The sequence below is a fragment of the Neolamprologus brichardi genome, chromosome 16 (genome assembly GCF_056152115.1).
Source record: "Neolamprologus brichardi isolate AB-2024 chromosome 16, ASM5615211v1, whole genome shotgun sequence".
Taxonomy (NCBI): Eukaryota; Metazoa; Chordata; class Actinopteri; order Cichliformes; family Cichlidae; genus Neolamprologus; species Neolamprologus brichardi.
In genome coordinates, this window is record NC_142119.1 from 25,458,972 (window position 1) to 25,603,150 (window position 144,179).

Sequence of the window (144,179 nt, forward strand, 5' to 3'; positions counted from 1 at the left end):
ATTTTTTTAACCAAGTCATTTATTTATTTTTTCATTCTGGCAGTTTTATTCCCCCATAAAACAAGCAAAGCATATGTTCTCAGCTCATAAGATAAACATGCATCTTGTTGTGGTCATTGCTGTTCTTACTGGTCATTTTATTTAGGAATTGCTATATATGCCCCCCCCCCCCCCCCCCCCACACACACACACACACACACACAATTTTAGAGTACAATGAAAAAGTCATTCTAAAATCTCAAAGATATAAGGGCTGTAGATGGGTAAACAAAGCATATTACACATAACAAAAATAATTAAAAATGGAAGTAGTTCTTAACAAACACATTTGACTGGACAAAAGAAAGTAGTACACTGCTATTCCAGGAAATACTGTGAATGATAAAAAGACAAATGTTATAATCTCATGCAATCAAATCGTCTCACTGAATAGCTATTCCCATAATCCCCTTCCAGTTCCACCCTCACAACTCCACTTAAACAGTCATGAATTAAATAATGCCGCTCATACTTTACTTTCCGTGATAAAATAAATGAATGTTGTAGGCATACTTGACTTAAATGTAATCTTTATTCCTTTAGCTTTTCAGTGAAATAGGTTATAGCATTGTCTTGCATGCAGGTAATTTATACACTACAAGCATTATGCATATAAATGATGGGAGTTATTAAAGTCTTTGTAATCAAAACATTCTTGCATTATGCATACAGTATACCTTTATGTTGAACGTTTTAATTACATGCAGAATGTAATTACATGAATGGATTTATACTTTTATAACACAGAACGAGAAAAGTTTATGAAACAGTTTAGGATGGATGTGATTGGATGTGTGAATAACTGAAAAAAATGAACACAACAATATAAAATGTAAACAGAAGTAGGAAATAGCTTAGGACATGTGAGATGTGAAAAGCCCAACACAAAAGCCATATCCTTGAGGTCATTCAGAATATTGTGAGCCATATTTCACTTGGCTTTGACAAAAAACATAAAAAGATTTAATGGTGCACTCTGAGAAAACTTTTTACATAAAATAAAACAAAACCCCACCCCTTTTACAGTTATAATTTACAAAAATGTCCATTGAATATTATGTAAAAACAGCTTAACAGAAGGGACATATAATGACAACAGTATCCATGTGTCTCATAAATAAGAATTTCCAACCATATTTAAGTTTTTTTTTATAAACAATTGCATTTTTCACCTTGTAGCTCCTATTGGATGCATCAAACCCCTGTTGGCCAAATACAACAACATATGGAGAATGATTTGAAAAATGATTTAACAGTGTACAAAGTATTTTTCAAAGGTTACTGATCTGACACTGATAATCAAATATAATCAGCAAACTTCTTTGTGATTTGTTTTGATTGAAGGGTAAGTTTCTGTATTGTAATAAAAAAGCAGCCTTACCAAGGCTTCTTTGGACAAATCATGGCGCACACTCTAGCATGTATAATCACTGACATTGTCTCTAGGATTTGAAGTACTATTAGTGACAAGCAAAAATAACCTTAAAGCAGTGCATTTCTGTGTAAAGCCTATACCCGAAGATACAATCCTTTCTGAAGAGTAAAAAAAAAAGTATAAAAAGACAATTAACCAAACTATGATTTTTTTTTTCAGCAATAGCATATAACTCTCTTTTTTTTCCTGCTTGAAAAATTAAGTTGAGTAATACACCAATCAGTGATATAACAACAATTCAAGACACTGGGTAGCAGAACTAGCTGCAATACAAGTAAAGCAGTAACTAATATGCCTTTCAGAACACTAAGTAATGTCGTCTCACCTCACAAGCAGAAATAATGGATCTTTGCTCTTCAATTCATCCAAGTGAGTCATACTGTCATAGTGTAGCCTGAATGGCTCTTTTCTATTTTAGAAACTCTCCTCTAGACTCAAGCAAGCACAGTCAGTTTGGCATAGTAGATATCCATACTATAGAAGAGAATCCACTGGATGTCTTAGTCACTGTGGAAGGTTGTAAACATTTTGCATTCACTACATTGTCTTTGGTGTAGCACAGATTTCCTTTACATATCTTGTTCTTTGACATCTTTGCTCACAACCTCCTTTTCACTTTTGTCTTTTTCATATTTGTTTTTTCCATTTGTTGTCACACTGTTACATGAAGGTTGAGAGGCAGCAGAAGGTGTCAGTTTGCTTTTATTGGCACTAGACGTGTTTTTAAGTTTGTCTGTGTCATGCTTTCCCTTGTTAATGAGCTTTTTATCCTTTTGATTGTTAATATTGGATGTGTCATGGGACGTTCTGTCTTTTCCTGGACAGTTCCTTGTATAATGCCTGAATGCTCTCTGGATGACAGCAGCTGAAACCTCCTCCTGTTTGCGACGGAGGGTGGTAGTGATGGGTTCGTAGGACAACTTGGAAGGATTTGAGGCCATGAAACGCTCTTCCATTTGCTCCTTTAGAATGTCCATTTCTCCACCCTCACCTAGAACACGCTTTGTGAATGCAAACAGGATGTCTAGGCAGTGAATGCGGTCACCACTCACCATGGGTAAGTCCATAGAGATCAGGTCAAACTTGTTAGGCTTGGCTATGCGCAATGGTGGTTCCAGATTATCTGCAAATTCTGAAAGCTTTTTATACTCAATGAACTGTGTTGCATGAGGATCAAACCTTTCCCAGACCTCATAAAACGTTTCAAAATCATCCTCACTCAGTGGGTCAGCGCTCTCTTCAGTAGCTACACCAAAGTTTTCCAGGATGACTGCAATGTACATATTCACCACAATAAGGAAACAGATGATGATGTAGCTCACAAAGAAGGTAATTCCCAGTGTACGATTTCCACAGTTTCCTTTAAAAGTACTACCAGGATTCTCCATCTCAGGGTCACAGTCATCTCCATTTGTGTTGAGAATGGGATGTAGTAGGGTATCCCAGCCACCTGAGGTGGTGATTTGGAACAGACAGATCATGCTGTTTGCAAAAGTCTCAAAATTGAAAAGATCATCAATACCTCTTTCCTTCTTGACATATGCAAAGTTTGACATGGCAAAGATCGCATAGATGAACATCACCAAGAACAGCAAGAGACCAATGTTGAACAAGGCAGGGAGTGACATCATCAAGGCAAACAAGAGTGTGCGTATTCCTTTGGCACTTTTAATAAGGCGGAGGACGCGGCCAATCCGTGCCAGTCGGATGACTCTGAACAAGGTTGGTGAAAGAAAGTATTTTTCTATTATGTCAGAGAGAAACAAACCTAAAGAAAGAAATGAAATGATTAAACACTGAATGACAGATTACTGCTATATTAAAAATGTATCAGAGAGAAACTGTAAATGGAGGTGAGTCATACCGATGATTGACAGAATAACAACGATGAAATCAAATATATTCCAGCCATTCATGAAAAAGTAGTGCCGGAGTGAGATCATCTTTAATATGCACTCTCCAGTGAAGACGACAATGAATACCACATTTACATAGTAGAGAACCTTTTTCTTGTACTCTGATTGGTCATCCGTTTCCACCATCATAGTGATCATATTAAGCGATATTAGAACCATGATCACAATATCAAATGATTGCTTGGTGGTAAAATCGAAGATGTATCCTTGAATCTTGTTCTAAAACAGACATGCATAGGAAAAATAAACAACAATAATTTTTGGATTAAATAAAAGTGAGGGTTTTAATTCATACTGAATGCAGTCAAGGCTTGAGTTACATACCGATGGTCTAGGGATTGGTTTTTGTGGTTTTTTTGACCCCAGTTTTTTCATGGCATTGTAGTATTTCTTTTGTTCTTCAGTCATAAAGATGTCTTGACCTCCGAAGTAAAGAAAGCATGATAGGCATGTTGAATCACAACAACATGTTGGAAGCCAAAATACCACAAATTTGTTTAAAAAGCAGATTTGATACTTATCTTTTTCTTTTGCTGATTGAAGTTGTCTATAATGACACCAATGAAGAGATTGAGTGTGAAAAATGCTCCAAATATGATGAAAACAACAAAATAACAGTACATATATAGGTTGACCTCATAGTCTGGTTGTTCTTGTGGCTACATAGATGACAGAAAAAACGAGACATTAAAACAGAGTCATCCTTTGAATTTCTGTGTGGCATTTAGATTACTGTAAAGCCCGCCCCCCAAAATAATTTTGTTCAAATAAAAAAGGACTTCAAAGCCCGATCCAGTTTGTCACCTTCAAACTTTGATCTAACAGCTAACTGGACTATTTTATCTTTACCAAGATTATGATCTGTAAATACAGGTTAAGCATTTTGATCATGATTAAGCAGCAACAGCAGGAAAAGTTTGGTATGCATCGGGTGTAGTGTTCCACAGCTTTAACGTGGCCAAACAAAATAGGATAATCTAAAATTAATTTAACAGTGTTATATGTTTTTCGTGAACAACGTGTCATCTCCACAAAAAAGAAGGTATAATATGATTTAATTAAACATGGATATTTTATAGGAGTTCAAGCATTTCAACACTGAAATACTAAAAACATCACCACCTTGCTTTGAGAATCAACAGCAGCATACATGATGTCCATCCAACCCTTAAATGTAGCCTGCAGAAAAGAATACAGCAAGTGGCATTAAAAACACATATTGTTGTATTACAAAACTGGCACAAAATGTGACAATAATTATGAAACACAGTACTGAGTTACTTACCACTTGCAACAATGCAAGGTAACCCATGCCAACATTATCAAAGTTGACCTTGACGGTCTTCACCTTAGAATCCGTGAAATTACACTGTTTCATATGTTTCACTTGTGATACAGTAAACTTCTCATTTGTGGTTGTGTTGACACAATAGTCGAACTTTCCCGCAAATAAGTTGACCCCCATGATGCTGAAAATGAGCCAGAAGATGAGGCATACCAGCAGCACATTGAAGATAGAGGGAATGGCTCCCAATAGGGCATTGACAACCACCTGCACACACAAATCATGACATATCTGTAAAGCTGACATGGATCACAGAATCTTAAAGTGATGTATCACACTGTATACTCTGGCAATGGGAAAAAACAAATGTGTGCCAACATGCATATTGACATCACACCTCATCACAGCTATGACTAACGCCAAAGATCCAACACAACTACATGGTAAAGGTGGAAACAGAATCAGGAGAGGAGTCAGCAGATGAGTTTTAAATTTTAGATAAACATTGAAATGAACACCTTGTAGAGAAAGGAGGATGCCGCAAAATTTGATTACTGTAAAAAGAAAAATACATAAAACATAAAGAAAATCATGTTACATACGCAACAAACAATATCAAAACAGCGATACTGGCATGGAAGCTATTATGGCACTACTGACGCACATGAGAATTTGTGCATGCAAATTAGGGAATACTCTGGCTACCACGTGAGGAAAGATGATCACTGTAGCAGTGCTGTAAATCTAGACCACCACAATATGAAGGCAACTAATCAATACCTGCCTTATTGATTTCAGCAGCCGACAAAGCTGTCTCTTCAGTTACATAAGTTATCAACCTGATAAGACCATGCTTGCATAGCATGGCAAAAAACTCTAATGCCATTAGATATCACAAGAGAAAAGTGATATAAGAATAATTTGATATTTTGGTATTTATTTATTTTTTGTTTCTTAAGAGTTAGAGTAGTACTTTATAGTAGCACTTTATTTGACTTTATTTATTTCACAGCTGTTGTTTTTATTTATTTAAGTTCTTTGTACCTTCGAGTTACAGGATTTTATTTTTTGTGTTGTATTACTTTTGATTTTGAATTGATTCATTTTCATTATTAGATGTTGTGTATTAGTTCTGTAAAAAACAAACACATTTCTTGAGTCAATGAAAACAAATTTACAATATTAAAAACAGCATTTTTTTACTTATGAAAAGCACTATATAATGGGGTTGTATTCTCAGCAAGAAATTCCCGCAATGTCAAACTATTCCTTTTATCAAAATTCTGCATTACTGGTGTATATTTGAGGAGTTATTGGAAGTAAAAGTGATTTTTTTCAACTTGGAGAACAAAATACTTAAGCTTAGCAGGATGACAAATGAAGGCAGGAGAAAGGGAATTGGGGAAAGACAGGAATGGTTGCATGCAACAAATTTTATGTTTTATTGTTGAATCTGTGCTACAATAATTAAGCAATTTCTGATCGCAAAAAGGTGGCCCATCTAGAGCTAACAAGCTGTACCTAATAAAGTGGAAGTGTTCTGCACTAGTATATTGAGCTAGTGCTAGACAGCATGACTCTGAATGGATAAGTACTTTCAACAACTCTTACCCTCATGCCCTCAAAGCGTGACAGGGCTCTCAGTGGCCTCAGAGCTCTTAGAGTTCTCAGAGACTTGATGGCACCAAGTTCATTAGCACCTATTGCGTTGGCTACCAGACTAACCAGTGAGACCTAGAACACATGCAACACAAACATGTCGTGAGCAAAGAAGAAATATTACACACATTAATCAAAGACAGTGCAGTTTCATTCTACGTCTCAACACAACCAAGAACAGATTCAGCACTGTGTAAGCAGAGTTTCAACCTACATCAACAATTAGGAAGTCCAACCAGCACCAGGCATTTGTAAAATACTTGGCAAATCCATATGCCATCCACTTCAGTAACATCTCCAGAATAAAGATGTAGGTGAAAATTTTGTCTGCATACTCCAAAACTGTTTTAATAGTCTTCCTTTGCGCAATGTAGATATCCTCAAATGCCTAAATGTGTGGAAAAAGACAACCTTTAGTAATGCCAAACGTGCACATAATGAAATTTCCATAATACTCTAGAGGAAATATCTCAGAATTTGCCCCAAAACAAGTGTGAAAACAAACCATTAAAGAGGCTGATTCAATAATATTGAATTAAAACTATTGAGCAGTTTGAGAATCTATTGCTTGATGAGAGATCCTAGATAAAATATCTCACATAAATCCACAAAAGAAACCAAATTAGTCATCCAAATGCAACATTAGCTTTTTTCATGTAAATACTTACAAGAGCCCCACTGCTAAGCAGGATCATGAAGATAATAAAGCTCTCAAACCAGTTGTGCTCCACTATCCGATAACAGGTTTTTCGTAGTGTCCACCATGTTTTCCACCAGCCCACGTCTACATTTACTTGACAACAACGGAATGTCTGCACACAGGCTGAAAAAAGACAATGGGAAGATGGGGTTTTAGTCATGGAAAATGCAGATTCAAATTAAATTTAAGGTTAGGTAGGTGGTGAATTCACCAGCAGGGAAACAGGGATCGGGCTCCATAGTGTCTTCTAATTCAAAGTCTACGGAAATTGCTCCCTCTCCAGCTGGAAGACCATCCACTGTGCTTCCCTCTGAAGAGCTGAACTGTCCATCATCATCATCTTCAACGATCTGTTTATGAGAGAATGTGGATGAAAAACAAGTGTTGGGTGAACAAATACAACAGAGCTATTGAGCAGCACTATTTTCACACAGAAATAGTTATAACATATGATGGTTAAATTAAAGCAGATATATGATCACACACAAACACATGCAAAATTTTAGCCAAAACAACAAACTATTAGTGCGTTGACTCCAAAGAACAGTTGAGTGGTTCTCAACAGCAAAGGCACCAAGAAGTCTGCATTACAGTTTATACTGTTTTCCTGCTCAGTTCCATATTACTGGAGGAAGAGCACAGATAGATAGATAGATAGATAGATAGATAGATAGATAGATAGATAGATAGATAGATAGATAGATAGATAGATAGATAGATAGATAGATAGATAGATAGATAGATAGATAGATAGATAGATAAATTTAAAGCCTGACAATGCTTTGCAGTAGCCATAAGTTTGCTCCTTCAGCCTGTTGTTGTATAGCTATCTGCAGGGCGTGTCTCCTAATAGCTAGTATGAAAACAGCTTGAATGTCTTCCTGGAGAATGCAGAAGCACTTGGCTGCCCTGGGACCAGCTAATGCAGAACAGGGAATAATGTAAGCATGTTACTCTGATACATTGTATGCCCTACTGTTAATGTAATGATGCTTTGTACATCCATTCTACAACTGTAAATCTGAAAAGGGGAGCTTAATGTTACATTTATGGAAAACAACGAGTCACAAATCAACACAATATGGTTGATTTTAAAATACAAGCTATTTTGAATAATCAACAGTATTATAGCAAAGCTAACTCATTGTGTGCTGAAATCCAGAAATAATGCCTAATTGCCACTGTGTTTTACTAATCCTGAAAAATCGTAGGCACCATATTAACACCTTACAGGATATTTATCATTAAAAATATCCTTAATGTTTAGTGGTACACTGGGCTATAGTCTGTCAGTACAGTCACTGTAAAAAGAAAGTACTCCTTTTAGGTAATGTGTATCAGGACATAATAACACATTAATTAATTAATACAACCTCAGATGAACTACAAAACATTATATTTTACACACTTCCAGGTGTGAGCACATCTATAAAAGCAGACGTTTTGGCAGTTTGCTGGTCTGAGCACTCAGGTATGTGTTAACACAATGCCAAGGGGGAAAGGCATCAGCAGTGAAGTTAGAGAAGCATTTTTTACTTCCCATAAATCTGGGAAGGATTATAAGAGCATTTTGAACAAGTATGAAGTCTATCATTCTACAGTCAGAAAGTTTAACCACAAGTGGAAATCATTTTAGACCATCCACTCCTGGCTGAGCTTGCCAGGAGTGGATATCTCAGCAAATTCACCCCAAAGTCAGGCCATGCAATGCTCAGGGAAACTACAAAAAACCCAAGAGGTTTGACGGTATGAAAGTACAATTAAATAAAGACTAAACAATTATGACGTGTTTGGAAGGATTGCCACGAGAAAGCCTCTGGTCTTTAAAAACAACGTGCCAGCATTGCTTGAAAAACTGAATTTTAACAAACTACAAGTCTTCTGATGACTAAACCAAACTGGAGATGTTAGCTCATAATTCACGGTGCCTTGTTTGGTGAAAAGCAAACACATCATACCAACTGCCAAAGAGTCATAGAGTCCAACATAAACTACTTTTTATAAGTATTCTGCAGTCAAATGTGAGTGCATCTGTCCAAAAGCTAAAACGTGGCCCAAATAGGAAAATTGTCCCAACCACATCAACAGATCTACAACATAATGGCTTTAAAAAATGTGTTCATAAATGAAGGCCTTCAAAGCAATGTTGTAAACATGTGGGCTAAAATTTCTCAAGTCATACAGAAAACAGTTACTTCAAGTTAACCCCTGTTAAAGGGTTATTTTATTCTGCTCATAAGCAGTCTGATGTATTGTAAGGAGTTCTTACAGCATCTGTATCAAGCAACAACAAGTAAGCAGAAACAATACAACCCTTCCTTTAAAATACTGCCAAGAAATATTATTTTTTTCTGTTACCCATCCAAATAATAAATACATACACGGACAGCAGCAATAACAATGCAACAGTAATATTATAGAGACTCAATATATTCCTTTCCTACAACACAACACACCGTCCTCTTAGTAGGAGGATTAAGCTCCCTAGCACTCAGACTTAAATGGCTCATAATGTAATGTGCACACTGGTATTTTCCCGTCTATATGGTCTCTTCTTGTTAGAAGGCTATGGTATATGTGCAGTTAGGGAAAGTATCATGATACATGTCATTGCCATGACTGTAGATTGTAGGCTAAGTCCTTCACTTCACTTCACTTCTTCTATTTGCACACAATACAAGAATGGAAAAAACCCCAAATGACCAGTGTCACTATAATGAGTGCCCTGAAAAACTGACCTTTTTTATTGAGCCATACTATAAACCTCTGCTGTGCAATAAGGTGCTTGAGCTTTTTCATGTTCAAAGCTTGTAAAATTCAATTAAACCTGCAGGTTATCTTCCAATTTACACACAGTATGAAAACCTCAGGTAGGGCTTGAGCTATCACTTGAGACAGCATCTTACCAAAAACAAAATAAATGAGTTTAGACAAAAGAGTTTAGAGAAAAGCAAATGTTCATGCTCAGAGATGGATATACAAAGTGATCACTGCATTTCCAAGTATCAGGAACGGAAGAAATTTTATCAAGAAATTCAAAGAGAGCCACACAGTACAGAACAAGCTTGGCAGATGTAGCAAGAGAAGAATTTCAAATACTCTGGAATTTTGAACCTGGTATTTTTAAGTTTTTGTGAAATAATTTTGTTTCTGTGTGCAAAGTAAAATAATGTAAGAATTTTAAAAAAAAAACTAGGATGTTTAGAAAGGATGTTTGGAAATGAACACTAGGATGTGTTAAAATTCCTTTCTCTGTTAAACAGGACTTGGAAAAATTTGTGAAAAGTTATAGACGACTAACAATTCTGTCCTTTGCTGTATGGTAATGAATATCTAATTTACCTCACCAACAGTGTTCTTTTAAACCAAAGTCTTTGTGATTGCATTACATGTCATAAACATTTAACTTGCAATGTCATTTAAAAAATGTGCTTTAAAACAGAAATCAGGAATCTAGAGAGAGCAGTTTGACCAACAGGATCCTTACCACAGGGCATCCTACTGCATCTGATGATGCACTGCTGAAGTCCTCAGTGTTAAGATTTTCAAAGTCAGACTCTCCGACAGCAATAGGAACAGTGACAGTCACACTAGGGTTGTTGATGAACGACATTATGGAATCATCACTCCTGCTGCTGACTATGTATTTGTCCCCAGTTTTGTCCACGCCAATCACCTCTCCATTGCCATGATTGGAGATTCCGTTTGACCCCAAAGGTTTGTGGAGTTCATCCAGAGATTTTTCCTCATCCTTCTTTTGTTTCTTATCTCTAAGGCAGGCGCTGCTGCAGGTGCTTCGAAGCACCGACTTTGTGAAGGCAATGCCTTTGTGTATGCGTGCCATGGCAATTTGCAAATTGTTTGACTCAGGGTCATCTTCTTGCTTTGCCAGGTTGTCAGCACTGAATGAACTCAGCAAAAGGGCCAAGAAGAGGTTCAATACCTGTAAGGTAATGATATACAAGAAAAGATTTGTAACTGATAATAACAAAAGAGCAAATATTACTGTAAAACTGAATAATGAACAGGTTACTAAATTTTTTAAACAGATTAATGAATTAATGAATTGACCATAAAATGCAATGTACCACAAGGTTTCCTATAACCATGACCATCATGTAGAGAGTGAGACACTTGGGAATCCCAGCCACTTCCATACAGTCCCACATGGTTTCTATCCACTCTCCACAAAGCACCCGGAAAACAATGAGGAATGAATGGAAGAAGTCATTCATGTGCCAACGAGGAAGAGTGCAGTCTTCAGAAATTTTACACACACAGTCCTTGTATTGTTTTCCAAATAGCTGCATGCCCACCACAGCAAAGATGAAGACAATAATAGCCAAGACCAGTGTCAGGTTGCCCAAAGCCCCCACTGAATTACCAATTATTTTGATAAGTTTATTTAGAGTGGGCCAGGATTTAGCCAACTTGAATACTCTAAGCTGTAAAAGAGGAGGAAACAGAAGTTATTTATTAACTCAAAACACAACACAACATACATGCTATTGCATTTGTGACAAACAGAAGCATATAAATCCTTAGGAACTATGTAGATCCAAGTTTTGTCTTTCTTTTTTTTTTTTTTTTTTAAGTGCTTAACCAGAGATAGTGGCAGTAAACCAGCCTCAAATTATAATGCTCCCTCATAGCTAAAATCATTTTTATTATCAAATGTTTTTATAATGGTATACATTGGGATTTTTGCATTGTATGCTGTGCTGCATGTTCTTTCTGTCAGCATGTCAGGGGTGTGAAATCTAATGGCTAAGTCACACTAGAGTAAAAATAGGATGACAACCTCTGACTGAGAGTGGGAAAAAAAAATCTGTGGTTGCCCAGTAATTGCATAGAACTAACCATTTCAAAGGCAATGAGTAAGTTCATTGCACTTATTTGCAATAATTTTGCTCATGCCACAGTCTCCGACCACTATTTTCATAGTCTGATTATAGCATTAGGTAACAAAGCCAAAGCTAACCAAATAAACAGGGTGCTGAGTGGATGAGTGGATCTTGTAACATATTGTTTGATTATTTATTTAATTATAGCAGAGTAAACTTGCTCTTCAGGTTTGGTATTTCCTAACCAACTCAGATTTTTTGGTATTATTTGCTAAGTGACTGCAAGTTTGAATATACTGAACACAGGCAAACACTGTAATAAATGTATACAAAGATACAGATAATTCCAAAGGTTTCGCTTGCTTCTTGATGCAAGTTTAGATTATAATTAGACTTACCAATCGGAATGATCTCAAAACAGACATGTTCTTCAAATTTTCCAAACAAAGCTCTATCAAGCTTAAACTGACAATGATCCCATCAAAGATATTCCATCTCTCCTGAAAGTAATAGTATGGATCCAGTGCAATCACCTTGAAGACCATTTCAGCCGTGAAGATGCCGGTGAATATCTTTACACAGTCACACACACACACACAAAACCCCCCAGTGAAGATTAATAAAATCAATAGATATTTATATTTAAAAAATATTCTCTAAATTGAACTTACCTTATTGCCAACAGCAAGCATGTTCTGGAACCCATCAGTCATTGGATAATGTTCCATGGCCATAAACAATGTGTTTAGTGTAATGCAGATGGTGATGAATAGATCCATAAATGGGTCCATCACGATTAGTTTGACAATTTTTTTTAATTTCAGCCATCCTGGACAACACTCCCAGATTAGGAAGGTGTGGGCAAAATCATACCAGCAAGGAGGACACTTCTGCCGTGACTCTTCAAGTTCTGATTGCAAAACACATTTTGTGTGAAAGTACAATTTAACTTTTTAACACCACAGATATAGTCAGGATTGGCTATTCATGCCATGGTGAAAAACACCTACCCTCCATTGTGGTGGTTATGACACTAGCAATACTATGAGCTCTCTGTCTGGCCTCTGGGCTCTGAAGGTAGTCCATATATCCCTGGTTTATTCCTCCAATGCTCTGTCTATATTCTGTGTCAGTGGTGTCAGCCTAGGGATAGAAACAATTTTTACACATACAAACCATACCATACAAAAATATGTTGCATTTTACAGTACAAACATAAATATTTATCATCGCATAACATTTACTAAATAAATGAAAAAAAAAAAAAAAAGAGCAGAGGAAACTGTTCCACTGAAAGCTGCATATCTTTAAACTATCCAAAAAGAATATCTTACAGTAAAGCTCTGGGATAACTGACATAGTATTGGTACATTGATCATATGGTTAGAAGCTACAGCTCTGCCTATCATTGTCCAAAAGCACAAAGCAGCAGTATAAATCAAAAGCACTTGAGCCATTTCAATGACCAAGAGTCCATTATTGTATCATTGATAGACCCAGGAAGAGTTTAAGGTAACGTTAAAATTCCAAGGTTCATTTGAGTTTAGAAAAGTTGTGACTTATATTTTCTGACATGCTAAGCTGCATAGCTTGCTAAAATAACTGAGAAACAAACAAAACAAAAAACTTAGCCAAAATGACAAGCATAGTTTGTGACATACTTGTGTAATAAAATGTGTGTGTATAAGAGCCAGAAAGATGAAAAGGCCAAAAACAAATAAAAACAGAGCAATACAGTAAGCAAGTTATTGGGCTGTCTGGGCTACAGAACCCTTTCTTACATTGTCTCCAGTGGAGGCCATATCTAACGTCACTTTAGGTGGAAGGAGCCCCCCGGGTGATGAAGGGAGTGCATTCCTACCCACCAGAGACACAACGCCATTGCAGTCTACAGAGCTGTGCCTGATCTCACGCTGAAATCTGCGATGTGAAAAGAAGCTGCACTGGCTCATACTGCTGCTGCGTCGATCACACCTTTGGGGAAGAAAAAAAGAGCCCCTCCGACTCAGGGTGTCCTCAAAAATGCTGTTCTCATCATCAGCAAATTCATTTTCTGAGCCCACATCCTGGGCTTGACTTTGGAAACTGAAAAGGCTGGTCTTGCTATTCCTTCTGGGTGAGAAGAGGGGTCCATGAAAACTCAGAAAGGACTAGGAGAGAAAGATAGTCTCCGATGGATGTGATATATGACAATCGAAAAGAGGACAGAAGAGAGAGACAACGATCTTCATATGTACAAATGAAGAAAAAAAGGAACGATTTCTTTGGTGAGAAAAACTTCACGATGATGATGATTTCAATAAAAATGCAAAATTAAAACTGTTAATGAGAACAGTAAAGATCATGATAATGATCATGATAGTGGAGAAGGAAAGCATGATGATTATGGGGATGATGACGATGATCATGATGAATTGTTGCAAGAAGGAAATCGCTCATAAAAATATATATCCTGATGATGGCATATGATAGGAACTAAAGAATTTGATGAAGACAGAAGATGATGATGAAAGAGATGAAACCGATGGCAATAAAAGTGTGATGGCAGTAAAGAAAAGGTTGCATTTAGATTAATGACATGAGATAAAAGAAATCAAAACAATTTGTTAGCAGCTCATGAATGTTTAGAAAAGTTAGTAAATCCATACCAAATATCCTAAAAATTTATAATACATACACATACAACCTAAAAAATCAAATGGCTGCAATGTGTAAGTTTAAATTTGGTAGCCACATTGTCAGTCCATTTGCTTCTCCTGCCTTTCAGTCATTTTGAGCCCTGCAAGAGTTTGACAAAAGTCAGTCAATCTTCTCGCTGACAAGGCTTACAAAGAGCTTTCTGAATATATATCTGTCATACAGAGAGTAATCACAGACTGTCATTTTGAATCGTCTTTTAATAAATTACTGAAACTGGAGTGAATTTAAAACTGGTACTTTCAGTATTTTTACATGATTTTGAAATAAAGTTATATTGAAAGATGTCAACAATGAATATTTCACCATATTGAACACTGCATTAAATGCCACTATAATTTGGCAATTTAAATAAATAAAAAAAGATTAATTTAAATTATGAAAAAAATGGATTTGTACAAGCCGAGTTGGAACAAATGTAACTTATAATCGAATACACTAATTTGCAAAGCACATAAACCCAAATTGTATTCACAGTAGAAGATCGAAAACATAACAAAAGTCTGATCTGAAAAAGTGCCATTTAAGAAATATAATGGCTAAATCGGAAATTCAATGCCAGCAATATATCTAAAAACAAGTAGGACAGGTTCAGGTTTAAGTTTTTGTTGCCTCCAGTTTTGAAACATGCTGCCATCAAAATGAGACAGTAATTTTCATTAAATAGTAAAATGCCTCAGTTTAAACAGATGATATGTTTCCTGTGTTCTATTGTGAATAAAATATGAGATTTGTAAAAATTGCATTCTGTATTTATTTAAATTTTGTATAGGGTCCCAACTGTTTAGGACTGTTTCATTCTAGAGTAATTTACAATAAGTGTAGTAAAGCTACAGTAATGAAGTACCGTATAGTAATAAAATATAATACACCATGAAGATAGCTTTAGAACTGAAACGATAATATCGATTTCATGGCATAGAAAAATACCTGATGTGCAGATGAGCATTTCATGTCATATTTGAGCAGGTTTGCATCCACAGAAAAGCGACTGCGAGCCCTCTGTATACTGTCCTGTGACTCAGATTTGGGAAGTTTTCCCTCGGTCTCTTTTCCTTCTTCCTCCTTTTTTTTCTTTCGCCTGTTGCGTCTCTCCTTTGCACTTTTGGAGCTCAGCTTAGAGGCATCAGAGGAACTCTCTGTGCCACCAACTTTATCACCGGCCTCCCCACCCACTGCTGCTGCAGCAGCTACTGCTGCCTAGAAGAGGGAAGATAAGACACTGATGGTAAACAGCTGATAAATGTCCGATTCTTGATGTGAACCTCCTGGAGAGTTAGGCCCATTCTGCATGTGTGCATTCTGCCAGTCTGCCTGTGCAAGCTTCCTCCAGGTAATCCAATTGCCTCCAAATGTTATTGGTTGAGATTTAAAATGTGCTGTAGGTGTAAATAGTTGTGTTGTTGATAGTGATAGATTTGCAACCTCCATGGACCTCCCAAGAGAGAGGCAAGTCTTAAATAAAACAGGAGCCCAAATCCAGAGACCTTAGCTGAATAAGTGATCATGAGAATGTGTGGATGGATTTCTCTACTGGTAAAATATAAACATAGAAAGGAAAAAAAAGTGTCCTAAATAAAAAAAGGGAAAAGCCCTCGAATGACTATATAGGTAATAAATCACACTTACCACTTAAACATGTAGATATTATATAAAATTACTACACAACCAGTATACAGTTATATAAAATACAAAATTGCAAAACTGATTGCTACTGCTACATCCTAGATGCATGAAGGAGCGTTTTCGCAGGTCCTTCCTCCCTGCAGCTGTCAGACTGTACAATCAAAAATGCTCCCAACAATCATAGATGTTTACATCTGCACTGTAACTGCAATAATTTAATCAACCGATTCGCACTACAACCTGGGTTTGCCTCTTATCTGTAGTTAATTTTATTTAATTTAATAACTGTACAGTACTCTGTTTATAGTAACCATTGTCCTTGATGTAAATATGTATGAAAAAAATTGTGCATGTTTCTTTCCCCTTGTGGGACAGTTAAAAGATTATTCTATTCTATTCTATTCTATTCTATTCTATTCTATTCTATTCTATTCTATTCTTATTGGATTTATAGTACTTCAAAGAAGATGCATTTTGACTTAACTAAAATTATATCTTGAGAGAAATTTAAGGACTCAATCAATGTACCTGAGCTTCTTCTTGTTGTTGTCTCAGCTGCTCAACCATGGCCTTAAACTCCTCATCCTTCTCCTGAGCTTCCTTTGCAGCGGCCTGGTTCTGCTCCTCATAGGCCATGGCTACAACTGCCAAAATCAGGTTGATCAAGTAGAAGGAACCAAGGAATATGATGAGCAAAAAAAAAATCATGTAGGGCTTCCCAGATACACGCAAAGTCTGCAACGAAAAAACAAACAAGATTTTGCACTTTTTCAAATAAACTTTTTAAAATTCTTCACAATATTTTTATATACCTGCCTTTGGCTGACATGACTACACTGTGCTAAAGTGTGGAGACATGCAAAAATCCACCCCAATACAGTGGATATTTTAAAAGTTAGAGGGCCTTCAAATAGAGGTGTATCTAAAGATTGCACATGTTAACTTATATTTCCAGAATTTCTCAACTCAGAAGTAAAGATGATAAAAGTGAATTTTCTAGGTATAAAAGAAAATCACAGTAGAGCTTGGTAAAACCTCAAACAAATCACTTTCATTACCGTTTCAAATTTCAAAATCTAAAGTCGATGTCTTTCATTGATCTTCACAATGATTTTCTTTCATTCATCATTGTTATAGAGTAATAGAAACAACGAAACAAAGATTAATAACTTGTCAGCTAATTTACTACAAATCCCGCCTGTCACTCCTCTCCATTTAACTCCTCTAAACTCCATGTTTTCATATTCAGCGTGTGTAAAAACCTTAAACTTTAAATTCCACATTTTGCATTTATGTTATTTCTTGCTCTAAAACTGAAATAGCCACTCTACCATCTATGTAATTATGCTGTAGCAACAAAATATAATTGCTCTTATATTCATTTGCCTGAGACCAAAACTATATCAGCCAAATTATCTGGTGGTACATGTAAAAAAACCAAAATACAAAAGTTATGACATAAATAGACTGCAAAATTAGTTACAGTGACACACTGGACTCTAGTGTTTAGTGTTATAAATCATCCATGATGCTATTATCACATGTCTCATGGAGAGAAGGGGAATATGACAAAAGTTTAATAAAGTTTAATAACATTTTTTTTCTTCAGTAATATATATTAAGTACTTTTTTATTTGTTGGATTGTCAAATCCGTATGTGTATATGGATAAATGTTAATATGACTTTACATATAACTATCAAACAAACAAAACCGTTTCTGTTCCATTTCACATTCAAGAAATACGATCATCTGATGGCTTATTATTAGTCAGTGCAGAGTGCTTAAAAGACCTGCTTATGGGAGTCTTATTGTATTACTGTTTGCTTTTCTTGATAGTACAATGTAGGCAGTAGCCTATTTGCAGTACACCCACATGTTTTTTTGCAGCCATTGAAACTATGTTTGCCTATGTTTGCCTCAGTAGGACTCTTGTTTTCCTTTGACCAAGATGCACCTGCACGGCATTTAGATGTTTGTTTAAACAGAAAGCTCTGAATACTCTCTATAATACCGTGGTAGGAGAATGCTTTTCCCATAAACATAGCAGGCACTACAATTTCATGTCCTCAGAGAAGAAAATATGGAACAATCTGAACCACGTGAGGTTAAAAGTGTTTTTAAAAACAACCAAAGATGTTTTCATAGAAACAAAGTTAACTAAACGCAATTTCTGGAGAAACTGCAGTGGCATTGTTGATTGTAGTTTGCTTCTGGTGCAGACAAAAAATTGAAAGTAAAGATGTTGAAATATTTCTGAAATAGTCTAAAATTTTAATAGAAGCACCGAGAGCACAATCAAGCTGGTCTTTTGATGTATGAACAGTCTGTCTACAACAAATGCTATCAGACTAGTTGCCCAGGGAAGAAGAACAAGGATCACCAACAACAATAACATTTTTAATGTACCTGCTGGTAAAGGTTTTCCCAATAATCCTGGGTCATCAGTCTGAACAGTGACAGGAAGGCCCAACCAAATGAGTCAAAACTGGTGTAACCATAGTCTGGGTTCTTTCCCGCTTTGTGGCATATGTACCCCTCTGGACAATGCCTGCAAGAAATCTACTCTGTTAAGCTCTAAAGGAACTGGCACCACAACGCATTATATTCAAAATGAGCCAGAATTTTTTCTTAAAATGGCACATTTTCTCATTTTAAAGCTGTGATGTGTTTTCTGTTATCCATGTTGATAAAATTTGGTTATATGAGGAAATTGTTACATTCTGTTATTAGTTATATTTTACCCATAGTCTCAACTTTTTGGCATTGGGATTGTGTTTAATATGGACTTTATTCAGTACTCTAGTAACTGGAGAGGAAGCTTGCTTACCCAGCTCCACTGCTGTTTCCACAAAGCAGTGGATCTTTGCTATTCGAAGGAAGGTAATAATAAAGACCTGATTGGAACAGAGAGAAAATAGTAGTATTTAATAGCAGTGGTTTGTTGGAGGTCAATCACAAATACTGATGTAAGTATCAACAGTAGAAATGGGGTACAGCTCTGCAATGTACAGCAGTGATTGAGTAAATTATCTCGACTAGTTGTGATTTCTGTGTTGCAATATACACTTTTCATTTAAATTTTTAATTTTTATGTGTTAATTTGAGATTTGAGTGTTAATTTTTAAATTTCTTTTTTTTTTTCTGGGATCAAATACTTACTTTTATTTTCAAAGTCCACAGTCACATTTGTGTTACTCAAATAGCTTAGTAAAACTTCTTCTAGTATGCACTTATTTTTCAGATTGCCCATAAACAGTTGTAACCCTATTAGGGCAAAGACACTCAGGCAGAAAACTGTGAGAATCATCACATCAGCAAGCTTCTTCACTGACTGGAACAATGCAGCAACAATGGTCTTTAGGCCTGTAAACACAAAATCACTTCCAGTCAGTCAAGAGACAGTAAATATACAAAGGGATACCAGTGAGCTTTTCCTTTAGTGGTAATCCACTTAGAACGCATCCATGTTTCTTTTAGTATATTTTTTGTTTGTTTGTTTGTCTAAACCCAGTGCCAGTACTAATTAATCCATCTTGATGATCTTTTGGAAATAAGTTAGAATAAGAGCAGATTCTCTCTCTCTTTTTTCATTACCATCTACAGAACCACCTATAGGATGACATGCATTTTATAGATTGAGATTGTTAAGGATTGTTCATTTTCATACTGGTGAAACAACTCTGTGAAATAGGTGTGATAATATAAATTTGGCACTGGTGGGTCCATAGCTGCTCGAGGGTGGGCAATTGGATGAGTGTACTGTTAAACTATGAAAGAACAAAACAAATATGGTAACTACTTACCCGGAATGACAGAAATTGCTTTGAAAGCTCTTAATACTCTGAATGTCCGAAGGACTGAAACATTGCCCAGGGGTACAAACTCTGTTACATATCTGCAAGAAAAATTATAATTATTTTAGTATTCAGAGGGGCTGATGGCACAATATGGCAGCCTCGCTTCTGTCAGTCTGCCCCAGGGCAGCTGTGGCTACAACTGTAGTTTGCCTCCTCCAGTGTGTGAATGTGAGCGTGAATGAATAGTGGTATTGTAAAGCGCTTTGAGGGTCTCGAAAAGCGCTATATAAATGCAATCCATTATTATTATTATTTACAGAGATGACAATAGGTATAACATAGAGTCATGCAAAACAGCAATAATGAAGCTACAGTCAGTACCAAAAAATAACGCCAACAAGCAACGTCTCTGTTTATGAAAGCCTGATTATTTTTTTTCTTTGGTGAGTCTTTTCCAAATGTGTGACAAAAACTACAAAAATAATGAAAAAGCCCTGTACTTACGCCATGACAATGACAGAGAAATCCAGCCAGTTCCAGGGATCTCTTAGAAATGTGAACTTTCCTATACAGAACCCCCGAGCTAAAATTTTAACGAGGGATTCAAAGGTGTAAATCGCTGTAAATGTGTACCTGTTAGAAAAAGGAACACTAGTTACTCTTCACAGTATCTACACTGTGTGTATGTTATGTATGTTTGTAGAACACTTACTCCACGTTCTTTGCCCAGTCAGGTGGTTGGCTCAGTGTCATAAATGCACAGTTAGTGAGAATAGTGCACATGATCACCATGTTGAACAATTTACACGCAGTTGTCAAGGAAGTAACAGATTTTATTGTGAAAGTAAAATCATTTTTTCATGTAAATAAAGGAACAAAGTGAACATGTAATCCTGGGCTTAGGTCAGCAGACAGCTCAACATCAACATTATTCATGCATATCAGATTCATATCCTAATGAAAGGATATGAGTGTACCAGAATCTGAATTGATAGCCTTCGTAGAGGGTTGAAGGCACTCAGGAGGTACAAGGCTGGACTGGCATTGAAGCGAAAAATGACCTTTCCTTTGTTTAATACAATAAAAGTCTGGGGGAGAGAAACAGACAGACATTTATACATCTTTATACTCTTATATGGATACTCTTCGACTGTCTAGCATTATAGTTTACAACATCATGCAACACTGTGCAAAAGTCTTGGGCCACTCCTCATTTCTTTATGTTTAAAGCATTTTAAACATAGAGAAATTAAGGGTGGTTCAAGAATTTTGCTAACAACTTTATATACTGCTGTTGGTTTTCATATTTCATATGAATCATTTTTATTGGCTTCTCATCTAAGATTTAAAACCAACAGTGGAATTTTAATAGCTGCGTGCAATTTCATAAATAATGAATTAATGTAAACCCGAACACTACAGAGAAAAGATCTTAACTTGGAGCTTAGTGTTCAAGTTTAAATTCAAGCAAACCTACCTTCTGATTACTGTAGGTGGGATCCAGGTCCTCCAGTGGTATCGACACCAGACCTTGAGGAATGTCTCCATATACAAGGGGGAGTGGTTTGCCTGCCTCCAGGTCACGGTTTGGTCTGAGCTTAATTTCATTTTTGCGCTTTTTCTTCTCTCCCTTGGGTTTCTTGGCATTCTCTTCAGTAATCCGTTTTTCGATGGCTTTAAGTGACTCATGGGTAAAGGGACGGAAGCTGTCTGGACCTGGTGGTACAAGCAGCTGTTCCATCTTTTCATGCTGCACCTTCAGAGTGAGCAGCTAGCCTCGAGCAACAGAAAGGCCTCTGGCATTAGAAAGACACAATATAGGGAGCAGTTTAAACAGCAGAGTTATATTTTTCTTACATCCAACATTATTTGGCTAAAAAATGCGAATTAAAATTAGTTTTGTTATGACCTGCCTCTCATTAATAATTTTTAATCAAGAAGAAAGAACAGTGTGTTTGTTTCTGCTCTTAGGTCAGAGGATCAAGGAAGCTATAATGAGCCTAATGTTGGCTGTCATACATATAAATTCCTTTCAGCTATGGTAAAATTAGATCTAATTACCTGCTCGTCAGTAGATAAAATTAAGATTTTACATGACAATGATCAATTCCAGGTGAGACTCAACTCCTCTTCCATCCCTCAAAATGGAAAAAGTCTGCTTTTCCCTCACTGAGACAGAGCAGTGAGAGGAAAAGATCCATCTTACTAATAGGCCTGACTAATGTGATGTGTTACAAAGACCTATGCACTATTAAATATGAATGCCCCATAGACTGTGCTGTATCTCTCTCTGGGTTCCCTGCCAGAGAGTTTCAGAATGATCCAAATGCAACAGTGTCAAAGACAACTTCGACATGTTGTGCAGTGATCAAACACATGCAAGAAATCAATCCCTAAATCAGTGGTCAATCAGCTGTTCCTATCATCGAGTTATACATGTGTGATGGAATTATAACAATCAAGAGAGAACTTTTTACTTTTACTCCTTACATTTTAAATGTCTCTTGTCTCTACTTCGTAAAATAATCAAATGAGAAATTTGAGGAACATTATTATTTCCCTTCACTGCACACTTTCAAACATTGAACTGATTTGAACCTAAATGTAGGAAAAAGTAAAATATACATGAAAACCCTATTAGCATATCCATTCCCGTTTCTTATTGCACATAAAGAAAAAGGTTAAAAAATTAATGTATCATAATAGCAGTATGTTCAGGGTTAAAGTTGGCTGGAATGATCCAGAACAGTGTTTTGGGGCCAATGCCAATAAGTTGCAGTCATGGTACTTAAGCATCTCTCTAGTGTCACAGTAGAAGATAAAACCGAGTAATGTTTCTTTAAGTGGCAGGAAATTTTAAATGAAACATTCAAACAGCGCAGCAAACATCAACAAACACACAAGCTGTTTCTGTGCAGCATGTCATAGAGCAGGGGTGGGCAACTCCAGGCCTCGAGGGCCGGTGTCCCTGCAGATTTTAGATATGCCCTTGAACCAACACAGCTGATTTAGATGGCTAAATTAGCTCCTCAACATGTCCTGAAGTTCTCCAGAGGCCTGGTAACGAACTAATCATGTGATTCAAGTGTGTTGACCCAAGGTGAGATCTAAAACCCGCAGGACACCGGCCCTCGAGGCCTGGAATTGCCCACCCCTGTCATAGAGTGTGTCTGCTAGCTAAAGATACACTGCTTTATTTCTCAGGAAATCTTTGTGAAACAAGCAAAAGACTCCTGCTTCATTACTGGAAGGAGACACAGGAAAGTTGGTGTAAAAATCTTCTAAATCAAACATACAAGCAAACCCCTTGTGAACAAGGGGCAGTAGCTGGTCTGATATAATGAAGTTGTAAAAATGACTAGACCAGGAGAGGAAGAAATGTGATTATTTTTAAAGGTAAGGACTGCTCATTGACATTTGATGAATTGGAAATGTAAAGCTTGTAATTTCCTCAATCATTTTAAATACTCAATCTGTACACAGTGTGTTGCTAAAGTTTCAGTATGTTTTCTCCACATTGGGAAACTTCCTGCAAAGGAAATTGAAGTATATTAACTTTCTGTTATTCAAAGGTTGAATAAAATATACTATGGGATTTAATGCAGGCTATGCTGGTTAGTTTGCATCTCTGTTGTTAAGTTTACAGTAATGCATTATGTTGGACTGGTGTAGAGCAGCTGTGATGTTCATGGTCAGTGTTAGGTCACATCAAGGGCACCAGACATCAAATTAAATTTAAGATGATGATGCTAATTAAATTCACTCACTGAATTCCACCTTGGCTTTATACTTTCAAGGAAATCAGCTAGACAGGTCATAGAGTAACTAACTCTAGTATGAGTAGATAACTCATGTAACATCTGCCTATATGTGGGCAAGAGTAGATACAACATTTCAAATGTGTTTTTCTCTACTCTTGTACTAAATAACAGATGTTCATCAGAATTAGAATTCAGGTTGATCAAGTTAATCTGTGGTTTTCATTTGTCAGCTCAAAATCCAAATTCAGCATAAAATAAATTTAGGCCAGAGTTTCCAAAGTAAACCATCAGGCCAGTGGCGACTCTCTGCTACTGTCTTTTATATGGTGAAGATAAGTTCCTTCTTATCTTGAGGAGGAAATGTTTAGCACAAAATAAGACCCAAAGAGCACTTCTCTTATGTTCTGGCCATCACACTAAGCTAAACCTTCCTAATATTTATAAATACTGTATAGGTGATGCTGAAATCTAACAATAACCTCACTATTCCTTAAATAACTACAGTCATTAGACAATCATTTGATTTTGGCATAAACAACATAAAATCATGGATCCATCCTGCTTCGTATTAACGTTTATGGCTGCAGATGGTGATGCAATGGTATTTCTTAATATTGGGCCAAATTTATAGGCTACGGGCTACCTGACCATTGATGATGACCCATGTCCATCCATTTGTGACCACAGTAGACCCATCTTCTGTTGCCTGCTTTCAGCAGGGTAATGCAGTGTCAGAAAGCTCAAATAACCTCAGACTAGTCACTTGAACAAGACAATCGGTTCACTGCACTCAAATGACCTCCACAGTCACCACCTCTCAATCCAACAGAACACCTTTAGGATGTGGTGAAATGGGAGATTTGCATCCTGGATGAGCAGCTGACAAATCTGCAACAACTGTGTGGCACTATGATGTCAAAGCTATGGAAGCCCGTTTCCGCCACTAAAAAACAACAAAAAAAAAATTATCCACCTTTCTCGAAATTTCGAGTTAGCGCTGCGAATCGGTAATCTATGTGAATGACATAATTTCCTTGTTACCCGGAAGCTGAAGCCCACAGCTACAAATGCTACAGCTAAGCTACTAGTATTACAGCCACTCATGAATGCACAAATTGCTGATTACTTTCAGCATGGCTTCATGAATCCTTGTGGTATTAGCTGAATCACATGGCGTTACTATCAGCAAACGTACTCTCAAAAGCGCCAATTTGTGATCTGGTTTTGAGTCTGCATTCCACGTAGATTACGGATTGGCAGAGCTAACTCGAAATTTCGAGTTACTTCTCTCAAAATTTCAAGTTAATAAATCAAAATTTTGAGTTAATAAGCCGAAATTAAAAAAAAACTAAGTCAAAATCTTGAGAAAGATAACTCAAAATTTTAAGTTTATATATATATATATATATATATATATATATATATATATATATATATATATATATATATATATACATAAATGGGCTTCCATACAAAATCTCTCAGGAATGTTTTCAGGACCTTGACACTATGCCATGTAAAATGAAGGCAGTTCTGAATGCAAAGTGGATTTCAAACCTGTACTAGTAAGATACATAAGAAAGGGATGAAAATAAAGATATTTTTTGTTTATTGTATCCATGTAGCCCTACCATATTCTGGCTCCCTAAGTTATTATTAAGCTATTAAGCCTTTGACAGCTCATAGACTATAGCATTGAGACATGTTCTTTCACAATATAAAAGTAAATCACTCAGTAGTACCATACATTTTTTAGTTATTTGACACAAAATAATAATTGATGGTCTAAATACTCTAAAGTTAAAGCAATAACTACAAAACAGCTGCAACAGTAAGACAAACTTACCAAAATTCTCATGATTATCTGCAAACACAAAATAAACCTTGATTTCCTGTACCTCAGCCTGCAGTGAGTAACCTCTAAAGAGGCATGCATCATTCTGTCAGTCTGTTCCCAACTCATTATACATAACTTGAGATATGAGCCACTACCACTTCAAAGCTTCAGTGTGCCCACTTTAGTTTATCAGTAACCAGTCTGCATTACGGACGTTTGCGTACTGACCTAAGACTGAGAAATTTGTTCCCCCAACAGAACAGAATGTTCAAAAAATGTATTTGGAGTTGATTAGTCGCCAAACATTAGACTGAATCGTGGTAATAAGTTGCAATAGATGACTGACCTAGTCTATTAAACACAGTGTCAAACAGAAGCTTTAATATTTTATGTACATTACTGCAACTTAATTTGTATGACCTCAAAGTGCATCTTAGTACTTAGATGAGATAAGAGGTGGTTTGTGACACACTCACATTTCTAGCTCACAAATAATGCCTGCTGCTGTCTCCAACGAGGTACGGAGTCAAGATTCAGTCTGGCATATCCAGGGCGTTGGCAGAATAGCTGTTAACAATCTCTGAAATAAATGCTTTTATGAACAACCTGTCAGACTACCATACGGTGCAGATAGCACTGAACAGAACACTCTCATCTCTAATTGACAACAATCTAATAAAGATGTTTACAGTAGGGGAAACAGGAAGTCATCTAAAATGGAGTGTGGGTTAATAATTGCTGCCATGGCCATTAACGTTTGTAATATATTGTAAACCGCAATCTGTTGTCTTGTCTTGTCTTGAGAACTCAATCATGTTTTTCTACACAGGGCTTCCATAAAAACTGATATCAGTAACATTTATGTAGCTACAAAGACTATGCCATACTTCCAAGGTTGAAAAATATTGTGCAGATATTTGGATAACCTTCAATTTAGATAAAGGCACCAAGATAGATAGGTAGATAGTCTCTTAAATGTAACACTGTAAGACTTCTCAATCACCAACCAAAACAAAATAACTTTGAAAACAGTTCTCATAATTAGGACCACTTAAAAAAAAACCCAACAATAACAAAAACCAAAAAACACTTTCTTCTTCTTCTTCTTCTTCTTCTTCTTCTTCTTCTTCTTTTTTTTTTTTAAAGAAATTTAGGATAAAAAAGTTGCCGTGTTTACCACTCACCATTAGTTTTCCATCCTTGCCAGGTGGAGATTTCTCTGGAGAATATCTTGAAAAAGTGAAACTTTTTAGAATGATTTAAAATAAGGCTGTCAATCCGATTATGGTGTTTGACGCTTCTCCCGACGCAGACCTGGTCATTTCCACGATTCCGGTAGAAAAACCCTGAGAGAGAGAGAGAGAGAGAGAGGGAGAGAAAGAGAGCGAGACCGTGTCCGCCCCTCCGCGCAGGAGGGAGTACTGTAGTAAAGCGATTCCGGGGAGCTTCCATAATACCGAGTAAGGGCAGATACCAGATATTATTATGGTGAAAATCACTGCGTGTAATCGTCCAGAATAAGATTCTGGAGTTCAGTGAGAAAGTAACAACTTAAGCCACAGTAATAGATCTGATTGTGTTCTACAACTCTCTGTGTGCCCAAGAGGCGTGATGTCATTGGTGGCAGGTTTCTTCTGTCCGAAATGCTGTAATCCTTGAAAAAACACACAAAAAAAGCTGTTTATATCGCTTCATGGTGGCACAGCAGCAGACTATATATTCACTATTGTCGTTTTCCTTGCAAGAAATTATTGTATAAAGTTGGGTGGATGAGTGTGAGTCAGGAGTTTTAAGAGTCAGTATGTCAGTCTGATACCCTCTGGTGGATACATATGGTGGTATAGTATGGGGTGTTTCTAATGGCTGAATTGTGGCTAAAACGTGGACCTACACAAAACAAAGGTGAAATTTTAATACAAAAATTGTTACTCGAAATTTGACACCTGCTTTTTTCATCAGACTTTCAACAATATTAAACTCGTTATTCCTGTTTAAGCTTGGAAATAAGTAATTAAATAAATAAATAAATACCGGTACCAGTTATCGTTACGAGCACATTTTCCTTTACGCCTGATTCTGCTGTGGTAGCCGCAGTATCCTTTGGGGAGGAAAGGTAGTTTAGCATATAAAAGAAATAAAGGGCCTGATCTCATATTTACAACCCACAACGTGAGACAAACACGTACTGTACAGTATATCTTTTTTTCTCAACAACGGGAGCTTTAACAGAGCCTTTAATCCTTTAATAAATCCTTTAATTCGCAATTTCCTTGCATGCGTCCAAACATATTTCGGCACAAGTGTCAAAGTGCAAACTACTCCTCCCCTAAGAATTGAGTTACGGTAGGTTTGGCTCATTGACAAAATTAATATAACTGAATCCTCCCCTATTCTGCATCACTGCATTTCCTACGCTTAATTTGCAGCGTATTCCAACAACCGACCCAGGGCGCTGTTGAGTTATTTTCGTTTTTGCTTTGAATCGAGTAACTGAAACAGAGAGGCGTTTTTACAAACCTCACCCACAAATATGTGAGAGTTAACCGCTAAACAGAAGCGAGAATGAGACGACTGAGAACAACAGGTGTTCAAAAATGGCTCAGCAGGTATGTCTAAAATGATGCTTGCAGGATTTTAATAGCAGACTAAAGTCTTTCTTATTAACTGATTTTCTCTTCTTCTTCTTTTTCTTCTTCTTCTTCATTTAAAAATTAATTTCAGTTAAACTCTGAAGAAGGGACCACATTAATTCCTCTACAAAAAGATGCCAGAAAGTCGAGATGTTCAATGATATCTGCATCTTTTAATTTTATCAATTCTATTATAGGATCTGGAATAATAGGTAAATATTTACTTGAGATGCCTTTAGCTTTTACCACACTGCCTTAAACAAAAGTTAACTAAATTATATGCAAACAGTTACTTGGATGATAACCTTTGAAAGACTTCAAACTGTTATTTCTGTAAAAATATTGTTGAATAATCAGTTAGTTTTGCTCATTTCAGTGTAACAAGGAGAAGCTTTCATACTGTTCAAGCCCCACAGCTGTATCATATGACAAGCGCCTGTTGCCCTGTTTCATAAATTTAACTCTTTGTTATGCTTACACCATTAAAAATGAGTAATAAAAAGACTGAAATGTGTTTGTTAAGAACCAGTGCAGATGTTGTGGTGCTTCTTTACTCTGCAGTTTTTGCTTTCTGGAGATGTTTAATTTAAATTCTACACATTATCAGCTGCAGCAGTACATTTTCCTATTTATTTAACCAGGTTTACCATACGCATTGAACCAGGCAGGGCTTCCCTTTGGCCTTCTTCTTTTGATAGTTGTTGGATTCATCACAGGTAAGCCTACTAAAGATGTATTTTATTTTTTATCTTTATGGGGGGAAAAACACACAAAACATGAGTCAAAACAAAAGAAACCAATACAAATAACATATTTTTTACTTTGTCTTTCATGGAAGATTACTCAATCATTCTACTTATAAAAGGAGGAAACCTGTCAGGGACAAACAGTTATCAGTCACTTGTACACAGCACATTTGGTTTCCCTGGATTTGTAATTTTATCTGGACTGCAGTTTCTTTATCCTTTCATTGGTAAGTTCAGTATTAAATCAAGCCTTTTAGCATCTTCTGGCTAATGCTCTGAAAAGTATTTGTTTAGTGCTGTATTCCTGTTACCGTTCATCTATTGACTTTTGGTTAACAAAAATGAATTGGAATAATAAAATGAACTTTTCTCCTTCAGCGATGATCAGCTACAACATCACAATCGGTGACACATTGACCAAAGTCTTTCAAAGAATTCCTGGAGGTGTAGTGAAACGTGAAATCTCTGCCTATAAATAAGAAAACGTGTAATAAATAAACACTGACATTTATTGCATTCACATTTATTATGTTACAGTTGGCCCAGATCACATACTCGCGGAGCGTCACTTTGTGATCATATTATCAACTGTTGTTTTCACGTTCCCCCTCTCGCTTTATCGAAACATAGAGCGACTTGGGAAGGTAAGTCTGGTTTTTTTATAGCATCCAGCACACTGTGGTGATTTTAAAGTAGCTTATAAAATATTCACATGTGTTACCAGGTGTCCTTCCTGTCAATGGTGCTGACAGTTATCATCCTCATCATTGTAATCATCAGAGCAGCCACCTTTGGACCCCAAATGTATGGATGAATACTCTGTAGTTTGCTAATCCACGTAGATTTTTGCTTAATTGCACTTGTCTGTGAAACATGGGGTTCTTTTTAAAATCACCTATTTATCAATTTTACAGACAAACTGATGTATGTTTGTGTTCTCTGATGACTGAATATATAAATGTACCCTCTAGCCTCCCCACAGATGATGCATGGGCATTTGCAAAGTGGAATGCGATTCAGGCAGTAGGTGTAATGTCTTTTGGTGAGTTTGTGTGCATTGAGCTTCTACTGATATTGTACATCTCTAGAACACTTTCAGTAGTACTGTATGTTACCACAAGACAAGAAAAGAAAACAGTACAATAAAAGCACAGCATGCATGCCAGCCTCATGACATCAGGAATTTCATGAAAGAGTGTGTCATTTGCTTAACACCAACATGAGTTTTATTGGTGGTTGAGACTTTTCTCAGGAAGTGTTAGAGACCAAACAAGTTAAGGCTTATAGATAATGGACTAATTATGAGACCAGAAACATGATGGCTTATTGCTGACTATCTTCTTGCAACATTTTTTGTTCCTTTTGTAAAATTGTTGGTCATTAGACCATTACATGGCAATAACACTAAGTGATCCTCATGTATTTCCATGTTTTCCTGATCAAAAGGGACCAAAATGTATTAACTAAGCCATTACTGCTTATTCATCAGTATCCAAGTGCTAAGGCTCAGAATTTCAAAATCCATCATAGCCCTGACCTGCAACCCAGCTTTACTGTAAGAAGATCAAGCCTATTATTTTGAGGCACTCAGCCACAAAAGAATACAATATGCTGCTACCAGAAAGCTGCATTCTTGTCAGCCTCTTTTGATGTTTTTTTTAATATGCTGGAAAGTTAGGACAAGTAAAAGTGTAACATAAATAATATGCTCAGTTTACCATTAATACCACATGTGGGAAACACCTCAAACTGTTCTTCGGCGTGGTTTTTTGTCAGCTGAACTTCAATATTCTGCTCTGTTTTTGTCCTTAGCCTTCATATGCCACCACAACAGCTTTCTTATCTATGGCTCACTGGAGCAGCCCACTCTTTCTAACTGGTCTCAAGTCACTCACATCTCCGTAGGCTTAGCACTAATAATCAGTGCTGGATTTGCCGTTGCTGGCTATACAACTTTCACTGGCTACACACAAGGTACCATGTAGTACATAATGTATAGCAGGTGTCTGTGCAATTTAAATGCCACAAAAACATGTTTAATTATATCAGAATTTATGCTTTTTAGGAGACATATTTGAGAACTACTGTAGAAATGATAACCTGGCAACATTTGGCCGCTTCTGTTTTGGCATCAGTATAATAACGACATTCCCACTGGAGTGCTTTGTGACACGAGAAGTAAGTAATACTATTTGACAGGCCAATCAGAAAAAAAATAACTGTTAAATGATTACATATGTGGGGAAGTGATATAGCCACTTGCACGCAAATGCTTCAGCAAGACTTCTCAAATAGAAAGACTACAGCAACATCTTTTAAATACTTCAGCAGCTTCCTGAGTGTAATTTTGTTTTAGTTTTTAAAAATCTTTTAACAGCTATAGAAAATGCATATATATTTAAATATATTCATTTTCTCACAAATGTATTTTTCAGGTAGTATCTAATGTCATTTGCAGCCGAGATCTTTCAAAAACTGAACATGCAGCCATAACCATGCTCATAGTTGTAGTCTGCACATCAGTATCTTTGGCCTATGACTGTCTAGGAGTTGTTTTGGAACTGAATGTAAGTCTGCACTGACATAAAATTATTTATTTAGGTATGCTAATTCATTCTTCTCTTTATCTTACTGATATTATCTTCTTCCATCCAGGGTGCTCTGAGTGCCACACCTCTGATCTTCATCATCCCATCTGCCTGCTTCCTTAAGCTTTCCTCTGGCCGCTGGTTCGATGGTGAAAACTTGATACCCGCGGTGTTAATAATAATCGGCTTGTTCATCATGATCACTGGTTTGATCATGACTGGCATCTACCCACAAGGCTGTTCACATGGAGTGGAGATGTTCTACTGTGCAGATGCCAATGCCTCTAGCACTGTACCACCTGTATGAAAATAATGTGTCAAATATTTAGATGTCTAAAAAAAAACCCAACTTTTTTGTTTTCCTAATGTATACGGACACACTTTCCTCAATTCTGTTATATGTTTATTGGCTGCTAGGTTATTGGTGCTTTGCCTTATATTTCAGACTGTAGGGTGGAAGAGGAAGGACCCTCCATTAACATGAATTTACATTTTAGTAAAAAATCAGGATATATAGTTTTTTCAAACTTTTGTCATAAAAAGAAAAAGAAAAACTTTAAGGGAGACTTTTTAATGGTGGCCACAACCTAGGTGGCCGACTGTTGTTCTTGGGAATACTCATCATGGATGAGTGTGATATTAAGGTATTCAAATCCTGTTTTACTTTATTCTAATAAATTAATTTAAGTTATCATTATTATTGTGATTATTTTAGACTACAGACTTTTCTTGGTACTTGTGTTTATTATATACATGGAAGGGAAATTGTTGGCTTCCGCATATTCCCGCATGATGTCGCTGTAGACAAATAAAGCGTTTATTAAAATGAAGTAAAAAACCAACAAGGCTTCTTTTGTCTGCGCTTTATTTCACTGAATGGACACAGTCGCCTGTGGATTTTATTAATAGGTGGTTGAGCTAAGTTGTTACTTTACGTGGTAATGTCAAGTTGCCAGTTTACTCGAATGCGCTACCGTTATATGCTGAAAGCCTCATTAATACTAGGGAGCAAATGAGAGAAACGCCCCGTTTTTGCGCTTCAGTGTTGCGATGCAGCGTCAGAGATGTACGCAGAAAAGTTGGCAGAGTTGTGCACTGTATCAATAGACACACATATATGACTGCATGTGGTTCATAGGAAGGGAGGGGGAGGATAAACTACTCTAGGATGGACTGCAAAACGGAGTTATGGATCATTTATCGAGACAGTAGGACTCCACAACCAAGGTTAATACTGATGGTGATGGAAGTTTGAAGCTGCTAGAAAACCAGCAAGGCGTGATCAGTAAAACGTTTAATTACAATGCCATCTTTTTCATTAAAAGAAAGGAGGAAACTGCATGCAAATTATAATCTGATGATCTCGTGTGGTTTTCGCCCGTATTTCAATATTTGCCCGATTGCATCACTTGAAAAAAGCCGGTTTGACTGCCAGTCTCATCCATGGAGCTCTGGTCTAAGGTATGTAGATCAGTCATTTGGTTTGCCAGCTGTAATAACTGTTAATCTCAGAATTCTGAGAAAAGAAAAAAAGAGGTGCCCACTTTTTTCCCCAGTGGCCCTGAATCTCTTCCATAGTACATCTCAGCTGAGTCACAGTTGGAAATGTTTCAACCTTTGAACTCTTTTCATTTCCAACGTTTTACTGAGAAATTGCCTTGACCATATGTCGAGCTCGTGGGAACAGTTTTGAAGGTAAAACATTCTACCTCCTCTGTCTCTGTGATGAGCCTAGTGGCATTTTTTGTTGTTGCTGTTTTTGCAAATGGTGCATGGATTAGGTTTGTTGATTTGATATTCTGTAATACAAATGTTGTTTTTTTTTTCTGTCCAAATTGCGGTTAAAGATGCTGTTAAGACATTATAGGGAAAAAATTTTATATCAGCTTTTGGTTTATAGCCTTGGAGATGGTGTCAGCTGCTTGTAATCCGGTGTTTGGAATCATAAAAATTAGCTTTTTATAGTTGGTCTTTATTTTCTTGGCATTCAGAGGCCATCTCATGAGATTTTCAGATTGAAATTAGAGGTGAGATGGAGAATTTGAGCATATGACAGTTTCCAATTCAGTCTTCCACAATAGCTGTACAAAGTTTCAAGTCTTGACCTGCACGCTGTGATTTCCCCATTTGTTAAAATAGCATTCAGGCACATTATAGTTCTAAAAAAAAAACAACAAAAAAACCCCCCAAGACAAAATACACCAAAACAAAACACAGCTCTCTCAGTCTGAATTTTATTCATATTCTATAAGTATTGTGTCATCTGAGAGCACAGCCACACTCCTTGACAATAGAGAGTAGCAGATTATCTTTCTGTGGTTTGAGTATTATTTGGAAAAATAAATTACATTACTTTATAACCTGCTGGGGTGTGGATGAAGACATGTTTCTTTTTTCTGGCTTTTCATATTTGGGGTAACTTAAGCGACTGCCTCTCACTTTTTCAAACACAGTCATACGTGAAGATTTATGTAACCCTCAAAACTACGTGTCATTTGTTATCAAAATCCTAACCATGCCAGAATTATCAGGCTGACTGTTTTCAAGCACAGTTGTTGCTAACACATACACGTATATTATTTAACAATAGGTATCATTTTTTTTCTTGCTTCAGTCTTCTATAAGCAATTAAATAACGCATTTAAGAAAAAAAAAGTATTTCTAACTGTAACCATCACTTTTGTGTCATTGAATGATGCTGCTAACTGTCCAGAAATGTCATGCTGCTATCAGAAATCCCACACAGATTCTCTGTGCTCAAAAGGCAAAATTTTGGGTATGATTTAACAATATCCACCAAGCAGATGCAATACAGGATAAGAAAAATGAGCATTAAGGCCTAGCAAGCTGTTACTGATAGTGAGCTATGGTGTGTTTTAATACTGGGCTGGATGTTTTGAGACTGAAGAAGCTAAACTAGAGAAAATGGTCTTCAATTCAACTAAATTCAGTTTTATTCATGTAGTGCTATATCAAAACAGTTGCTTTAAGGACTTTTATTTTGCAGGTTAAACCCTAAAATAACAGAGAGAAAACCAAAAAATTAAACAACCCACTTTGAGCAACCACTTGGCAACAGTGGGACAGAATAAAATACTACTACTACTACTACTAATAATAATAATAATTATTATTATAATTTTAGCACATAGTGAGTGAAAGAGAAACAGTCAGTGCATCATGGGAAACCCCCAGCAGCCTAAGCCTATTGCAGCATAACTAAGGAAGGATTCAGGGTCACCTGATCCAACCCTAACTATGTTACTGGAGGCCATTGTAATGCCATCCAAAGTAAACATCTGGTTAAGCAGCATATTTCCAAGATTACTAGAGCCGAGAAAAACAACCTCAGTTTTATCTGAATTTAGAAACAGAAAATTAGAGGTCATCCAGGTCTTTAGGTCCCCAAGATCTTTTTAATATGTTTTTAAGACATTTTAGCAGTTTAACTAATTTGTGTGTGTCTTCTGGCTTTATAGACAGAAAAAGTTGGGTATCATCTGCATGTATAATGTAAATAGAATTGGTCCTAGCATGGAACCCTGTGGAACTCCATAATCAATCTTAGTGTGTGAAGACGACTCCCTATTTACACAAACAAACGTGAGTCTATTAGATAGATATGATTCAAACCACTGCAGCACAGTACCTTAGAGCATGCTCTAATTGCTGTAATAAAATATTATGGTCAACAGTATCAAACTCTGCACTGAGGTAGCAGGACAAGCACAGAAATGAGTCCACTCATAGAGGCCATAGGAAGTACATTTGTAACCTTCACTAAAGCTTTTTCTGTACTCTGATGAGTAGTGAAACCTGACCAAAACTTTTCAAAAACCATTCCTCTCCAAATGATCACTATAAACTACTCTTAAAACTACTTAAAACTTAGTTAAAACTACTCTCTCGATTTTTGAGATAAAAGGAAGGTTGGGGATTCGCCTGTAATTAGTTAAGACAAATTACCTGAAGGAAAGGTACCTAATAGACACACTGACGGTTTGGAGAAGGATCAATCGGAGAGAAAGACATGGAGAGAAAGCACTTTTATAAAGAAAATTTTGAGGAAGCATGGTTGTGTGGTGATTAGCACTGTTGCCTCACAGCAAGAAGGTTGATCCCACCACTCAGCTATATCAAATTTGTGGTTGATCCCACCACCTAGCCTAGCCCCCACAACCCTGACAAGGATGGACTTTCATAAAGGCATCTAGTTTAATGAAATATATTACCCCACTGCTGTAATCCATTATTGTAAACGTAAATGTTATTAAGACATGATCAGATGGTTTTTAGGGAACACTATTAAATGTTCAGTTTCTGTACTATATAACAGAAGAAGATCCAGAGTGTGATTAAAGTTTAGGTGGAGTTTTTTTTAACATTTTGAGAAAAGTTAATTGAGTCCAATAATAGATTAAATGCTGCTATGAGGATGTTACTTTATGGTTCAAAATCATCTTCAATTATTATTCTATCTGAAATCAGAAATCAGATGGATTTTGAGTTTTCCAATTAGGGTGGACAAGACTAAGCGTTAGTCTTTCAAATCAATTAAAACTCTGTTTGAGTCTATGGTTGATTAATTGTTGAGGTCTTGGGTCTTCATCCTCATCATTGAAAGAGTGTCCACGTTACATCCAAAGTGAACAGAATCAATTTTTTGGGATTTCCTTACCTGGATGATTGAGCATGCATCAAGACCTTTGAGCTCAGAGGTTGTAGTAATTGCTCAATTTTTTTTCTGGTGTATCAGTTTTTCCTTGTCTTTCCTCCACAATCTCCACCATTTCTGTCTCCTGTTATGTCCCAATATCGGTCTGGTGTCTGTGTGTCCTGTTCGTGTTGCTGTTAGTGTCGCTATCTGGCTTCCCTGTTATTTGTGTCAAATTTATATCTATTAGTTACTTTCTGTTTTATTTTGATAGTCCCTTATCTCATGTGCGTTACTCCTCCGCCTGTGCTTCAAGGATTCTGGTAATTTGCATGACTTGGGGGTGTTGACTTATTGATTTCTTCTATGAAGAAGAAATTGATTTATTCTATTTTTTTCTAATAATTGATTTATTCTATGAAGCAGAATAAATCATTTAACCGAATAATAAATAATGGATTAACAGGGACTTAGAGGAGAGAGAGACCTCATTTTTAATAATACACACTTAGTTATTTTATTCTTTGGGAAAGCTGAGGATGCTATATTGTATATTTACATTGTGTTTTTGTGATTTGTATTTCCTTGAATATTTTTTGATATGTTTAAATGATTATTTTTTGCTTATTTTTGGTTTGTTTTTTTGGTGGTCTGGGAGCAGAGGGATAACAGGAGGAGAAAAGCTGAAGAGAGGCATCTCTGGTTCATTCAGGAAACAGAAGAATGACTTGTCTTTGTTACCAGACAGATTCCAATGCAATAACTGTATGTACCAGTGAAACCTTTCAGTAAATATTCATGTATGGTTTTTAAATATTTTTTGTCCTTAAACACCTCATGGTTGTCTATTTATACAACATTGAAGTTCAAACTAGCCTGTTTAAATTTACAGTAGTGCGTGGATCCTGCCTGTATAATGGCTATCCGGTCGTTAAGTCTGACGTAACTAGTCGTGTCTGGGTCTAAACTCCACTGCAGGTCCATATATCACTATGGCATTACTGAGAGTTGAAAAACTGTCTAAAGTCTTTCATCTTTAATAAAATGATCAGCGTTCTGCTCTACCAGGTGTAACAGTTGAGTTTAACATCCAGGCATCCATGAAAACGGAATTTATGACATTTAATGGAGTTAGCAGGAAGTTAGCTCGCTAGCTTCTATCTAAATACAATATAGCATGTCCTGACTGCGGGGTTTTGGAAACAAATTAAAACGTACAGCTCTGTTATCACTTCCAACATAAATGAAGACAGAAAACTAAACAGCAGTGACGTTTGTAGGGTTACTGAAGTTTGGCTAGCTGGTATATGGGCCTGCACTCCAGACTGTACATTAATGCCACTGTTTTGCACAATATCCAACTACAAACCTCTGTATATTTTTATATATTTTATTTTATTGCTTACTCTATTTAATTTGTAAAATATGTATACACACACACACACACACGTAGAAAAACATATTTAGTATACACATCCAGTGATGCATATACTATTATATATTGTACATATATTTATTAGTCTCAGATTTAGCCATTCTTATATTTTGCTTGTTTTATGTTATTGTATTTTTGCACAACTCTGCTGCTTGTGAAGCTCGCACACAAGAATTTCACTCGCATGTACTGTACCAGTGTACCTGCACATGTGATGTGACAATAAAAGTGATTTGATTTGATTTATATAATGATGTGCTACGTGACCGCTAGCGACACAGCTATGTTAGCATAATATAAACAAGCTAACTTTTTTTCCACTCGATAAAAGTTAACGTGAGTGTTCTCGGTGGTCAGGAACAAATGTAATCACATGGCAGGATGCTGTAAAAGGACCAAACTTCAGCCAGGAGAACAACTGATATAATCCATCCACAACACGAGGTTAGTCATTCATATACTGCTGCATGGGCTGGGTTGTAGTTACATCCTAAGGTTTTAAAAACTGAGCTTAAATAAATGATTAGCGGTAATAAAAGCCGAGGGAGGTCAACAGTGATCACTGACTGTTTTAGGAGCTTTTTGAGATTAAATAGAAGAAAATACAAAACATTAAACATGTTAACAACACAAAAGACATATTAAATGCAGACTACTTTAGGCCCGGAAGTAGGATTCGTCACGTCATCACCTAACAACTGGATAGCGCTTTTTTATGTCTGTTATACTACAGTTAGACCACTCCCACTGTCAGCCTGTAACATTAAAAATGAACTTGTATAAATTAGGCCTTTGTGTATTCTTAATAGAAACTTTTACAAGTTTTCCATCAACATTCAGACATTTTATGTAATAGAAAAATGGACTGCCTTGATTTATGTGACCTGCATTATCAGTCTTGTTTTATGAGATACAGAAAATCCCAACAAATCCCAACAAGCATGAGTTTAGTTTAATAAGCTGCTTACACAGTTATTTGCCAGTGACAGACTTAAACTGGTACTAGGACAATCAAAAACAGGTATAAAATGGTAAAGTTGCATACCTTGTCAAATTACTCTCAAGTGCACTATTACTATGCATATGTTTGTCATGTACCCATGCGTACTCCTATTGAAGCACTGGTTCCTATGTTTAATTTTGTCTAATGTCAGACTGCTAGAGTGAACTAATATTGTAGTAAAGCTTATCATCTTCTAACATACATCGTACCAACTTACTGAACCACAGCATGACACAAACAAGCATGTAAACAGTTTCAGTGAGGGCATTCACACTGACACTGACCAGAAAGTTGACATTTTATATGGTTCTTCCAGCTGCAGTGAATGCTTTTGTAAAAACTGCAGTTAAACATACACATTTACTTCATATTGTATAGAGCCTTTAATGGTAAAATGTATACATGTTTAGCAATAGTCTAAATTTTAGATAGCTGGAACACAGGAATGTCAACAATTTAAAAAATTATCTAACAATTTGCAAAGTATTTTTCTAGGGTTTCTGCTCTGACACTGATAATCTAAGATAATCAACAAACTCGGCTTGGATTTGTTTTTTCTACTACAAGGAAAGTTTCTGTAATGTGTAAAAAAAACCCAGCCTCCTCATGACATTTTTGCACCTGATGGACTGGGACAAATCATGGCACACACTCTGGCATGCATAATCATTGATACTGTGCCATTAGTTTTCTTTTAAAGTAGTGATTTTTGGTGGAAAGCCAATACCTGAAGATAGAACCATTTTGAAAGAGTAAAAAAAAGAAAAAAATAAATATAGAAAGAAAATTAACCAAATCATGATTTTTATTTAGTGATAACATACAACCTTTCCCCCCTGCTTGAGTAATATAACAGTCAGTGGTATGACAACAATTGGAAAAAATTATTTAGAATTTCAGGAGCAGAATCACACCTGAAATACGCCCTTTCTGGTTCTTTGGCTATATATGACCCTCCTGTACTACAAGCTGTTTATTCTCATTTTTGTTTGATATGTGGAGCACCTTCACATCCTGCTTCATCCAGCTCCAGCCGCTCCTCCAAAAATTCAAACCAACGCAATCTTTTGCGTGCATTCATTTGCCACCTGGCATAGATAGTAAGGGTAGACTCGTCATTCAACTAGGAGACTGCACAGTTTGCAATTATTTCAATGACTTCACAAGTTCCATGTCTGTGCCGCTACCTGGACTCCTGCTCATTCTACAGATACTGTCATTCCTGCCCAGCATGCCCACACAACCCCACTGACCCTCAACATCATCTGGTTCCAGGTTTCTCTGGCCATGGGAAAACCCAGTGGCATTAATTTCCTCCTCCAAAAGCATTTTCTTGCTCCTCTTGCAAACAAATGGCTACCCCCCCCCCCCCCCCCCCCCCCCTCCGTTTAGGACACCTGAACTTTACCCTGTGCATAACTCCTCAAGGCCTCCCTTCATTTCTCACTTTCATCATTTCAATTTTTGACACAATTATTCTGGATAGCTTGTCCAAGCTGAAATTTGGTTCTGGCAATATCTGCTAGCCATCTCAATTGGCTATTTTCTTTTTCTTTTTCTTATATGATTATCAGCTTTCCCACTTGACGACATTTAGCTCTTACTACTCCTAGTTCTCTGGGTTAGCATATCATGGGGTTGTCATGGAAGGTGGTTCTCCTGTAATTGTTCTTCCAAATTCAACCAGTGTTTACAAAACTGCTTATTGTCACCTTGATTATTTTACGAAATCTACACAGTAGTCATAAAAATGACACAAAATGAAGTAAACTACCCAGCCAGGTAATCCCGATTTCATATTCTTTTTCAAGATAGACTCACCCCTAAGGATTTACTAGCCTTTGATCCATTACTTTCAGCTTTAAGTTCTCTCATCATCGGGAATACTTCGGATCTCTTCTCCAGTTATTCTTTCTGCATTTCTGCCATTACATCCACTTCAGTCAGTGAAATCACAGATCACCAGTTTGAGGTCATGAGGTCAATCTACCAATCATATATTTGCAACCATCTTTTACATTTGCAACACACATTTTCATCACTGCTTCCTGGGGATTCCTTCTTTGGGGATTTGCCTAGCCCAGGAGCTGCAGCCAGTCTCTTCTGGGGCCTTCCCCAAGCAGCAGCCTCAATTGATTTCCACTAGAAATGCTGTCATATCTAAATGAGGATGCAGTCCCAGCTAGTGAATTGGAGATAATTTATCTGCATTTTGAAGTGGGGACAAACACTCCCCTTCTAGTTCTCTGTATACAACTATATATGCCCTGTACTACAAGCTGTTTGTAGTGCATCATCATCATGCGTCTCTCATTATTACATTGGGAAATGCCTGGCTGGAAAGCCACCATTCTTCTCTGAGGCCTTCCCCAAGCCTTAGCCTTAACTGTTGCTCTGCCATCTGCAATTATCTATTGGGAATGCTGTCAGACCTAAGTCAGGATCCATTTAGGTTAGTCAGGTCACAGCTAGTGAATTAAAGACACCAGGTAGCAAAATTAGCTTCAATACAAGTTAAAGGATTAACTTATATGCGTTTCATAACACTTTAAGTAATGATGCCCATCCTTAGCAGACATAAGGGATCCTTGCTCCTTAATCCTTCCAAGCGAGTCATATTATAGCCTAAATGATACTTGTCTATTCTCTAAGATAAAAAAAATTACAGTCAGTTTGAAATAGCAGATATCCATATTAAAAAAGAGACTCCAGTGGATATCATGATCACTGTAAAAGGTTGTAAACATTTTGCATTCACTACAGTGTCTTTGGTGTAGCACAGATTTCCTTTTATATATCTTGTTCTTTGACGTCTTTGTTCACAAATTCCTTTTCACTTTTGTCTTTTTCAAATTTGTTTTTTCTATTTGTTATTTCTATTTTCTATTTCTATTTCTACATGAACGCTGAGAGGCCGCAGAAAGTGTCAGTTTGCTTTTATCGGCACTGGAAGTTTTTCTTAAAGTTTATCTGTGTCATCCTTTTCCATGTTAATGAGCTTTTCATCCTTTTAATTGTTATTACTTGATGTCTCATGGAGTCTTGTGTCTTTTCTTAGACTTTCCCGTACATACTTCCGAAATGCTCTCTGGATCACAACAACTGAAACAGCCTCCTGTCTGCGCCGGATGGTGGTACTGATGGGTTCGTAGGACACCTTTGAAAGATTCGAAGCCATGAAGCGCTCTTCCATTTGCTCCTTTAGAATGTCCATTTCTCCACCCTCGCCTAGAACACGCTTTGTGAATGCAAACAGGATGTCTAGGCAGTGAATGCGGTCACCACTCACGATGGGTAAGTCCATAGAGATCAGGTCAAACTTGTTAGGCTTGGCTATGCGCAATGGTGGTTCCAGATTATCTGCAAATTCTGAAAGCTTTTTATACTCAATGAACTGTGTTGCATGAGGATCAAACCTTTCCCAGACCTCATAAAAAATTTCAAAATCATCCTCACTCAGTGGGTCAGCGCTCTCTTCAGTAGCTACACCAAAGTTTTCCAGGATGACTGCAATGTACATATTCACCACAATAAGGAAAGAGATAATGATATAGCTCACAAAGAAGGTAATTCCCACTGCAGGATTCCCACAGTTTCCTTTAAAAGTACTACCAGGATTCTCCATCTCAGGGTCACAGTCATCTCGATTTGTGTTGAGAATGGGATGTAGTAGGGTATCCCAGCCACCTGAGGTGGTGATTTGGAACAGACAGATTATGCTGTTCGCAAAAGTCTCAAAATTGAAAAGATCATCAATACCTTTTTCCTTCTTGACATATGCAAAGTTTGACATGCCAATGATGGCATAGATGAACATCACCAAGAACAGCAAGAGACCAATGTTGAACAAGGCAGGAAGTGACATCATCAAGGCAAACAAGAGTGTGCGGATTCTTTTGGCTCTTTTAACAAGGCGGAGGACGCGGCCAATCCGTGCCAGTCGGATGACTCTGAACAAGGTTGGTGAAAGAAAGTATTTTTCTATTATTTTAGAGAGAAACAAACCTAAAGAAAGAAATGAAATGATTAAACACTGAATGACAGATTACTGCTATATTAAAAACTTGTCAGAGATAAACTGTAAATAGATGTGAGTCATACCGATGATTGACAGAATAACAACGATGAAATCAAATATATTCCAGCCATTCATGAAAAAGTAGTGCCGGAGCGAGACCATCTTCAATAAGCACTCTCCAGTGAACACGACAATGAATACCACATTTATATAGTAGAGAACCTTTTTCTTGTACTCTGATTGTTCATCAGTTTCCACCATCATAGCAATCATATTAAGTGATATTAGAACCATGATCACAATATCAAAAGATTTCTTGGTTGTAAAATCAAAAATAAATCCTAGAATCTTGTTCTGAAACAGATAGACATGGGTAAAATAAACAAGAATACATTTTAGAAGAAAAACAATAAGATTTTTAATTCATATTGAATGCAGTCAAAGTTTGACTCGCATACTGATGGTCTAGGGATCGGTTTTTGTGGTTTCTTTGATGCCAGTTTTTTCATGGCATTGTAGTATTTCTTTTGTTCTTCAGTCATAAAGATGTCTTGACCTCCTAAGTAAAGAAAACATGATAGGCACATTAAATCACTTAAATCAAAAAAGAGAAAATACCAATTCTTTTTTTTACAAAGAGGTTTGATACTTATCTTTTTCTTTTGCTGATTGAAGTTGTCAATAACAACACCAGTGAAAAGATTGAGTGTGAAAAATGCTCCAAATATGATGAAAACAACAAAATAACAGTACATATATAGGTTGACCTCATAGTCTGGTTGTTCTTCTGGCTACAATGATAACAAAAAAACAAGACATTAAAAAAAAGACGTCCTTTAGATTACTATTCTGGCCAAGCGGATGTGTGCCTTAAGTGATTTAATTTTACAGGAAACTCTGCCTTGGTGGTATTCGCTTACTTAGCACTGTGTGTACAGTGCATAAAATATTCTGTCTTCCTAGTCCCTGTCAGTATCTGTCAAAAACTTGAGCTGCAGCATTTTGAATCAACTAAAGGCTTTTCAGGGAGTTTTTAGAACATTCTGATGATAATAAATTACAGTGGTACATCCTAGAGGTAATAAATGCATAAACTAGTTTTGGATGTCTCTAATTTTTAGAGATATTGCGCAAATGAAAAAAGCAGTCCTACATATTTGTTTAATATGTGCATTACCTGGCCAAAAATGACTTCAAGATTCCTCACAATGTTATTGGAGGCCACCGTAATGCCATCCAGAGTTAACATTTGGTTAGACACCATATTTCTAAGATTATTAGGGCCGTAGAATAACCTGTTTTATCTGAATTTAGAAGCAGGAAATTACAGTAGAGGTCATCCAGATCTTTAAGATAAAGCTAACTCTTGCTCATGTTAGACCAACCCTTCACTTCAAAAAATATATTTTACATTGTTATAAATTTTTCATCAGAAATATGTCACCGCCTCAGCAGAAGAAAGTGTAATATGATTTTAATAAAACATTGACATTTTACAGGAGTTAAAGCATTTATATGGTGAGATATAAAAATAATCACCAAGGTTTGAGAATCAACAGCGGCATACATGATGTCCATCCAACCCTTAAATGTAGCCTATAGAAAAAAATACAGTAAGTGACAACGGTAGAAAAACATGTTCTTCTATTACAAAATTTGCAACAAAATACTGATTTACTTACTACTTGCAACAGTGCAAGGTAACCCATGCCAACATCATCAAAGTTGACCTTAAGATTCATCACTCGAGCGCTTCCATTTTCCATTTGCTTACAGTCTGTCATATTTTTCACTTCTGATACCAGGAAATTTTTATTTGTGGTTGTGTTGACACAATAGTAGAACTTTCCTGCAAATAAGTTGACTCCAATGATACTGAAGATCAGCCAGAAGATGAGGCATACCAGCAGCACATTGAAGATGGAGGGAATGGCTGCCATTAGGGAATTGACAACCACCTGCACATCAATACACAAATTACATAACATAACATATCTGTACAGCAGACAGAGATCACAGAATAAAACTGATGCATGATATTGTACACTGTGGTAATGGTTAAAAATAAATTAATAGATAAAAAAATAAGAAAAAACACATTTTTAAGTGCCATTGCGTTGGGCTGCAACTAAAGTTTATTTTGGTAGTTGACAAATCTGCCAATTTTTCTTAGATTGGTCAAATAGTTAACGATTACTTTAATAACTCCTGTCTCCACTTTCTGTGAGCTAACCTCCTGTTTTAGGCTCCAGTACCTCACCTGCTCACGTCTGACAACCTGTGAATATTACCCTGCTGTCTTGTCCATTTATGTGGTATTGGTATATGACAAGTCAAGAATAAAATTCCACGTAGATGAATTTTATTGTCGACATCATTGATGACGTGGGGCTGCACGGCATCAATGGGTTAGCGCGGTTAGCTAGTTAATGCATTGATGCCGTGCAGTCCCACGCACGGGGCAATCTCGATAAGGGAGATTTGTGATTACTTATCTTCATATGATAAGAACCACAAAGTGCTTCACAATAATATAAAACACATGTACATAAAACAACACAATCGAGTCTGCAGCACAACTCTAGTAGAAAGCCAGTCTGAGGTTTTGAGCTTTTAGCTGCTGTCTGAAAGAATAAATAAAATCAAGGCAACTTTAAGATGGAGGCAAAGAAATCCACAACCTGGGGGCTGGTGTTCTAAAAGATCAATCTCCTCTGGTCTTAAAACTACTAACAGCCTTTGATGATCTCAGGCTGCAAGGGAGAGCATGGGGTTCTATAAGATTCGAGATGTAGGCAGGATTGACTGAGAGCTTTAAAAGTCAGTACTAAAATTTTGAGGTGAATTTTAAAATGTACTGGAAGCCAGTGTAATGGGAATAAAACCGGTGTAATGTGCTCTGTATTTTTGTGTCTTTGTTAAGAGCTTTGGAGCAGAATTCTGGACTGATTGGAGACGGTTAGGATTCTTTTTGTTCAAACAAAGACAAAAGACTGTTACAATAATCTAAGCGAGATGAAATAAAAGCCCGAATCAGTATCCAATTCAGATTTAGACAACAATGTTGTCCTTGTAATCCTTAGTTGAAAAATATGTCTGTGAAGGTTCTCAGTCATCCAGGTCATCGTAGTCAAAGGAGCTTGCAAAGAAAAGCGTCTGGACTTCTTTAAGTTACTTGAAGACGTTTCACCTCTCATCCGAGAAGCTTCTTCAGTTCTAAGGTCAAATGGTGGGGAGTCCCAGATATAAACCTAGTGGGAGTATCCCCCCACAGAGGGACAAAAGGACCCCCTGATGATCCTCTAATCGCCTGAGCCAAGGTGTGGAACTGGGTGTGGGTCCCAATCAGCCAGAGTTTTGGGTGAGTTCATTGGTACGGGGGAGCCCATGGCACAGCCATGTTTTTGTCTGTAGTAGCCTTCGTTGTATTTGAAATATGTAGTGGTGAGGCAGAGGTCTAACAGTGTGCAAATCTGATCGGGTGTGAAGTTGGTCCTGTCCTCCAAGGAGCTGTCTTCTTGTAGTCGTTTTCTGACAGTCTCCACTGCCTCCGTTGTGGGTATGCACGTGAAGAGAGAGACTACATCAAAGGACACCATGGTTTCATCTGGATCCAGGGTAAGTTTCTGGACCTTGTCAGTGAAGTCGGTGGAGTTCTTGATGTGGTGTGGGGTGTTCCCCACGAGAGTAGCAAGTATGGTAGCAAGGTGTTTTGCAATGTTATAAGTGGCTGAGTTTATGCTACTGACTATGGGTCTGAGTGGGACAGCTTCCTTGTGGATTTTAGGAAGTCCGTAAATGCAGGGTATGGCATCCCCTGGGTAAAGGCGGTGATAAGTAAGTCATTGTCAATGATTTTGTCCTTTTCCAAGTCTTGAAGGCAAGCTATAACTTTCTTTTTGTAGCTGCTTGTCGGGTCTCGCTTTAAGGCTTCGTAGGTATTGTTGTCACTGAGGAGAGTAGTGATCTTTGTATGGTAATCTGTAGTGTTTAGGACCACGGTGCATCTTCCCTTATCAGCTGGTAAAACAGTGATGTTGTGGTCTTTGCTCAGGGAAGCGACGGCCTTCTTTTCCTGTATTGTGAGGTTGGACAGAGGGACTTTGGCACTGGAGAGGGTGGCTGAGACTTTCATCATGATTTGCTCTGCTTCTGTCTGTGATAATTTATTAATCTTTATGGCAGATTCTATGGCTGTGATGAGGTCCACTATGGGCAACTGTTGTGGAGAAATGGCAAAATTGAGTCCTTTGGCTAATACTCTCTTTTCAGGTTCAGTGAGATTCCAGTCTGAAAAGTTCTTAACCCATTTCTCCTAACTGTCTTCAGGTGTGTTTTCTTCTATGGGTTGTGTAGGTTCAGAATGAGGAGTGTGTGTTTTTGAAAGCAAGGTGTGAAATTTCCTGCGTTGTCTTTCTTTTCCTTTCGAGTGTTGGGCCCGCTGAGCCTTGTCCACAAACTTGTAAACCTCTTCTAAGATTGGAGAGGGTAGAAGGGTTTCCAGTTCCTGCAGAGTCGGGGCTGATCTTGATCTGGAGGGCATCTATAGTGAAATGGACCTGTCTTATCCTTTCACTTAAAAGGTGATTTTGTGCTCTCTGTAGAATCAAGTCTGCTTTGTATCCCCTGACAGTGGATCCAAGGCGCAGGCTCTTAGGAACAACTCTGGTTTGTCTACATCTTAGGTTGAAACGGAGATGGTTCCTATAATCCGCTAGTTTCCTTGATTCCCTTTCATACTCCCGCACCAGTTGAAGGGTGTTCCTCCTAAAATGTACGGCAATATGTCTGTGAAGGTTCTCAGTCATCCAGGTCATCGTAGTCAAAGGAGCTTGCAAAGAAAAGCGTCTGGACTTATTTAAGTTACTTGAAGACGTTTTCACCTCGGATGAGAGGTGAAACGTCTTCAAGTGTCACCTATTGTAGCCAACCTTTACATGGAGGAAGTGGAAAGGAAGGCTCTTGGCTCTTTCAAAGGAAGAGTACCCAGCCACTGGTACAGATATGTAGACAACACCTGGGTCAAAATCAAGACACAAGAAGTGGAATCCTTCACTGCGCACATCAACACTGTGGATAAAAACATCAAGTTCACCAGGGAAGACACAAAGGACGACTGTTTGCCTTTCCTGGACTGCGCTGTGCACATTGAAGAGAATGGCAACCTCAACATCGAAGTTTACCGGAAGCCCACACACACGGACCAGTACCTCCTGTTTGACTCCCATCACCCTCTAGAACACAAACTTGGAGTAATTAGGACCCTACACCACCGGGCAGAACATGTTCCCTCTAAGCCTGAAGGGAAAAAGAAGGAACACACACATGTAAAGGAAGCACTCAAAACGTGCAGCTATCCTAAATGGGCATTCTTAAAGTCAGCAAAGAGGCACAGAAAAGAAGATCAGACACCAGCGAGGGAGGATAAGAAGGACAGACGCAACAACATTGTCATCCCCTATGTAGCCGGTGTATCAGAGAAACTCAGGAGGGTTTTCTCCAAGCATGACATCCCGGTGTACTTCAGACCCAGCAACACACTCAGACAAAAACTGGTTCACCCGAAAGACAAAACGCCAAAACACAGACTTAACAATGTGGTGTATGCCGTACAGTGCAGCGAGGAATGCCCAGACCTCTACATTGGAGAGACCAAACAGCCACTTCACAAGCGCATGGCACAACACAGAAGAGCCACCTCCACAGGACAAGACTCAGCTGTCCATCTGCATCTTAAGGATAAAGGACACTCTTTCGAGGATGCCAATGTTCACATTTTGGACAGAGAGGACAGATGGTTTGAAAGAGGAGTGAAAGAAGCCATCTATGTCCACTGTGAGCGGCCATCTTTGAACAGAGGCGGTGGTTTACGACACCAACTCTCTGCCATCTATAATCCAGTTTTGAGATCCCTTCCCAGACGCGTTAACGCCCACTCACATCCTGGGCCATCTGACCTCAGGAATTCGCATGATAAGGTGGGGCCAGGTTTCACAATGAACTCACCCGAAACTCTGGCTGATTGGGACCCACACCCAGTTCCACACCTTGGCTCAGGCGATTAGAGGAACATCAGGGGATCCTTTTGTCCCTCTGTGGGGATATATCTGGGACTCCCCACCATTTGACCTTAGAACTGAAGAAGCTTCTCGGATGAGAGGTGAAACGTCTTCAAGTAACTTAAAGAAGTCCAGACGCTTTTCTTTGCAAGCTCCTTTGACTTAGTTGAAAAAGGCAGTTCCTAATTAGCTGCTTGAGAGTGTTGCTCTAGCGACATCGCAGAATCAAAAATAACATCAAGGTACCTGAGGCTCGGCTGAACAGAAGAGCCAAGAGAACCAAGATGCTGCTTGATTACAGATATTTGGCTGTCGGGAGCAATAATTACCGTTTCTGACTTCTCTGAGTGCAGCCGCAAGTAGTTGTCACAAAGCCATTGTTCAATGGAAACTAAACATTTTATTAAAGAGAACAACTTTTGGACTTCCATTGGCTTAAAAGAGCACCAGAGCTGAATACCATCAGTCTAGAAGTGATAAGACAGATCAGGGAACTGCCTAATTATAAGTCCTAGAGGTAACATGCACAGGAGAAAAAGAATAGGTCCCAGAACTGAACCCTGCGGTACTCCACACGTCAGATGTGACATAAACGGATTTGCACAAAAGTTAAAAGATCCATTGGAGAGGTATGACTGAAACCACTCCAGAGCCACAATTTTAGCTTAGAGATAAGCCTGTAATTCTTAAGCTGTGTTAGATTTGAACTGCTGTTTTTTAATATTGGCTCAACAACAGCATACTTACAGAACCTAGGCACCACACCTGTTAAAAGAGAGGTGTTGCATATCTCTACAACAGAGGGGCCAATGGCAGAGAGAACATTTTGAAAACAGTCCAGCAGGTAGAATGTCATATGGACAAGTGGTGATTTTCATTTTATCCAGCAGAAGTGAAAGATCATGTATGGTCATTGGGTTAAACACCGACAGTGAATACCAGTAGTTCAGTCTGGTGGTCGTAGTGCAAGGGTGTGGGGGATATTTTCTCGACAGACTTTAGGCTTCTCAGTACTGATTAATCGATCCATCCAATTAAGTATTGCCTAAATGCCACAACCTACTTGAGTATTATAAGCAACCATGACCATTCCTTTATGTCCACACTGTATTCATCTTCTTGTGGCTGCTTCCAACAAGATAATGTCCCACAAACCTCAAATAATTTCAGACTGATCTACACAGTCACCATATCTAAATCCAACAGAGCAAGTTTTGGATGTGTTTGAACCATAGATTTGTATTCTGGATACGCAGCTAATAAATCTGCAGCAACCGTGTGATTTTATCGTGTCAGTATGGACCCAAAGTCTCAGAGGAATGTTTACAGCACCTTGTTTAATCTATGACAAAGTGAATAAAGGCAGTTCTGAAGACTAAAGAAGGCCCACCCAGAACTAGCAAAGTGTACCTAAGAGATTTAGGTTGTAGTCTAGTGTACTGGATTAGTGGTAGATAGTTCAACGTGACTCTGAATGGATAGGTGGTTCCAACAGCTCTTACCCTTATGCCCTCAAAGCGTGACAGGGCTCTTAGTGGCCTTAGAGCTCGTAGGGTTCTCAAAGACTTCATGGGACCGAAATTATTAGCCTTTAATGTGTTGGCTACTAGATCGGCCAGTGAGATCTGGAAAAAATACAATTACAAGTATGTTATAAGCGGCACAGATATATTAAACTGTGTGTTTCTGTCTAAGCAGCATTTTGATGTACATTAGCAATTAGGAAGTCCAACCAGCACCAGGCATTTGAGAAATATTTAGCAAATCCATATGCCATCCACTTCAGTAACATCTCCAGAATAAAGATGCAAGTGAAAATTTTGTCTGCAAACTCCAAAACTGTTTTAATAGTCTTCCTCTGATCATTGTAGATATCTTCAAATGCCTAAATGTGAGGGAAAAGACAGGTAAGTGTAAATACAAATGGAAAGTGTATTAATGCCAAACATGCACATAATGAAATTTCCATTAAAAATATCAATAGTACTTTGCAGACAATATCTTAGGATTTGTTCCAAAACAAACGTGAGAACAGATCACTGAAAGAGACTGATTTAGTAATATTAAATGAAAAAAACTTTTTAAAAATGAACAGTTAAGAACTGCCTGATTAGATGCCAGATGTTTTTATGTAAATACTTACAAGAGCCCCACTGCTAAGCAGGATCATGAAGATGATAAAGCTCTCAAACCAGTTGTGCTCCACTATCTGATAACAGGTTTTTCGTAGTGCCCACCATATTTTAGCCCAGCCCACATCTACATTTACTTGACAACAATGGAATGCCTGCACACAGACTGAAAAGAGACAATGGTTAGGATGGTTAGAAATGGTTAGAATGGTGTTTTAGACATGGAAAATGCAGATTCAAATTAAAACTAAAGTTATAGCAGGTGTTAGTTTCACCAGCAGAGAAGCAAGCATTAGGATCTATATCATCTTCTAATTCAAATTCTGGAGAATTTCCTTTCTTTCCAGCTGGTACATCATCCACTGTGCTTGCATCTGAGCAGCTGAACTGTCCATCATCAATGATAATCTGTGGATGAAATTAATAGTGTAGATGAAAATCTTGGATGAGCTGATATAATAAAGCCATTGAGTAAGACTAGTTTCACAAAATGACAGATTGTTCTGTCATTTTAGTAGTAATTTTAAATAGTTGTACAAAAAACACCTGAGGCACTGGATGCATTTTTAGGTAATTATTTGTATATGACTTTGCTATTTTCAAAATTTGTGAATAAGTGTTTAAAATTTATAATTTATATTTGCATTTCAAGTTATGAAAATGATTTGATAAACATGTTAGTGGTTTTTACAGTAAAAAAAACAACAAAACTTTTTCCTAATTGGATTTTATGTTTTTTGGTTGATTTTCATTTCATTTATTTATTTATTTCACACTTGGTACAAAAAAAAATCAAACAAACCAACCACACTTTCTATCAAAAACACTACAGCCATGTGTGAAAAGGAGCAGGAAGAAGAAAATTTTGAATCAAGTGTGTACGATACATGTCATTGCCATGACTAGATTTTAGGCTGATCCATTCACCTTTACTAATGATATACCTAACTTACGCCAGCAACAGTGTTCTCTTACACTATGTGGTTGCATTACATGTCATAAATAACTTTTGTAAGGCTTGGTTTAAAACAAAAATCAGGCATCTTTAGAGATTTTTGAGACCAAGAACATCCTTACCGCAGGACATCCTGCTACATCTGATGAAGCACTGTTGAAGTCCTCAGTATTGGGTTCTTTTATAGCCATAGAGATGGTGACAGTCACACTAGGGTTGTTGATGAAAGATGTTAGTGAATCATTGCTTTTGGTGCTGACTATGTATTTGTCCCCAGTTTTTTCTACGCCGATCACCTCCCCATTGCCATGGTTTAGGATACTGTTCGGCCCTAAAGGTTTGTGGAGTTCATCCAGAGATTTTTCCTCATCCTTCTTTTGTTTCTTCTCTCTAAGGCAGGCACTGCTGCAGCTAGTGCTGAAGGAAATGCTTTCGTATATACGTGTAATGGCAATTTGCAAATTGTTTGTCTCTTTGTCATCCATTGCCCATGCTAGATTGTCAGCACTGAATGAACTCAGCAGCAGGGCCAAGAAGAGGTTCAGGACCTGCCAGGTAATGACATGGACAGGTAAAATTTATATTGAAACTATTATAAACTGATTACAACAAAACACATATTACTGTAAAACCGCTATGTACAATTACTTAAATAAGAATTACATTTTAATCAGTTTAATGAGTTTAAATTAATGAATTTGACCATTGAAAGTTTTACCACAAGGTTTCCCATAATCAGGATCATCATGTAGAAAGTGATGCACATGTGTTCATTAACCACTGTCATACAGTCCCACATGGTTTCTATCCACTCTCCACAAAGCACCCGGAAAACAATGAGGAATGAATGGAAGAAGTCATTCATGTGCCAACGAGGAAGAGTGCAGTCCTCAGAAATTTTACACACACAGTCCTTGTATTTTTTTCCAAATAGCTGCATGCCCACCACAGCAAAGATGAAGACGATAATGGCCAAGACCAGCGTCAAGTTGCCCAAAGCCCCCACTGAATTACCAATTATTTTGATAAGTTTATTTAGAGTGGGCCAGGATTTAGCCAACTTGAATACTCTAAGCTGTAAACAAAAACAAAAACAAAAAAAGTCATTACCTAACTCAAAAAACACCAGAACATACAGGCCATGATGTATAGTGGCAAGAAGAAGCAGGTGAGTCCTTTGGAACTATGTTTAAAAAGTTGGGAAACAACCTTTACCCCAACAATTGCAGTTTTATGGTCCCTCTGTCCTTACGTTTTCATCTGTCTCTCCCTCTTATGCTTTCTACCTCTCCTCTATCCCTGTTTGTGTGTCTATTGGTGTCTTGGTTTTTGTGTAGTGGAGGGACTCAGCTCAGGTTCCTGCCTTCTGGACATCCACTGGTAATCTGTCTTTGATTAACTCGATGGAGTCACTACTTAAGGGAGTGGCTCAGTGGCAGAATCAGAGAAACTGTATTCATCCCGCAGCGAAATTGAGTTATGATAAACAATTAACATAGCTTGGCTCCTACCTTTGTGATTGTACTACTTGCCTTTATATGGAAAACATTTTCTATCATTTCTGCAGAATCTGTGTGCAGATTCTGTTGCAGAGAAGCTTGCTGGAAATAGGTGACCTGTTTAGTGTTCTTGAGAAGCTTTGTATCTGTGTGGATTCCTGGGTCATATTATTTTTTAAACTTTACCAGTGCATTCAACACCATCAGGCCACTCTTTCTGGGTGGACTCTCTAAAGGTGGTGTCACTGAGGTAAATGTTGTCCAAGATAAAGGAAATACTGGATAATACCTCCCGCCCTCTCCATGTCCTGCTTGCCACTCACAGGAGCACGTTCAGTAATACTGGGCATACACTGTGTGATTTTTGGCCCATTTTGAGCCAATTTTTCAGTCGTGCGACTGTTTTGGTGATCAGCCCGAGTTTCGGCTTCATCGTGTGTCATGCATCATGTAGTATACATGGTGTAACGAGAAGCGATTAACACCCCACAACCAGATCCCGATCATCAATCGTTTGGTCGTAAGAAAATCAAACCTGTTTGAAATCCTATCGGCTGTCTTGAGGTGGTCAACGCAGCCTCTCACACTGCACACGCGCAAACACAGAAATGAAAGTGAAAAGACGGAGGAGCACGGCAGTGCAGCGTGTGATCTGGATACAAGCAATGAAAGCACAACTTGTAGAACTTTGGCAAGCTAAGTAAGTAAATCCGTTGGGCATCTTTCCTCGCCTTTAGACAATAATTCTGATGGCAAAAGAACTAAACGGGACAGGCAAAAAAAAAAAAAAAAACTTTGGCAAGCTCATCTAAGCCTTTTCGATTTGGCCTCACAAAATTAGTTGGATGAGTGAAAGACAGAGAGGGAGAGAGCGAGTGACAGATTTTGTGTTATAGCCTTCATGTTAGGGACGCACAGTGTGAGCACTCAGGTTGCATATGAGCATTGGGCCGTATAGTGTGAGACCCTGCATCGTGACCTACGAACTTTTAACCCCTGCGAGTCAATCGTATAATTTGAGCAGGAGCTGAATAACGCGCACAGTGTATGCCTAGCTTGAGAGATTTAGCTTGCCCAAATGCACCACAGAATGCCATAGCTACAGGCAGAAATAATTTTAATCAAGTACACGCTGCAATAGTTGAACACCCTCAATATCACATCCTCAACAAAGAAAAATGACAAAGTCAATATGATTAGAAGGGCACCTCAATCTCAACTATATATATTTAATTTTAGGCAATATACTGGGATATTTATAATTAGAGGTATTTGTACTAAAATCTATTTTGTTATATTTTGCAACTTTGTAATACATTGTATTATTTAATTTTGTTTGGTTACTTCTCTTAGTGTCTTGGATCAATTGTGACCCCATAATTTTCTTTGGGATTAGTAGAGTATTCTCGTTCTGAATTTGATCGCCATGAGATTACAAATTCATTACACCCAGTTGCAATAATTTTGTTCATGTCTCCAACAACTATTTTCCGTAGTCTAACTGTAGCATTAGGTAACATGACCAAAGCCAACTACATAATTGACATGTTGCTGAGTGGATGAAAACCAATCAAAAACTGTCACAGGCTCCAGGGAGGCTGGCCAGGTGCTCCCAGTTGTGCTGATTTATGAAAAATTTATACATAGATGCTAACAATTCCAAAGGTTTCACTTACTACTGCTTGTTATCGTAGATGTGCATTTATAGACTTACCAATCGGAATGATCTCAAGATAGTCATATTCTTCATTTTTTCCAAACAAAGCTCTATCAAGCTTAAACTAACAATGATCGCATCAAAGATATTCCATTTCTTCTGAAAGTAATAGAATGGGTCCAGTGCAATAACCTTGAAGACCATTTCAGCTGTGAAGATGCCAGTGAATATCTTTATGCACACACACACACACACACACACACACACACACACACACACACACACATAATAATAATACATAATGAACACTGATAAAATTTATATTTGATTTATATTTGATTAAAAATAATCAGCTCTTAATTTGACTTACCTTATTGCCGATATTAAGCATGTTCTGGAAGCTAGGGGTCATTCGATAATGCTCCATGGCCATAAACAATGTGTTGAGTGCAATGCAAATAGTAATGAATAGGTCCATAAATGGGTCCATCACAATTAGATGAATGATTTTCTTGAATTTCAGCCACCCTGGGCACCACTCCCAGATGAGGAAAGTGTAGGCAAAATCGTACCACCAAGTAGGACATTTCTGCCTTGACTCTTCAAGTTCTGATGGCGAAGTGATGAAAAAATTTTGTGTGAAGCTACACTGACATTGTAGATGTAGTCAAGACAAAAATGGCAATTCATGCAATTGTAAAAAAAAAAAAACACCTACCCTCTATTGTGTCTGTAATTACACTAGTGAGACTTTGAGGTCTCTGTCTGGCCTCTCGGCTCTTAAGAAAGTCCATATATTCCTGGCTTATTCCTCCATTACTTTGCCTGTAGTCTGTGTCAGTAGTGTCAGCCTGGGGATAGATTGTTATATATGAAATGTAACCATACAAAAATGTGTTGTATTTTGCCATGGATAAACAACAGCACTAACATAAATCACTGTCAGTGCCCCAAAAGGTTGATTCTGTTCATCTGGACGTAGCGTATTCAGTGGGAGAAATGTTTCATCACTCATTCAAGTGACTACTTCAGTCTCAGCTGACAGCAGGTTTCCCCAACTGTATAAACAGTACATTTGCACAATAAATGAAACTAGCCCACTCTCATCTGCCTGCTTCCCTGTCTCACCACTGGAACCTTTCTGGAGTGGATCATTCACATACTCACCAAGACTTTCATGACCTTGCCTCCCCCTCTCACAGACGTCCATCTGCAGACAAAGTAAACCATGAAATATCTTCAATTGGATCTACCTCTTCAGTCTTTTCCTTAGTCTTTTCTAACTCACCTCTCCTGTTGTTGCAGTGACTTTGATCACTGGTCCTCCCACTCACATTCCTGACCCTATATTCCCTTGGACATCTCATCTAACTCTAGGACCCCGCTGACTTGCTCATGTCCACCCCAGTTACTCACAGTATTTATCTTGCATCTCGGTTATCATTGTCTAGTTCCTGTTCTTGTATATAGCATCATTTCTGTATATAGCATAGTTGTAGTGTTTTTGCCCATGTCACAGCTCTGGCTCTAGCTCATGTTCCTGTGTATAGTCTTCATAGTTATAGCATTTTATGATCGTCACAGCTGATTGTCACTAGTGCCCCTGCACTAGTGTTGACCTACATGTTTAATACCATAATAGTGTCACTTAACCTTGTATATAGTCACTGTTTATGTTCACAAGCACTGCCGCTGTTCAAGTCTTGTAAGTAAAAGTCATGTCACGTATCTTGAGCATCTCTGTTAAATCTGTCTTTTGGGTCCAATCTGTGTCTGTTGGCTCGCGCTGTGGCAAGAAGTCACTTTCATTTCTCCCACTGAAAATGCTACATCCAGATGAACAGAATCAACCTTTTGGGACTAATGAATAAAATTCTGCTTATCATCATGCATATAAAAAAGAACATTCTACAACTACACCTTTGGCTCAGATAACTGATGACTTAATAAGTGATATTGAAGGAATTAATTATGATGAAGGAAATGACCTCCCAGCCCATTGTTCCTTTAGTGGGCTGGTTTCAGTCATTATGCAAATGTACTGTTTATAAGATTGGGGAAACCTGCAGTCAGCTGAGACTGAAGAGGTCACTTGGCTGAGTGACGAAATGTTTCTCCCACGGAAAACGCTACGTCCAGATGAACAGAATCAACTTTTGGAGAAGCGATATTGAAGATGAAACGATTGTTGGAACAGTGTCGCAGGGCTCGCAAAATTTCAAAATCCCTGGTAGCCTTTCGGGCAGAGACTCTTCAGTTTTTGGTAGCCCAAAATAAATTTAAGTAACCCGAATAAAAAAGAGTATAATATTGTAACGGAAACAAAACATTAATCAAAAAATTGTTGAAACACAAATTACAACATTGTATAAAAATTACAATCATCAACTCAAATACTTGGTTCTAATTGAACAGAAATGTCTATGAACTTGTAAGAACTGTGTAGGACATGAATCAGTCTGTGTCAGATCCTGAATTTGAAATTTCCACTGAAGTCACGGGTAAGAGGCAAGTGGAACCAAGATCTAGGCCATTTGCTTTTTGAAGTTTGCAAAGACTGCTAAATTTTGCCAGTGGTAGTTCACTCTTTGCAACATAGTACGCTGTTCTAAACAGATTTTTCAGGTTTATTTTTAGTATGTTATTTGCAATTGGTGTTTGTTCTGGGAAAGATATTGCAGACTGAGCAATAATGCATTTCTTGCATTTCTCATGGGTTCTAATGGGGGCCTTTCTTAAAATTACTGGTCCGAGTAACAAAGGCGCTTGTCGAAATCGAGGAAAAACCAACAACACACCCGGCAGAACATTATGTTATTTACACGGGTGCACATAAGTGGTCCGCAGGTGCATATTTGCTGTCAAAATAAAAGACGCGCACCAGATAAGAAGTTGCAACACGCATTTGCGTACATATAAAAGGCACTGTTTTTGTCCGCTAGAGTGGGATTTTCATGGCACATTCTGCACCACATAATGTGCGTTCATCATTTGTTTGAAGTCAGCTCACCTCCCTCAACCACTTTTCCGAGAATACGCGCTTCTTTTGTGGTTCGGACTCCTTCTGACATTTCTTTGGAAGTGGAGGAACACCAAAGTAATTGCTTAAAGGAGCTTGCTTCTTCAACATCTTTAAGAGTTCTAAACAAATGTCTGTCCTCCTCCTGAAAATCCTATGTACGCAAACACGCGTTGCAACTTCTTATCTTGTGCACGTTTTTTATTTTGACAGCGAATGCGCACCTGCGGACCACTTATGTGCACCCCTGGTTATTTAGCTCGTCATATTGCAGCCACAGAAATTATTTTGTTCATGAAACCATATAGCTGAACTTTCTTTTTGCCTCTGATAGTCTGATTTGTCATAACCTTTCCGTTTTGTGGTAAGCTTTTCTTTGGCTCTCACTTTTTCACCCTGACCTGTCTTATTTGGCTCAGCAGAACTAAAATATATATCCTGCTGCTTTTACACACGCACTCACATAACGCTCAGCGATTCTCTGCGCGATCAACCTCTCACATGTTTAAGCTGCGGGAGATTTCACTTGTCATGTTTGCATAGTAAGCTAACGATTGATAAGACGCTCTCAGAGGAATTGGTGCACAAATTATTGTCACTCACCAATCAGTGCTGTTGCTCTCTATACACAGTTCGCGCGATTGCAAAGTAAAAGCAAAAAACAAGCGCAAATTCAAACACGATTTCAATATGTCACATATTGACAGTGGCTCACCGATGCCAATGACATAATTACCCAGCTACATTTCTAAAAGAATGCAAAAGCATTGACATATATTTTTCCTTCCTATGATAGCCCGATGGGCAGGGCAGAGATAGATTTTGGTAGCCGAACTGGAAAAATCGCTAGCGATTTTGCGAGCCCTGTGTCGCTAGATCTGAGCGCAGCGTTTGATGCAGTTGATCATGAAATCTTAGGCTAAGATTTTAGTAGGCAGGTCTGGGGAGAGGGTTGGTGGTATTTTTATTTATTGGTTAACCCTGTGGCCACACACATTTCGCACTCGTCTTTGATTTGTGTGTTGGAGGTGGTTCTTATTTGTTATTATTGTTAGCCTGGGGTAGTTTTTTTGTTGTTGTGGTTTTTAATGGCTACCTTTGATATTGCCGCAAACCCTTTGCTTGTCCAGCTGGACGCCTTTAAGAAGAGGGATTTGCATGAGGTGGCATCATTTTATGGCATTGGTATCTCCACAGCTCTGTGTAAGGCTGAGCTGAAAGCTGCTCTTGTGTCTGGCTTGGTGGAGAAAGGGATAGTGGCCTTGCCAGTGTCTGCCAGTCCACCTGGAGGTGGAGGCGGCGACAGCTGTCAGCTGTCACCCCTAGACCTCTTCCTGGGGACGTAACACTCTGACATGCAGACTCTTTGTTGTGGTGTTCCTCAAGGGAGTAGCCTAGGCCTACTTTCATTTTCTATTTTCACAAATGAATTGCCTTTTGCTTTGGAGAATTTCATCATTGTCCTATATGCAGGTGATTCCACCATTTATTCATCCACACAAAACCCAGTTAAATGAAACAATATTTTAAATGTTGAACTAAAATTAATTGAAAATTGGGTAAAGGAAAATAGAATGGTAATCAATGCGGAGAAGAGTAAATGTATAGTGTTAGGATCCAAATACCTTTTAAAAGATCCACCTGTGCTAAGTCTGACAGTGGGAGGTACTGTCATTGAACAGGTCACTGAGACAAAGTTACTTGGTGTAACTGTTGCCAGTATATTAAATTGGAATAGTGAAATCAAATATTATTGAAAATGGGTGGGAGTATATGACAAATTTTATTTCTAATAGAGTGATGAAAACACTTGTTAAATCATTAGTTTTGTCTCATTTAAATTATTGTTCAGTGATTTTGTCAAAGACAACTGAAATCAATTTGTATACATTGCAAATTGCTCAAAAGAAAGCCACTTCTTTAGTTCTAATCTGCCCATTCAAGAAAAGTGTTAGAGAAATGAATACAAAGCTGGTTTGGCTAAATTAAAAGGCACAATTAATTATTCCATAACTAGAAAAATCATAATAGCAAAAGTGCCAGAAATTCTGGATATCAAATTGTTTTTTCTTCCGATGTACATCAATATTCTAAGTCAACAGAATGGCATTTTTTAGTTAACTCCTTGTCAAACTAATCTAATGCAGAGGACAGCGCAGTATAAAATAATGGTGGCATGGAACTCACTTCCACAGTTTTTGATCTTAGGAAGGAACATAACTTTTTGTAAGAAATTGAGACAAATGACATTTACACAGAAATAATCCTTAGATTTTGTTATTTTTTGTTAGATCTTGGACTTTTTAAGTGATAAGCATGTTGGTCCCTAGGGACAGAGTTAATAATTAAAATAAGCAAAAATGAGCTATTGTGAATCATATAGGTGTTTATTTGCATCAATTAATGTATGTTTAATGTTGGCAATATTTCTGCCCATGTTACGACAAAATGCCCGAGTAACGAAATCCGCTGGCTCTGATTGGCTGGGCCTACAATGCCCACAATGCCTTCCGAATCATGTGACAACCCCTTGGCTTCCGTACTTGTGCTTAGCTGTTCCACCTGAACGACGTATTGTTGTTCTAGTTAGCAATTAGCCTATAGCCTATCGTTCAGCATTGCCTCACTCAAAACGCACAATGGGTGCTTCGACTTACAAAACTTTTCGACTTACGAAAGACCCTTGGGAACGAATTAATTTCGTAAATCGGGGTTCCACTGTATAGCTTTGCAAAAATTGCATAAAAAGCACTTGCAGCAACAAAAACATAATATTCCAGAAACACGCTTTGCCGATCCAATCAGCTGTTCATAACACTTCCTACGTTGGAATAGATGTCAGCGTGAACTATCGCATGTTCGCCATTACCTGCCCGAAACCGGAAGTGGCGTCGTGTCACTTGTAGTTTTGTAGTTTGCAATGTAGTTTTTTACCTTCAGGGCCTTATAAGCCTATACTGGTGTTTTTAAAAGTTATGTTTGACTTCATGACCTTCTGTATCGTTTCTGGGATGCTTAGAATTCAAATGCTGGAAATAGTTTATTTTGATGCATATGCTGTTTTTTTTTTTGCAAATCTGCGTTATAATAATAATTATTTCCTGTTTTTCTAGTAGTTTATAAAATTTGGTGTATTTCAAAAATAAAACTATGAAGACACTCAAAATAAATTTCCTGTGGTGGGAAACTATTTTGTACAACTTTTTTGTGTTTACAGTTTTGAGGGATAAGCCTCTTAAATTTCTCTAACTAGAAATATATGTTAAAAAAACAAAAATAATTTTCAATTTTTTTGTAGTTTATTGCACTTCTTTGCAATTTATGTAATTATTATGCACTTAATGCATACATATTATTAAAATTTGGACATAATGGTTGTATTGATGCATAGCAACTTGAAATGCTCCCAAAAATGGCACTACAGCATGTAAAAATATTATATAAGCTCTGGCGGAGTTCGTCCTATGGTAGGTTTTAAAGGGTTAAGAAAGAGTATTTTAAAATATTAGATGGAATCACCCAGGTTGCTGTAATGAAAAATATTTAGAAATTTAAAGAAAATTATTTATTCATTATTTATAATAATTAATAATTACTTATTTATTATTAACTCATAATTAGAGTACCATCAGGGAACTCAGAAATTATATTTTACTTCAATTAGACTGACTACTTATTTTTCTCGTACAATTTGCTCAGTCCACTATGAAAGTTGATTGAAAATATAATTTTCTTCATTTTGGTGACTAAGACTACATTTTTTGTTGTAGTCTACATGTTTCATTTTGCATTATTGTGAAATATAATTACAACATTCAGGAATGCCAGTTGACTTTTGCAATTAGAGTTTTTTTTATTAGTATATGCTTAATATGGGGCTTTACAGGACAGCATGATTTTTTTTTTCAATTTAAGTAGAAGATACTCAGATATATTTTGATGTCCTAAATCACTGTTTTTTTCTGATAAGTGAAACCAGTGAAAAAAGGATGGCTTGTACACCTGTAACAGTTTTGAGATATTAATGTTCAAGTGTTGTCTCAGATTTCAGTGTACATCAAAGTGGGTCAATAGAAAAACATAAATAATAAAATATAATAAAAATGTGTCTTGAAAAGTATTTGATATATAAAGCTAAAGTTTAAAAGCACTCATTAAATATTTTCAAATTCTGTACCATAAAGTTATTCTGTAAATCAGATTTAATCAAGCAGAATGTATTTCCAACCTTTGATAACTTGAGATGGAATGATCAAAAAGAAAATAAACAAACAGAAACAGAACAATATTATGAGCAAATTAAGTTGGCCTGCCTGGTCTACAGAACTGTTTCATTCTTCTTGTCATCAGTGGAGGCCATATCTAACATCACTTTAAGTGGAAGTCCTGAAGGTGATGAGGGCCAGAGAAATCCCATTGCAGTTTACAGAGCTGGACCTAATCTCACAGGACTGAAAACTAGAACGTGAAAAGAAATTGCAGTGCTGCTGTATCAGTCACAACTTTTGTTGGGGGTGGAGCCCCTCCGACTCAGTTTGTCCTCAAAACTGCTGCTATTATTAGCAAATTCATTTTATGAGCCCACATCCTAAGCTTCACCATGGAAATTATTATTATGCTGCAGGTGGTGATGATGATCATTGTGATGAATTGTTGGATGAACATGCTGATGATGGCATATACAATTGTAAAAAAAAAACTAAAAATTTTGATAAACAAAGAAGATGATAAGGGCAATGAGAAAAAAATAAAAAAGTTATCTCAAATGGCTACACATAATTCAGAACTGGATAGTCAGATTATCAATCCAATTGCTTTTTCTGCCTGTCAGGAACCCTGCAAGAGGTGACAAAAGCCAGAGAATCTTCTTGTTGACAAGGGTTATAAAGGCTTTCTAAATAAAAACTTAGCACAGAGTAAGGAAATTTGTGTTTGGTAATTTACTTTTGTAACAATGCTTCCAGACAATAAACCTGACAGTAGATTAAACAGATGAAACAGGAAATTTCTAATTTTCAACATTAAAGTGTCAAAGTCATTGTAAAATATCTCTGTTTAACCATCTGGTATGTTTTCTGTGTTCTTTTGTGACTAAAAATATTGGTTCATGAGATTTACATTCATTGAATTCTGTTTTTATTTACATTTTAAATGGTGTCCAAACCTTTTGGTATTAGGTCATATTGTAATTTACAATAAATGTAGTGAAGATGCAGTAATGAATACCAGTAACAAAGTGCAATAAAGTAACCAATGAAGAAGTGAAAGGGACTTTAGAACTAAAAAGATCACTTATATAACACTTTCATATCACATCATACCACATAGGAAATTACCTGATGTGTAGATGACCTCCTGCAAGCCATCTGTATATTGTCTTTTGACTCAGATTTAGGAGGCTTACTCTCAGCCACTTTCTCTTCTTCCTTTCTTTGTTTTCGCCTGCTGTGTCTCTCCTTTGCCCTTTTGGAGCTCATCTTGAAGGTCTTAGAGAAACTCTCTTTGCCACCAACTTTATCACTGGTCTCGGTAGCTCCTTCTTCAGCAGCAGCTATTGCTGCCTAGAAGTGTGAAGATAAGACAATGATAGTAACAGATCAGTGATATTTGATTATCAATTCTTGGTATAAAGCTCCTGGACATGTTCTGCCTGTGCCTACATATATATATATATATATATATATATATATATATATATATATATATAACATATATATTACATAATATATAAATATTCGGTACTTGTAGGTTGCTTTGCTTTCAATCTTGTGTCTAGTTCATCCCAAACCAGCTCGATGGGGTTTAAGTCTGGAGACTGTGCTGGCCACTGCATGTTTTCAAGCTTATCGTCTTGTTCGTTTTTCCTGAGGTAGTTCTGGCATAACTTGGATTTGCATAATTGCATAATTTGCACGTAGGCGCATATCAGAAGGTATTGAATGGCGCTGCAGAGTGCTGTGGTAGCCGTTTTGGTTCAGGGTGCCTCTCGCTCTGTACAATAGCCCAGACCTTCGCAGTTCTTCCTCCATGTTTGACAGTTGATGCCACATACTGCGGAATCATCCTTTCGCCTACTCGATGGCATACAATGATTCTGTGTGATGAATCAGAGATTTCAAATTGTGATTCCTCAGTCCATAATACCCTTTTCCAGCCTTCAGTAGTCCAATGGAGCTGTGTCATGGCCCAGGCAAGCCTCTTTGTCTTATTCTGATGTCTTAGCAATGGCTTTCTTGCTGCCACACGTCCTGTCAAACATACAGCTCGAAGTCTTCTCTTCACAGTTGAAATTGAGACTTGCTTACAAAAACCACTATTATGGTGGTGTGTAACAGAACCATGGCAGACCCACTGACATGTCCATGCTTTTCAGCATTTACTTTTTTTCACACACACAGTTGGTTTTACAAACCACAGCTGCAGCTCCCCGTTCACAGCTCACTCTCTGACAACATCAACATAAACAGTCAGCACAGACTTTTAAGCCAGTGATGCATGAGTGTGGATGCCACCCCTGCAGCAGCACTGCAGACCATGCCCTGCCACAGGGTGTTCTTTTTTTAAGAGTATTTATAAGATTTTAAGTTCAAAATTATATAAAATCACACCAGACAAAGGAAATAAAATTCAAAAACAACAACATCAAAGCTAAAACTTTTGTATATGTATGTAAGTGTATATTTATATAAATGTGCAGCTAACTATTGGAGCTGCAGAAAGGTGCAGTGATGAAGAGGGTGTGTAGGAAGTACAGTACAGCAAGCTGTCCATACCTGAGTCCTTGTAAACTGCCATGCAAAGACAGCCTTGGCCAGCGGCTGGAAGAGGTATACCAGAAAGATAGAAGGCAGGAGAATAAACCAGGTGTAGTCTACTGAACCATCCAAGCTATACTCTCTGTGCCAAAGGAACGATATGACAACAGCCCCACCGTTGCTGTAGATGGAGCAATAATGGAAGAGCATCTGGGAGAAGAATGTAATCCATAACAGCAATGCTTATTCGATCCTGTTCAGGGAGGTTGCTGTGGTCTGCTCTGAGAGCCGCAAGTCACTAAGCGTCACAGTTGCAGACAAGAAAGATTCTTTAGTATGAAGAATTGGATAGCACCAGGCCCTGACATGATTCACACCTACTGGCAGAAGAATCTGACTGCACACCATGAACATCTTCCAGCACAAATGAACCAGCTACTAGTCACAGACAGACACCCAGAATGGATAACTGAAGGCTGGACAGTTCTGATCCCATGGACCCCCAGATGGGAACAGTCCAATCAACTACTGGCCAGTAACCTGCCTTAGTACTGTATGGAAGCTCCTGTCAGGCTCCTGTTCATCATAGTGGCTAAGATGAACAGGCACATGGCTCAAAACATGAGCAAGGCACAGAAAGGTGTGTGTGTCCTTGGGCAAGACACTTCACCTGTTGCCTACTGGTGGTGGTCAGAGGGCCTGGTGGCGCCAGTGTCCGGCAGCCTCGCCTCTGTCATTGCGCCCCAGGGTGGCTGTGGTTACATTGTAGCTTACCATCACCAGTGTGTGAATATGTGCGTGAATGGGTGGATGACTGGATATGTAAAGTGCTTTGGGGTCCTTAGGGACTAGTAAAGCGCTATATAAATACAGGCCATTTACCATTTACCAAAGGTATTTGCTATTTACCAGTTTTTAACTGCTCTGGTATCTCAGTACCTCAGTTACCCCCCTTAATCGTGGCGGCTGCCTGCCCTCTTCCTCCCTCTCTACCTCCACCCATGCGTGAGCACACCTTACCTGTGTCTGAAAAATTTTCAGGGGATATAGATAAGTGCAGAGGCTTCTTAACCCAGTGCGCCAACAGACTCAAGCTTATGCTACCAACGGTGCCAAAATTGCTCTTATAGTACAACTCATGACTGGGAGAGCACTGAAGTGGGCTCAGGCAGTGCTGTGTTCCAACCCCAATGTTTCTTATCCTGACTTTCGGACCAAATTCCGCTGTGTTTTTGATAAAGGTTCTAATCCGGATGCAGCTGCTCACCGTTTGTTTTCATTAAAACAGTGCAAAAAGAGTGTGGCAAATTTCTCTGTGGATTTTTGGATTTTGGCTGTGGAGACTGGCTGGGATGAAAAAGCACTTCGGGGGGCATTTCTCAATAACCTCAATGAAGGACTCAGACGTGAGTTGGCCACCAAAGAATTACCCAAATCTTTTGGATGCTTTGATGATGCGAGAATACAGAGGACGGTCTGAGGAAGCCCGCAGGGCAACAGGAAGCCCAGGTGGTTGGCTGAGGAGACAGAGGAGGAGCCAATGCAGCTAGGGCGAGCTAGATTCAGCAAGCCGGGGTGGAGGAAGAAACGCCAGATGGGTGAGTGCTTTGCATGCGGAAAGAAGGGGCACTTTGCAGACTCTTGCCCATCCCGGCTGAAAGATTCGGCCCGTCAGTAGCTGTGGGGTTACTAATGGGTGCGACGGGAGATGTGTTACCCCACCTCAGTTGCCCCGCCAAACGTATCTTTCAGTCCATAACTCATTCCTGTAATGCACTAGTGGATTCAGGTGCGGAACAAAGCTTTAGGGTTGAAACTTTAGCCAGGAAATTGGGGGTCCCGCTTGTTTCCCTGCATGTTCCTTTACATGTGTCTGCCCTCAATGGGGAAGTGCTGGCCAAAGTCATGCATCGCACGCATGAAATCACGCTGGTTCTTTCTGGTAATCTTGTTGAAAAGATAAGTTTGTTTCTGTTTAAGGCGCCCGATACTCCATTGGTGTTAGGTTACCCGTGGCTTCAACGTCATAACCCTCAGATAGATTGGGCCCAGGGTAGTGTGGGGGGATGGAGTGAGTGGTGTCACAAGCAGTGCTTACTGTCAGCTGTTCCCAATCTGACACCGACAATGGCGAAGGACTCTGTCTGTGCTCCTCATCTCTCTGTTGTTCCAACTGAGTATCATGGTCTAGCTAAAGTGTTCAGCAAGAGTTTGGCCTCGTCGCTTCCGCCTCACCGACCTTATGATTGTGGCATTGATTTGCTTCCAGGAGCTACACTGCCCACCAGCCGCCTGTCCAAGCCTGAGTCAGCTATATTACTGACTCACTCTCGGCAGGCATAATTCGAACATCCACTTCTCCGCTTGGGGCAGGATTCTTTTTTATCGAAAAGAAAGACAAATCCCTTTGCCCCTGCATTGACTTCCGTGGTCTCGACAAAATAACCATCAAGAACAAATATCCTCTTCCTCTGCTAGCGTCCACATTCGAGTTGCTCCAGGGAGGCACCATTTTTACTAAGCTGGACCTTCGCAATGCCTATTATTTGGTTTGTATTCGAGAAGGGGACGAGTGGAAGACCGCATTCAACACGCACTTGGGCCATTTCGAATATTTGGTCATGCTTTTTGGTCTAATCAATGCTCCAGCAGTGTTTCAGGCTATGGTGAATGATGTGCTTCGGGATTTCATTAACCACTTTGCTTTTGTGTACTTAGATAATATTCTAATTTTTTCCAAGACTTGTAAGGAGCATGTTGAACATGTCAGACTGCTTCTTCAATGGCTGTTGGAGAATCGCCTGTTCGTCAAAGGTGACAAATGTGAATTTCACGTCCCAACAGTGTCTTTTCTGGGGTTTGTGATTGACCGGGGGCAGTTGAGAGCGGATCCTGCTAAGGTCAAGGCAGTGGTGGAGTGGCCGGAGCCTAAGACCCGGAAGGCACTCCAGAAATTCTTGGGCTTTGCTAACTTCTACCGTAAGTTCATTCGTAACTTCAGTACTGTGGTGTTGCCGTTGACTACTCTCACGTCTCCTAAACAGCAGTTTGTGTGGTCACCCCAGGCCCAACAGACTTTTGTGCAACTGAAATTGTTATTCTCGTTAACCCCCATTCTCATTCAAGCAGATTTATCGCGACCCTTCACTGTGGAAGTGGACGCGTCGGATTCTGGTGTGGGAGCGGTCCTTTCCCAACAAGTAGAAGGTAAACTTCATCCCTGCGCCTTCTTCTCCCGTCGTCGTTCCCAGGCAGAGCGTAATTATGATGTGGGATAGGGAGCTTCTGGCAATCAAGTTGGCCTTGGAAGAATGGCGCCACTGGCTGGAGGGGAGTGTGCATCCGGTGCTGGTCTGGATGGACCACAAGAATCTGTCGTACCTGCAGACAACCAAACGCCTCAACGCCCGGCAAGCCAGGTGGGCCTTGTTTTTTACTCACTTTGATCTTGTCATCACTTACAAGCCAGGGTCATGTAACACCAAGCCAGATGCCCTCTCTCTCCTCCCGGCCAGCTGTGTGGTGGGTGCGGTGACGTGGGAGATTGAGAAGTTGATCAGGGAGGCTCTGCAACTGGAACCTGATACCGGTTCGGGCCCAGTGGGCTGACAGTATGTTCCCACGGCTGTCCGTGGCTAGGTCATTCATTGACACAGCTAAGTTCTCCTGCCATCAACCACCATCAAGTTCTTAAGATGCTTGTTCTGGTGGCCTGCTCTGGCGACGTCCAGGAGTATGTCGCTGCATGTACCATCTGTGCTCAGAACAAAGCTCCTAGCTCTCCACCCTCGGGTCAGTTACGGCCACTTGCTGTCGCATGTGGCGACAGTGAGTCGCCACATGCGACTCACAAAGTCCATGGTCTCACATAGTGGTGGACTTTGTCACTGGGTTGCCACCATCGTCAGGTAATACTGTCATACTTAAATGGTAAATGTAAATGTATTTATATAGCGCTTTACTAGTCCCTAAGGACCCCAGTCATCCACCCATTCACACACACATTCACACACTGGTGATGGCAAGCTACATTGTAGCCACAGCCACCACAGTCTTGCCCAAGGACACAACAACCGAGACTGTCCAAGCCGGGGCTCGAACCGGCAGCCTTCCGATTACAAGGCGAACTCCCAACTCTTGAGCCACGATCGCCCACTTACCATTGTTCACCGCTTTTCCAAGGCAGCCCATTTTGTGGCCCTGGCTAAACTCCTGTCTGCTTTGGAAACTGCTAAACTCCTCGCCCAACATGTTTTCTGTTTACATGGCATTCCCGAGGACATTGTGTCGGACGGAGGGCCCCAGTTCACTTCCCGGGTGTGGAAGGAGTTTTGTGCTGAACTGGGGGCCCAGGTCAGTTTGTCTTCTGGCTTTCATCCTCAGACAAATGGCCAAGCAGAGAGGGCAAATCAGGAACTGGAGGCCATGCTATGCTGTGTCGTCGCATCTAACTCGTCCACCTTTTGAAGCCTCCCTGGGTTACCTACTTCTGCTCCTGTATATCATGGAGGGGGAGCTTGTCGTGCCATCTGTCCAACATCACATTTGTCGATGTCGGCGCGCCTGGAAGGCAACGAGGGCAGCCTTGCTTTGGATGGCGGAACGGAACAAGAGCTTGGCAGACCGTCGCCGCACCCCGGCACCCGCTTACTAGGTTGGCCAGAAGGTATGGCTCTCAACCAGGTACATTCCCCTTTGGACTGAGTCCAAAAAGCTGGGTCATCGGGCCTTTCCCTGTTCATTCGGTCCTCAATCCTGTGACGTTGAAGTTGTCTCTGCCCCGCAATATGCGGATTCATAATGTGTTTCATGTTTCTCAGGTGAATCCAGTCCAGACCAGCCCGTTGTGCCCTCCTGCTGGTTCCCCACCACCTGCCCGGATTATCGACGGTGCACCTGCATATTCCATAACGCGGATTATGGACGCTAGGCCCCGCGGTAGGGGCTTCCAATATTTGGTGGACTGGGAGGGGTATGGTCTGGAATGCTGGCCGCACCTGTTGCTGATCGGAGCCGACCAGCTGTAGCCAATTATCCGCCATCTTTGGGCCTGCCTTCTTAACGGGGCGATCAAGCTTCAGTCAGCACTGGATCGTTGTGTGAAGCACGGTAGAGCAGTGCGGATGGTTTTTTGTGGCACTTTACGTTGAGCTGAGGATTGCTTAGTTACTCTGTGTGTATTTGTGTGTTTGCCACTAGGAGAGAAATGGAGAGAAATCACGGGAGCTGGACTGCCACTTGGATAACTGTTTTGGAAGGAGTCACTATGTGCGTTTTCACTTCACAGCCACGAGCACTGCTAGGAGGAGAAGGAGGAGACCACACCTGGGCACCCATCACTTTATCCATTACCTCACTGTAAATAAATCCACTGTCTTCTTCTAAGGGAGTCCTGCATACGAGTCCTATTTTCCACACCTACCCTGACACAAATTGTGGTCATTAATATTTTGTACTTGTAAATCGTAGTTGTGGACTGAGTTTTGTAAACTTGTAAACCAAAATATCTGAAACCTTCTAAATACTTTCGATTACTTAATATACTTTCATGCTTTTTACAACTACATGAATGTACTATTGCTGTATGATTTATTACTATTACTGAAGGCTACTTGCCAAATTATATCTTGGGAAAAATAAAGGAGTTAGTCAGTGTACCTGAGCTTCCTTATATTGCTCTCTCAGCTGTTCAAGCATGGCCTGAAACTCCTCCTCCTTCTCCTGAGCTTCCTTTTTGACAATCTGGTTCTCCTCGTCATAGGCCATAGCTACAACACCCAGGATCAGGTTGATCAAGTAGAAGGAACCAAGGAATATTACAAGCATAAAAAAGATCACGTATGGCTTCCCAGATGTCCGCAAAGTCTGGAAAAACAAACAAGATTTTGGTGTTTTTACAGTTACTTAAAATACAGTATTGATACTTGGCATATGTGGCTATAAAATTCTACCCTTTTACAGTGAATACTTTCTATTTTAGAAGCTCTCAAATTTGAGGTGCCTGTAAATTTGTCACTTTCATTTTTTTTAAAGTAATCATCAAATCTCAGTTGTGTGGCAGGCAGGAATTGGACCCAAAATGCAAGACTCTGAAAACAATGTGTAAACCTCAAAACAGCTTCGTTGCCTAAGTCCTATTACAATAAGAACTTAAATTCAGAGCACATAATCTGACCAGCAGAAACTGGATTGGAAGAGGGCCGCACACAGTTTGAGGGATAGTGTAACAATAACCAAAGGGGAGACTGCACACAGCAGGTAATCAGAGAGATGGGAAATAACAAGGAACACGGCTGAACAGAATCTAACTGACGAGACAGAGGGGAATCGAAATTGAACATAATATACTTGAAAAGGACACTAAATAAATCAGGAAATGAATGGATGGATGCAAATAGAATGAGACCAAATAGAACACAGAGAGACCAGACAGACACAGGAACATGACAAAGGAAGCGAAGGATAACAAAAACATTTAGACTAGACAGACTACAAAAGGACATGCTGATGACAAGACAGAGGCAAGACCAGAAAAAGCTAGCTAGCTAGCTCAGTGAGTTGAGCAGGTGACCATATGGCTGAGAGCGGCTTGGGCCAGCTTGGGTTCGAATTTGACCCGCAGGCCTTTGCCACATGTCTTCATCTCTCTCCCTCTGCTCTCCTGGCATTTCTTCACTGTATCTGTCAATAAAGCCCGAAAAGGCCAAAAATCTAATTATACAAAAGAAGATGACCAAAAAAGTTATTCTGTTCATCTGGATGTAGCGTTTTCAGCGGGGCGAAACGTGTTGTCACTCATCCAAGTGACTTCTTCAGTGTGAGCTGACTGCAGGTATCCCCAACCTTATAAACAGTACCTTTGCACAATGATGAGCAGAGATGGGCAATAACAAGTAATATATTACTGTAATCCAATTACTTTTTTCAAGTAATGAGTAAAGTAAGGGATTACTATTTCAAAAAACGTAATTATAACAGTTACTTTTCTGTAAATGAGTGTGTCTCATGACAAGAAGCGTGAAACGTCTGCTGATATGCACGGCAGGAGATGGATCTGGAGAGAACTGGACACGGAAAACTGGAACTCGTTTCACACCCAACCAGACACTCCCACAGTACACAGTCGACAGTGTGTCGATCAACAATGGATAATATATAGTGTCGGAGAGATTACAACCATGCAGCTTTTAAAGTTTGAAAGTGCTGACGCTACCTTGAGTTTGATTCTGTAAAAAGTGACAAAAGCGTGTACACTGCGTGGGAAGAAAAATTCTACAGTGAAAAATTAAACTTCAAATCTCAGCAAACACCTAGCATGCTGCCATGGGAATGTGGGATCCTCCCAGTGACATGACTGTTGCGGCACCGGGCAAACTTCCACCGGCCCCACCCCAGGTAAACAGGTGAAAATAGATTTCGGAATGACAGGACTTTGTGCTGCGGAATCTTTGATTTTATTTATTTTTTGCTGTGCTTTACTTGCATCTATTTGAAAGAGTGAGTATAAACACAAATAATTAATGTATTTTATATTCGGGAATATGCAGAAAAAAGGTTTAAATGTTAAAGAAATTTCTTCAGATTAAAGACTGTTGCATATAATTTAACTTTTGCTTGATGCAATGTGCATAAAATTAAAAGATTAAAACTAATTAAACAACTTTCAAAAAAATACTTTTTTTTTTTTCAATTTTATATGCTGGATTATGCAGAAAAAATTTAATTGGCCTGAAAGGTCTATTGCATTATTACGTAATCAGGTTGTGTATCATGTTTTTTTTTAAGTAACTAAGTATTAAAGTAAGTAATTACTTTTGAAAATAAGTAATCAGTAAAGTAACAACATTACTTTCTTGGATAAGTAATCAGTTTTAGTAACTAACTACTGTTGTCAAGTAACTTGACCAAAACTGATGATGAGTGGTGAAATGTTTCTCCCACTAAAAACATTACATCCTGATGAACAGAAGCAACTCTTTTGGGATCTCCTTACCTGGCTTATTGGGCATGCATCAAGATAATTTTTGAGCTTAATTTCCTAGAGCAAATAACAATGAATAAAAAACCCAGTTTAGCTTGGTTCCAAACTCCAAACAAGTCAATTTATTGACTATTTCAAATGTCCAAATCTAAAGCCAATGCCTTGGTCCTGCAGCAATTTAATATATATGATATAAAGTAACAGAAATAAAGATGAGCAACTCATTTGCTACTAAATACCTTTTACCACAAACCTAGAATTTAATAGGCCTACCATTTGGGTTCTGAGTCTGCTAAATCTTGCTCTACAACTGAAACAGCTTCTGTGTTTTTGGTAAACTCTTTCCTTTCAATATATGCAATTATGCTGTAGCATAAATAATATTGTTTGTTAAAATGCTGTATAAATTATTATTATTTTTATTTATACAGTGCCAAATCACTACAGCAGTCACAGAAAAAACAATAGTTAAGTCTGTGTCCAAAATTATATTAACCTGAAGTATATTCAAGAGTAACAAACCTACAAGAAATTTAGCAAAATACAAAACTTATTAAATAAATACAGTTAGTTATAGTGACAATTATAATCATTTACAGTGACACACTAGGCCATTCTCATAAATTTGGTGTCTAGAATCATCCACCATGCTAGTATAAAGCTTTTGTGTCTTTTTGTGTCAACCTCTGTTTCATATCATGACTGAGAAATACTGTCATTAGAGAGCTTGTTAATAGTCTAAATTTTGCTACCTAATTGTAAGGCGTGCTAAAAGTGAGAAACAAAAAGCTCTAAATATTGTCTTTAAAGAAAATATGGTGGTGGATGAGTGCTTTTCCTGCAAACACAGCAAGCCCTGCCTTTTTATATGGCGAGAGAAGGAGTAATCTGAACCTACAGGTTAAATGTCTTATCAAAACCAACCAAACATGTTCTCATGGGGTAAGTGATCAGCAAAAGGAATAAAGTAAATTGAATGTTAAATGTAAAATTTTATACTAAAACAAGAGATTTTATTAGAAAACTGACCAATATCCTGAATAATGCAAAAGTTAAACACACTGAAAATTTACCAAAATGAGCATTACTAAAATTGTACACAATCATTTTACATTTTTATTGTCTTTTAGTTTCCCTTTTTAGCCTACCTGCTGATACAGCTTTTCCCAACAATCCTGTGTCATCAGTCTGAAAAGAGAAAGGAAGGCCCAGCCAAATGTGTCAAAGCTGGTATAACCATTGTCTGGGTTATTTCCCACTTTGAAGCACCTATACCCCTCTGGACACTTCCTGCAAGAAAAGATCTGTTAAGATCTGAAAGAATTGTCAATGCAATACTATGAAAGAATGCATGAAACAACACTAATTCCATAAAAGTTGGGTGCTGAACAGACCAGTTGCTGGATTTCTAAGAAGAGGAAAGTTGTCCCATTTTTGGCTGATTTAGCATTCGAGCAATCCTACATCTTTGTTGTTGTATTTTTCATTTGGTGATGTGCCGAATGGGCTTTATTTCAACCCTTCTGCCTAGCAGATAGCAGAAGTTACAAAAAAATACAAAACATAACAATAAATAGACAATAATAAAATAAAAATAAATAAATAAATTTAAAAAATGTGCAAAATGTAAATAAAAACAAAACGCAATGATTTAATTACATTCATTGTACTGCATTCATTGCCTGGCCAGAAAAATGTTCCTCTACTTAAAATTGACTTGAAAGACTTTGAATATCTTATCATCCACATTACATAACCCTCAAAAGATTCAGACAATCTAAAGTGTTCAAGGTACAAAACAACATAAATTGGATGCTCATGATCTTCAGGCATTGCAAAAAAAAAAAAAAAAAAAAGCATTCATGATTCTGCCATGGAAATCACTGCAAACACTCCCACACGTCATTGTCATCCACAAATAAAAAAGAAGAGGCTATCTGTGAACATGATCCAGAAAATGTTTTACGATTTGAAAATGAGCAGTGTATGCCCCCATCCAGATGGCATGATGTTCAGGGAAGGCCTTGCATATTTCAGCTGAAACAGCCTGCTTGCAGTCTAGACCTTTCACCTATTGAAAACATTCTGTGCATCCTAAAATGAAAAAATAAACAAACAAAACAAAACAAAAAAGACTATGAACAATATTCCTCTCCAGAATTTCAGCAGCTGGCCTTATCAGTTCCCAGACATTTATTGATTATTGTTAGAGATGAGGGGATGCAGTGATACTTTTTCTATTTTCTATTTTTCTTTTTCTATTTTCTATTGTAGATAAATATATATTTTTATTACATTAGAAATTTACTGCAAAAAAAAAAAAAAAGCAAAAAAAAGAAATTTACTGCAGTCTGTTTTTTACACATACATAATACTGACATTTTTGTAAAACTGGGGCTGTACCAGGATTGTGTTCATTTGTTATTTTATTCAGTTCTCTTATAACTGGAGAGCCAACTTGCTTACCCAGCTCCAATGCTGCTGCCACAAAGTAATGGATGTTTTTTGTTGTCAGGCAGGTAATAGTAATGACCTGATGGGGAAAGAAGGAAAATAGCAGTTATTTATTATTGCATGCAATTCATGGGGAGACTATGACAAGAATGGTTTGTTAGAGGTCCAAAACAATACATAAAACATCAGATGTAGAATTAGGTTACAATTATAGAATGTAGAAGACAACAAGAGTGCTTCATTCTTGTATTGCAAATGTTTTATTGAATCAGAGAAGAGTGAAATACATATTAAGAGCTTAACATATACAGCCCAACAACAAGCTATTAGGACTTTTTGGCTTCTTTGTCATGGTAAGCTGTGTGGCAGGCAGGATGAACGAACCAAATGCAGGACTCGTACTTTATTTGCTGGGAAAAATAATCCATAAAATAAACACACAAAAAACAAACCAATACTTGAAAATGGAAACTAAGAACTAAACACTGGGAGGCTATAAAACTAGGAAGCTGGAAACTGGAGAAGAAGGATGAAAAAACCAGGAGCACCAAGAAAACACACAGCAAAGAGGGTATGACGCGACAACAGACTGAGGAAAACACTGGGCTTAAATACACACGGGAGTAACAAGGGAATCTGACACAGGAGGAGAGCACAGCTGGGAATCACACATAAAGACACAGAAAGGAAGCAAAACTGAATACACTGCACACAGGACAAGGAACTATCAAAATAAAACAAGAAACATGAGACATACATAAAGACGCAGACTTGACACTGGGACATAGAGACATGACTGATGAGGGGAACAGAGGGAACATGAAACATGGAGATGAGAGTAACTAAATGTGGCACATAGGGAAACTAAAGGCTACAGAAAAGTATATAACACATGGAGACAAATAAGGAAAACATGAATAACACTAAATCAAAGAATATTCATTCAGAGCCTGAACACAAATACCGGGTCGCAGACCCAGGACCATGACATTCTTACTCTATGGCCCACGATTTATTTGAATTAAGAAGACATCTATCACTATTACTATCAAACTATTTTGGTACAGTGACCACCAAGCTAGGTGAGTGGCTCCAGCAGATCCCAGGAACAACATCCAAGGTCTCTGCTGGGAAGAGTGCAGTCCTAGAAGCAGCAAAGATACTGATCAGGACCCTCAACCTTTCTTCTTCCTGATTTTGCTCTCACTCAGTATAGCTACATTTATCACTACAGCTGTCTTCCTCTGCTTGCCCACCACTACTACACTACCACTCAAAAGTTTTAGAACACCCCAATTTTTTATTGAAAAATATGCAGATTATTGTTTCTTTCCACTTTGAAAGGAAATCATACTACAAATAAGCACAACTCTGAGGCTTGACTCAGATGAATTTTCTCTCAGCAGCAGAGGTGGCTCTTGGTCTTTCTTTCCTGGAGCGGTCCTTATGTAAGCCAGTTTTGTCGTAGCACTTGATCAGCTACAAATACCCCTGCATATGGTGGAATGGCCAACTGAAAGTCAGACAGTCGCCAGAAGCTCCCAATATTTTTTTTTCCAGTTCAGAAAAACTAAGTATATCTTAGTCAGGATGGACAATTCAACAGTGGTCTCTTACATAAACAGGCAGGGAGGAGCATGCCACCTTCTCCTCTTAAAACTGACCCTCTCTCTCTCTCTTGGACTATATATATATATATATATATATATATATATATATATATATATATATATATATATATATATATATATATATATATATGTGTGTGTGTGTGTGTGTATGTGTATGTAAATATATATATATATATATATATATATATATATATATATATATATATATATGTGTGTGTGTGTGTGTACTGTGACAGTGTTAAAAAAGCATTAAAGAGGAAAATCAAATACTCACTCATGTTTTCAAAGTCCTCAGTCACCTTTGTGTTATTCAAATAGCTTTTTATGCACTTATTTTTCAGATTGCCCATAAACAGTTGTAACCCTATTAGGGCAAAGACGCTCAAGCAGAAAATGGTGAGACTCATCACATCAGTGAGTTTCTTCACAGACTGGAACAATGCACTAATAATGGCTTTTATGCCTGTCAAACACAAAATTGCTTACAGTCAGTTAAGAGACAGTAAATATACAAAGGGATACCAGTGAGCTTTTCCTTTAGTGGTAATCCACTTAGAACGCATCCATGTTTCTTTTAGTATATTTTTTGTTTGTTTGTTTGTCTAAACCCAGTGCCAGTACTAATTAATCCATCTTGATGATCTTTTGGAAATAAGTTAGAATAAGAGCAGATTCTCTCTCTCTTTTTTCATTACCATCTACAGAACCACCTATAGGATGACATGCATTTTATAGATTGAGATTGTTAAGGATTGTTCATTTTCATACTGGTGAAACAACTCTGTGAAATAGGTGTGATAATATAAATTTGGCACTGGTGGGTCCATAGCTGCTCAAGGGTGGGCAATTGGATGAGTGTACTGTTAAACTATGAAAGAACACAACAAATATGGTAACTACTTACCCGGAATGACAGAAATTGCTTTGAAAGCTCTTAATACTCTGAATGTCCGAAGGACTGAAACATTGCCCAGGGGTACAAACTCTGTTACATATCTGCAAGAAAAATTATAATTATTTTAGTATTCAGAGGGGCTGATGGCACAATATGGCAGCCTCGCTTCTGTCAGTCTGCCCCAGGGCAGCTGTGGCTACAACTGTAGTTTGCCTCCACCAGTGTGTGAATGTGAGCGTGAATGAATAGTGGTATTGTAAAGCGCTTTGAGGGTCTCGAAAAACGCTATATAAATGCAATCCATTATTATTAGTATTTACAGAGATGACAATAGGTATAACATAGAGTCATGCAAAACAGCAATAATGAAGCTACTGTCAGTACCAAAAAATAACGCCAACAAGCAACGTCTCTGTTTATGAAAGCCTGATTATTTTTTTTCTTTGGTGAGTCTTTTCCAAATGTGTGACAAAAACTACAAAAATAATGAAAAAGCCCTGTACTTACGCCATGACAATGACAGAGCAATCCAGCCAGTTCCAGGGATCTCTTAGAAATGTGAACTTTCCTATACAGAACCCCCGAGCTAAAATTTTAACGAGGGATTCAAAGGTGTAAATCGCTGTAAATGTGTACCTGTTAGAAAAAGGAACACCAGTTACTCTTCACAGTATCTACACTGTGTGTATGTTATGTATGTTTGTAGAACACTTACTCCACGTTCTTTGCCCAGTCAGGGGGATCGCTCAGTGTCATAAATGCACAGTTAGTGAGAATAGTGCACATGATCACCATGTTGAACAATTTACACGCAGTTGTCAAGGAAGTAACAGATTTTATTGTGAAAGTATTTTTTTTTCGTATAAATAAAGTAACAATGTGAACATGTAACCCTGGGCTTATCTCCAAAAGTTGATTCTGTTCATCTGGACATAGCGTTTTGTCACTCATCCAAGCTGACTGCAGTTTTACCCAATCTTATAAACAGTACATTTGCATAATGACTGAAGGAACAATGGGCTGGGAGGTCAGTTCTTTAATCTTAATTATGCAAATTCTCATGACCATTGATCATCAACCTCTGACCAAAACCCACTGATCAAAGACCACTGATCAATGGCCATGAATCAACTTTTGGAGATTTACTTTCCTGGATGATTGAGAATGCATCAAAACCCTGGGCTTACATCAGCAGACAGCTCAGCATCAACATTATTCATGCGTATCAGATTCATATCCCAATAAAAGGATATGAGTGTACTAGAATCTGAATTGATAGCCTTCGTAGAGGGTTGAAGGCACTCAGGAGGTACAAGGCTCGACTGGCATTGAAGCGAAAAATTACCTTTCCTTTGTTTAATACAATGAAAGTCTGGGAGAGAAACAGACATATGGATACTCTTTGGCTGTCTTGCATTGTATCATTATAATTTACAAAATATATAACATTATATAATACTTGCAAAAGTGTTGAGCCACTTTTTATATTTAAATTTTTTTTTAAATATTGAGAGATTTATTGAGACATCTGCAAACATATATAGAAATACAATGTATAAGGCAAAAACAGAGTTTGTGCAGAGTTAGTCAATATTTGGTATGACCACCTTTATTTTACAGCTTGAAATGTCTTAGGCAAGCTTTCATTGGAATTTCTTTAAGTAGTCTTCAGACATAGTTCTTGAGGGAGCTTCCGATGTTCTTCTTTGGATATTGGCTGCTTTTTCTTCTGTTCTATCAAGATGATCCCAAACTGCTTCAGTAATCTTAAGCTTTGGGCTCCTAGGAGACCTGATAGTATTTCACTGTGTGTTTTCCAATCTGGGTATGCTTTTACTTCATTGTTAGTGTGTTTGGGATCATTGTCATGCAGAAAAATGTGAATGATTACTAATCATGCGCTTTCCAGATGGTATAGAAAGGTATAAGAAAATCTGTCAGCACATTTCTGTGTTCATAATTACATTAAATTTGACAAGATCTCCACCACCACTGGCTGAAATGTAGCTCTGACAGAGACTTCACCATGTTTTACAGATGGCTGTATATGCTCACTGTTTATCAAGTCAACAGCCAGATGCTTTGTCAGGATTTTTTCTGGCTGGATTTTTTCCTATTTGTTAAGGGCAGATGTGACGTGACAAACGGAGATGAAGGGTGATGATGAAAAGAAAGCAACCCCTGGAGGCCATTGCCAGATCCTTTTTACCCTTTTTTACCCCACCCACCACCCGTTTGACCAGTTGACCTCTCGTCTGTGCCTCAGGTCAGTCAGATCCCACACCTCCAGACTCACAAACAACTTATTCCCCTGGGCCATTCAAACTGTTAGCAAACACTATCCCTCTACACCCTAACCCTGCCCACTCACCTCATCAATCTGAGCCATGGTCTGAGTAACCCTCCATCACTCAAGGCACCTACACATGGACTTTATACTCAAACTTGTCACTATTTCCAAGGCATTTTGAAGACATTTCTCCTTTGACCTCAATGCCTTTGCCACTTGGTCCCTCACAATGTGCCTTTTCCATTGTGTGGTTTGTCTTGTTTTTGTATATATTCAGGGGTGCACATAAGTGGTCCGCAGGTGCGCATTCGCTGTCAAAATAAAAGACGTGCACTAGATAAAAAGTTGCAACACGCATTTGCGTACATATAAAAGGCACTGTTTTTGTCCGCTAGAGTGGGATTTTCACAGCTTATTCTGCACCACATCTCTGTGCATTCATCATTTGTTTGAAGCCAGCTCACCTCCTGCAACAACTTTTCCGAGAATACGCGCTTCTTTTGCGGTTCGGACTCCTTCTGACATTTCTTTGGAGGTGGAGGAACACCAAAGTAACTGACTAAAGGAGCTTACTTCTTCGACATCTTTAAGAGTTCTAAACAAATATCTGTCCTCCTCCAGAAAATCCTATGCAAAATCGTACACATACGCGTGTTGCAACTTCTTATCTGGTGTGCGTCTTTTATTTTGACAGCGAATGCGCACCTGCGGACCACTTATGTGCACCCCTGCATATATTCCTCTAGTTTGTATATTTTCCTCTTGATTGTGTGTATTTCTCCTGCTTGTTATTTATTCCTCATCTTACTATTTATATTGAATTTCTGCACAGTTTGTTTGGAGCACCCATAAATTCATTGTACATGTACAATGACAATAAAGAGCTATTCTATTTTATTCTTTTTCTATTCTTATGGTGGAGTCATAAACACTGACCTTAAGTGGAGAAAATAAGACCTGCGGTTCTCTGGACGTATTCTGGGGTCTTTTGTGACCTCTTTCATGAATGATCGATGTGCTCTTGGGGTAATTTTGTCATCAGTTATTAAGTTTAGGGGGCAATCAGTTTTTCATACATGGCCATATAGGTTTGGATTTTTTCTGAAAATGAGTGTAAAACCAGCCAATGACCAAAGAAAAAATTTCAGGAAGCCTTGAGAACTATTGCTCAACACCAATTTCAAGAATTACAAGTGACAAGAAAGTCTGATTCCTTGAAAGCAAAAAGTCCAAACCTCCACTAAGGCAGCTCTGTGCAGTTATTTACTATTAAGGAAACCATATTATGTTTGTACATCTTCATTTTATTTTCTTTCTTCTTTTTAAATGTATTTTAAGATGTTTTTAGTGTGGTAAAAGCAAGTACATAGTGCAGCCATTTGTTATTTGCCCCGTTGAAACACATTTTAATGTACTTGGCATAATGTAAAGCATACTTATTTTCTATTCTTTTTTAATCTATGTAGACTAATTTTCTTTTGCTGACAATACTTTATTTATAAATATAATACATTCTATATCACATGATGTAAAATGATGAAAACATAAAAGTGAGATCAGAGGTCAAATAAAGTATGGAGTAATGTGAAATTTAGAATCCCCATACACCAGTGCCCTTTCCTAAATTTTGCTAATACAAACATTTTATGAAAATTACATCTGACCTCTAATTAGAGGTCAAATAAGGTCAAAGTAATGTGATATTACCATGTATCATTCCCTGTATACCTTTATTTTGTCAATACCATCAGTGCCAGCAAGAAATGTAGTTTTAAATTTTAAATAGCTCTATATAGCAGTATTTTCATTTTAACCTTCAGATCAATATTGAAACAGAGTCAGATCAAAAGTGTTTACAGACAGAATGACACATGCACATGCAATCAAAAACATTACCTCCTTTGCAGTGGTAATCAAGTGTGGTTCAAGACTTTTGCACATTACCGCCAGCTGACTAAGATATAAGAGTAGTTATATCTTGCTTACTAAATTTCAGCAATAATTAATAAGCACCTTTATATATTGATGACAAATGTCATTAAAATCATTTTTACATTTTAAAGCCAAAAGTACCATAATAATACCTGCATGCATTGTCACAAATGATGACTTGATCTAAATGGAAAAATGTTTTCTTTGTCACAATAGCGTTCTTCCTTATGAGGCACAATCCAATCCTGATTCTCTTGTGTTCAGAGCAGTGATCTAAACTTTGAGCTTAGTGCTCAAGGTTAAATTCAAACAAACCTACCTTCTGATTATTGTAGTAGGGATCCAGGTCCTCCAGTGGTATCGACACCAGGCCGTCTGGAATGTCCCCATATACAAGGGGGAGTGATTTGCCTTCCTTTAGGTCGCGGCTGGGTGTATGCTTAATTTCATTTTTGCATTCTTCCTTCTTTTGTTTGGGTTTCTTGGCATTCTCTTCAGCAATCCTTCTTTCGATGGCTTTAAGGGACTCACGACTAAAGGGACGGAAGCTGTCTGGACTTGGTGGCACAAGCAACTGTGCCACATTTTGCATCTTGCTACACCTTCAGAATGAACAGCTAGCTTCCAACAAGAAAAAAGTCTGTAGGGTTAGAAAATATATGATAAACAGAACAGCGTAAACAGCAGAGTTATATTATCTTTACATCCATTATTTGGCTAAAAGATGCAAATGAAAACTTGTTATGTTATGGCTTGCCTCTCATTAATCACTTGCAATGCAACAGATTTTTACTGACCAATTGTTTTAATGCAGAATAGAGGAAGGTAGGTTTGTTTCTCTTCTTTGATTGGAGGAAAACTGGGGGTATTATGAGCTGTCATGCACCTGTCAAGTTCCTTTCAGCTGTGGTAAAATTAGATCTACTAATAGGTCTGACTGGTACGATGTGTTAGAAATACCTATGAACTATTAAATATGAATGCTGGGGTTGTGATTTGGTGCTATATAAATAAAATGTAATTGAACTGAATTAAGTTGAGTTGAATTCAGCTGAACTAAAAAGCCCCACAGATTGCTTAGTATCTGTCTGGGTTCCTCTCTCTGGCTTTAGCATGATACAAAGGCAATCGCAATTGTCACAAACTCAATGGTCTATCAATTGTCCTCATTACTCAGTTTTACCTGTGTGGTTTAATGTGTGTGTGAAACGAAAGGCAACAAAAAAAGCTTTAAGTTTGAATGTACTCTCTTTCTCCAAGAGCAGAAATGGGTAATAATGAAATACAAATACTTTGTTACTTTGTACTTTAGGTTTAAGACATTTGCTGGGAGTAATTGCGCTTCACTGGACACTTTCAAGCATCACACTAATTTGAACCTAAATGGAGGAAGCCACAACGTATAAAAGACAGCCTCTAGTGTATCCATCACCAGTTCTTAACTCAATGAAGAAAAGAAAAAGGGGAAAAAAAACAACCCCCCCCCCCCCCCCCCCCCACACACACACACACACACACGTAATTTATGCATCATTTATAGAAGTACATTCAGGGGTTAAAGTGGGCTGGAATGATCCCGAACAGCGTTTTGGTGCTGATCTCAGTAGCTTGTGGTCATGGCACTTATGCATCTCTCTAGGGTCACACAAGAGGATAAAAGGGAGTAATGTTTTTTTAAGTGGCAATTAAACTCGGAAGCAAATTTCAAACAGCTCAACAAATATCAAAAAACGCACACACTGTTTCTGTTCAGTGTGTTGCACAATCTGTCTGCTAGCTAAAGGTACAGCTGCTTTATTTCCTTGGGAGTTGAAAGAAAGTCTGATAGTAGCTCTATTGTGTAGCAGTTTACATCTGGTGTAAAAATCTAACACAACATATATAGGGGATGACCCCCTATTAATAAGGGGGCAGTTAAAAGTTACTTTTTTAGAAAATGTTCTATAACTTCACCAGACATTAAGAAACGTATAATACAGAACAGGCAAGGAAGAAAAGTGATTGTTTTTAAAGGTAAGGACAGCTCAGTGAGATTTGATGAACTGGAAGCTTTCATGTGATGCCCTCCTTCATTCTACAGGGTTTTTTTTGTTGTTGTTGTTGTTGATGTTGTAAAAGTAGTCAGAATCAGAAAGACTTTATTTATCCCCAAGGAGCAATTAAGATACAACAGAGCAGCATGATTTTGAAGATAAGGACAGGGCATAAACAGGTAGTGTTGGACCACACCGTAGTCCAATACCCTCACGAGCTGTATTTGAATAATATTGTACCGTAGAAAGTGGTGTTTTGTTGTCAGAGGGCAGAAATAACGAAGTAGAAACACTTTTTATCTGTACATTACTGGAGTATTTATTTTTCTGATAACTCTTTTACTCCCTACCTTTATAAACAAATATCTGTACTTTCTACTACATTTTCAAAATGGACTTGTTACTTTAGGTTCAAGAGCATCATTTATAGCATTTAAGAAAGTGCAGGTGACTGTAAGTTGTGTTTACACTACTTCAGCATCTAGCTAACTCTACAGAAGAGGAGGAAGCATGAAGTGAGTGATGTTTCTTTTTAACTGGCAGGTAATTTTAAATTCAGCATTTCTATCAGCTTAACAAACATCAGAAAATAGACAAACTGTTTGGGTGCATTTTGTTGCACAGTGAGTTGCTAGCTAAAGATCCAGCTGCTGTATTATATAAATAAACCAATACTGTATAAAGGGAATTAAAAAGCAGAAACATGATTTTCTGCAAACATAAAATAAACCTTGATTTCCTGTAGCTCAGCCTGCAGTGAGTAACCTCTAAACAGGAATGCATCATTCTGTCAGCGTCCAGCTCATTATGCACAGCTCAAGATATGAGCCACTTCAAAGCTTCAGTATGCCTTCTTTAGTTTATCAGTAACCAGTCTTTAATATTTAATTTTGTATGACCTCAAAGTGCGTTTTTGTACTTAGATGAGATAAGAGGTGGTTTGTGATAGATTTCAACTGCATGCAACATATGTCAAAAAACAACAATAAAAATAAAAACTAAACCCTTTGATTGTATGTACATCCCATACCACATTTTTTTTAAAGAAAACAGAAAAGGCAAAAATCTATAAATAATATCAAGTACAGTCAAAGTCAAATAAAATAAGAAATATATGCAATCTAAACTAAGGCATAAACAATTTACCTTTTCTCTGTCATCTCTTAATAGGAGGCTATTTTTTTGTGTTGCTGAAAACAGACTTTATGATGTTTTACGCATTAATTAATATTAATAATAATTCAGTGTCCAGCCTAACAAACATCTTTTTTATATTTTAAAATATTAATGCCATTTAATTAAATTTCATCGTTTCTTGATGAGGTGCTTTGATGAATAACTCCATTAAAGGTTTTAGTGGTAATTACAGGAACGGCGCAGCTGTTATGGATCATGTTTTCATTCACTCTGAGCTCAGCTCACCATGTCGATAACGGCTCCACGTCTTTGCTCTTCGCGGTGTGCTGTGAGATACTGCACAGTATGGCATCGATCAGATTCCAAATAAATACATGGCCAGTATTGCCAGTAGCCTATCAATACCTTTCATGCATTTTGAAACTTTGTTTTTTGAAGACCTGGAATGTAAATGTGCCTGTCTTTAAAGTGCTTCGGTTCATCATCTGTTGTTTAATTGGGCTATGGGCTGTAAATAAAATAGACGTGACAGTTCAGATATTCCATCCATTCACTTCCGCTTATCCTTTTCAGGGTCGCGGGGGATGCTGGAGCCTATCCCAGCTGTCATAGGGCGAGAGGCAGGGTACACCCTGGACAGGTCGCCAGTCTGTCGCAGGGCCAACACACAGGGACATACAACCATTTGCACACACATTCACTCGCGCATTCACACCTATGGGCAATTTGGATTAACCAATTAACCCAGAGGTTCCCAAACTTTTTTTGCTAGGCCCCCCTTTGTTTTACAAGAAAAATGTTCGAGCCCACAGTGCATGCATGCACTTACGCACGCACGCACACGCACAAACACATCCTCCAACCACACACACCCATATTTTTCTCCATAGTGGTTTATTTCACACCTCAAACATTTAGCAAACAATTAAGCAAATACAAGTAATCTGCAATAAATGACAGGTAGTAAGAAAATAAACGACTAACTCTTTTACGCTATGTCCACACCTACATGGGTATTTTTGAAAATGCAGCGGTTTCGTCACCTAAATGGCGTTTCCAATCACCGAAAACGGAGATTTTTTAAAACTCATTTTTTTACGTTTATGTGTGGATGAGGAATACAGAGTTCATCAGGCAATGCCAAAGGTATGTGCCTTTTTTCACGTCACGCTGTGCGCCACGTTATTGTTTACATGAGATGAATTTGTAGTAAAGTAGATTCTGTACACACCGGGCATAGGTAGATTGCACCGTTTGCGAGCAGAAAATCGGCGGATGCGGCAAGAGCGAGGATCGGAGCAACCTGGCACCAGTGCTGCTGCAACAGGTTCATCCACCAATGGGTATTTTGCTGTTTCAGCTCCTGCGACTGAGAGACTGATTTATATTCCTCGGGAGAGGAAGTGCCCATGGTTCGACGGTAAGACTGGTATAGGTATTGCTGAATGAGTGGAAGAGGTGCAGGTCTGTTTGAGGGTACGACATCTTCCACCAGCCGACCAAGCCCTATTCATCTAAAAGGCGAGCCCAGAGAAGAGATTAAATATCGGCTTCCAGAGGAGAAAGACTATCCCGAAAAGATTTTGACTATTTTACAGGAACTGTATGGGTGTACTAAGTCATGTCTCTCTGCAGGAAGAGTTCTTTTCAAGACGACAGCAGGAGGGAGAAACATTGCAAGAGTTTTCGCATGCTCTTATGTGCCTCATGGCTAGAGTTGTGAAACAGTCCCCTCATGTTCTGCTGAACAAAGATGTGTTGCTTAGAGACTAATTTGTTGAAAATGTGCTTGATTGTTTCTTACGCAGAGAATTAAAACAGTATGTCCACGGCCACCCTACTCCCACCTTGATGGATGTTCGTCGTGAGGCTATATTATGGGAGCGTGGAGGTATGCCAGGGGGCGGGAGGGATAGAAGTTACTCGGTTCCCCCGGCGCTAGGCTTTCAACACACTGTCCAGGAGGTCCCTTTTAGACGTAGTCCGGCAGGTATTGCACCCTATGAATCTGAAATGCAGGAGTTAAAAGATTCTTAAAAGTCAGCAAAAGCAGTTGAATCAGCTCGCAAGGAGTTTTGCTGCTTTGAATAGTGCTTCCAAACATATTCTGCCTAACGTAATAAGGCTGTCATTTGCAGATGGTGCCAGAAGGCTGGGCATTTTGCCAGAAAGTGCCCTGGTGAGCCCACAGTCATGCCTGTGAAGTAAGCTGGTACAGCAGCGCAAACCAGTTTAAGTAATGTTGTTGTTCTTCCATGCAGGGAAACTTCCACCCCCTGAACCATTGAGTCGAGGTTCAGGTGGGGGCATCCTAGGCTCAGTCTGTACTACCTGACCCGTTGCTGCAGGTTACTGGTAGGAAACCAGTAACCCCCGCTGTTAAAGCCATTACTTTGGTCTTCCCTGGGTATGCATTGTCTGACCTTCGTATGTTGCAGGAGACTGACCCCATGATCCGGGAGTTTCTTGCAGAGGCGGGGCCCTGATGCCAAGGAGCGTGGTCGCACTTCAAGGCTGGCCCTCGGGTTGGTCAGGCAATGGAGTAGGTTAGTGGAGCGGGATGGCGTGTCATATCGGAAGGTCTGTCATCCAAGGAGAGGAGAGACACTGCAGGTATTGCTGCCCAAGTCCCTTCAGGGTCAGGTTTTGAGGCAAGTGTGCCAGGAGCATGGTTATCTGGGTGTTCGGAGCATGGTAGATGTGGTTTCTCAATGGTGCTACTGGGTAGGGATGTATGGAGACATCCAACGGTGGTGCCAGGAGTGTGAGCGATGCCAGTCGGCTAAAGATGCACAAACCCATCTTAATGTGTGTATGGGCCATTTGCCCGCACCCCAACCGAAGCTAATCCCTGTAGCTGATTGGCGTAAGACGCGCCACGACCAGCAAGCAAAGGATGCTCCCCTACGAGAAGGTCAGATGGTTTATCTGAAGAAAGTTGGGCTCAGAGGTCGTGATAAAATTAAGGGTGCGTTACACCCTTAATTTTTACACACACACACAATGCAGAATGGCAGAGACAAAATACTGTTGAAGTTACTGTCCCTTTATTTACAAAGGCAGAGGCGTCACTGTGTGGGTGTTTTTTTTTTTTTTTTGTTTTGTTTTTTTTTTTTTTTTACGTGTAGTTTTTTTTCCTTGTGTAATAATATTCAACATTGCTGTCAATACAATTTTCAAAAAATGCCTCTGTACAAAATGGGTTTTAAACAAACAAACAAACAGCTGTAGGATATGGTTTGTCCGTGATCTGAACCGGGGGACCAAATCGTTCAAGGATCAGCCGGATATTATTTGTATCCTGCTGTAACTTTACTGTATAAAGAGCCAACATCTCAAATGTCAGGAGTAGTAAGTTATTACAACAAGTGTTTGTGAACTAAAAATCAAGAATGTGGGAAACTGTTTGTCCATGATTTCAACAGCCCGGCGCGTGCACCTGACGCAGGGAAAACCAATTATGCAGGGGAGACCTAACTTGGCTCAGCACGCTCTTGCTGTGCGGCAACAGTGCTAACCACCGTGCTGCCCCCAGTTAAGATATTGAGTTGGATATTTTTCGCCCCTGATTCAGACACTTCCCCTAAAGATGTTTGTATTGCAGATCTGTTGGCTCACGTTTGCATCGTTTAACACATTTGCTAAACAATGCATCAAAGAAAAGAATTTGGGTCAAGACTTTTTTTTTTTTAATAATCAAATTATTTGAATTACTGCCCTAAACAAAATACATGGTAATCAAAAGTCATAATATTAAAGCTTTACTGTATTCCACCTGAAGCAGTAAATCTACATCTTTAAATTACTTATATGCTTCAAAAAACATTTTTAAGGCAAATATTTGTGCAACAGGGCAGTGGTTTTGGGGATGAGAGTTTAACTTCTGAGAAATTACTTAGAAGTCAGATGAGGAAAGGCCAGCAGAGAGACGAGGAACAACTGCAGTCAGTCGATCATTGTACTTAAGGCCACATGTACTAACTGGAAAAGAAAGGCAGTGTACTAATAAAGTTTTACTTGTTATCTTAATCCTTGCCTTTTTCTGAATTGTACATAAAAAAATAAATAAATAAATTAAAAAAAAAAAAAAAAGGGCCACAGACTGATCTTCAACAAAGCTAAATGTTTAGTTTTGGTCAACCCTCACCTATTATACTGCACACCTGGAGATGACTACAATGAGGTTAGTAATTCATATAATTTCATTACATTCAAATAATATATTCTCCCAGCTTAAATGTATGAAAAAAAAAAAATGAACTGAAACATACCTAGATACAGAGTAATATCAGCTGTTAACAATCTCTGAAATGAATGTTTTCACGAAAAAACTGCCAGACTGCAATACAGTGTGGATAAGACCCAATAGGACGCTCCCATCTCTAACTGACAACAATCTAATAATGACACGAACAGTGAGGCAAACAGGAAGTCATCTAAGATGAAATGAGTAAATGCTGCCATGCCCATTTGCTTTTGTAATATTGTAAACCACAATCTGCACTCTAGTTGTTGCCCATCGTGTTTTTCTATACAGAGCTTCCGATGCGTTTACTGTCATAAAAACTGATATCGATAATGTGTATGTAGCTATGAAGACTGCCGCACTGCCAAGGTTGAAAAATCATGTGCACATATGAACATTAAATTTAGATTAAAATACCAAGAAAGTCTCTTAAATGTAACACTGACTTCTCAGCAACTCCCCTCCATCCTCCATGCCTTCCAAAGCTGTTACTGTCATAAAAGCTGATATAAGGAATGTTTACTGTACAGATTACTATGTACTCTTTTGGGTTAAACTACAGAAGGAGAGACTGGAAGACAGCAAAAGGAGAGAGAGCAAAAAGAAACTTACTTCATTTCTAACAAAAAAAATGTGTTTGTTTAATTTTAGCCAACATGTAATTGGTGCAAGCAGACCCTTTGTACAGCTGTAAAATAAATCACTTGACCTGCTGCCAGGCCAAACAAACTGGCTCAGGCTTAGCTGTCCCACTCTCATCTCCCCATGCACTCCTGACACTGAGCCAGCCCCACTAATATCTGAAGAAGCAGGCGAGTTCTTCTATGAGTCTAACTACAGGAGACCCCTTGGAAAAAAAATTTTTAGGACAAAAAGTCACTGTGATTTCAACTCACCATTAGTTTTCCATCCTCAACAGGTGCAGACTTCACTTTGAAAATTACTTGAAAAAGCAGAACTTTTTTTCTTTTAAAAATTATTTAAAATAAGCCTTTCTGTCTGATTATGATGCTTCAAGCTTCTCCTGGCGCAGATTCCTGTTGGAAAATCCTGAAGGAGAAAGAGACTGTGTCTGCCCCAGCGTGCCGGAGGGAGTACTGTACTGAAGTGGTTACGGGAATCTTCTCAAGTAGCAAATAAGGGCAGAGATGCTAGAAATTATCATGGTGGGAATTACTGTGGGTATCAATTAGGTCAATCAGTAAGACATAAATAATTAATGAGTGGTATATCTTTTTCTATTTTGTTATTTCTCTTGTTGCTTTCGTTCCTAACAACATGGGCTTTTTTAGTGCTGTTGTTTGTTATTCTTGTGTTTAATGGATGCAGCGCCCTGTGATCTCTTTTCTAAGTGTGTCAAGAATATCAAGAATCCTGTACTGGATTCTTGATATTCTTGATGGACATTTGCATTATGTGTAATGTTTTTTGTTGAGTTTGTGTGCATGGAGCTTCTTCTGATGAAGCTCCAGATGAAGCTCCATGCTTTGCACCCAAATGCTCCAGGAAGACTGGAGAAAGGAAGACAAGCAACGTCTATGAAATACTTCAGTAGCTTCCTGAGTGTAGTTATGTTTTGTTTGTTTGTTTGTCTGTTTGTTTTTACGAGCCTTGGAAAATGCATAGATTTAAATGCAATACTTTTCTCACTCTCATTTATTTTTCAGGTAAATAACATTTTTCATGTTATTTGCAGTCAGAAACTGAACACGCCATATATTTTCCAAGATACGCTTTACAGTATTTATTTATTTATTTATTTTTAAGACTTAACAGACTTTTAACAGACTGGAACTTTTAACTTTATGATATGCATGGATGGGGGATTGTTGGCTTCCACATTTACCCTCATGATGTCGCTGCAGACAAATAAAGCGTTTATTAAAAGGAAGTAAAAAACAACAAGGCTTCTTGAGTCTTTTGACGGGCTACGCTTGTGGATTTTACTACGGGATGGTCGTGCTGGGTTGTTTGTTTACGTGTTCATGCCAAGTTGTAAGTTGAATGCGCTGCCGTTATATTGTGAAAGTCACATTAGTACTAGGGAGCAAATGAGAGAAACGCCCCGTTTTTGCGCTTCAGTGTTGCGATGCAGCGTCATGTACACAGAAAAGTTGGCAGAGTTGTGCACTGTGTCAATAGACACACATATATGACTGCATGTGGTTCATAGGGAGGGACGGAGAAGGATAAACTACTCTAGGATGGTCCGCAGAAAAATGAACGACCGCACTGCAAAACGGGGTCATGGATCATTTATCGAGACAGTAGGACTCCACAACTAAGGTTAACTTTTTTTTGAACACCGATGGAAGTTGGAAGCTGCTTAGAAAACCAGCTGCATTCATGGTAAGGCGTGATTAGTAATCAGTTTAAATCATAATGCCATCTTCTTTATAAAAAAAAAGGAGGAAAACGACTGCATGCGAATGATAATTTGATGACCTCATGTGGGATTCGCCCATATTTCTGTATTTGCCCGATTGCATCACTTGAAAGCAGCAGGTTTGACAAACTGGTACAACGTTTAGTATGCTCGCTCCCACTAAAAATGAATTGTGCTTTTTGTTTGTGTTTGACTAGTCCGGGAGAGTTTGTCAAACCAATGAATTTAGTAATGGATGATCATGGATCCCAGTCTCATCCACGGAGCTCTGGTTTGAGGTATGTAGAGCAGTCATTTGGATTGCCAGCTGTAATAACTGTTTTATCTGTCAGCCAACACAGAAATCATTAGGATCTAACGTGTTCCAGCAGAGGTGTTATGCCCATTAATCATGTATTATTGTTTTTGTTTTTTTGTTTTTTAACTGAACAATCTCCTTGGTGCTGATCTGCAAAAAAACTAATAATAATAATAAAAATAATGAATAAAGAAAACAGAAGTAGGAAAGACTGAAATAATGACATGGAATTGTGTATCAGTTTATCCATTGTGGAGAAATATAATATCACAGTGATACCCTTCCACCTAATGCTAGCAAATGGGGTTCTGACAACAACTGACTGCTCATGGCCAGCTGTTTTTTAACAACCAGTAAATTAATGCATCTGCATAAGAAACTTTCAGCTAACATTCCTATCACTCAGTGCATCTTAGCAGAGTCACAGTTGTTGTAGATGTTTCAACCTTTGAACTCTCTTCATTTCCTGCTCTCTGAGTTTTACTGAGAAATTGCCTTGACCATATGCAGAGGTCATGGGAACTATTTTGCAGGCAAAACATTCTGCCTCCTCTGTCTCTGTGATGAGCCTGGTGGCATTTTTTGTGTGGGTTTTTTTTCCCTTGTGTGTGTTGGGGTTGAAACTGATATTCTGTAATGCAAACACTGATTTGTTACGTTTGAATTGCAGTTAAAAAATGCTGTGCATATATGACAGGATGGAATTTCCCATCAGCTTTTGGTTCATAGCCTTGGAGATGATGTCAGCTGCTTGTATTCCAGTGGTTGGAATCATTAAAAGGGGAGAGTGAGTTTCCAGAGCTTTTTTACAGCCGCTCCTCACTCTTTTGGCATTCAGAGGCGATCTGCCGAGATTTTCAGATTGAAATTAGAGGTGAGATGGAGAATTTGAGCATATGACAGTTTCCAATTCAGTCTTCCACGATAGCTATACAAAGTTTCCAGTCCTGCCCTGCATACTGTGATTTCCTCATTTGTTAAAATAGCATTCTGGCACATTATAGTTCACTGAAAAAAAAGCAAAAAAACACAGCTCTTTCAGTCTGACTTTTATTCATATTTCATAAGTATTGTGTCATCTGAGAGCACAGCCACACTCCTTGGCAACGGGGAGTAGCAGACTACCTAAATCTCTCTGTGGTTTGAATATTATTTGGAAAAGTAAACCACACTCCTCCATAAGCTGCTGGGGTGTAGATGAAGACATGTGTTCCCTGTCTTATTTCTGGCTTATTAGAATTGGGGTGACTTAACCCACTGCTTCTTGCTTTTTGAAACGCAGTCATACATGAAGATTTATGTGTGACTGCACTGACCTCAAAACCTATGTGTCATTTGTTTTCAGCAGAGATGTTGCTAGCACATACACATGTTATTTTGACAATAGGTAGCGTTTCTTTCTTCTAGCATTTCAGTAACACAGTTTTGAAAACCATTTCTAACTGTAATCATCACTATTATGTCCAGTAAGAAGGATTTTTAATTCCTACCTACTCCAGCAGTGGACTGCTTGGAGCTGGCCCCACTAATTGGACACACCTTAAACCATGATCTCACATGGCTGGCTTCCCTCGGGATAAAATCTGGAATTAGTTAAGGTATTGTGAATCGCCACAGCTGTTTCCCTGACGTGCAGGCAGTCATAGGGCACAGCTGCTCACATGAGTTACAGATGAAAACTATGACAAGGCTGACAGATCAAACTGAGACCCTTGAAAAATGCAGGCATGTGGAATTTGAAACACAGTGACCAAAGTAAAGGTACAGAAAACACAGGGCCTCAAATAGACTAGAGTCTTTCCCCCCCCTTTCTTTGTTGAAATTATACCTAGAGACAACAAGTCTGTCGTCTTTTAGAAAAATCTGTAATTTGGCCTACAGCATGGTGCCATCAGAAGTCCCACTCAGATTCTGTGTGCTCAAACGGCAAGGTAAAGGGTGTCCACCCACTAGATGCGATGAAGCAAGAGGAAAATGAGAAAACGACAAGCTGTTACGGGTAATGAGCTAGTGTGTGTTTGAATACTGGGTGTTTTATCTCATGGATGCTTTCAGACTGAAGAGGCTAAACCAGACAAAATGGCTATCATCCAGAAAAGAGGGAAGAATGGCTCGTCTTTGTTACCAGACTGAATCCAACGCACTGACCGTAAATACCAGCAAAACTTCTTAATAAACAGACAAGAATATTAGTTCAAATTTTTCTTCTCTTAAAAAACAAAACAAAAAAACCCTAATATTTTTCTAGTTTTAAAAGGGTGAGGTTCACACCAACCTGTTTAAGTGAGTTTAGCGCACAGATCTTGCCTGTATATAGCCCCTCTTTGTTTCTCTTATGCACTTTTCCAGGGCATAACAGTTGGATGCCTCCCACTCTCAGCCTGTGTAACATTCAGGGTGACCTCACATGAATCAGGCCTTTGTGTGGCCTCAATAGAAACTTTTACATATCTCCAACAACATTCAGGCATTTTATGTCACAAAGAACAATTTCCCTTCATTTGCATGACCTTCATTATCAGTGTTTGTGTTGTTTAGATGAGATATAGAAAAAGGCCAGCAAATCACAACAAGCGTGAGTTAAGTTTACTGCAGATCTGTTTAACAAGACATTCTCCCAGTGACAAGCTTAAACTGGCATCAGAACAATAAAAGGCAGGTGTAAAATAGGAAATATGAAGTTGTACACCATGATATATTTCTCTAGAGGGCACTATCACTGTGCATACAGTATGTTTGTCATGCATATGCGCATTGAAGCACTACACAGTTCCTATGTTGAATTTTACTAGTTGTCAGACTGCTAATGAATTGATATTCTTGTGAGCCTTATCATCTCCTAACATACAGTGTAGCAACTTAATGAACCGCCGCGTGACACAAACAAGCACGTAAGCAGTTTCAGCGAGGGCATTCACACTGAAACTGAGCAGGAAGTTGAAATACTTTGGAGTGTGGATCCAGGCAGTGTGGCTGTTCCAGCCGTGGTGCTTTTTGTGGCATGGTTTTGTAAAAACTGCAGTTAGACATAGTGTATTTACTCCCTGCTGTAAAGAGTCTCAGTTCATGTGATCAGCAAAAAATCAAATGCATGCCGTGCTTTTGAAAGATTCCCCCACTGAAAACAACGCTGCATTGTTTCAGAAAAGAGGACACAGTGTGATAGTTAAAATTATGACTCGAGGGGGACATTTGTGCTCTCGCTAAGTAACTTTATTTAAAGTGTCCCTTTAAAAAACAAAAATAATAAATCTGTGTTTAGTGAAATCTACAGAGACTGATGTAATAATTACTGGGCCTTATCTTTTCTGTGCAGTTTCCAGAGTGGAGCTATTATGTGTATCTTGAAAAGAATTCCTGGCAGCCCAGTCGACTTCTTTCATGTTCACCTTTCTGACAGATTTATTAAATTGAAATATATTCATTTAAACACAGACAACCTGAAAAAAAAGCTCTGCGTTCTTTCTTTTATGGTTGGCACACATATTTTTCTTTACATAGCCGTGGCTTTGTTATGGTGCAATGTTTGGTGTGAAAATATTTGAGCTGCTTAGTGATAAAGTGAGGGTAATGTACCATAGCAGGTCCAGTTCACTGCTGGAATTATGTCGAGAAATCGCACTGAATGGACCCAGATGTCATTATCTAACTGACCCGCAAGCTTACTCTGGCTCTGCAGTAGCATTAGGCACAGGGTGAACATGCAAACTGCCTAAGGCAGATTGTGACAAGCGGATATTATACACTACAGCAAAATGCTAATAATGTCACAAGGTCGGTCTTTAGATATTTTTAGAAGTTTGCAAATTTATGTTAATGACACTGGAGAATTTGAGTTAGATCAGGTGATATAAAAAAGCGCTGTGGGAACAAGTTTTTGTTTTGCTTGCAGTAAGAAACGATACACATAGGAGGTGGCAAGTTCTCATAGGGTCCATGTGCTCTTTTTCCCCCTAATTTCTTTCCATCCCACATTGCTTAGGAAGTAATGGCTTTTCCAGACCCTCCTTAAAAAGCTTGTGTTTACAGTGAGTGACCTCTTACCAAATTACCAGCTGTGGCTCTGGCCCTGTGTTTTGTCTTTCTTTGGGAACTGCCACCTCTCCAGCTATGTGCCTCTATAACTTTTTTTGCGATAAAAAATTGTTATGCAAGTGATAAAAAGATATTTTGAGCAAGGAGGTAAGTGTAGGTGTGGTCTTTTGAATGGGGGAATGCAGTTGTCATGATTTCTCTGTGAAGGGGGAATAGAGGAGATGAAGCGGATGAAGATAAGGGATTCTGTTTAATGTGGGCTGAAAAATGGGGTGGTGCAGGAAGGTGCACCTCAAAGTCACAAATTGCAGGTAACAGATCAGGGTTGGCTATATTAGGATTGCAGTGCGCAGGAATAAATCAGACCGTCTTTAACAAATTGGCTGAAAATCCAGCATGGGGGGAGCTGCCACCCTACTAAGGAGGGATTTTTTCTTCACGGCGAGGACACTGAATGTGATGGCTAGGTCACCTAGCCGCCATCTGCAGAGGTGGCCCACTGTGTTTGCCTTCTCTAGTAATGAAATATTTTAGTGGCAGTCAACAGACAGCTTGACTGTGGGGGAGCCCCAACATCTATTAGGCTGTCCTTGAGTGACTGGGAGACAAAACATAGAGTAAAGAAGGCAGAAATGAGGGTGGGGAATGTTGAAAAAGTTTGTCATAATGGGTTAGGGTTTAAAGAGAATCACTTGTGTGACTGTATATGGGTTATGTAAATGTAGGAGTATTGATGCATTGATAATCTAATTAGATTGAGATTCTCAGATGCAGCAACTAATCTTTTTGCTAACTCCCTAACTCTGTCCTTCCAGTCTGCTACACACCAACATCTCCATTCATTTCTTATCCTCCTTATCATTCGATGGTATTTGGTGGTGGTGTTTGTAGAGTGGATTGCACATTCTAAAGTGAAAGTGTAGACCTGCTGATAAAGCACTGGCAATAAGCACTCATTTCACAATAGAAAATCAAATGTATTCCGTACCAGACAGTGTACGGTTTCCTAAATAAAACAAAAAAAAATTAAAAATAAATAAAGAATTTCAAGTTGGTCACACTGTTTGGGGCAAATTAACACAGGAAATCTCTATTTATTTTAGAATATTGTTAGTTCTAGTGTTGTATACTTAGTGTGTGTTCATCACTTCAAGTTTTATTCTTGAAGTGATGAAAATTAGGTGAAACTTCAGAACTTAATGCTTCAACGCAATCCAAATCCCGGGCTTCTTGGTTTTTATGAAGAGGAACTACATGCTGTTACAAAGTACATGTTATTTTCATACCTTTGATTATCAAGTAGAACTATCATTATTGTTTTGCGTAACTGTCAACTCGTCTAACATGGTTTGGGAGTGAGTCAGTTCTGCAGAAGTAAGGTGTGGTTTTGAAGAGTTGGCAATGCCTTAATGAAAAGTAAACACAGCAGCTCCACCTGAGGAAGTTAGTGAGCAGGAAAATTTCCAGGATGGGTTTAAGCCCCAGTGAGAAGATAAAATAAATTAGCATGCAATCCCTTTGACTTCCCTCGTTTGTTTACTGCCATAATTGCATCATTGCTATCATGAGTAGATCATTCATGATTAAAACACATGACAATTCAGCATATTTACCAAGTCCACTGTGAGCACACATGCTGCAGCGTGTGCCAGTAGACTGTCCATTGGCTCCGCCCACGGATTCTGCCAAGGGAGGCAAAGCTGCTTACCTTTCTGCTCATGGCCACTGGGAGAGTGCTAAAACTCTCAGAGGCACAGCAAGAGGGCTGATAGGATTTCGGTACAGGAGGCAGGTTTCTGATGTCACAGCTTTGGGCGTGGCTTTAAGGTGGGCCCTTTAAAGCTATACTGTTAGATTTTAGTCTGTCTGACTACTCATGGGAGACACACAGCAGAATGGAAGTTATTTAAGCGGGAACAACTTTAGGTGAAGAGGTAAGAGCCTGGAATGAACTGCTGGCACACTGAGAGGAAAAGCAGGTCTCTCACCTGCTCTTCTAATTTCTGCTTCTCATTGCTCCGTCTGTGATTATCTGTACACCGTAACACTGCTGCTACTTAAGTGTTCTTAGGGCGTTGGAGAGGACCCTGAAAGGCTTTTGTGTACTCACTGTTTTTGCATTCAGACTATTAGCAGTATGTGTGTTCTGACTTGAAGTTGAGGGTGTGTGGGACTTCCTGCATTGTGGCATGTTTGAGCCTGTACTTTTGACTGCTAGTAAGCTACTGCTGGTAGAGATCTGGGGTGTTTTGGTCTTTGGGGCATTGAATTGTTGCTCTTGCTTCTTAAAATAATCAGGGTGGTGTCTGAAAGTGTGACCAAAGGGCTTCTATGAAAAAGAAGAAGGGGGAAAAAAAAAAAAAAAAAGAGAAACTGTTTGCTTCCTCGTGCATGAACCCATCATTCCCTAAGGGGCCATCCAGCTACCCAGCAGCTGCTAGTACAGCACAGTAGTCTTTTATTATTATTTTCATTAGTATTATCATTATACATTTTTGTGTGTTTGTTTAGATTATTCTTGGTTTAGTTTCTTCAGAGTTAGTCCTATTTGATCCTTCTTCCATTTAACTGACTTTAGTAGAAAACAAATATACATATGCAATTACACGTTTTTCCTGGTAAAAGTGTGGCCTAGCATGTATGGTATGTGGGGAATCTGGATATCCTTTGGTTTGCTCCTGCTGATGGTCAGATTATGTTTTTCATGTTTGGCTGTTTATTGTAAAGCACAGCTAAGTGTCTATATACACTATCTTTCTCATCTGATGTCTGTTTTTTTAAAAATATTTTCCATACATGACATGCAGAACAATTTGTAGAAGCACTTGCATGACAGATTTAATTAAGATTTTATTCTATGCTTACATCTCTCTTTATTGTTTTCCCAAATCTAATCAAGGAGATATAAATGTATGTATCTTTCCTGTGATCTAGCACCAGATATCTTGTGTGAAACATGGCAAAAAGACCTCTTAACCGTAACTTTTTATGTCTGTTATTGACATATTAAACCGGAGAACTGGAAACCTTTGAGGGGTTTTGATGACTTTATTATGCTTGAAGACTGTATTGTACTGTAAGTCAGTAAAAAATGAGTTTTGAGTGATTACCTTTTTATATTATATTAGAAAGACTGCCAAATGGGAGTGATTTCTTCTAAGATAAGTGCGTGTCCATCCCTTGGGCAGGCACTGAATAGTTTGATGAGTATGAATGAGTGAATCATGTGCTATGACTCTCCAAATCCCCAGATAAAAACCTAGTTGAACAATGGGAGATTTTCAACTTTTTCAACTTCTTCTTCACCAACACTGTCATCACAACACCAAATGACAGATTATCCTGTCAGTGGAGATCAAGAAACTCAGAGTCAAAGCCAAGGAAGAATTAGTTTGTGTTATTAGTGGCAGATGGTGGCCTACACCTCATTAAGATAGTTTGTGTTGTTATTTATTTGAATTTGCCACGTGTCTGTCTGTCCAGTTCATTTGCTTTTGCTGTTAAAGTTTACAAGACTATCTTATGATAAAGTAGAAGACATGGCACAGCAGCAACAGGTTTCTATCATTTCCTGGTAGTCTGTGATCATGTCCATTAAGCTTGTTCTCAGATGCTAAATGGGCTTGTTTTTGAGTGCTGGACCTCCCAGAGAAACCTGTAAATGAAACAGCACAGTCAAGCTTCAACATGTTTCCGTCTCATTCAGCCACTCATCAACACAGGCTGGGATGGCACAAACCAACCAGCTTGTGTGTCTTGAGTTTGTCACCTGCCTAATATGTGATGATAAAGATCACTGATGACACAGCTGTATAAACCGAGCTGACTCTGGAACCGATGCAAAGCTGTTGTGTATTTTTCCATAGGGGTTTATTAATTGCTTCTGTTTGGAGCATTCAGTCAAATATCACATGATGCATTTTTTCCACTGAACAAGGCATATGAGTAAAACTAGTTATCTTGCTATTGGATTCATTTACAGGGTATCTAAAAAAGGTTTAGATATCCTGCAAATGTTTTGCCCAACCCCAACTAATGGAATCAGCACTTTGTACACAGAGCAGAGAACAGCGTGAATGTCTGTTTGTCTAGAATTTCTATTGTCATTTGTAGGGATTTCCTGAGTTATACGTGGTGATCCGGGACCATCTTTGTAGCCTGCTTATTATTTTTTATCTAACACTGTTCATTACTGCTCTTCGTCCTGCAAAACCCAAAGTAAAAATGGCAATATTCATGCAAAAGGAGTGTGACAAATGCTTTTGCTCCAGGTGCTGCAAAAGCGACAGCTTGCCTCCACTGCGACGCATGTACCTGTCAGTTTAGAAACATGCAGAGGGACTGGTGTACGTGGCAAATTTGTACAATTACCGGAGATTTACTCACAACAAAATCACAATTCTAATGTGACCAAACACACAAAGATGGGGAGGATGAGCGTGTTTAGAAAAATGGTGTCAACACAAAGCTAATCAGCAGACTACGCCTCTGAACTTTGAACTGTATTGATTTGTCTGGTTAAAATCCAAACAGTCAGTGATTAAAACATTTGAAGACATTGTAGCTTTTAATTTAATCATTCTAATATAAGACTGATGCATTGTTGTTTTCTAATAGGAATTTTGGTCAAAGGTCAAACACTTAATTTAGTAAACCCTTTTTCTTTTCTCAAAGTAGAAGAGGTCTAAAAGTGTAAAAAAGTAAATATAATTTGGTTCTTACTTAAGATGGATTTCTTTCTGTGCTCTGGTCTATGGATTTTAAAAGGCTGCATAGTCACTGGAACAGGTTTTTCCAGATTTTATTTGTTGAACATGATGACATCAATGTAATTCAGTGCAGTTAAATGTGTGTTGTGGAAAGACAAGCAAAGTCAGGACAGCAAGAGAACTTAATGTCACAGCATTGCCAAACTCTTTCACTGTGTTGTTAAAAAGGCCCTTTGCCTACTTAGATGTTAACATTTTCAGATGTGTATTGTGAAAGCAAGTTAGACGATGGTATTCAAGTCTGGTTGAAGTGCAGATCACATGTTTATTTCAAGACTCTAAAACAGTGGTGGGCAACTCCAGTCCTCGAGGGCCGGTGTCCTGCAGGTTTTAGATATCACGCTTGGTCAGCACACCTGAATCACATGATTAGTTCATTACCAGTCCTCTGAAGAACTTCAGGAAATGTTGAGGAGGTCATTTAGCCATTTAAATCAGCTGTGTTGGTTCAAGGACACACCTAAAACCTGTAGTACATCGGCCCTCGAGGCCTGGAGTTGCCCACCCCTGCTCTAAAACTATATTTGAGAGGATTTACTGTTATGGTATTCTCTTAAGTACAAATTTGGCCTTAATGTGAAGTCTATATGTGCACAACTTTCTAATGGACAAAGTTTTAATAAGTCTGATATAGGTACAAACTGTTACAGTAACTGAATCAGCTGAAGATTTAAGAGGCAAAGCGGTGGTGGAGATATCTAACAGGACATAAAATAGCTGTTTAGTGATGATGCACAAGGGAGCTTTTTTTTTTTCTCTCTCATTATACACACTGTACATTGACAGCAATGCTAAGACTAAATAACGACACAACATACTTGAATAAGATAGACTTTGATTGGCATTATCTCAAGGTTATATTTTAATAATGTATTTGATTAAGTAAATTACAAGTTTGAAATTGGTTAGCAATCCCAAGAGGTCAGAAAAGGACTTTGCACACAAACTAATGGATTACATTATGGATGTTGGTTTCAGTGCTGAAACCAACATTGATTTGAGTGAGGTATGCAGTTGACCGTCTTGTTTTGTTCACTCAGAATTTATTTGTTCCTTTCAGTTTTAAAGGTAATACATCCTGTCAAGTGTATGGAACTATTAAACAGTAATGGTGTAAATGCTGCGCAGTATTCACTAGTAAACCATGCAATGTGTTGTCAGTTTTCAAAAGCACTCACTGTGATGGTAGGGTTTTTGCACATGGGAGAAGTTTGCCTTGAAGGCTTTCATGCCAGGCAGGCTCTCTGGGGGGTGATAAGCATTGTTTAAAGGGTGTGTTTCAACCCAAATCATGATCTTTTCCTAAACCTAACACAACTGCAGCTGAAAACCAAGAATAATATAAAAGAAAAGGAATCTTCCTGCCTGGAAGCCTTGAAGGCAAGCTTCTCCTATCAGCCATTTTGTCAGTAACCATCACTTGCTGATTTCTTTTTACAGTGCATTGTGGCAATTTTGATAACTGGAGAATTTGAGCAACACCACATAGCAGGCATACGCAGGATTCTGTAAACTTGGAATATTTTCAGTCATCAGTCCTGGAGGTCTTGGTATCTACTATATTAAAAATTAGTTTTCTTAGCCCCTGGCTGCAGATGCATTTTTCCAGCTTCCCAGTCTTAGAACAGTAGGCTCATAATCATAGTCATATAGCATATGTTTTCAGCGCTGTTTATTAGCATGTTTCATTTTCAATGTATTCTTTTTAAAATTTCATTCTAAAGATTCTGCACTTCATAATATACAATTTAGTATAAGTAAAGTCCTATATGTTACTTTATGATTTAGTGTCTGAAGAGTATCATTACTCTTGTATTTTTCTTTTTCTTTTTTCTTTTTGTAAATGTGTGTGTTTGTGGTGTATATAAATGTCATAGTGTTTAAGGACATCCACCCCCAGAGCGATACTAATAGTCCTTTGGTAGACTCGGCTGAGTGGAGCAAGTGACCTTGCATTGCTCAGATTCCTTTGTTTGAATAAGACGTGCCCCCACGTAAGACTTTGCAGGCTGTAATTCACAGCGCTTGGTCTGCAGGACTTTGTGTTAATCTACGCTTACGCCAACTGAATAAAAAAATGACACCTGAAAGTTTCTAAAGTTAGTGAATCTTGACTGACTCACTGATTGGATGTGCTGTTTATTCGACTTTCTTATGACAGCATCCGCTGTTTTTTCTTCAGAAAAAAGGCAATACAAAACAAAATGTGTTACAGTTAATCTTTAAACCTTATAATGACGAATCAAATCAAAACATGTTAATTTATAGTCAAAAGCTTTGTGGAAACAGTGTCATTATTTGAAATTCTACTTGTCACAGATGTTTTAAATATGTCTAACAGATGGCCAGCTGACAGAAAGTCTTTGAATAAAAGGTGTGTGTATGTGGGTGTGTGGCAGCCAGATCAGCCTGTAAAGCTCAGATGACTGCTACTGCTCTCTACCACACTTTATTTACACAGTTTTCAGGAATGTTGAGCCTTGACAAACACTCAAATTGTGTTTGTCATATTTGCACACATTGGAGAGAAATTTTCTAACTGTACCAAGTGCTGTACACTAATGCACAGTCTTGTACACACGGAACAGCACTTCACTATAAAACTACATTTGCCCTTGCATGTTTTTTGTGACTGAAATTGAGCTCTGTAGCTTGGATCTTTTTATCAGTCTCTCACATGTCTGTCCATTCAGAGCCATTTCTTCAGGCTCAATGAGTAAATCTGTCCACTTGGTTGTCTTGTGACTTGTTTGCAAAGTGAACTTGATCTCTTTCATGTATTACCCTCATTGCTTTGGGAAAACCTGAGGAAGAAAGGATTTCTTTCATTCTGTCTAGTGCATTTTGATTTTCAATCAGAATATTGTCTGAAGTCCCAGAAACCATTTAATGACATTTCTTATAATGCACACGCAAGTAGGGAAAGCAACCCCAGTAAACTCTATGTTCATTTGTCTGGCTTTGTCAGAGCAAAAGCCAGACTTTTTATGAATAACGAAGCCATCCTGAAAATAATTTACTGTTTCTTTTCCAACTTCAGGGTGTCGACCAAAAGCAAAGCACCATCCCCGCCTGGATTAAAGAGGCTGGAGTCCCCAGGTTTCTCCCAGCGGTACCCAGCAAACCCTTATTTAAAGATGGACCAGAAGGAGAACCTTATTGATAAAGAACTCTCTCTGACCGTGGTTCTGCCTGGTGGAGTGGAAAAAACGGCCATAGTTAATGGAAGGTACAGATCACTTAATCTATATGTGTATATACTTAGTGTGCGTGGAAAGGATGATTTCTGTTATTTGCTTCCACGTGGTGTGTGTTAATACTCGAAACATTAAGCACTAAATCGTGACACTGATGTAAACTAAGTCAGTGCATGAAGTCCATGAGTCAAACAGGTGGGATAGCTGCAGGTTGTGGTTTAAGACGGCATGTTTGTGTCTCTTTATTTTTATTCAGACATCAGTCTGGATTAACTCAATGTACTGGAGTGTTGTTTGTTTGCATACTGCATGGTTTACTAATGCCTGTAGGCAATTATGTGAGAAATTCATTAAAAAAAAAAAAAGATTAAATTAAAATTGCGAAACGATGTGCCGTATGCGTGCTGAGCTAATAAAATGAGATGAGATTTTGTGCAGATACATGGAACAAGATGACATCATCTAATTAGAAACAAACGGCAGCATTGCAAGCTGTAACTTGCAAATTTCTAGAACCCAATAAAAAAACTGACTCAATAGGTATTGCCTTGAGATCCAAACCCATGAAGTCAAAAGAGTGCAAATGCCTACCAAATGGAAATCATTGGTGAATAGAAGTACTACATTACAAAAGTACTCAGCCAGAGTAGAAAAGCAATATACAAATCCACTTACCAAAAACTTACCTGTTTTGTAAAATTATTAAATGATGATTTTTTTGATGAGGTTTTTACATCCTTCAGTGAGTATTAACTCTTTCCTAAAAATTGGAAATTCAAATCATCATTGGACTATTTTAAAAAGTGAGCTCTGTGACTGAAAGTTTGGTTGCGAGAAAGAAATACAATCTTCATGTAAATATAAATGATCCTGTTTTGTCCAGTTAAATTAAGATACAGTGTTTCCTCATTAATTTTTTGCATTAATGTAATTTTTTTTTCTCAAAAGTGTAGTTTTGTGGTCCTGGGTGAGTTAGTATTGAATAGCACCATGCAGCATTTAAATACACCTAAATTCAGACTCTTAAGTCTGACTTGCATGATTGTAATCACATGTGTGTCAAACTTTTAGTCAAGCGTTTACTTAAGCTATCACTATCTTTCCACTATCTTTCTCACAATGCACACAGTTTATAAATATTCTTTCAGAGTTATCTTTTGCACTTTGCACTGTGTGTTGAGAAATGGCTAAAACTAATCCCGTGTGATCAGATTAAATTGACCTTTTTTTCCTGTGTCTAAGCCTCTTTAGAGTTGCTACACAACAGAGGTTATTTTCAAGATACATTGTTACATTGCGACAATATTGACAGTGTCAGTAAAGCTACAATGTTGCATGGCTGTTGCTGACTTAAATCCCCGTATTTCTGCATTGCACTGTTCCTTGCAGCTTTTTAATCAGTTCTATCACTGCGTGACATAAGTTTTGTTGTTTGTTTGTTTATTTTTCTACATGGATGATTTGATTCTGCCGTGGTAAACAGACTATTAGATGATCATCTTCAAATTTTAGTAACATTTTCAATAAGGGATTTAAAGTTTCAACCTTTTTTTTTTTTAATGTTTTTGCTGATATTTTTTTAAAGCAATTTTTCTAGAAACAACATGAAGGACTTACAGTGAAAAAAAATTGATTTAAAAATAGTTTTCATTACTTTTTTTTGAGACTTTATGTCACATTTTTTCAAATGAACTTTCATTTACTTCTTTATGATATGTCTCCTTTTCCTTATGCTGAACTAATCATACATATCTATTTCTGTGTATCTTTCAGCGAACCCCTAATGGATCTCCTGGTGACACTTTGTGCAAAGTATCGCTTGAACCCCTCAAGTCACACTTTAGAACTGGTTACTTCCAACAAGAACAACATTAAGCTCAAACCCAATGCTCTCATAGGAACTTTAGATGCAGAGAAGATCATACTTAAACCTAAAGGGGAGGATAAAAATAAGAAGACAGGTCCTCAGATGCCCGAGGTACATGAATACATTGAACGTTATAGTCTCACACACAGTAAACACCACAACAGATTATCAACCTGTCTCCTTCTGTGTTCTCCAGGCAACTGTTCGGATGGTGATAAACTACAAAAAGACCCAGAAAACTATATTGCGAGTAAATCCTCGAGTCCCCCTTGCTGAACTATTACCAGCAATCTGTGAGAAATGCGAATTTGACGTAGAGACAACAATCCTGTTGAAAGATGTCCAATCAAGGACCCCTTTAAACTTGTCCAATTCTCTTAATGATTATGCAATACGGGAGGTTTATGCAAGAGACACACAAGGTGAGTGCTAATATAGTAAAAGGCCAAACTCACTGGTTTTGCATATTGGCTATCCCATGTGTTTCTTACTCTACCTCTCCAGCTTGCTTGTTGTGTGTCATTGTTGTGTGTTTCACGTTCTGCACTAAACCTCATGCTTTTTGACTCGACAGCACAACCTGCTACGCCTGTGAGTCCAGGCTCACCGACTTATGCAGGTATTGTAGTTTCACCACATGACCGCCACCAACAGAGTCATCACATTTCTCTCTGTTTTTACAACAGCATGTTTTTGGGGGGTTGTTCTTTGTTTCTCAGGAACAGTCACACCAGGCAAAGATAAAACTCAAAAAGAAAAGGAAAATAAAGGCCTCTTTGGCGTGTTCAGAAAAAGCAAGAAAAAATCTGACCAGGTAAATGTGACTCAGAAAAAGTATCTTAATTTTACTAATTGGGATGTTGCTGTATCTCAAAGTACATTGAAATCTTTAGAGGGAGGTTTGTTTACTTTGGTTTGCTATTAGTTAATGTTCACTGTGTTGTTTGGAAATAGGTTTCTTATCATGTTCTGATTGGATGTTTGTTCTTTAAAGCCAACGACAGCCAGTGCCCCAGCTTCTCCTGTTCTCGTGAGCAAGCCTCGACCACTCAGTATGGCTTTGCCCAGCTCCAACTCGTCTCCGCTCGGCTCTCCGACAATCTCGACTGATGCGCCAAAGAAGAGGCGTGCACCCCAGCCTCCGATCCTCGTATCTCAGGGCTGCACCTCTGACCCTAGGACTCGCCAGAGGCTCTACTCTGAACCGAATGTTCGACTGTACGGTGATCAGGTGAGGCCACTGTTAACATGGTGTGTCTGATATCTGAGCAAACCTCTGACAAAATTTGAAAATGACAAGATAAAAGGCGACGTCTTTTATTTTTGGGCGCTGATTAAAACAAAAATGTTTTTTATGTAGGTGTGTGGCCTGAGTCGCGGGTCGTCAGCAGAGTCTTCACTGAAGAGAACCAAACGCAAGGCGCCGCCTCCTCCTGCATCTCCAAGTGCAGTTGCTCAAGAACCTGTTTTTCCAGATGAAAATGTGCAAGGTTTGGTCTTTTATTTACATTACATTGAGTGATAATGAAAAATAAATAAAAGTGACTTTGTAGTGTAGATTTGGATTAAATCTGTGACATTTTGGCATGTGTGCAAAGGGCTCAACAGTGAATTTTGCTAAAGCTTGTTTTTTGTTCATTTGGTTTGTGTGCCTCCTAGTGGTGTTAATTGCAAAGTGCTTCATTTTACAGCCCGAGAACCTCTGTATGCACTGCTCAAAGCATGCACAATTACACACTAAAAGTGGCTCTTTTGGCATGTCTTATTTTTCATTTGTGAACAAGAGTTTGTGCCAGCATGGTGTTGCTTGCACATTCTCTGCCCTTCTACTGTGGTTTAGTGTTTTTGCTCTTGAGCTTATTCTCCCTGTTTTCCTGACTATGTTTAGTATTTTGTCCTCAAACACCTATAAATTCCTTTTTGAAAATATCAAAGCATGTATATTTTGAAAATACACAAGGAAGCTTTTTCTTATTTTCCAAATCTCTGCAGGTTTTGAATTCTTTAACATTTTTTTTCTCTTGGTTGAGAAATACTTTCCTGCGATTGTGTAGACACAGTGAACCTTTGCTGTATTTGTCCTGTGAGGGGAAACTCCGCCCGTCCTGTATATAGATCAATTTAAAGCAAAACCTAAAAATATTGTTATTTGACGTTAAGGGAAAAAAAAGGCTGGCTTATATTCTTCAGCTATAAAGACAGAACGAAGATCACAGCTTATTTTCTAGCTTCCATATTTTGGTGATATCTAGTGGTGTGCTTTTATTAAAGTAAGCTTTCTATCTGTCAAGTGCAAAGTATATTGGGATGCTCAGACCACTAAAACTGCATGGTAGAAACCGTGTTCAGGCAGACCATCTTTTCACCGCATTGCTTTATTTCAGTGAACTCATTTTAGCTAATTAATAGGAAATCCTGAAATCTGTTTACAGGGTTTGTGTGAATAAGTCCAAGGTTTTTCAAATGTTTTAAGCGCCATGAACTATAGTGTGTTCTGATAAAAAACAAAACTAGTGTCCTCTATGTCTTAATAGATTGTGGTTTCCTTTGATGTCTATCCTTTTTAAGTTGCTGTCTTTGTGATTCTTTTTGTTTTCTTTACTTTTACTTTGATGTTAAAAAGTCCCAGAACTCCTTCTTTTTATTATTATTATCCAAAATCCCTTCACTCGTCACTTATCCCCCAGTCATAACTCACAGTTACAGAATGCACCGTCACTGCTTTCTCCTTCTTAACATTTTATCATTTCATCCACTGGTTGCTCTTGATCTTTCCCAGCTTTCCCAACTTCACAGAGAGAGAGGTCGTCTGCTGTGTAGCTTAGTGTGGCTCAGTGGCTGCTGAGATCAGAGGCTGAGAACAGTAAGCTTTGTTTAAATGGCCTTGAAATTCCTTTTGCTCAGTGCCCCTGTGCGAGTGCTTCCCGTAGCGCTAAATTAGGAACTGGAGAAGGGAGAATGAAGTGTAAAGGATCGTTCAGTGGAGTTTATTTATCAGAACCATTTAAATTAGAACAGTGGTTCTTAACCTTTTTGGAGGTACCGAACCCCACCATTTTCATATGCACATTCACTGAACCCCTCTTTAGTGAAAAATAAAATAAGATTTTTTTCAAATTCAAGACATATATATGTTTTTTACTGGTGCACAAAATGAGCCGTGCATGTCACGGCGGAGGTTCTGCCGAACCCCTGAGATCGACTCACCGAACCCCTAGGGTTCGATCGAACCCAGGTTAAGAACCACTGAATTAGAAACTTGGCACCTTCCTTGTGGCATATTTAGTTTATAATAGCATTAGTTGTATTAAAAATTGTGTGTAATTTACAGCCAAATATTGTTTTATAAATATGTGATGTTGGATACGCTACTAGAGTCCTTTCTGTATTAGAATAGGCCTTTGACTGACCTTGCTTTTTATCAACAGGTGATGCTGCTCACAGACTGGAAGAAATAAGGGAGCAAGAGGAGATGACTGCATCTGTAATGTCTGCAACTGCTAGTAAAATGCAAGGAGTAGACGACAGCCTGAACACGTCATCTGATGTTTCACCACATTCCCCGTCCCCAGATGTTGAGATACAGAGCATGATGTCAGTGGAAGATCAGTCCCCTGATCTGTCTTCAGATGGCAAGTACGAAATGAACTCTAGTAATGAAACTCAAGTCTGACATGTTTGCATTAGCAATACCTTTAATTCTTTGTTTTATTTTCCCAGTCAACAGCAGAGCACAGTGAATGATTCTGTAACTCAGACTGTGAGGAAAACTGATGGCGCAGACTCATCTGAACTGGCAGATACTAGTGGGTTTGCACTGCAATATTGTTTTCTACTTTTTTTTTTTTCTGCATTTTGCCTTAATTAAGCAAGTCTGCTCTTAAAGAAGGTCAAAATGCCTGTTTCACATGAAAAATTCTCCCTTTTCTACAGATTGTGTCCCACTTCAAGTTGAAAATTCCATCTGTCAGGAGTCTGCAACTCACAGTGTTGAAACAGAATGCAGTACTACAACTAGCAGCCTCCCACCGCCTGTAATGCTGGATGCGGAGACACAGGCCTCTTTTCAAGCAAACGCTGAAAGCCTCAGGGAGAATTCGGTGGCCACCAGCACATCATGCTCCACTGGAGAAGATGCTCAAGTGCAATCAAATTTCACACAGCTCCCCGTGCCCCCGCCAGAACACGTGGACGAAGATTTCTCACCAGCAATTGCCCCCGTCTGTGAATCACCTGGGAAGAAAGATATGGCCACTTTGACGGAGGATCTGGGACCTCCTGAGCTTGAGCAAGCATTACCCCCCACGTCGGAGACCTCATTACGCCAAGATTCAACACCAAGTGCCCCCGTCACAGCAAAAGTGCCACCTATGTATGCCACAGACTCTGAGCCAAAGCCTAAGCCTTCCAACGAACTTACAAGGGACTACATCCCCAAGGTGGGGATGACGACGTACACTATTGTGCCTCCGAAATCTCAGGAGAAACAGAGATATTTTGAAGTTGCATTGACACTGGAGACGCCTACTGAAGCCTCACAACAGGTACTCAATACTGGTTCTGCTCATTCAGATGAAAGCACAAGACAGATGGAACAGGAAGTCTCAAAGGAAAAAAGTGAGCCGCATTCTACTTTACACAGGGAAGATGGACTGCCTAACACTGCTACTAATCAACACACTGTTAATGGAGGTATACCCGAGGAACAGGTATCATCACCGACAAGTTTATGTAACACAGACAAGGTGTCATCCTCAGTTGGGGCATCTCCAGCTGGGTCCCCAGCAGAGGTCAAGGAAATGAAAATTCCACCTGCAACGAAACCTAAGCCTGCTTCTTTCCGCTTGTCACAGCACAAAAAAACACCTGGGTATTATGTAACTTCAGCAGCAGAGAAGAGTCTTGGCGCTAACTCTAGCTCTGGCCTGAGGGAAGTTCAAGGAAGTGCAGAAAGAGCAAGCTTACCACCCCCTCCTCTTCCTCCTCCTGCGCAGTGTGACGAGGAGACAACAGGGGCCGCTAATATTCAGCTGAGCCCTAAACAGGTCAACAAGAATGTGCCCCTCATGAGAATGACAAGGCAAAGTAGTCTGCCAGCTAGAGAGCCAAGCACTGGGCTAAGCTTGGAAAAATTTCGAAGCTTTGCAGCACCCAGGCCTTATTCTCCTGCCACCCCGTCCCGCTTTGCTCAGGCAGTGTCCTCGGCTGTGAAAAGGAGTCATTCTGTTACCTATCGGCCAAAGCCACCTCTCTCACCCGTGTTACCACCTGTCTCTCCAACTCAAAGTCTCTCATCTGTCACAGAGTCAAAGCAGTTATCTAAACTCAAGGTTAGTGTTCATAGTGCTTCACACTGACATTAAAATATGTAAGTAAAAAGTTGAAGTAAAATAAGTTTATCATCTACTTATGTGACTACAGTTATTATTTGTAGCTTGTTTATACTACATATAGCCTCCTTTATGATGGTTAACACATCCACTTGGTTTTCCCTAAGAGGTTTACAGATGTAGACAAGAGTGTCAAGACATTCGTCTTATAACAATATTGTTTTCCAAATGCTGTTGGGCTTTTTGGTTTGGTATTGTGTAAGGCAGTTACGCTTTGGCCCGTGGGGAGTCTCAGAAATATTATAACCTCTGATGAATAATGGAATACTGTTATATAGTTCATGTGACCCATTTTTAAAACTCAATTTTGGTTTTAATATAGATTACCTGCTATATTCCCAAAGCCTTTAAAGGCAAAGCATAGGGATTTGCGTGTTTTTACCTGACTGAATGTTTATCTTGTCCTGTTGAAATTAAAGATCAGTAAGGTTGTGGTGTAGCATTTTGTATGTTAATAGTTAATTTCAGGAAATGATAAGAGAAGCTGTGAGCGAGACGAGGATGAGTGAGGGGCGCAATCCACTGGCAATGAATAACTAAACAATTCAAGCCACTTTACGGTTTCTTAATTATTTGTGCGGGATGTTGTGGACATGATGAGACTGCATGTTTCATAACCGCATGCTGTCTGAGTTTTCATCAGTGTGATTTGTAACTGTGGCCTAAGACAACAATTTTCTAATAACTGAGCAACAAATATAGAATTTGGTTTGTTTGTCACTCCCAGTACATTAAAAGCACAAATAATCAGTTAATACTAACCAGTATGTAACTAACAAATTTATTTTTCTGCCTTTCATAAAAAAATAGGAAAGCATCCTAGAAATCTGTCAAAAACTTTCAAGTTTAGTTTAAAATTAAAAAAATTATTTATTAGGCAAATAACAAAGTAAATAAATAAATACATTTAATACATTTATTTGTTTTTTGCATGCCACATGATAGAAATGTTTGGATATATTGCTATTAATTCACAAATCAGATTATGCATCCTGAACAGAGTTAAGTTGTGAATTCCTTTTTAATCTTTAACTTTTCTCAATAGGTAATACTAAATAGTAATAGTGTAGTAGAAAAAAAGGACTATTGTGCTACGTAGATGAAAAATCAAGGTTAATTCTACTTTTGTGTCACTCTGCTTTCAACTCAGTGAAACATGTAACAATTTCAAGCCCTCAGGAAATGGTCCACATTTTAATGGTGCAGTGTTGTGTGCTTTCTTTCTTCAACGATGTATATAGCTATACTTAAAAGACATAATGGCTGGTATGACTTTTTTTGTATTATACTGTGTAGGGACGATCCTTTTTCCCTCTCTACAACAAATCCCACTTGTAGCCCACATCTTAAGGAAATACCTTAAAAGATATTGCCGTCTTTTAGCTCTTTTATATTGTCTGAAATAGCAAGTCTCCAGTGATTGCACTTTGTTTCTTTTCTGTGCATTACAGGACTGTGAACATAGCGAGGTGGATAGCAATGGCTCTACCTTACAGAGCGAAGAGGATGAACCGCCATCTAACAGTGACAATGTTCAAACGGGAGAGTCCGGTCCATAGCAGTGCCTTAATTCTTCTGACTGCATGTCATTTACAGTAAGCAGAATCCAACACTTGACAATAGAAGTTCTTGAATGTTTCCACAACACTTGAATGAAACATATTTTTCTCTTTCAGGAGAAACTTGTCCTGCCTGCTTTGACTTCTCTGGAGCCCTTTATCCCAGGACAAAGAAGAAGAAAGTCCCCCCCCCCCTTTTTTTTTTTTTTAATTTTTTTTTAGTAGTTTCCAACAGCATACATAAAATCACATATTTTGTTCATTAACAATTGCTAAATTTTGGTTTATTTTCTCACATCATTAAGCAATATAACCCCGGCTGCACATTTTAATGATTCTATTTTTATTTTGTTTTCACTCGAGTGCTCAGAGATGATAAATAAGAACAATTCTATAAATTATTAGTGATTTCCTGAGTTGTAATATTATTGGGTTTATTAAGAAAATATATTATCTAAATAATACTGGATGTTTAGACCAGGACTGACCTGTCTATATTTAAGTATTACAGAGTTTTGTTTAATCTATATGCAGAAAGACACTGATGTGTACAGTACACTTATTGTCATTGGCAAGCAGTGTTATGAATAAAGCTTTTATCAAGCTGGTTGCCTTTATTATTATAATCATTGCTTTGATTTCTGCACACATGATGCAGAGCGAAATTGGATCCGACTGAAAACAGTCACTCGCTCACAACAGGTAAAACCGGATCCCACTTCATGACTTAAAGCAGCTTGTACTTTACCTGTAGCTTCTCTTACATGCGAGTCCAGTGAGTTTCATTCCTTGCTGGGATACTGGGACCTGCTTGAATGCTTGCATTATCAGCCCCATTTAAGGAGGTATAAAGGTAACCCTTCTAAACTTATGTCTCTTCATGCTAGTGTACAGGGCACAGGAAAAGCAGACAGAATCACCCTGCTCCATAAGTTTGAAGTGTTGCTTTGTGGACAAAGCAATTATACTTCTTTACTTAAAAGAAGAAGATCATTGTTTCAGAATTAACAAATAAGATTTCTTTAGAAATTAAATCTTGGACTATGTGGCTAATGATTTTCTCCAGCGCTATCAGAGCAAATATTTAAGAAAAAAGCATTTTACTACTAGAATCCATATGAACATACGCCTAACGGCCACTTTGTTAGGTACACCTGTTCAGCGTAATACAAATATCTGAATGACTTCCAAAGTGTGGGCCGGGGCCCCCTGGTGGGCAGCAGTAATAGCAGAAACTCAGTTTGAAATTACTCCTAAGTATGTACAGTAAAGTGTTTATTGAAACATGTTTATTAATATAAAAAGTAAATTAAACTGGTAATAGGGGTGTTTTTTTTGTTTTTTTTTGTGGTATTGCTCACCACTTTGAGCTAAATTCACTGCTATTGTATTGATTTTTTTGTGTCCCAGTGGTAGGTGGGTCACATGTTGGTTTTAACACTTCACATATGACTTGGTAGCATTAGCAATTTATAGCTAACAGACTGTGTCATTTATGGTTTTTAATTATATTTTTAAGGAAAAAATATTTTAATCATAGTAAAAATTAAAATGAGGATTTTCTGCTTTTTAAGTAGGCGGCAGCACTCTCAAATGTAGGAGTGGCTGAAGAATCAGCCTATCATATGGCAGCAGCTTCTAAGATTTGGGTGTGTAGACATGGTCAAGATGACCTGGTGTAGTTCAAACTGAGCAAACTTCAAACTGGGGTTGCTGCTACTAGGTGTTTAGTGATAGCTAGAAGAAGAAAAAATATCCAACAGGGTGTTTGATACGAGATGACAGAGGAGAATGGCCAGACTGCATTGAGCTGATAGGAAGGCAACAGTAACTCAAAGAGCCACTGGCTGCAACCACAGTATGCAGAAGAGAATCTCTGAATGTGCACAACACATGAACTGTGAAGCCGATGGGCTACAGCACCTGGACAAGACCACAAATTCAGTTGGTGCCACTCATTTCAGCTAAAAGGAATGGCACCAACTTTAATTCACACAAGCTCACCAACAGAAGAAGAATCTGTTGGGCATCCCTTTATGACCACATTGAGGGCGGGGGGGGGGTTCATATAAAGTTCATTTATGTTATATGTCTTCATAAAGTTGCCACTTGTAATAAATTGGTATACAAACATTCAGATAAGTGTAGTCGATTAATGTGTATCTACAGGACACCATGGTGATAGCCTACTTGCATAATATAAAAAACAAGCATGTATAGTGGGTTATTGTAACGGATACTGAGGTAGATCGTAAGAATGGAGCCAGACAGGTAAAACAATCAGTCTAGTAAAACCTTTCCCCTTGGTCCCTTATCATTTTGTGGTGGAGCATTATACTATATTATACATTTTCTGTATTTCTTCCTTTAAAAAAAACAAAACTAGGTTCTGACATTATTAAGTAAGCCTTGGGTGGTGAGTTATTGCTTTCCCCATGCTGCCTGTTAGTAAGTTCCTTCAGTAGCCTGTCCTCCCTTGGTCAAACTCTGTTACACATTACCTTTGAGAATGATGTTATCATCCCCACCATCCCCCACACAGAGCCAGTCTCTGAATGACACTTCCAACCACACAGCCATTCTGATGGGCTGGCTACTCTTTACAAACACAGGCATTCTACAGTGTACTATGTTATGCAATCTTTGTGCAAAGTCCATGACAAAAGAGCAGTTCATTTTATAGTAGTCATAACTAGAGATGGACCGATCCGATATCACGTATCGGTATCGGTCCGATACTGATCTAAATTACTGGATCGGATATTGGAGATAAATAAAAAATGTAATCCGATCCATTAAATATCACGAAAGCACCTCACAAAACTTGCGACATGACGAAACTCAGCTCATAACCTTAGCACGTTGGAGCAGTATGCGTCACGTGATAGAGCGGCTGTGGCGTGCGAGACCTGTCTGAACTTATACAAAATGCAGCAAGATATTAAAAAAACAGTTTCATTGATTAAAAAACAGACTATATCGGATTCATATCAGTATCGGCAGATATCCAAATTCATGATATCTGTATCGGACATAAAAAAAGTGGTATCGTGCCATCTCTAGTTATAACCCACCTGTACTCAATACCAACCCCTTTTTGTGAGAGTCTGCTTTGTGTGGTAATTTATTGCTTTCCAGTGTGCATATAAACATTATCAAAGGCAAGCAATAAAAACAAAAAACAGGTGGCAAAGCAAATTTTAATGATTGATAATACTTGACTGCATCAGAGCGAGGATGATTGTCTCGGGAGTCATTGTGTTAAAAATATCTTTATGTGGTGGATCATGTTTGGGTAGGAGGGATCGTTTTGCCCCACTGGGCCAGCCCTGTGGGCAGCAGATGAGACTTGTGTGTATGTATGTGTGCGCTCTGCTGAGCTGTGAGCAGATGAGCCCCACCAGGCAGCTTGCTCCAACTGTGGTCTGCACATACTCCAGTCTAAAAGCTTGCCTCTTCTATTTGCTCCAGATGATGCCTTGGATTTAGCTGGCCCACATGAGTGATATGAATAAGGCACTGGACGAGATACACACTTCTCAAAGCCTCGGACAGAAAGCAGAGATTTTTCAGAGTGACAAGGGTAATGTGAGTGGCTTTCCCAGCGCAGATCTCTTCCCGTTGCAAGAGCCTTTAATAACACCAAATAAACAGAAGATCAGCATTAAACTCTGCAGGGGGAACAGGTAGGTCTCATTTTCCTTTATACTTGACAAGAAGTTTGTTTATAAAATTTAATCAGGCTGGTTTAATTTGCACTAAACCACAAGAAGTGTATTCTACTCTACACTTTACAGTGTAAGCTGCCTTGCACAAGAATAGCACAGTCTTATTTGCAGAAGAGGTAGATCTCTGTTTAAAAGCTGCAATGTGTAGTGCAGTGCAACATGTACTTTTAACTTTAAGAGAGATAAGATGATAACATAATAATTGTTAACTCTTTTGTACTAAAGGAATGTATGTTAAAATACACCTCATACCATGCAAGCATGCTGAAATCTAATTTATTCTTACTTTATCATAGCATTTAGTCATTAAAAAAGAACTCTTTGTATGCATGTCTTGTCACATCCTTTAATCTGAACTACTTCAAATAGGTGGGGTGGAGTTATATGTCCTAAGGGTGGTCTCTTTATGGGATATTTCACTCCTTTATGACCTCAAAATGATGTCAACAGTATACATAAGGCTTAGAAATAAACCTCTGAATGTGAGTTTTGGTTATGTGGTAAAAGCAGGCACCTGGTAGTAAAAAATGTGAATCAGGTTGGTTAGAGGAGAATGGAGCCATGTCTTTTGTTTTGGTCAGATCTCTCTATGCCTTCACCCAAGAAATGACTCATTACAATGTTGAAGCATGGGGTGGCAGGCAAAATATGACAGATAACATGTGCTTCATACAACTCTTCTGTGAAGCTGTTGTATATTATTGCCGAGCCATCAAAATATGCTTGTTGCCTGAAAATTTACACAGTTTTGCTTCATTGAAGTTTGTTTCTGTCTCTTGTTTCTTTGTTTTTGTCCTTCAGGAGCACTAAAGAGAGCGAGGCATCATTCTCTTCCCCTCTTTCTGAGCTTCTCACCTCAACCCTGAACCCTCTGGCTTCTGAATGTTTATTACCATGGACCAAAAGCTGTACATCTCAGGTTAGTGTCATATTGACAGTTTTTGGTCCATGATTATCATGATACAAGACCTGTGTCATGTCGTCTTAGATGTTTTATTTCACGTACTCACTTAATGCTGATTTTTAAGTGGATTACATGTCAGAAAACAAAATTGCACAACATTTTGTTAAAGCTGATTAATTGAAAAAATGCAATATTTAGCTTGCTGAAGTCGTCTGACCTTAGCACTGTATGAATGGTCCAACCGGTTATGTGAATAAGGAAATTAGTTGCTGTCAGGAGTTAAAAATGCTGTGTCAGCATGCTTAGATAAGCCACAAAGTCTGTGATTTTATGTTTTTAATCTCGGGTTTTTATACCGTAGTATTTGAAAGCAGCAGCTACTACAAAATGGACAATGAGTGTTTCACATCACCTTTAGATTTTTCAGAAGAACTTTTATGGTTTACAATTATCAGGTCTGGAGCATAACAGCGCTATTGTTTGTTTTAGCACAGGGTGTGTGATTACTTTGCACTGAAAATCAGGAAGTACCTACTGATGCTGAAAAACTCAGTAGTTAAAACTTGTGTGTTGGTAGCATAGAATTCTTGACTAGTTTGAAAATGTTGTTTGTCTTATGCGAAGAACCATGGCCTAAAATAATGTAATGTGAAGTGCTGCATTATAATATAGTGCATTAAGTTGTGGATTTAAGTTATTTTATATAGTGAGCAAGATTGATGTACATAGTTTATTTGCAGCTTATTGTAGGGCAGCAGAATTATGCTGGCAGGACTTTTTAAAAAAAAAAAAAATCCTTAAAGTATTTTTCTGCAATATTAACGTTTACTCCTCTCAGATTTTCCCCCACTTTAGTCTCACAGGCTGTTTGGATGACTACTGAGACTACGTATAGACAGTGACCATTTTTTCCCATAATTAAAGTATTTTTGCCTTATTAACACTGCAATCATTGTTGCTTGCTCCTCACCTTATGAGTTTAGTCACAGGTCATGCTACAACAAATTGTACAGATGCAAGGAATTAAAAGCTTATGAAGACTTTCTTTTCTCCTCTTTTTTAGTCAGTTCATACAACTCAGCAGAAACCTTTTTTTTTATCAAGCAAAGCAAAAATTGATTTGTTGTTGACTATGCATTTTTAAAACTCACTGGCACATTCAGAAACAAGAGCAAATTCATTGCTTTGGGAAGCTAGCAATCATTGGTCTGCCTCAAATGTGAAGTGAGTTTGCCTATATATTTTCCAGGGCTGTTAAATTAGTTTGGTTTGCCAACCAATAGCCCCTATACTCTAAGCTGGAGTTGACTGTTTCTCATTATCATTGTGGTGTGTGTGTGTGTGTGTGTGTGTGTGTGTGTGTGTGTGTGTGCCTCACAGCAATGACTCATCGGAAAACATAAAAATTATAGCACTCTGCACTCACCAGCAGCTATCAGCAGTATAGCTGCTGGTAAGTGTGAGCCCTTTATCTATGTGTTCATGTGTCTGTTGCCGTTGATGAAATATATGCACAGAAATGCATGGTTTAGTCTTTTAAGCTAAGTGTCTAGAGTTAATATTGGGACAATGGTGCTGCCAGTGAATTGTTTAAAAAAAACTGTGAATATATGATTGAAGTGCAGGCATCCAGTACTTATCGCACTGCATTAAGCCCTTAATGCCTAGAGTATTATATATGATGCATGAGTTTTTGAGACTTCTACGGCATCAGCATATTAAATGTGATACAAATTCAAACTCATATACTCAAATTACTAATTTATTTATTTATTACAAAATTGTCAAATAGGTCAAATAAACACTTGTTTCTGGGAATTATTTCATAGTTCAGGCTTTACTGGATCAACTGTTTCAGTCCATTTTTTTTTTTCGACATATTTCCCTATTTTCAGAGTAATTGGGCAAATGAGTTAAGCAGTTTTAATGGCCAGGTGAAACCTGTTTCCTCATTATTATGTGACACATTAAACAGATAAAAGATCAGGAGTTGACTCAAAATAATGAATTTAAATTTGATAGCTGTTCACTGGTGTTCTCAATATGAGTTTCAAAGACATGTTAATGAAAGTGAAGGATGCCATTGTTAGACTGAAAATAAAATTATTTTATCAGAGCGAGAGAGAGAAACAGTTTGCTCTCTGCAAATCAAGTTAAAGGGAACCTGCTGTAGTAATTTTCAAGACCATATTTTTATTCTTTTATTTTTCCATCAAAGCTATAAGGACATCCTCGCATTGGCATTAAATAGATTCAAGAGTAGAGAGAAATTGTTGGAAACCAAATGTTTAAAGAAGTGTCAGTTCTTAGGTTTTGCTTACACTGGCCTCATTATTTAATACTTGGCCATGTTTAATAGTGTAACACCAGCAGTGCTTATTCTTAGTCTCACCAGGATCCTTGGGAAGATAAAGACAGTATGTTAGGCTGAACAGCTGTTTTTATGTCACTGTCCTAATGGCACAGCATGGTAACCTCCTTTTAGAGGCACTCAAAAAGCCAATGACATCATTGTTCCAACTGTGCTGCACTTGTCCCCTCATCCACCATTCACCCGCAAAATTGTCCATTTGGCTTTCCAGTGAGGCTTTCTGGGTAGTAATTTTTATCATCAATCATAATTATCTAAAGATAATAATATTCCTCTAGAGATGGCATTCGATTATAAAACAGGCAGCCAAGGAAACTGATACTGAGTCTTGCCATTGTGGTACTTCTCTAACTTACCACATTTTCTCTTAATTGAATGGTTTTGCAGAATTGTGGCAAGACCCAATGCTTGACATCGCTTTGTTTAGCACTGCTGTTGTGCTTTCATTGTATTTAAAAAAACAAGCAAAAAATAGATTATGACTCCACAAGAAAAAAAATAGAGTTCTAAATGAATGAATTTAGAACTCATTCATTTAGGTAATACAAAAATATTGTTTACCTTGTGATTTCTTGGACTAATGTTTATAATGGTGTGCAAATTTCCTATGCTGCCTCAGCAGTTTCTGACATATAGTTCATAGCATGAATGTGTGATAGATTTGCAGCATGTTGAGGGTGTTGCCTGTCCCTCGCCCTGACAGCTGCAATGTGCTCCAGCCCCACCAGAACTCTGAACTGAATAAACAGGAGGTAATGAATGGATGGATGGATCCAAAAAATAAAATAAAATGTTAAAAAGCAGAAGCTGTTCCTTTTTCCTTGCAACCTAACAAGTAACAAAGTAACATAGCGATAAACATGGACAGCAGTGTCCTTGCTTTGCACTAAAAATCTCCCTTCCCAGAGGTTAGCATGCACTATATACCTTCATATATGCACCACTGGCCTGCTGCATCGCTGGCTGTTGTCTTACTCTGACAGAGCCTGCAAGGGGTCTTGTCTGAAACAGCTATGGTCAAGGACAATGTGTCTGGCGCTAGCTTTGTTATGGGAGTTGTGGCGACTCTGTTATCATTCTGGGTCCATTAATTCCAATTCATTTTAGCAGCGTGATAACTAGCAGCGTCTGCTTGTCTGTGCTCTCACAAGTCAATGTACTGTGTTTCCAGATAAACATGAAGTCTGTTGTTGGCGGTTCTTCTTTTCCTGTGCGTTCTCATGAGAGCGTGAGAGTAGCCTACAGTAACTTTAGCCAAACCGCCATGTTTCATGCTTGAGGGTAAATGTGATGAAAGAGAGCGATGAGAAGAGATACAAGAAATTTATTGTAGACGCAGCAAATTAAATTCTTTTTCAAGGATTTAAGAAGTCTTAACTACTCATAGCAGCCAGTCTCACACCAATAACAATGTGACATTCAGAGTCATTTCAATCGCCTTTCTTCTTCATTCTGAAATATTTTTATTGACAAACAACTGAATAGGTGTTTCTAATATAGTACCATTTCGATGCAGTATAATTTATCAGAAAAAATAGTCAGTTTAAATGTATAGTTTTGCTAAATTTGACTTTGGTGCACAGTTCTTAACAATGGAAAATACTAAAACAGGGCTTATAACAATGTTATTATTGTACGGACGCTCATCCATTCCATAAAGTCACCAGGCAGGTTGTAAATGTTATTCACAGATTTTAACAGCATTTTAAAATGAGAAAACAACTAATCTGAGATCTGATGTACTTTTATGGATCTACATTAACCTAGTTTTTATGAGCATGTTTTTGTAGTTTTGTGGTTTTGATAGCTACTCATTTCCAAATTCCTTGTCTCAGAAGGAAACTGAACATTGATAATTAGCAAGAATATATTCATGCTTGTGAATGTTCTCTATAATAAAAAAAAGGTGGATCAGAGACTAAAAATAGCAGTGTAGTGTCTGGCTACAAAGTAAGAATGAAAAAAATATGATACGTGTGCTTTCTGGGAAATCTTCAGCTTCTTGTTTTGGTTTTACATTATCGCTAGGCTAAAATTAAAAAATAAATATTTAACGTTTCTTTGGCCTTGGACTGTATATTTTAACTGTGTTCACCATGAGAAACATTTTACTTTGAGAAACTCCCTTTCCAAAAGGAAAGAAAAGGAAAGAGATTTTACATCCCCAAGGACAGAGGAGGAGTTTGTGCTGTGGTGAGGAAACAACATTTGGTTTCTAACACTTGCAATTTGATGAATCACACTGTTAGCACTGGAAAGGCTGAGAAAAGAAATATATATATATACTATTTTTAATACTATCATATTATATCCAACTAGAATTTATACATTAGCCTTACTTTCAATTACTATGCATGGATATTTCTTTTCATAGTTAATTGTGCAGGTAAGGCAGAAGCATGAATTTCCATGCAAGAAGAGTCACGTTGCCTGCCATCACACCTCTTTGTCTACAGAAGCGGGTAGGAATCTTATATGGATTTGTTTTTGTATTGTCTCCCTCTGTGTTAGCGAAGGGCTGCTTTTTGTTTCTGTTTAGTGTTCTAAATTTAAGCTGTTTTTCCAGATGGTGCTGGATTAGAGCCAGTCTCCCGTGACCACTATGTAAAGGCTTACAATGTTTAAAACTTCTCAAAGATTTAATCTTCATAAATGTTCTGCTCACATATGGTGTTCACAGTGCTTCGGCTGTGCTATTGTTACTTATTTAAATTGAGATATTTGCAGTACTTTGGTAAAAAGAAATATTGTACCATAAAACACATTCTTGCTATTAATTATACATCAATAATACAGTAGCCTTTTGAAGATTTTAAGACGTATTAAAAGCAGAAAGTAGCCCGCACTTTCATATCACAAATGGAATCTGGTGAAGTGTCACTTTTCTTTAATAGGGAATATCAGTGCTGAACAAGGGAAAGCTGGGATGTTCATACTTTAATTTAGACATCAGTACAAAGTGTTTCAGTATCTTATAGGATGTATCTAATTAGAATGTAGACTGTTCACAAGCAAAACCACAATTAAATATTTTAAGTTTAATGTGAAATACCTGAGCCCAGTCCTTGAGCAGCCACTGTAATTTACAAAGTAGCAACTACAGCTTTCCAGCAGGCTTATCAGTGTTGGCTGATAACATATGGCTGGTGTTCTAATTCATCTCCTTATTGTTGCACACTGACTCCACCGGTCTAAAAAATACTTTCCAAATGATCTAATTCCTTCTAGGTCTCGGGACAATAGTAACGTTTTGGATATGTAATCTTATAAGTGATGATCCAGTTGTAAACAGGTTTACCTACCAGAAAGGAGGTTTTATAATAATTTAAAACTCTTTCTTTTCAAGTTTTATTTTAGTGGATAGCTAAGAGAACTATTCTCTGTCGTTTTCTTATATAGACGAGGCTGGAGGCCAACTTTTTACCACCACTCAGTGATATAGCTGCAGCTGTGGGAGTGCACTTCAAGGTTTAACCAGAGAAGGCTAATTGGTAAAATGGATCACTCTGTCCTGTCCTTGAGATAAGAAGGTCTAATAGAGAAGTTTATGTTCAATAAGACTATATTTAGTGCTACATACCCAGTATCTGGACTTATTCTTCCTGTTCCAGACTCTTTTTTTTCTTTTTTACTTTTCATCGCAGACCTTTATGACACAGCACGATGTGTTCTCACCCTTGTGATACAACTCTTGAAATCAACAGCCTTGTTGCCATCATAGTTTGATAAATGCAGCTTATATTGGGAATTTGTGCCAGTGTATCCTCAACAATAATTTGGTGGATCAGTAGTGGCTTACCACCTATTCATATGTGTAAGTAAGTATACATATACGTGTATAAATAGTAAGGTTGCCTTAATTTGGATTTACTATGCAGATTTTTTAAGTGAATTGCAAATTTTACTATTCCAACTTGAAAAGAAAATAGCTGTCTCAGTGCACCACATGCACTGATCAGACAGACTACTGGCAGTTGAAGTTAGTAGCAATGACCATTATTACCGTTATTCACATTTATGTGGATTTTACTTTTATAAATCAGAACTATATATAGGGATACCACGATAGCAGTTTTTGTGTGGCAGCATTAGTTTTTTAGCTTTAATTCATTCAGATAAATATAAGATCAAACTCAAAGTCTTCACACATGTAAATGCACTTCTGAGAATATTTTGATTGCTGCACTTTTTATCACTTTATCACTTTAACTGGCATCTATACTTTTCTGCTTTTAGTTACTAGTGATGGGATTTCCGGCTCTTTTTAGAGAACCGGCTCTTTCGGTTCAGCTCACTAAAAAGAGCCGGCTCTTTCGGCTCCGAACCGGCTCTTCAGGTTGTTTTGTTGCTTTAATTAATTTATTATTAACAATAATATAAAATTATGCACAAAAGGAATTACTAACGTAAAAAACTGGTTTTATTTATATATGTTTATATATAAATATATACAGTGGCCCCTAGAGACAAAACACGTACAAACTCCAAAACACATTTCTACCATGAACTGAACTTCCAAAACAGAGCTACTAGATCACTTAAATTACACAATTGAAAGCATGTGTGTATTGTTTGGGTATTTATACACAGGCACTCATATATATTCAAATAATTAAAAAAAAAAAATGTTCATTTACCTGTTATTACAACACACCAAATCCGGTCATTGGTACTTGCTGGCTTGTGTAGCCACTAGGTAACAAAAGCTCAACACTGCCCCCTAGCATCCTGGAGCACTTCTGTTGTCTTTTGTACGTGTTTTGAGTTTTTACGTGCTTTCGGAGTTTTTACGTGCTTCGGAGTTTGTACGTGTTTTTACGTGTTTTGGAGTTTGTACGTGTTTTTATGTGTTTTGGAGTTTGTACGTGCTTCAGGGTTTGTACGTGATTTGAAGTTTTTATGTGCTTTGTCTCTAGGGGCCACCGTAAATATACTTTTATTTATTTCCTTTTACAAATTTAAAGTGAAACAACACAAAACACTGCAAACCACAACACAATTAAATATAAATTAAAACATGAAAAAAAATAAGATGCGCATTCTCTGTCATATGGGCCTGCATGACTAAACTTTCTGAATCCTTTATCATCTGCAACTGAAAATAGTTGTGGATGATTACTATACCTTTCTAATGTGACACGTTGTCCCTGGCTCTCTTTCTCTCTCTCTCCCTCCCGCTCTGTTCCTGTGCTACTGAGTGTAACTACCGCCCCTCCCCCCTCTGCCCAGCGTAAAGCACAAGGCTTGCGTGCTGAGTGAAGCAGAAAAAAAGTGCGAGAGAGAGGCTGAGAGAAAGAAAGAAAAAAAAAAACACGTGACGGCTCGCGATAAGGAGCCGGCTCGCTTCGTTCACTTCAAAGAGCCGGCTCTAAGAGCCATTTCGTTTGCGAACGACCCATCACTATTAGTTACATTGTATGTACAGTCTCCTCAGTGTCTCTGACATACAGTTAGCACTTGTGAAATAAAAAAGTTGTAAGGCAGTTGAGTATATAGACACTTTCAATACAAGTGTCTCATGGTTCAGATAAAATTACCCTTTTGAAGGGTATATTTACTCATTGTATATACTGCATCTTGTCGTCCAACCTAAACTGTTCATGAAAGCAACTTTCTGCTGAGTAATGCAAACATAAAGCACATCTGCAATGCTAATGGCCCACAAAGACTCCTTCGCCTCTGACAGACCCTACCCTGTTCTTGGTGAAATCTGATACCCAGATGATTTGATTTGGCCAATTTTCAGAAAGCCACATCCTTGAAGCAACTCAGCTAAAGCCCCTGATACAGTTACCTCCAGCAGTGCAGTAAATGCACATGTTATTAAAATCAGTGAACTCTATATATATATCAATTTGTTCATTATAAATGCATATGATTTTGCACTTTATTATCAATTCTTCTCTTTTCCTTTTATTCAGGTCAAAACCATTTTAGAAAACAAACCTGTAGTGCTAATATACAGCAATGACTACATTAAACAATGAGTGATGAAACAAACCATTCTTAAAAGATAGTTCTCTTATACTCACTGCGTGACTTGATTGATTACAAAGTGGTTTACACTAAGAGGTGATGTCATAGGTGGAGGGCCCATTTGCTGAACCTCAGCCCTGTTGAAAAGCTCTGACCTATCTCTACAGAAAAGGTGTCAGGCTTTTCCTGTCCAGGTTTAAGCTACCAATTGACCTCACTCAGAGAAAAGAGACAGCCATTTGGTCTTTGCTCTTACACTTTCCCTTTCCATACCTGCCTCTGACAGCTTTAGACTGACTTGAACCAGCACCTTTGTAATTGCTCTTGGGCTCACACAGGGCATTATGTAGGAGATCTGCTTGCCTTGGGTGTGTGCATGTCAATTCTAAGGGGGTTGGAGCCATGTGACTCTCTCTCTCCACCCTCTAGTAAATAAGCAGATTGATCTCTGGCTTCCTGACTCTTAGTAGTGAGAAAAGGAGGCATATCGAGCACCAGTAATACACATATGTGGATTCAGAAAAGGAATCTGCTGAGAGGGAGTTTTATCTAATTGCCTAATTTCAGCTTCACTGTGGCACAGAGCAAGATAAGGAGAGAGCGGGAGAAAGGCTGCTTGTGACAGCTGACACTTGCTGTGCTGTCTGATGAGAGTGTTTATATTTCTCACAAAAACTCTCATTTGCGATGCTTTGTACTCAGCCATGTTTTGGCTACAGAACTAGCCCAAACTCAATACTATGCTTGGCTCCAAACAAGCGGGTAAGTTCCTGTTTAATGTGTCTTGTGTTCTTTGTGTTTCTCTGCGGGCTTGAGTCTTTATATTCTGTTTTCTGCTTTGTAGGATATTTGTGTTGTGTTTTTTTTTTCTTACCTATTATGTTGTTCAAATAGGCAAATGAGCTACCTGTTCACTATACGAAGGTCAAACTGATTGGGTTGTATGGTACTTATAACACAATCCTTTACAGTATGTCCAATCTGAAAACATAACTTATATATCTTTAAAAGTCACTAACGTCTCTCACTGCTTGCCTGAAATGGTTGTTAATTTAATGTTTCTGCTTCAGGTAATTAAAGTTTATAGTGAAGATAATACCAGCAAAGCTGTAGAAGTTCCTTCTGATGTAACTGCCCAGGATGTATGTCAACTGTTTGTCTTGAAGAATCACTGCATTGATGACCACGCCTGGACACTTTTTGAACACCTTTCCCATCTAGGAATAGGTAAGATGATGCTGTAACAGCTACCCAGTTATTTACATCATACTAAATTTAAAAACAATGATGGCAAAAAATTATTTGCAGCATTTTCAGTCAAGCTTACCCATAAGTCTTGCAATAATCCTATCAAAATGATTCTTTTTCTTTTTAACACTCCGTTTCAAGGTTTTTAAAAAATCAGTTGTACTTTTCAATGCAGTTAAAACTCACAAATATCAGATTGATCTCAGCATTTTAGTTTTAACAATGAAGGATGAAAAAATACACCAATAAGCCGTACCACTAAAACCACTAACACTGGAACCTGTTGATATGTTTTGTAGTAAGTGGACCTTTTTATAAAGGCTAAATTGCCATGTCTAGGTAACTAGACCCGGACATATCCAAAGCAGGTGGTCTTTGTTTTTACACTTTGCAGTGTGCAATGACTACCCAGAGTGGTCTAAGGAAGAACAACTGGGAAACTGGTGACTGGGGAATGGGGGCCAAGGTTAAATGATGCTTATGGGGTCAAAAAGAAGAGCTACAACAAACAAACAACAACAAATTCCTGAATGTCTCAACACTAGTTATGATAAGCTGTCAGAAAGAAAGACACAGAATAAATAATGTTATGTAACCATGAACTATGACTGTAACTGTAATTATTTATTTAACATAGTACTTTATTATTTACCATTAGATACTGTATTTGTATACAATATACGATTATCCATCTATGTGTGCGTGTACATGTGAATTTGCCAGGGATACACCTAATTTGCTGTAGATGAGAACACATATTTAGCCATTTTTAGACAAACTAATTTTATCATTTGTTTCATCATTTGGTAATCTGTTCTGTAGATGTTGTCAGTGAGTGTGGGTTTTGTTTATTAAGCATACCTTTTTTTTTAACCTGAATTAAATCCAGATTATTGTCAGGAACAAGTATATTCATCTGATAACATTCTTGCACTGATATTTATTCAACTTACACTGCTGGCTGAATACAATATGTCTTCCAGTTATTCAACAATCGGTTAAAATTCTAGGAAATAATTAAGTTCTAGGAAATAACTGTTTATGTTGTACCTCTTGACTTTAGAGCCATGCCCGTAGCTGGAGGTTACACATTAATGTAAGGTTAATAATCAAACTCTTTTCCTCAATGCAACTTTTGCTGGGGAATCATTTGCAGAGATTACTCTATTTTTCAAGAACATTTAATTCCATGTCCTCAACCTTGCTTTGACCTGATTCTAGATGGTATATTTTAATAAGAGGGAAAACAAAGAACAGGAAAAACAGCAACAGCAAAACAGGTTAACATGTCATTTCTTTGTTCTTGCTCTCACTAGAAAGAGCTCTGGAAGACCATGAGTACGTTATGGAAGTGCTTTCAAGCTGGGCGATGGACACAGACAGCCGGTTGTATTTTAGGAAGAATTATGCTAAATATGAATTCTTTAGGAAACCACTGGTGAGTTAGTAATTATACAATTCTATGTATACATATCTATAGTCATACACAGCAAGTCTCTTTGTACTAGCCCAAAATTATGTGGGTGGAAGAAGTTAATAACTGATGTCTCTTTCATATTCATAGGACTTTTTCCCAGATCACATGGTTTCCATATCGAGTGAAACCAATGGGATGGTGGATCACTGTGACCTTATACAGGTATCAGGTTCTTAGGTTCTTTATGTTTGCACTGCACTCTCTCTGCCCTGTAGTGGAGATTGTTACTGTGATTATTTAATGCACACACCCAACTAAGAACAAATATTCCTCTACCCAACGCAGACCTTTCTGAATTCCAGCACTTGTCCTGAGATCCATGGATACCTTCACGCCAAAGAGCAAAGCAGGAAGTCTTGGAAGAAGTCTTATTTTGTTTTGCGGCGATCAGGGCTTTATTTCTCCAATAAGGGGACTTCCAAGGTTTGTAAAACAAAATAACTTGTCCACAGAATGTATTATGAATTATGGGAAAATCACAGATTGTTTAAAAAAAGCATATTATTAAGTGGGCTATTCTATACAACAAATCTTATTGCATTACACCAGTTCATTTTCTAAAAATCCACATCTGTACATTGCACGAGGGGTACTTTACAGAAGAAAGATATAAGATGAAAAATGCATTGTTCCAAATGGAAAACTATACTGTTGTTTAAATTTCTAGGGATTGATACAAGACCTCTGTTTGTGCATTTTGGGCCACCTCTTCATGTTCTGGCTACATCTCACTCATGTTGTGAGAGGAGAGTGAAACAGGTTTAGCTGGATTTTCATTAGGTCAGCTGGCACAGCAGCCATGCAGAAACTGTACTCACAATGCTGCTGACAATTGAAGCTTATACCTAGCCACCAGGCACACCAACACATCCACTTTTCAACTCCTTTCATTTTCTACAACAGTAGACCTTTTGTTGTTAAGTGCAGGTTGACCTTGGCAAGGCGCCCACTTTTAGTCTATCTGTTTACTCTTCTTCTTTGGTTTTGGTCAGATGTTTGCTAGTCACTTACCACAGACGCTAATGACTGTGGCGTAACATTAAAAAAAAGACATAGGAATAGTGAGTCTCATGAAAGCAGGACAATGAAAGTCTGTGAGGTTTTTTTTTTTGTAAAGTTATCCTTGAAACAAAATAGCTATTGATACCATCTCAATACAGCCCCTATCAACATATCTAAATTTATCCTTATCTTTTGGTTACATTAAGAGAGTAACAACACCCAGAATGGCTGATAATGTGTTATTATTAGATGAAAATGTACTGTTTACCCATCATATACAATCATCCAAAGCATGCTTTGACATAAATGTAGATATCATTTATCATTTACTCTTGTAAAGCAAATATGTTATGGTCTTTTAATTACATTGCAATCCAAAGATAACATGAATTGCTTAAATCCTGTCTTTGGAAAATAGCTCATTTTGAAATCAACCCTAGCAACACGACAAAAAATAAAACTGCTAGGCAACAAAGTACCTGTGGAAATTTGTCTAATGTTAAAAACTTAATGATAAGACACACAGTCAGCCGTTCATCACGTCACTAAAGGTTTCTGCATTGTAAAAATCTGCTGTTGAGTTGTGTTTCAGTGTTATTTGGATTATTTTCTGTTACATTTTAAAATAGTTAGCTTGTGTGTCTTTGATTGTTTTGCTTCTGTTGTTTTTTCCTCTCCTGTCCCTTTTCGCTCAACGCTTTTTGTTTTGTCACACAGTCCCTCTGTCCATGTCATGCCTCTAATTTCTGTCCTTTGTCAGTTTGCATATATAACTAATAATTTTGTTTACATAAAGCCCCAGTTCACCACAACAATATTGCAGAGAAGCTTTATATTGTAAATTAAAGACCCTACATTGTTGTAGGAGAACTCCCCAAAATCCACTATAACCAAGCACTTGGCAACCGTGAAGAGGAAGAACTCTGTTTTACGGTTTAACTGGAAAAAATCTACAACTAAGCAGGCTCAGGGATGGGTAACCATGTAACTCAACTGCAAAGAAGATCATAGATACAATATACAATTCAAACTACTGGAGAACAATGTAATAAGTTAATATCTGTTTGGTAAATGAGAAGAAGTGATCCCAGCATGTGGATTCTATGACAGTATAATAAGAGGTCATTTAGGGTCACCTGATTCAGGAGTGGAGCCTGATAACTAAAGGCCCTACCTCCCAAAGAACGTTTACTCTTGGAAACTCTAGGAATCTTAAGTAAGAGTGGACCTCGAAGCATCCAGAGGCTAGACTGGCCTTCTTGAAATCCAGACTTGCCATACACTAAAAGCATTTGGTGCATTATGATACTGAAAATATGGCACAATAAGATGCAAACTTTTGAGTAGCTGACTTTCTGTATTAAGACAGAGTGGAAAAAACATTTTGTTTTTCAAAAATGATCTCAGTTTCCAAACTTGTGTTGCTGACATCGAATTTAAAATGTGGATATTTTTAAATATATACAAGTTTTTCCTTTTTAAGACTTTTAATTATTTTTGTATTTTTCAGTTATTTTAGTATTCAATTTTTTTTTGTATTTGTGATCACATAAAAAACAAACAAACCCAGAAATGTTCAAATACAGATACACTCAGCGCTCACCTGAGATGTTTCTGTATTCCAGGTATAGACATGAAGGCTTAAGACTGTTTCATGTGGTGTTTCATACTTCACACCTCCAGTCCATACCTGTTCTGTACCTTTGTCTTATTATGACCTCTCTGTGTTTAACAGGAACCAAGACATCTCCAGTTCTTTGCTGACTTCAGTGACAGTGATGTCTACACTATTTTGGCTGCCAAAAAACTACACGGGGCACCTACAGAATTTGGCTTCTGTGTGAAGGTAAGAGCAGTACTTGCAAGTACTGTAACTGATGTTGTTACTATAAAACAGAGACATGCCAAAACTGTATAGGAGCAGATGCACGCTGATTCACAGGGCTGTTTTGTTTTCTTCCAACTTCTCACCTCAGTCAACAAAATGCAGTTCTGCCCGGGACTTGAAGCTGCTTTGTGCAGATGACGAGCAGACCAGGACCTGCTGGATTACAGCCATGCGCTTGTTAAAGGTTGGCTTGCTGATAAATAACTCTGGGTGATATCTAAGAGTAGGAATGCTGAGTCAGTGTTTGAATCAGATTTAGCTTTGGGAGGAGGTCAAGGGAAGCTTTTGAGTGATGCTGGAAAATCACTCCCACTCTTGATAGAAGCAGCATGTGTTCATTGTCTGGATATAATCTGGATACAATTTAGAGCATTACTCACCCCTGCTAGTCCACAAATTATATACACAGTGCATTACAACATATTTACTTGTACCTGCCATTTGTAATCACTACACCATAGGTCTGGAGGGATTTTAGGTTAACACACAACAAATGTTTGGATTAAATTGCACAATTTTAATCACTCCTTTTTTCCTGTGTTTTAGTTTGGGATGCAACTTTACCAAAATTTCATTCAGCCACACCAGAAGCAAAAAGCCTCACCAATGGTTAGTTAAAGTTTTTCTTGTTTTAGTAATTATACTAGCTTTATATTTTATTATTTTGCTTAGCAACAACTCAAATGATTGTGTGAACCAGCAGGTTAGTGTGGCAACCCTACATGGACCTTTTCCCTGCAGACATTTTGACTTGTCACAGTAAGCAAACAGCGGGTGAAATAATAATGGTTCCCTTCAATTTTGTGTCCCAGTAACCCTTGACAGTAAAACGCCATCCACAAAAGCAAGACTTAAGTAGAATCTAGCCATCACCAATACACCTTTTGCTTTTCTTAGTGGGACTTCTGTGAAGTATTTCTATAACTGACAAACTTTCAGTTTTCTTCAATAATAAAGAACCTTTTAAAAAGCTTTATTTGCCCAAGTTAAGCTCATGCTTTTGTTGCTCTAGCCCACAATCCTGATAGCGCAGAATCGACAGCCTACAATTCAAACAAACAGATAACATTAGCAAACAGTTAGGAAGTACAGTATTATATTTAGCAGGTAAAAAGTTATCAGATTCTACAAAAGGTTAAAAAAAAAAGTGCATTGGACATACATTCATTTGGTGAAATATAAAACTACAAAATGATGCCCCTCTGTCTGGTGTAGGTTGAAAGACACAAAAGTAACATGAGCCAGCAAATAGTGGTGTAGCAATATAATTGTATGGAGCAAATGAGGAATCTGCGGTGTCCCAGAATAGCCTTAGACTGTGCTGAGAGTATTTTTGCAACAGCAGACACAGTCTATTTATGGGTAATGAACATGTTCACGAACTACTCGCTTTCTAAAAATACATAGTGATCAGCTGTCCACAGATTTAACAACTTGTCACCTCTTCTCTAGTGTTGGAGTGTCATGTGTTGCCAATAACTTTACTGAGAGGATTTGCTAGAAAGACAGGAGAATAAATGAATATCTTAAATGCAATGTCGGGCTATTGAATCTTAGGTGATATATTTGGCTAGACAAACTAGAATACTAGATTACTGCTTCATTGCACTGAGTTAAAAACAAAGCCCTGCTCCTATGCTGATTAGCACATTTATAAGTAATAGGATTTATCTTTATATCATTTCAAGTGCAGCTGTGTTAATAGGAGTGGCTTTAAAAGTAATAATTTTGTTTTAGCTACTTGCTTAAATAGCAAACTTACTGGCCAGCATGGGAATGAATCTAGTATTTAAAAGCATCTTTGTAATCCTGATAAGAAGAATTTTCTTAGGTGTGTTTGCAGTTTTATTTAGAGACACTCACTATATTGCAGCTTAATGTCTAACTTGTGCCCAAGTGTAATTCCTTTCAAAACCTCTCTAATCCCTTTTCAGTTGAGTTTGTTTTTGTGTGTGTGTGTGTGTGTGTGTGTGTGTGTGTGTGTGTGTGTCTGGAATCATCTAGAAAATATGAAGATGGAGTCATGTTACTCAAACACTAGATGGCAATGCAATACCACAAGGCAGGAGAAGTAAATCTACTCCCTTTTCATAGTACAAAATAGAGAGTGAACCAAAATAATAGCAAGAATTTGGGGTATTTTGAATTACGCATCATGTGACTTGAATTTAGTTTTACATGACCACATATACAGGTGTGTGAAAAGTCCTGAAAAAATGTATTAATATTTTTAAAATACACATCAGTGCAAACTGTGCCATTTCAGAGAAGCATATCAGAGAACTCTCTGGTGGCTATGGACTTTTCTGGCCAAAAGAGTCGGGTGATTGAGAACCCATCCGAGGTGCTCTCAGTAGCTGTAGAGGAAGGCTTGTCGTGGAGGGTAAGTCTTAATGTCTCTTAATCTGGTTCTATTAACAGAAAGAAAGCATAAAATTTAGGCTAATAATTAATAATGCTTCACTTTAGTTTAAACATCTTTCTGTTGTTTTATTCATTAAATATATTCAAATAATATGTTAAATTTAATAATATTTCCCAAAAGTAAATGCGACTGTCAAGCGTGAGAAAATCTTAATGCCTCAAGCAACTTGCAAATGAGCTAGAATGTTATGCAAAATGAAACATCGTAAATTAACTATGTATTAACATTATTTTCACTCATATATTAGTTGTAATTCTTTTCGCCCACAGAGGAAAAGCTGCCACCGCTTGAGTGGTCATGGGAGCCCTTCCACAGCCCAGAGCTCTGTGCTAAACATAGGTGTGTGAAACATCAATTTCACTTTTTTAATGCACAACTGAAAGATATTTTCTGACGTAGCATCTCTGCTTCAGCTATCCATGTGGCTCAGCCGTGGTTTCATGGCAAACTGTCTCGTGAAGAGTCTCACCGTCTAATTGCTCAACAGGGTCTTATTGATGGGTAAACAGTTATACACTTCTACTTGTGCTTTGGTTTAAGACATTAAACTTCATTTGCATATATATATATATATATATATATATATATATATATATATATATATATATATATATATATATATATATATATAATTTTTTCATCAACATGAGCATGTTTGCACTAAAGCAAAGCAACACAATATTCTCTAATGTGATGTAATTTACCATATGAGGCAGTTCACTCTGTCCGTTTAATGTTGGTAAATCTTTATAATGACTGCTATACTTTTTATTCTCTTTGTTTCAGAGTGTTTCTTCTGAGGGACAGCCAGAGCAACCCTAAGACATTTGTACTTTCACTGTGCTACACGCAAAAAATTAAACATTTTCAAATATTACCAGTGAGTATAATTAACCATTTGAATTAAAATTACTGTGCAAAAGTTTTAGGTCCAAAAATAAAGTGGTTCTTGATTACAAAAAAAAGAACCCCTAAAATATTTTCCCTTTATTCATTCATGACCTTCATACAACAGAAAGGAGATAACTGTATTAAATATATTTGCGTTCGAAACGCAGTGTACCTTGGTAAACTTACAGTTGTTTCAAAGTACTCGGCACGTGGGTTATTTTAAGCATCCTCAAAAACTTGGCACAGTTCTTCTGATGAGTCCTGGTACCTGGAACAACTAAATTACCTCTAACATTTGCATAGTACATAGTATTTTTGCATGTTTTTTTATTAATCTCTGAAAAATTATCTGAAATATTTAAACTCATTTGCACCAAGTCACCTGTTTTTTGTGTGTCATTCATTTCTACATGTATTTGTATATGTCTGTGTGCATGCTTCACTGTAGGTGGACGATGAAGGGGAGTTGTTTTACAGTCTTGATGATGGTCAAACACGGTTCACTGACTTGATCCAGTTGGTGGATTTTTACCAGCTAAACCGTGGGGTGCTTCCATGCAAGCTCAGACATCACTGTGCTCGGATAACCCTGTGAACAAGGGACCCTGAGACAAGACAGCTGAGGTCCCACATGCACCTTAATTCCTAGTTCTTCTGGAGAAACACAATGGTGTTTTTGTGCCTTGAAAAAAAAGATAAATAGTTGTTTTCATAATGTGGTACATGACTCAACTTTATTTTTTCTTATTCAGAAAAAGGTGAATTTCACAATAAAATAAATAACTACTGGTGCTGAAGATCATGTGGATTACATTTTGGCCCGTTAATGTATTGGTGTAAGTATGTGGTGCTAGTAGTTGAGATACAGCAGCAGGAATTTGAGTGTTCATTGAAAATAATCCAGCAGAACGTGTGCTGCAGTATGTATAGAGCAAAAGTGCTGTAAATATGTGACATTTACGGTCTGTTAAGAGTAAATGATGACTGAATCCCTACAAGGACATGCTTGTGGAAACCTGTAGTATGGCTCTACGCTGTCAAGTCTGGGAACAACTAAGCTATTATTATACTAAGCTATTTTTTTTGCTAGGTATTCGTATTTTTTAAGAAAGTTACTCATTTTTTTTGTTTGTTTCTTTTTTTAATTTGAAGTGATAAAATTACCTCTGAGCAAGTTTCACTGCGCATGCCTTACAAGGGATTGACAAAGAGCTGTAATGGCCCGGTGAAGAGGTTCCGACCTCACTGACTTTGCATTGTGCACTGCATAAACTATATACATACAGTTATGATTAAGTGAACTGTTTGTATCCATGGAATCAGTGAAAAAGTTCCCCTGAAGTAAGAGCAATGAAATAAATGCTAAAGATTTTTTTCTTTACATGTAATCAGAAATGACTGATATTTGAATTCATTGTAAATTGAAATTTAGGTTTTGTAATTTCCTGACATTCAGGCAGAAAATTTGCAACACCTGGGCTGATTGTATGTTTTGATGTTATAGCCACATCTGTGGATATACGGTGTCAGATACTTTTTTTTTTTTTAATGATGTTAGTCCTTCTAACATTGATATTCAGCTTCATACAATCTTTTTTTTTGTAACAGCAGCAATGTAAGAACAAGGTATTTTAAATCACAGTAGCTGGACAACAGTGCATTGAAATGCAGTTTTGTAAATAAACTCATATAAACCTGTCTGTTGTAAGGTGTGATTTTTGTATGATTGTTTTGGTTGTTTTAACAACAGGCTGCAAGGCAAACACATGGCTTGTTAAACCACCATAAAGTAGGTTGAATTGATGCTTAGAAATTCACTTAATGTTTATACATGGTCTGTACATCATTTTTATTGCTGACTATATATATACCTGTAAAGATAAGATCAGGTATTGTGTGCAGGAACCACTATGCTAACAAACTCACCCTTTCTTTAAATAGCAGTAACATATGACAGTACACTGGAACAATATATTATTGTCTTTTTGAGTAATATAGGGCATACAGGGTTATCATATAAATGCAGTTAAACTCGAGCAAAGTATAAGATTCCTCCTGAGCCGACTCATCAACACACAGAGGGGTGCTGCTCTGTTCAGGAAGATTTTTATTGTGCCAACGTACATCGTGATTTTCTAATGGAATCCAGCTCAGAGTTAAATTTAGCCACACTATATAGTCTGCATATGGCTCTCATCAGGCTAATACTGTCTGGAATGAATTATTGAACTTTGGGGGCAATATGTATAGATGTGATTTATTTTCTCTCAACAGCACTGGCTGACTTTTACAACCACTAGATGGTACTAGAAGCATTTTAGTTTTGCTTGTGGAAGTTTATGTTTGAAATAATAGGTCAGGTGCAATCCTAGTTACATAATACATACCTATTTGGGGTTGTGTAAAATTAAAGTTGCTTAAGACATAGAAGTAAGACACTTTAATTATTGAATATCATTAACTGTTATTGCATTAATCTGCTAATAATGCTAAAACGCATGAAGAAATATCAAAATGTTTATATATATTGCAATAATTCAATGAATTTTACACTGACTGGATGCCACTGACTGCCTGTATACACCAGTGGTTAGTGAATTAATATCAAGTTTCAAGTAATGTATTTGAGGTAATTATGTCACCTACAATTGACTTTAAAGGATTAATAGAATTAGAAAAATTTAGCAAAGGATAAGGGATCGCGACAGCTGTGCAGTAAATGAAACAGAACAAAATTGTCTTGAAGCATCTGTGTTAAACAATCTTCTCTGTTGTGATACAAACACATTGCCCCCATACCTCCCCTGTTCTACTTCAGTAGCACATTTTGAAACAGTGCGCACATCCAAGGGAGATGTGTGCACACAGAGAAGTCTTAAATGCACCCCTGCTTCCGAGGTCTTGTGCTAAATGTTGTTTTGGATGTATTCCTGCCATTGATCGGAGTCTGGCTGGAGGGGGAGAGATGGCAGCTGGGAGAGACTGCGCTTCCTTTAATGAATTCATCCTCCTCTATCCTGCCCAAACGGCCTGTGGATACACCATCTCTCCCAGTAAAGAAAACCTCTCTGCCATGTCTTGGCCCTCATGGACAACCACCAGTGTTCCTAACACTTCATGCTACTGCACTGAATTTACTCCTGCGTGCACTTTTACTATGACTTCAGGTTTTGTACTTGAGAGCTGTCAACTTTGCTCTGTTCTTAAATGACCCTCATGTTGCATTCCCCAAGTCTGGATTCAATTATCTGATTTCAGCCAGTTGCTGATTATCTCCAATGAAATGAAGACCTTGCTGTTTGCTTTGCTCTTGATCAACAAAAGGGCATTATCTCAGCTTGGTTTTAAATCCAGGCAGAGTCTATAACGAAATGAAAATAGTTTTGTTTCAGGGATGCATAACAGTTAGAGGCTTTAACTGTTCTTTTGCAAAAGGAATTCCCATCATAAATATCTAAAGCTAGAAGCAAATCCAGAAGCACTATGGTGGCTACAGTGGACTTAAGCAGCAATAATTATAGGTCAGTTTGAAAAAAAAACTATGAAATATGTGGCATTATTACAGATACAGGGTAAAATACATATTACAATATGCTGGACTCCTTGTTTTACTTATATTGAATAATTTACAATATTTAGACTGAGTGTTATTTAGTCTCTAGTGTTTTTGCTCTTTCTGTATGTTAATGTTGTGAAGAGGAAAATTATTCTTAGTAAAAATAAATAAAATAATTGCCATTTTAAATAAAATCAGAAGCTGTTGGGGGTCATGCAAACAGATGGGACTGGTAACTATAAAGCTATGTTTATTAGAGAGTATGCAGACTGGCTCATGTAGATGGTTTTAAATAGTAACCAGTTTTAGTTTAAATTCTATTAACTTATTATTAATTGTTAAGATGGTATTTGTTCTTTGTACTGTATGTCTGAAAGGTCATTCAGAATTTCTTGTTTAGAATTATGATTTCACAAAACAAACATTGGGCTCAAACATTGGATAATTAATAAAAAAAATAAAAACAAGTAATTAAGACTAATAAGACTTATAAGTTATAATTTGTGGGTTGTTAAATGTATACATTAACACAGCAACAACAATGGGAATAAATTTGTTGTTAATCAGTAGCTGCTATACCAGTTTGCATCTTCTATACTTACAGACTGTGTGAGATTTGACAGCGTGGTTTGTGCCGTGGTGTGAGGCTGAATTTCTTGGTGTATTGAGCATCTTTGGTAATGTATTATGTCTCAGATAATTGCTCAGACAGTGCTTGCTCTATAAGTAGCCTTTCTAACCTCTGATATATTTTTCTTGGGGTCTTGGAACTGGCAAACGGTAAGTGCCAAGCTTTGTTAATTACAAGGATAACAAATGCACTTGTCAAATAATGGATGTGGTTGGCAATTTCAAGTTTTAATAATCAATTACTGGCAGTAATTCTCTGTGGAGTCACAGGATAGTCATTAAATCTCAAAAGGCGGGACACATACTATGTAGCTTTTTCCTAAGCCCTATTTTTAAATACATAAGGGAACACAGTGTGCTTTAATGTGTTGAATTTTGTTGCCTTATTACAATGTAAAGTAGCCCAGTTATACATAGACAGTGTATTGCTCTGTTCCTGAAAAATAACAGTGTGGTAAATTGTCATAGTAATGCTTCTTCATAAAGGAACAGAGATATTGCGGCACAGTAAAGTTACCACTTTTATTATGTCAAAGCCAGAAGTTTCATTTAGCACCAAGTCCTATATGAACTCGCATTCAGCAGACAAATCTGTTTTTTCTTTCTTTTTAGGCCTGAAACGCCTCTGAATGTGGCCTTTTTGATCTTTAAAAACAAGAACATAGTGGTATTGAATCATTTTTTGTTGTTGTTTTTTTCCTATACAGCAGGGTTCCTGTTATTGTATATGCAGTCCACCTTCAAAGCTGAAACATTGCAGAGGTTCTTCTTGACCTTGAGAAATTAACATGGGAGGACTGGCTTTGCTCTGAGGGAGTCCTATAGAGGCCACGTCCCCTCCTAATCCCCAGTTGAAAGGCATACCTCTACTGCTCAGAGAAAACAGAAACAATGCAGCAAGTCAAGTATTTACATGAAAAGTATTTCTTATCCAAGTACACGAAATGTGAAACATTTACTTAGATGAAAATGTTTCGTGTCTCTACACATCCCATCATATATCACGACATGAAACATTTCATTTCATTCTGACTGTTTTATCCAGATCTCATTAATCTACATTAATCTCTTTGTGATTAACGTACACCGGGACAGAACAAAGTGCTCGTGAACAGGGAGTGAGGTGGAGAGCAGGAGGGAGACCGGGACTGAGTTTGGCCCTGCACAGTTGAACAAACAGAGAATCTGAAGTGCAGCGCCCTGTGTGGCTTCCCACCAACTGAACAACATTAAGGCAGTCCTCCATGTAAAACCTGCTCACTTTTCCCACAAACTCTTGAGTTTGGCAAACGGGCAGCTGCTCAGCAGGGAGGAGCTCTCACTAGAAGGCAGACAGCAAGCTTTGGACAGCAGGGAGACATAAACCACAGCTTCTGGTGGTGATGGGCTGATGTTTTAGGTGATAGGTAGGTAAAGGATGGATAAGAAAAGGAAAACGACAGGGGTAAAACCAGGAGGGGGTCTTGGAGAGGAAAACATTTTGGACTAAAGCTAGAAAGACATGAAAAGCAAAGTACAGCTGATATGCTTGACCGTGCAGCACTTGGGGTGAACATTTTTGTACACTGGAAAAGTACACCGAAACTCTAGGTTCCCTTTCTTATTTTCGCTATCATTCCATCCATGTGATATATATCATGGGACAATTTACTCCAAGGGCACAAATTAGGATGATATATTGTACTAGTATTTTTTTCTGCAAAATAGGCCAAAATGTTCACCGTGCTACACACAGATACACATTTACACGTTCACCAGCGCATTTGCACACGTACTGGATCAATTTAAATTCCTTCCTACATTTTCTCATTTACATGGTGTGTGAGAGACTCCTGAACAGAGTAGGAAGCCTTGTGGAAGAATTAGGAAATGGTCCATTTCTGAGAACACAGCGGAATAGAGGCAGAGCAGCATATGTTGGGATTTGAATGGTCAATCGATGAATAACCCAGAGCGGTGTTTTTCTGTGCAGACTGGCAGCCGTTGTGTAGCGGTATCCGTGTGTATGTGTGTGAGTGTGTGAGTGTGTAAGAGAGAGGGAGAGATGGGGGCATGGAGGAGTGGGGATTCATCCTTCCCCAAAGTATTACGCAGTGGTCAAAAATATTTGCAATGCCAGGAGGTATTTTGAAAAATTCAATACCGTGCTGACCTTTTGCTGGGCATTTGTGAGCAGATTCACTCTCTGTTTAATCTGGCTCAGAGTCAGGGAAGATTGGTGTTACTATATCATGTTGTTGATTTTAAATTATGGTAATCTATTCTGCTCATACTTTTTCTTTGATGTCTTTATTAAAATCTTTTGTTTTACAGTCAGGGTTGTATACCACAAATTTGACAAAACAAGAACCTAAAAATTAAACTGACACTAAATGGACAACAGTGCATGTGCTATAAAACAGAGAGATGCCTATAGGATTTATAAATGGATTTTATGTAATGCAGGAGTATTTATTCCCCTTTTACAAATACAAACTCCATGATAAAAAATAATTCAATTCTTTTATTTTTCATACATCTAAAATATATATATACATTCATACTCATGTGTAGAAATACTGCTAGTTATTTAATTTTTAGTAGCTCAGATTTTCTAACTGATGAAGATTTGAGAGTCCTTCTTCTACAAAATACCACCACAAGAGGGCAGAAAGTGTCCAAGTACATAATCTAATAAATTTCAAATTTATTAGATAAACTCCCAAATAATTTATTCTATACATTTACTTATTTTCAAGAGAGTACGACAGTAGTACTGTGAAGAAAATGTTATTAATCAGTACAGGCAGACACTTATGATAATGCCATCAATGTTTACTATCAGTACTTTTTATGGCAATAATGAGATGCAAGTACACTCATTTAGTGTCTGTATTAATTTCAAATAATATTTATTAAAGAACAGGCAAATAAAGCAGACAAAAATAAAAATATTTTCACAAGATCAAAGTCTAACTGGAAACGAAATGAAAACAATCTGTAAAATGTCAGTGGCATTAAAATGATACATGTAAATATAAATGTGACTTCTGATTAAAATTAGTAACAGTAGCCAGATGGTATTGGAGAATTGATTAAGTAGATATATCATATTTAATTCTTGGAATTCAAGCTAAAATTTGGGAAAAAGCTGTACAGGGACAAACAAATAAAATGAAGATGTAACTGACTATAGATTAAATAAATTCCAATAAAACCTTAAAGAGGAGTCATGCAATCAGTTGGTGATGCCATTCCTTTGGTCTGCAGAGCTGAGACTTTGCTGACTAATCACCACGTTAAAGCTGATCAATACTTCCTGGGGTAGGTGCTCTCCCATAAGCTCTACAGCAATTTGGGACAATTAAAGTAGCACTGATATATGTAACACAGACCCACTGATTAGCTATGACCTACACTTCATACCTGCAATACCCGACTGACAGCTTTATTGTTAAAGCTAAAATCATGGAGGTATAGTGTTTGAATCTATTTTACACACTTAGTGGCTGCCTTTTACTTTTTACAACCCTTTTAGTAGTGAAAGCAATGCTGTCATAATATTATTGACTGAAATTTCACTGGAATTACTGTTCAAGTGATGCTTTGTTAAAAGTTTTCATTATGCTGTGTGCAAAGTGTTTCTTCTTAGCAGTGGTGTTAAGATCAAAATATTCTCTGACACATGTGCAGTGAAGTTAAACATAAAAACTTCAAGACAGGATTTGACACTGTCAGTCATTTAGCAAGGGTTGCAACTAAGTAGTCGGGGTCTTAGCACGACCCTCGGAAAGCCCGGAACTAAAAGCTTGTTTTCATCTGCAACTATGAAAATTGTTATTTGATGTAATTAGCTGGATAAATAAGCATTTACTGTTGCCTGAGTAAATTACACTATTTATTGTAACAAAAATTATCAACAATACAGTAAATCAGCAGCAATTCACTGGGTTATATTCTATGCAAGCCCATCATAATTTCTCACTATACTTCACCAGATTTTGATTTTAAAAGCAAATAATAAGCCATAAGAGAAGACAACAGGGGCAATGTTTTTTTTTCCCCATAAAGAAATATATTCAAAATAAGATACTGTTGAAATTACCAATTGTCCCCTCCACTGCCCCCTCTACCTCTCTATCATCGCCTAGAGGCTTTCTCTTCCCTCAGATAGCGGCCAGTACTCTTATGAGATACTGTTCGTCCTTCAACTCAAAGATTTACAGCACAGCTCGCAGACTTATTCAATTCATCAACAAACCACAATGCATACACATTCCAGCTCTGATCTTGCAGACAGCAACGGTACCTTATAATCCTGTGCAAACATCATTTCATGTTTCCAAAAAATCTTTGGGTTTTTTGGACAATTTGATACACAGAAAATGTTTTGATTGCATGCTATTTGTTTACTTAGCGCTTCCTTTCATGCTGAGGTTGAATGAAGGCGAACGTCAATCATACCTCTGGACCTTAGTTGTGTACTGCTAACTCCCAGTCTTTGCCCCTTATTATAACACAAGTTAATTGAATCTCAGTCCAGTATTGCCTTCCAGATGCTTCTGTGTGTATGAAGGTACAAAAGTGATGTAGCAGGTGTAGCAATATTTGCACTTAGAGTATTTCTTCTGACTATCAGTTCGCTCTGGTCAGACATTTAAGAGAATAGTTCCCGCTTTGTAAACCCCTTTCATTTAGTGCTGGGCAGTTTTCCTATCTTCCTGTTTTTCAAAAGATTCCTCTTTGACCCATATATACCAAGAACAGAGAAAGGCTTCAATCTGAGCTACAGCACATGGTTTGCTTTGCTTGCTAAAGATACACCAAGAAATGGGATATGGACAAAATGGCCATGACCTCAGACATGTCTGCACACTAGAAGGAAAGGAATGCATCTCTGTCCATAACAGGCTGTTGAACACAGGGATCACAACATATTTATGTGTAATGGATTGCAGAGGTGGTCAATTCACATGGTGGTGGAGTAATTGCTCTCATATTTCTGCAACGGCTGAAATATGGCAATAAAAATTTACTGGCTATAATCTTTGCCAATACATGTTTGTGTGTCCCTCAGTGTAACTGACCGAGGTCTAGTCTGTAATAGTTTGTTTTTAGTTTCTCAAAGTACTATTTACCTGAAAGTTAAATGGACCCAAAGGCTGCAGGTTTGAACAAAGAACATGATGAGAAATACAACACATTGTGAATGTTAACTATGACAATAAATGGGAATGACTTTCTGCTTTTGAAATT

The 144,179-nt window shown here is 38.1% G+C and overlaps 6 protein-coding genes across 11 annotated transcripts; 3 read left to right on the forward strand and 3 right to left on the reverse strand.

Moving 5' to 3' along the window:
- Positions 1-552: 552 nt before the first annotated feature.
- Positions 553-20,796, reverse strand: scn1laa (sodium channel, voltage-gated, type I-like, alpha). Its single transcript, XM_006788521.3, has 24 exons — positions 20,713-20,796; positions 20,505-20,633; positions 20,007-20,098; positions 19,363-19,566; positions 19,031-19,097; positions 18,610-18,751; positions 16,730-16,936; positions 15,506-15,775; positions 13,660-14,028; positions 12,889-13,021; positions 12,550-12,788; positions 12,277-12,450; positions 11,123-11,479; positions 10,522-10,977; positions 7,246-7,384; positions 7,003-7,157; positions 6,549-6,722; positions 6,287-6,409; positions 4,676-4,942; positions 4,513-4,569; positions 3,912-4,049; positions 3,715-3,819; positions 3,339-3,609; positions 553-3,242 (listed from the first exon to the last, which is right to left on the reverse strand). Exons 1-24 carry the CDS (start codon positions 20,790-20,792, stop codon positions 2,044-2,046), a joined length of 5,547 nt encoding a protein of 1,848 aa, XP_006788584.2. The 5' UTR covers positions 20,793-20,796; the 3' UTR covers positions 553-2,043.
- A 151-nt stretch (positions 20,797-20,947) lies between these two features.
- LOC148098275 (sodium channel protein type 2 subunit alpha-like) lies at positions 20,948-26,920 on the reverse strand. Its single transcript, XM_087830070.1, has 3 exons — positions 26,783-26,920; positions 21,478-21,796; positions 20,948-21,088 (listed from the first exon to the last, which is right to left on the reverse strand). Exons 2-3 carry the CDS (start codon positions 21,739-21,741, stop codon positions 20,948-20,950), a joined length of 405 nt encoding a protein of 134 aa, XP_087686196.1. The 5' UTR covers positions 21,742-21,796; positions 26,783-26,920.
- A 1,203-nt stretch (positions 26,921-28,123) lies between these two features.
- On the forward strand, positions 28,124-31,933 carry slc38a11 (solute carrier family 38 member 11). The gene is made up of 12 exons (XM_087829849.1): positions 28,124-28,204; positions 28,320-28,440; positions 28,870-28,944; positions 29,067-29,201; positions 29,353-29,418; positions 29,512-29,618; positions 29,699-29,778; positions 29,946-30,016; positions 30,787-30,948; positions 31,040-31,152; positions 31,410-31,541; positions 31,630-31,933. Exons 1-12 carry the CDS (start codon positions 28,193-28,195, stop codon positions 31,867-31,869), a joined length of 1,314 nt encoding a protein of 437 aa, XP_087685975.1. The 5' UTR covers positions 28,124-28,192; the 3' UTR covers positions 31,870-31,933.
- A 9,731-nt stretch (positions 31,934-41,664) lies between these two features.
- Positions 41,665-78,510, reverse strand: LOC102779061 (sodium channel protein type 1 subunit alpha-like). The gene is made up of 24 exons (XM_087830071.1): positions 78,425-78,510; positions 78,217-78,345; positions 77,719-77,810; positions 77,089-77,277; positions 75,196-75,262; positions 73,878-74,019; positions 70,407-70,613; positions 68,556-68,558; positions 63,330-63,554; positions 55,693-55,825; positions 55,345-55,583; positions 55,032-55,205; positions 52,537-52,893; positions 51,941-52,366; positions 51,139-51,271; positions 50,875-51,029; positions 50,443-50,616; positions 50,234-50,356; positions 44,355-44,630; positions 44,212-44,268; positions 43,322-43,463; positions 43,131-43,231; positions 42,756-43,026; positions 41,665-42,659 (listed from the first exon to the last, which is right to left on the reverse strand). The coding sequence occupies exons 1-24, from the start codon at positions 78,502-78,504 to the stop codon at positions 41,665-41,667; spliced, it is 4,890 nt and encodes a 1,629-aa protein (XP_087686197.1). The 5' UTR covers positions 78,505-78,510.
- A 12,767-nt stretch (positions 78,511-91,277) lies between these two features.
- cobll1b (cordon-bleu WH2 repeat protein-like 1b) lies at positions 91,278-113,452 on the forward strand. 4 transcript variants are annotated; one of them, XM_006788523.2, is made up of 14 exons: positions 91,278-91,696; positions 91,931-92,011; positions 103,876-104,064; positions 105,806-106,010; positions 106,096-106,321; positions 106,474-106,518; positions 106,619-106,713; positions 106,894-107,130; positions 107,260-107,389; positions 109,328-109,535; positions 109,620-109,705; positions 109,833-111,229; positions 112,741-112,884; positions 112,966-113,452. In XM_006788523.2, exons 1-13 carry the CDS (start codon positions 91,656-91,658, stop codon positions 112,846-112,848), a joined length of 3,048 nt encoding a protein of 1,015 aa, XP_006788586.2. In that variant the 5' UTR covers positions 91,278-91,655; the 3' UTR covers positions 112,849-112,884; positions 112,966-113,452. The 4 variants fall into 4 exon arrangements, with proteins under 4 accessions (XP_006788586.2, XP_006788587.2, XP_035762638.2 ...); XM_006788524.2 differs by lacking the exon at positions 91,931-92,011; XM_035906745.2 differs by lacking the exon at positions 91,278-91,696 and having other exon boundaries at positions 91,721-92,011.
- Positions 113,453-113,608: 156 nt separating this feature from the next.
- On the forward strand, positions 113,609-136,450 carry grb14 (growth factor receptor-bound protein 14). 3 transcript variants are annotated; one of them, XM_035906787.2, is made up of 15 exons: positions 113,609-113,701; positions 116,320-116,534; positions 117,378-117,495; positions 126,898-127,054; positions 128,392-128,513; positions 128,640-128,714; positions 128,838-128,975; positions 131,290-131,400; positions 131,531-131,626; positions 131,989-132,051; positions 133,709-133,825; positions 134,137-134,206; positions 134,281-134,368; positions 134,654-134,747; positions 135,207-136,450. In XM_035906787.2, exons 2-15 carry the CDS (start codon positions 116,347-116,349, stop codon positions 135,351-135,353), a joined length of 1,584 nt encoding a protein of 527 aa, XP_035762680.1. In that variant the 5' UTR covers positions 113,609-113,701; positions 116,320-116,346; the 3' UTR covers positions 135,354-136,450. The 3 variants fall into 3 exon arrangements, with proteins under 3 accessions (XP_035762680.1, XP_006788589.1, XP_006788590.1); XM_006788526.2 differs by lacking the exon at positions 113,609-113,701 and having other exon boundaries at positions 116,224-116,534; XM_006788527.3 differs by lacking the exons at positions 113,609-113,701; positions 116,320-116,534; positions 117,378-117,495 and adding an exon at positions 122,064-122,313.
- Positions 136,451-144,179: the final 7,729 nt, after the last annotated feature.

What these genes read in the sequence shown, in the direction of transcription:
- LOC102779061 (XM_087830071.1), bottom strand. Translation starts at nt 78,504, where the DNA reads ATGGTGATCATGTGCACTATTCTCACTAACTGTGCATTTATGACACTG. An exon ending in GACTGGGCAAAGAACGTGGA is followed by an intron (nt 78,346 to 78,424) that starts GTAAGTGTTCTA and finishes TTTTTCTAACAG; the next exon opens with GTACACATTTACAGCGATTT. An exon ending in GGGAAAAGCTGTATCAGCAG is followed by an intron (nt 70,614 to 73,877) that starts GTAGGCTAAAAA and finishes TTGTTTTTCCAG; the next exon opens with ACTTTGCGGACATCTGGGAA.
- scn1laa (XM_006788521.3), bottom strand. Translation starts at nt 20,792, where the DNA reads ATGGTGATCATGTGCACTATTCTCACTAACTGTGCATTTATGACACTG. An exon ending in TTCTCTGTCATTGTCATGGC is followed by an intron (nt 20,099 to 20,504) that starts GTAAGTACAGGG and finishes TTTTTCTTGCAG; the next exon opens with ATATGTAACAGAGTTTGTAC. An exon ending in CGATCCCTGTTTCCCTGCTG is followed by an intron (nt 7,158 to 7,245) that starts GTGAATTCACCA and finishes GTCTTTTTTCAG; the next exon opens with CCTGTGTGCAGACATTCCGT.
- grb14 (XM_035906787.2), top strand. Translation starts at nt 116,347, where the DNA reads ATGAGTGATATGAATAAGGCACTGGACGAGATACACACTTCTCAAAGC. An exon ending in CCTTTCCCATCTAGGAATAG is followed by an intron (nt 127,055 to 128,391) that starts GTAAGATGATGC and finishes TGCTCTCACTAG; the next exon opens with AAAGAGCTCTGGAAGACCAT. An exon ending in GAGCTCTGTGCTAAACATAG is followed by an intron (nt 134,207 to 134,280) that starts GTGTGTGAAACA and finishes TCTCTGCTTCAG; the next exon opens with CTATCCATGTGGCTCAGCCG.
- cobll1b (XM_035906745.2), top strand. Translation starts at nt 91,788, where the DNA reads ATGACCTCATGTGGGATTCGCCCATATTTCTGTATTTGCCCGATTGCA. An exon ending in AGGCTCACCGACTTATGCAG is followed by an intron (nt 106,519 to 106,618) that starts GTATTGTAGTTT and finishes TTTGTTTCTCAG; the next exon opens with GAACAGTCACACCAGGCAAA. An exon ending in GATCTGTCTTCAGATGGCAA is followed by an intron (nt 109,536 to 109,619) that starts GTACGAAATGAA and finishes TTATTTTCCCAG; the next exon opens with TCAACAGCAGAGCACAGTGA.
- LOC148098275 (XM_087830070.1), bottom strand. Translation starts at nt 21,741, where the DNA reads ATGGAACAGCTGCTTGTACCACCAGGTCCAGACAGCTTCCGTCCCTTT. An exon ending in CCACCTACAGTAATCAGAAG is followed by an intron (nt 21,089 to 21,477) that starts GTAGGTTTGCTT and finishes TCTCTCCCCCAG; the next exon opens with ACTTTTATTGTATTAAACAA.
- slc38a11 (XM_087829849.1), top strand. An exon ending in GTTTCTTTATCCTTTCATTG is followed by an intron (nt 29,202 to 29,352) that starts GTAAGTTCAGTA and finishes TTTCTCCTTCAG; the next exon opens with CGATGATCAGCTACAACATC. An exon ending in GCCACCTTTGGACCCCAAAT is followed by an intron (nt 29,779 to 29,945) that starts GTATGGATGAAT and finishes TGTACCCTCTAG; the next exon opens with CCTCCCCACAGATGATGCAT.